We start from the raw sequence: 144,179 nt of genomic DNA on the forward strand, positions 1-144,179 counted from the left end.
CCCCAGCCTCATCTTTTTGACAGGATTCATGATTTTGTGTCTTTGTCATGTTTTCATCGATGCCATATAACTATCATAAGTCTCACTCAACCAACCTTTTACTACCTTCAACATACGTCATCAGAAGGATGTCATCTTCGAATGTCATCTTCTTGCTCTTGAGTTGACTGCAGCACCACTGAAACAGGCAATTAGGCATGTTTACACTGGATCTGTATCAGTGACAATCTGAGTTACAAGGGGTAGTGGTTAAAATCTTCCCTACGAAATGGGATCCTCAAATAAAGAACAGCATTACTTCATTAACAGCTTCTAGTGGTGCTCTGTAGGTGACACTGCCAATCTGCAGTGACAGCAGAGGAGGGTAAAGATCAGCTCCTCCCTGCTGGGCTTTAGTTACATTTAGGGACCCATATGCCTTCAAAGAGGGGGGGCAATTGTTTATTATTGCCCACCCCTAATTCTTCAGTGATATGAAGCTGAAGTCAGCTATTCCCCAGCTTCTTGTTTGAATTTTCCTGATCCACCTTAAATGGTGCAGCATTTCTGGTGCCAGAATTTAAATGCTGCATCATTTAAGGTGGAACAGGAAATTTAGCTCACTAGCTATTGAGACATCAGCACAATACTAGCGATTTTTTATGCTTGTTATGAAGAAAAGGACCATAACACATTGAAACGACATTAAACTAAGATAATACAATGGTTATCGTAATTTTAACGAAAACACTCACATTTGGGTCACTTGTGCAGCCATCCTGCCGGTTTTTCTTTTTTCATAACACTCTGTTTGGAGTCTGCCTCTGAAAAACCTCCGTTTGGAGGGCCATGTAGTCCTAACACTTCGCCCTACCCCTCTATCCCCCCCCCAGACGTGAACGTTCAAAACAGAGGGCTAAGTGGTAGGGCAAGGGGTGAAATGGGATTGGGCCTGAGTGTCTGATGCAAAATGTTCCATGGTAGAGAAACTTGGAGTCAGAATTGTTCACAGTGGTAGTGATAGGAACCAGATGTTTGAAGAGTTCATTGCCTTTTCCATTATCAACACTACTGTAGGTTCACTGGTCTTTTAGATAGTAAAAAATGGCTATATTTACATTGGAGACACTGTGACCTTTGGTTACTATCACCTTGGCTGTAAAGAAAGTTTCAGCAGGAGTCATCAGGTTTCTCTATAATGAATCATTTCACATCAAACCTCACTGAATGACTTTGTTTACATCTCAGTGATGGAATTATGCTGGAATTTTGAAAAATCAGTGGAATTCTTTCTCTTTAACTGAGAGAAGGTGTGTTCAGCTCTGGTCCTGGAAGGCCTAAGTCCATGGATGGATGCATGGATGGATCGATGGATAGATACATAGAAAAAAAATGCAAAAAATGATATGTTAGCAAATAAAAACATCTTGAATCTAGTCATTTCCTTTTAAAAGGAAATTATAGCTGACTTTAATGGAAGACAGTTTTATTTCTCTAATAAAGGTGGTGTTAATCATAATATAAGGTAATTTCTATTATGTGTAAAGCCCAACCCCAACAATGTATATCATAAAATTCTTGAAATTTGTGTATAAATGTGTTTTGCAACAAAACTCTTCATATGAATTATTTCTCATTTGAGGTTGTTGTGAGAATATTAGAAGATTTTAACACTTAAAGAATTGATTTCTAGATATGTTTTTATTTGTTTTAATTCATTTTATCTTAAGAAAGTGTCTTATTCCATTAGCAGATGCTGCTTGTTTCAAGCAATACTTCTTGAAATGAGCATAATTATGTGAATTACTTCTCAAAGTAAAATTATTAGGCAAAAAATCTGCCAATAAGACCTTTTATTACATACAATTACTTAAAAAGGAAAATGTCTAGAAATAGGTAGAATAATCTTATAATATTCTTACAACAGTCTCATCATGGGAAATATTAGATACATTGGCCATACTTAAACTTTGTGATTAGGAATGCATGGATTATTGACAGGATTGCCCACCTCGTTCAATCGGATAGAAATCAGACTAGTCTATTCTGATTGAGGTGTTTACATGGACACATGCTGAGATATCATTTTATGCAGTGTGTGATTGGCCGAGAGGCATGTCAAGTACAATTCTGCAAACGGTCAACTGAGGGCAAAGTATACGTTTCCCCTAGTTACTGCCCTGGTACTGCAGACAGACGGCAGGCAGTGAGAAATGGACAGAAGGAGTACTGGAGGAATCAGGGCTGGAGAGAGAAAGACAGAGAGAGAGAGAGACTGAAAAAAGCAAAACAAATAGCAAAGCAGGAACTGGCAGAAGGAGAGCCCAGCTGTGGCCCGGCTGGAGGGAGGTCCTGTGTGAGTACTCTTTAATGCTGACACCTGCAAGCCATTGCATCAGGATTTACAGTGCAGAGAGCATAGGCCTGGGCCATGGAGGGACCTTGGGGGGGGGTTGTGGGGTGTGTGGGGTTAGGTGGATGTGCGGAGGGGTATCCAGGGCTGGAGCGTGTGTTGCTTATGACTATAGTGGACAGTGGTCAGTTTTCAAGAAAGTAGGAGAGAAAAAGAGTGAGAGAGAGAGAAAAGTATGCAGACAACAATGTATGTATTTAAAAGAAATAGCTCTGAGAGCTAGAGACAGGAAATGAGGCCACGAGAAAGCGCTCATCAGCGCAAATTAGCATCCTTCAAACATCTGTCCACTTAACCGCGCTCCTCAGATGTATGATACACTCGCGGGCTGAAAAAAAAACATCTTTTGTTAATCACCGCTTGAGTCATTACTGCAGTTTCTTGGCTCTAATTTAGATGATCCATTTCGCTTGTATGTGCTGGAGTGTCCGATTCAATGCGTTGAAGTGATGATGAATATTCTGGATTAACTGCGCAGGCCGTGGACACGCTGCAGTGAGAACAGAAGACCGATGTGTCCACTCATTAGGCTAAAGAGCAGTCCCTGTCCACTCATATATCATACGCTGAGGTTATGGGGTGTGGGGGGATTAGGGGGATCTGCTAGGAGTGAGTGTGTGTATGTACGGTACTGTGCAAAAGTCATAGACCAAAATGGGACTCCCAACAACCACGCAAGACCTGGTAGACCACCAAAACTGTCCCCATCAGATAAACAGCACTTAAAGCTTTCATCTTTGAGAAAGAGGAGAAAATCAAGCTGCTTCAGATCTGAAAACATCCACAGGTGTTTTTGTCCATCCTTCCACTGTGAGAAGACGACTCAGAGCTATGGGTCTGAAAGGATGTGTAGCTGTCAAGAAGAATTTTTTTTAATTTCTTTAAAAAAACTGAAAGTCCTGAAAAGAATGGAAGCTGTAATAAAGGCAAAGAGTGGACACACTAACTACTGAAACAAACAATATTATATTTAGTTGATGAAGCTTCGATGTAATTTTCTGTTAAATATATGTTTTCTTTTTTTCTGTTGCTGAAAAATTAATAACTAATTAAGTAATTAATATTTATAGAAATAGTGTTGTGAACAATAATTTTATACAGAGGCATCAACTTCACAATTTATAATTGTTTTGGAAACTAATTTATTTTGCTTTTAAATCAAAATGCTTTTAAATGATTATGAAAATATATCATCACTGTCCAAAGAAAAACAACCATTTCCAAAATGGCAACTTTACAGAAGAGGACAAAAATGTTTTTAACTTTTAATGTAACTTAATGTAAGAAGATTTTATTTCAAGCAGTTTTGAAGCATTTCTATTAGTCCATTCTAATAGAAAGTCCATGAAATCTTCACACAATGTGAAGGGCAGCCGATTGTCTCAAATTATATTAAAAAAAATGAAAACCAACAAAAATGGAGAAGCTTGTCTGACAGCAACAATATTCAGTTAGAAGTGTCCAAATCTTTGACTGGTATTCTCTTACCTTTACCATGTTGGTAAATACTGAAAAAGTAATTTTTTAGGGAAAATTACACTTTATACTCTTTTTAATTTGCACTCTGAAAAATAAAGGTTCCTAAACAGTTTTTGACTTGAATGTACTAGGAAATAAACTGTGATCGAACCTTATACAAGCAGTTCTTTATAGAACCATATATTGAAAGCTTGTTAGGGAACCAAAGAAAGGGGTTCTTTTATGGCATCAGTCCAAAGAACACTTTTGTGCACCTTTATTTTAAAAGTGTTTCTAAGTAATTTTAGAAGATTTGTACTTTAATCAAGTATTATTGAAATGGAATGCTTGCACTTGTATTCAGTTACATTTCCGGTCATAATTATTGATACTCTAAAAAAAATTAAGGTTCCTTAATGGTTCTCTGAACAGGTTTTTCTTACATGTACTTTTACCTTTAAATGGTAAAGAACATTTATGTTATGTGGAGGTTGATTAAACTTTAAAAAGTTCTTCATATCGCTGCTGACAGAACAAAACCTTGGATCTCCAAAATGGTAACTTTACAGGAGAAGGAAAAAATCTACTTTACTTTTAATGTAAGTCAATGGAACCAGACGTTTTTCCAAGTGATTTTGGGTCATTTCTTTTGGTCCATTTGTCATGAAATTTACACACAATGTAAAGGACAACAGGCTTTTTCAAATTACATCAAAAACTGAAAAACAACAAAAATGGACATATGAGGTTTTGTTCCAACAACAGCGACATTCAGATCTCATTTAAAGAACAGATATTTAAAGAAACATTCGCTAAAAGGTTATTTAGGAAACCAAATGTGGTTCTTCTATGGGATTGCACCAAAGAACCATTTTTGGCACTTTTATTTTAAGACTTTTGAAGATTTGTTTCCATGACAAAAACTTATTTTCATTTAGACAGAGGTTCCTAAATTGTTCTTGGCTGATGTACGGTTCTAGCATCTCATTTACCAGATGAGGGCAAATCTATTGAAAGGTTCTTTAGGGAACCGAAAGTGATTCTTCTATGGCATCTCTTGAAAGAAACGTTTCTGGCATCTTTATTTTTACGGCTTCCAATCAAGTGTATTTTTGGCTCCATGCTTTCAGATTTAATTGAGTCAGATTTTGACACACTACCCAAACTTCACTTAAGTATCATTTCTTTGTGCTTTTTCCACTCCTGCACCTCGCCAGGCGGAGTGAGAGAAAAACCGATCGATTTGAAGCCAAAACAGAGCAGTTTGGACTTCATCTGGGCTATAAAGCATTTGTTATGGTCACCACTAAAGCCCCTTAAACTGGCCCTTCGTGTTGGCTGGAGTTCCTCCTCTCCTTTTCTGCTAGACTCTCTCTCTCTCTCTCTCTCTCTCTCTCTCTCTCTCTCTCTCTCTCATTAACTGCTCTCTTTGTTAATATAGAGCATGATGTTGAAATGTTCTATGTCATTGTTAACTAACCTCACCCCTCGTTTCTTGACTCCCCTGGGTGTGGTAGTGGATGCCATTTTACAAACATAAGGATTGCTCAATGTTGGTCATTGTGCTGCATTTTCCATCCACATAATTGCCCACGCAGACTCCCACAGATGCTGAGGCATGAACACGCGGTGCTGACCAGTGGAGGTGCCCATTCAGGCCAGAAAACGCAGCGGAGACAGGGCTGGAACAAAAAGCACATTGAGAAATGAAATTAACACCTTTCTGTCTTGGGAGCTTGTGTTACGTGTATGTGTGTTAATGATTGTGTGTTAGTGTGCTGTTAAACAGTAATCCAGTAATTCCTCACATACCTTTAAAAATGCCTCTAAATGGTTCTTGGCTTGGGCGTAAGGTTCCTGGGGAAGGAAAAAAAAACCTTTAATTTACATTATGCGGCAGGTTCTTTTGAGGAGGAAAAGCGGTTCTTTAAACTTTAAAAAGGCTCTTTGCTCTCACACACCTCATTTATGTCAAAGTCTGCAAGTCTTTTGCACAAAGTGTGTGGTAATATCAAATAATGCTTGGTTCCAGAACCTCTTCAGTAACGTCTGCAGTAAATAGGTAGCCTTAAATAGAATAGGCCGAACATAGGCACAACCAGAAGGCCAAACAAAAATACTTTCCTTATTCCTTTATTATTGATCACTTGGCTTGATGAAATCAATTAAACTGGCTGATTTACGTCCATCTGTTTGTCCTTTAAACCTTAAAAATTAGGCCTACATGTGTCGAAAGAACAGACAGATAGATAAATAGTTGACTTTATTAATTAATTTCTTATTTCGCCAGAGGAAAATTAAATCATCATAGCAGCTAGACACATTAAACTAAAATACAGACGATAACATGTACATGAACACACTTCCACCTTTATTACGAGTAACTGCTGAGATGAATAATCAATGAGACCAGTGAATTGATAAGTGGGAATAGTGACTGATGGACCAGTTGTAAATATAAGGTGACCAGGGGCCAGATTCACAAAAGCTTTCTTAAGACTTAAGAACTTCTTAAATATTCTCTTAAGTTAATCAGTTCCTTAAGATTTTCCTTAGAAAACTTCACTGCTTTCTTATGTATTCTATGGTGCATTTTACAGGATATCATAAATGCAGCAAGATACATTTTTAGCTTCTATTAACTGTTATTTCCATTATTTAATCCACTCAGAGAAGCAAAATGGAGGAAACACATCAAACCAAGTGTTTAAAAATAATTTAGCAAACAAGAGCTAGAGGTGATGGCGGAAGAAACAGCCAACAGGAAAAAAATCCTCCTTGGAAAATACGATAATTGTGATACAATGATACATTTAGATGCTCAGCTCGTCACCTCTCACAGCCTAAGACAAGTAAGAAAACATTTAAGAACATAATATTGTCAAAAAAAAAACACTTGTTCTTAGAATTATTCTTAAGAAAATCTTAAAAATGACTTCTTAAGACGTTATTTGAAGAATAACATTTTTTTCGTAAGTTTTTTCTTAAGAATGAAGTTAAGAAAAAATACATATTTAAGAGGATTTTCTTTCTTAAGAAACTTTCGTGAATCTGGCCCATGGTTCTTTTTTCAGCAGGGTGGTAAACTAAGGAAAAAAGAGACTAAAGCCCAATAGCCAGACCCTAGACTCACCCCTGGGCAGCTCCAGTTCTGGTTATTGAGCTATTAGCATGTGCCATATGTCCTATACAGATGGCTGAGAAAGTGATGCAGTTTTAAAAAATGATGCACTATTTGTAGGTCGCAGTAGCCTCTGTTCAGGTAGACTGTATGCCTATACAAATCATAGCCTGCCCGTCACCTGGTAGTATGATTCAAGTCCCATAACTCCACCCCTGCCTTTAATCCCTGGGTTGCCTCGTGCCTTCAAAAGACGTTTGTGGTGATGTTGTCGACTTACTTGATTCTCATTAGCTTCTGTCGAGTTTTACACAGCAAAATTGTCTAAAACTACTCTCCTAAAAAAGGACTATTAGAAACCATTAGGATAAAAAACTTAATGGTTTTGCTTTTCTAATGGGAACTGGCTTAATGGTGACCACTAGTTTCCTGCAGGACACCTTTAGGTTTCATTAGAAAACCATCAAATGCATTAAAAATCTACGGAGCCCCGCTGGTGACATCCTGTATAAATAAAAATAATGCATGGCCATGCCTTATTAATGCGTGGGAACGAGATCCTAATGCGTGGCCACGACTTAGTAAGGCGTGGGAATGAGATGATTAAGTCGTGGCCACGACTTAGTAAGGCGTGGGAACGAGATCACGGCTTACCAAGTTGTGGCCACGCATTAGGATCTCGTTCCCACGCTTTACTAAATCGTGGCCACGACTTAATCATCTCATTCCCACACCTTACCAAGTCGTGGTCACGCATTAGGATCTCGTTCCCACGCTTTACTAAATCGTGGCCACGACTTAATCATCTCATTCCCACGCCTTACTAAGTCGTGGCCACGCATTATTTTTATTTATACAGGTTGTCACCAGCGGGGCTCCGCAGTAAGGCATGGGAACAAGACAATTAAGTTGTGGCCACGACTTAGCAAGGCATGATCTTGTTTTTGGCCACGCATTAGGATCTTGTTCGCACGCTTTACTAAGTCGTGGCCACGCATTATTTTTATTTATACAGGATGTCACCAGGGGTTGCTCCATAAGAAACACTTAATGGTTTCTATGGGTTTTTAGGCAGGGCATGCGAGTGGTAGCAGTGGTTGGTACAGCAGCAGCAGCAGCTGCAGCGCCGTCTGTAGGCCAAAACAAGACAACGCGAGGCGTCTACCTGTCTGCTCTGCTGCCAGGTCATTCTTAGGACTTTACGGTGTGTTTTTAATTCACGGCTAAAAACGGGGGCATTTCCGCAGACAGGTCCAGGCCACCAAAAACGGGGACGTCTAGCCACCTTATATAAATAAGGGGGCCACAGATGAAGCCATGAAGTGCTTAAGATTAGCTAATAACTTCCAGATGCAATAACGTGGTAGTGTGCATAAACGAAGTGATTAGACTAAATAACAAGGAAGTTTTTTTAAGCAGTTGTGATATATTTAACTGGCCAAATGTGTTAAATGTTATGGTAATGATGTGCAAAGAGCAGAATAGTGAGAATAATATGAAAGAGACAGCGAAATTGGTTCTTTGTCCCACTTTAGGTCCCCACTTCAGGTAAACAGTTAACGTTATCCTCGCCTTTCACTCGATAACAGACTCCGAGTGAAACTGCGGGTGGAAAAACCCTTCAACAAACTATTGTCAGCGTTCACAGGTGAATATCTTTGTAGTGACTAAGCTGCTCAGGGTTTGTAGCGGGGCGTTTGTCTCATGAACGTTAGTGTAGCGCGCTAACCAGCTAGCATAGCTAAACTAAACGCATGCTAGCCTAGCTAGTGGGCTAACGAAGTTGGTTAGCTAATGTTAAAGTAAATAGTACAGTATCTATCCAATGTATAGCTGTTTTTGACTTGAGATAAATGCTATCTATTCATTTCCTGCCCGGATGTTCGTCTCAGAAAAGCAGTGCGCTAACCAGCTTGCTAATTAGCGAGCTAACGGTGGCTAGCTTACTAATAGCTAACGGTAAGGTTCATGTTGTAGCAGCTAACCTAGCTAACTTTAGATAACTTCTTTGCCTTTGAGTTTAATGGAAGCCAAAGGTAATCGTTTTAATTATAGGATGAAACAGTAGCTTAACTATTTTAAGGAGGTATGATTAGCAGAGAACATTTTTGAAAAGGTGCTGTAAACGACAGTTTTGCGTGGAACCATTTTTTAAAGAACCTTAGCTCTGCTAGCTAGTTACCTTTTACAGTTCTCTACAGAACAAAAAGTGGTTCTGATAGAATTGCTAAAAATACCAAAAATAACCACCTTTCATTTTGACTTAGTATCTTTATTTTTGAGTACAGTAATTAAAGAACTGTAAAGAGGCTTAGCAGGAATCTCAGCAATTATAAGGAGGCTTTTTTATTATTATTGTTGTTGTTGTTGTTGGTGGTGGTGTTGGAGTTGTTGAACCATCCAAGATGTGTTTTAAGCAGTCATCCATTAAAAGGCTGTTTAAAAAGTGGTTCTTATACAGAATTGCTCAAAATAACCCTTTTTTGTTTCCACTTAGCTCTTTTATTTTTATGAGTACAGTCTGTAAACAACTGTTTCAGCAGAGAACCTTTTTTTGAGTAGTAAGGCAGAATAAAGGTTCTTTGCACAGACCCCCCAAAACCCAAACCCCACTACTGAGTACCCCTGTGGTTTCATCAGAGACTGCAAGCATATATCTATACTTGAGGGACAAAAAACAGTTGATGTAAGAGACATTTTTTTAAATCTGAGAACTTGTGTGCCTGATGTGTCAAACTCCATATGAGACTTCTTGTTATGTGGAAATGCTGCACACTTTGATGTGTGTTTCTCGTGAAGCTGTAGGCAGTGTCTACGCCTTCTAATCGACCTTTAGATCCCGTGTCATTTTACGCGCTAATGCTGTGTGACAGCTTTAGTAAACTCTGCTTATAATCTTTGAATGAACTGCCTACTATTTGTCAGTTGGTTTAAATAAATTACAGATTTTCAGGGTTTTTTGTCTGCTGGAAAGAGTTTCAGTTAGATTATTTGAGTCTGCGGCCAAAACACAGTGACAGATATTCGGCAGTAAGTTCTCGTTGTGGGTTTCGTTACAGTGTGGCTGTCACCAGCTATTGCAGGTGTATGGTCTGTGGTCTGCATCTTTATATGAGGATCACCTAGAGACTCTCCAGAGATGGTATGTCCATTCTTTCTGGTCCAAGTATCAAGACTTTTAGTTGAGTGAGCTTAACTGCTCTGTTCCAATTTTCTGTTTTTATGCCTTGACAGTTCACATTCGTGCTTGTAAACGAGCCATATGTGATTTGTGTGAACAAAAAGCCCAGTAAAGTCTAGCTTGCACATATTTTGTGAAAGAGTTCCAATCTAATCCTTTGTCATTATGGATAGGATATGTATCCCATTGTGAACTACAAAAGAACTTGGCTCAAATGAGGAAAAAAAAAACTGTATTCACCTAAAAATCAATTTTTTGAATGAAATTATTTGTGCCAATTCAACACTGTAGTGTGAAAGTAGCCTTAGGAAAAAACAGATTGTGCCACTTTATTGCAATAATGTGAACATAACTTTTAGGCAAAAAACATTCTGCCACAGCAGTAAATCAGTTTTCATGCTGTTTTAACCCTGTAATGTGAAAAAATTGTATTCATAAACTCAAAAATCTGTTTTATGTCACATTTACAAAATGATTCATGTCAGTTTAATGCTGTAGTCTGAAAGTAGCCTTAGGGACAAAACTGATTTGTGGCACTTCATCACTGTAATGTGAACATAACATTTAGGCAAAAAACATAGATTTCTGCCACAGCAATACCTTTTTTTTGTGCTATTTTAACCTTGAAATGTGAAAATCTTTGTATTCATAACTCAAAAATCAGTTGAATGTTACATTTACCAAACGATTTGTGCCTATTTAATGCTGTAGTGTGAAAGTAGCCTTAGGAAAAAAACATATTTGTGCCAGTTTATCACTATAATGTGAACATAACGTTTAGGCAAAAAAAACATGCCAATCAAATAACTATAAATTAGTTTTTGTGCTAATGTAACCCTGTAATGTGAAAATAACCTTAGGCAATCAAAAAATCTCATTTGTGAAACCCAGGGTTTTTTTTGTTTGTTTTTGTATAGTAAATAAAATAATAAATCAGATTTGTAGCCATTTTGAGTTTGTAATGTGAACATATAATGCCCTAAAGTGAATGCAGGTTTAGGCAAACACTTGCTAATTTGTGCCATTTGTGCTCTTATAATCTTGTAATGTGAACGCAAACAAACTGATTTCAACCTTTAATGTGAACGCAGCCTTCAGGAAAGAAAACGTCATGTGAAAGTAGCCTTTGTGTGACTAATGTGAACATAACCTTTGGCCAAAAAAAGTCACATTTCAGCTGTTTCAAATGTGTTACATAAACACAGCCTTTGGCACATGAAGTCAGATTTGAAAAGATCCTTTTAATATGAACATAGCTGTCAGTGAAACATTGGATTTGTGTCTCTTTAACCCAATAATTTGAACGTAGCCGTAGCCAAAAAATAAAACAAAACAGATTTGCGCCTCTTCCACCTTGTAATGTGAACGCAGCCCTGGATGCTGTGAGTGTTACAGAATGACTTGGACTCCTTTTGTTGTGTGCATTGCTGTGGTTGCAGTTTCGCCGCCCTCTCACCGTGGCTGAGCTGTCAAACAGTCAGCATTTACATGCAGAGGAAACTGTGGTGGAGAGCTGGCAGCGCTTGGCCTCCTTTTCGGCCTTCACTTCTCTCTCCCTTCACTCTCTCTTTCTCCACTTCTCTCTTTCCCTCGTTCCCCTTTCTGTTCGATCCTCCATGCCAGCTCTCGCCCCACACCCTCCAATTATCTGACGACGATGACACGCAGAAAACAAGAAAATATGAGTCATTAATCATTCCTGCTTGGCTGAATGGTGCAGAACGCACGATGGCAAATGAAGCACACATGCTGGCTGAATTCTCCACGGGCTCTTTAAGATAACTTGCCGGTGTACTTTGTGCAGCTATTATGGTAAATATCGCCAATTAAAGCATGCCTGAGTGCAGCTTTATCTCATTGTTATCTTTGACTGCAGGCCCGAATGAGGAGCGAGGTGGAGAGAGAGGGAAGAGAAGGAGCTGAGTGATGCACAGAGGAGAGAGATGAATGAAGTATGGAGAAATAAAGCGAGGGGAGGCAAAAAAGAGTTGCAAGGAGAAATATGAAGGTATGACAGGGAAAAGACGCAGAGGGTGAAGCACTAAACATAAATACAGGCCGATTTTAAGTTGATTTTTAAAGGGGAAGTTCAGACAGAAATGCAGAGTTTTCCCCATTATCCCAAACACATCAATCACTCAAAACATGTTTGGCGTTGGAAGTCTGCTTCCTTAGTTTTGCATCGGAGTCATGAGGCTCATGTAGCTAATAAGTAATGATTGTTAGCTTTGTGCAAACTGCATGCCTAAATCATCACACTATAGTTTTTCTTTTTTTTTCCAGTATTTAAACACAAGCTGCCCTTTTTCTTCCTTTTTTTCTTATTTTTATCCTACAACAGTGACATTATAGGGGTTTTGACGCTGTATGACATTCTAGTATCTATAAATATGGACAAAAATATGTGGCATACATAAACCAGTTGCCACATTGAAGCATGAATTTCCATACTTTTGTCTGTTTTTATAGACGTGATTATTTAGGCATGCAGTTTGCAGTGTTAAAGGGCCACATCATACATTTATTTTTCGTTGAGGCCCACATGTGACAAGTTTCTTGTTTTATATGCTAAAAACATCAATCCTTTTTTTTACAACTATTTTCCAACCTTTCTTTCCTATCCCTGGTTTTATTACTGGGCTTTTAACATTGATGCATGTACATTAACTCTCTTCTGATTGGCAGCTCTGTATTGTGTCTCATTCTAAAAGCACTGTGCGCTGAAACACTCCTTATAACTTCAGTGTAAAGGGGCGGAGCTAAACAGCTGTAGACTGAATGTGCAGATGCATGCAAGAGGTTTTCATGACATCATGAACACTGTTTACATACAACATTGAACTCTTATTTTAAAGAACAGTGGGGAAAGTTTGGTTTTCCATGATGTAATTAGTGTATATAAGCTTTCATTACTTGTGAGCCACATTAGCCTTGTAGCACCATTAGCCTCGTATCTGCGAAACTAAAGAAGCAAACTTCAGACGCCAAACATGTCTTGGGTGATCAACTAAATGTGTGCGTTCATTTTTTGTCTAACTATTGTTTAAAGTGATTTTGCAGGTGCACTTGTTTTGTTATATGCACCACATGCCACAAACTTTAAAAGTCTTGAGCTTCAGACCGGCTTCTGGTTTTAAGCTGTGTTGTGTGGTTATCCTGGGATTATGTCCACTCTTTCATGTCTACTCTTCATTACTCTTCTCCGTATGAGGATGACTGTTTAGTCTTTTTTATTTAATTTCTCCAAACTGGAGTTTTTCCTCTTTTTTCCCCCATAAACTGCATCATTTGTCCTCTCTGGTATAAAAAGCCTTTTACATATTTGTGTATAAATACCTTCCATCCGTCAGACTGTAAATACATCCCCTCCATCTTTTTTTCCTGCATGCATAGTAAAGTTTTTTAGTGGATTCAAAGCGCTTCGTCTGGGCGCTCATCACTAGTTCCAGATCCTCCCAGCTTGCTGAATGCAGGAGTTAATGGAACATGCGCATGCATGACATGGTGCTTTTAACTTCTGCGGTTCATGCTTGCCCTGCTTTACCATTTTTTTATTATTACTCTCCTTGCAAGAGTGAATCACTAGCTGGATATTGCTGAGCTGAGTTGTGTGGACAGGGTCCAGCATTTCTGTGTCCTGCTACGTTCCGGTTTCTTCCATACTAGGAGACCCTTTGGCCCAGCTGGCTTGTACGGGCTGGGGCCTGGCTGGGTGCAACGTGTCCCTGGCTGGAAAAGAGCGTTTGTCTTCTTACTCCTTATCTCCTCATCCTGCTGTCCGCTGAGGCATTAATCACTGCAGGGCAGCAGCGTTTACGAGCCCTGCTCCTTTTTATTAATCTCTCCCAGCTGCCTGCAACGCAATGCTCCACTCACTCACACAAAACACCTTCAGGGGCAACCAGCGTCTCCGACATGTGGGCCGGAAACAGCCCTTTTAATCCACCAAACCACAAATAAACCCCATTAAGGAGAGGAAGGGATTCTGTTGTGTTTTTTCCCCCACTCTTAACAGATAGATTTACATAGACCACTTTTTTTCTTTCTTTCTTTCTTTCTTTTTTTAAAGAATTGTTGTGTTTACTGGGCCCGTTTTGGGGGCTTTTATAGTGAAACAGAATCCCTTGTCTTAGATGAGACTGAGACAGTAAAGACCACTAACTAGCCCCTAATGATCGCTCAGAACAGTTGGATGCCCTGTGGACTGAAATAACTCATTTTTCAGGAGTGTTTAAGCACCGTTTTGTTTGAAGAGTGTCAGGCTCTTGTCGTGAGGGTTAAATCCACAGCGGCTGGGTTTCATTCCTTTGTCCTGCTCCAGCTAAGCATAGGCATGCTTGTTTTACAGAGGAACAGAGATTCTTCTCATTCTCTCCTTCGCTGTTTCCCTTTCTTTTTTATGTTTTGCTTCACATGCATCCACATCCACATGTACACCTCATAGCTCCTTCCTTCCAGCTCTGCTTTCATCAGATGGCGGGCGTCCCACACTCACAAGGCTTTTTTTTTCCCCCCACTTGTTTTACTGGGCTTTCTCCAAACTCCCCCTCCCCTCTTTCTCTTTCTCTCTTCGCCCCCTCTCTCTCTCTCCTTCCCTCGCTTCCTTCCTTTCCCAGAAATGACACTGTCAAGTTTTGAAACATCTCTTTCTCCGTTGGCACTGGCCCTGGCTTTTCCTATCCGTCTATCTGTTTCTCTTTCTGCGAGGACCACACAGACGGATGACATGCGTGAGGCTTCGTCCGAGCTGGGTGGCCCGCATGCTGGGGAAGAAGTGGCGGGTGACAGCAGCGGCAGCCGTCAGCCGGCGCACGGAGTAATGCATGTGGACAGTGTAAAAACCCGTCTCCTGGAGACTTTCAGGAGAGGAGAAAGAAAAGCCTTTGGCACTCATAGAACCCAATGGCAGCCACGCTTTGGCACTGTCCAGATCGAGCGTCCGTCCATGCTAGATCTTCCCCGAATGCAGTCTTGCACGTACCCGCCAAGCAGGCATTAGCGAAGCAGGCTAACGTCCTTTTTATCTGCCACTTCAGCCCAAAGAGAGTTTGAAGTGTCACACCAGTGGCTGCCTCAATCTTATCTCAAGGGAGAGAGGAGACCATTCTCATTAAAATGAAGGACTTGTCATCACTATAAAGGCCTCTTCAGCGTATTGGCTGATATCCCTTCACTTCACTTCATTTGCTTTCCCCATCAACTATTCTTCAGAGGTGTTACTGCTTATGCTGAATCCACCCAGCTGCAGGATCTGGCCGAATCAAAGAAACCACCGTCCTACATGCAGAGTGGCTTTGACACGTGGTTGAGTTTGGACGTGATGTTCCTCGAACGACCAGCCATCAAAAATAAATTCATTCGCATGGTTGTTTTGAATACGTATATTTTTTCCCCATATCGCAGCGTTTTGTTCTCATCTCCATTGAAGCATGAGCAACCACAAATCAGTAAATGTTGATGTTTCTTTGTAAAATGTTCTCAGGATAGATTTTCAGCGTCACGTCCTGTGAAACAAAAAGCATATGAATAAATCAGACTAAATTAGACTTGTCATTCTCGGGGGATCATACTATGAATTTTATTTCCCGAGCAGTAAACAGTTGCGTGATTTATAACGAAGCAATGTTTGGAGAAGAAACAACCGAGTGTCGGCTCCCCTCTTTCTTCCAGAGATATGGCTGCTCTGTGTCCAACATGTTTAATCTGGAGTTGTAAGCCTGGTTTTGTTGGCTGAAGTGTATGTTAGCTAAATCTTCTCAAAGGGCCCGTATAATGGAAAACTGTATTATCCTGACCCTTTTTAAAATAAGAGCTTGATATAAACGTTGTTGAAACTGCAAAGCATACCATTCACTCACAGTCCCTATATGTAACCTACGCTGCAAATCAGCCCATTTTAAAGTCATTGTCACAAAAACCAACACATTTGCATAAACCACCTATTCAGCCTTCAGCAGCTCAGCCCCTCCCATTCATGCCAAAATTATATGAAATGTTTCAGCCCAGACTGCTTTTTGAATGAGGCACAATACAGGACAACCGATCAGGACAGAGTTCATTTACATAGGGGAACACAGGGGTGGTCGTCACACTTCACTCTTGCACTCTTTTCTCTCTTGAGCTCTCAGAAAGCAAATAATTGACATGAGAAACCAAGATGTAATTAAAGCTCAGGATATCCCGCATAAAATAACCTTATGTAGTTACTTCATTGGTGTGATGAGATACTGGGTTTTAAGTTCATGCTGTGCATTTGTGAGAACCAACCCCACTAAGCATTGTATCTTGAGTTAAATCTATAGTGAATGACTGTATATGACTCACTGTAAATGTATGGATGAAATAGAAACTGAGATCTAATTTGTCAATTAATTTGATTTTTTTCAAGATCATTAAACCGAATTCATGTTTTTTCAGGCCAAATTCAAGAAATCAGACAGTCCACAGAAATCCATAAAGTTTTTAAGAGCAGTTAAAACAATCTTAAAACTGCCCTGAGTTGAGTCCAGTGTCACATGTGACAACCATCCTCATTCTGAATGTGACAGTAAACTCTGTTGCTTATATTAAAGGACATGCTAATGACCTTCATATACAAGCAAAGGGAACAAACAAAACACTGGTACTACACTCCTCTTTACCCTCTTTTTAGCGACTAGGTTGATTTTAAGGTGTGTTCAGGTGTGCTCACGTCCCTCTCATTAATAAAACATCTCCACAATTTTACTTTGTGATCTAAACAGCAGAAAAAACCCATCACAGTTGAAATCTCTTGCAGTTAGAGGCAAGGTAAAGAGGGATGTGACCTCTGTCCCGAAAGCTTAACATTTCTCCCTAAGCATTTCCATACACTCCGGTCTGGTGTACCAGTACATAGCACTGGGACATCCAACCCGTGTGACAGCCAGCTCCCCCAAATCAGTCCTAAAGACACAGGAACAAACACAGCCTATTTAAATCTAACGGATAAAGAAAAGGAGGAAATGGTCATGTTAAAACAAATGACACACAAACCTATTCGCTGGGGGAAAATGCTAGAAAAATGTAGGACATGGGTCCTTGTAAGCCTTAGGTGTCACTTCTGAAGTTCAAGGAGGATAAGCAAATCAACAGCAAGTGTGTTTTCTTGTTCAGAGGAGTAGTATCACCCCCCTATTGCTTATCACCTCGTAGCATTTAGCACATAGTTCACAAAACAAATGGCCTACAGTGGCCAGTGCGTGTGAGAGGGCGTGTGCTTACACTGAAGTAACCCTAAGTGTGAGTGTTCAGTAGTACAGCATTTCTCTGGCTGAGTATGAGTCTTTGAACGAGGAGAAAGATCAGAGGTGTCATCCCTCAAATTGAAAGGCCACTCTAGCTCTCACCACACTGACCATCAACCCCCTAACATTTGTTTTTCTTCTCTATCTCCACGCTTTGCCCCTTTCTTCAAATGAAGACCCCCCCCCATCGTAAACTTAGCTTTTGCCCTCGTCCATTTTCATCACTTGTCAGAGATGGGAAATTAAGGGTAATGTTATTTTGGGGATGAAAGAATGAAAAACACTGTCAAATCCAATTTCCTCCATTTTTTTTTATTGTTTCACAGCTGTAACGTTCAGCGAAGCACTGCGGAGAGCACAGCTGTGAATTATAAGCACTGAAAACATAAACTGTTTAGTAATAAAAATCTACATGCCTTTTGCCAGTGGATTCATGTGAAATCAGCTTGATTCAATTCCAAAGTATAATTTGTTGTAGGATGAGAGGGTTTATCTATCTTTTTTCTTTGCTTTGTGAGTGTGATGGACATGTGTTTTGCGGTCTTGATGGATAACAGAAGGTTTACATCCTGCAGAGACTTCTTCAAGCTGTCCGAACTGAGAGAGCAGGAAGAATTGGTAAAAGAATGGAATTCAGTTCAGTCTGACAAACACAAAACTTATGGTTAAGATTTTGTTGGATTCCACTTCTGTTCACCCAGCTGTCTAATAGACATGTTTAATTGGATGTAGTGCAGTATGTGAAATGAAATAAGAAATAAAGTATTTTGAAAAAAATTATGATTTTTTTTTTATCTATTCCCACTTACCAAACTTCAGGAAAGTTAAATAAAAGAGTTACTGTATATCATAATGGTTCAGTTTCTTTTGGACCATTTCTATTGATCCATTAATCATGAAATGTTCAAGGCAGCTGCTGTGTTTAAATGATGTGTGCTAAAAGTTGCAGAAAATGCTATATTTAAGTCGGTTCAATTTAGAGGAGCATGCAATTTGAGCAGGGGGTTTCAAACTTAGGCCTGTATATGTTTGGCCTATCCCCAAGTGTTTTGCATATAAATATACAGCATATTGTTGCTGCCATTTCAAAACCACGGAACTCCATTTCTTTTTTAAAGTTTAAGAAAGTTTTTACCTTTTCCTGTAAAGTTACCAATTTGTATATACATGTTTTTTTTTTAGGGTAATGACGTATGTATGTTTTGTTGTACCATCGGTAGCTGTGTACTGTGTTTATTTGTGATTTTAATATGTGTTTTATATTGTCCTTTTACTTAAAAGTAGCCATTTCACTGAAACAAATCTCGCACATGTAAGTGTAGTCGGCCAGTAAAGTAATTCTGATTCTGATTCTTATGAGAATGGACAACTGCGCAGCTCATAGACCAGAAAAGGAAGTGTCCAGTTTTTCCCATCTATGTTGGTGTTACTCACTTACAAACAGATTGCGAGATCTACACTGAAAACTGTCCGTCTAAATTGGGACAAAAAATCATTAATAGATCATGAAAATTACAAATTACAGATATTTTTGGAACAAGTTACCTGATGCAATCTTTCTCCCCCACCAGCTCCTGACTGTGCTGCCAAAATTGTTATCTTTTTCTACTACAGTTTCATCAGGAGAACCCACCATATCACCAATCAGTGACAAGATCTGAGGCCTTTGCCAAGAATGAGCTCAGCTGTGCAAGCTGAACATGTAAGGTAAGATCCCTATGATCAAGAACGCCAAGAGAATGCACTCTATAGCTGCTTTCAGTCCACTAAAATGTGGCACACTCTACACATACAGTGCAGGATGTGTTGTACTAGTTCATGAGTATGCATTCAGTTGTAGAGAAGACTTCTTGTAAGTACTGATAATCAAGCCACCACAATATAGCACACGTTTTAATCATAATCATCATCATCATCATCATCATCATCATAAAATTCATGAACAAATGTGTAATACACCCAGATGTGCTTTCTGTGTGTGCCATCACATAATGACTGAGTATGTTTTCAATTGAATGTGGACCCAAAGGCAAAATCCTTTATGTGCTTCTTTTGTGACACAGGGTGGGGATTATAAAAACACCCATTACGACTCCAGTTGCTGTCATAGGGGGATTAAAGACACAATTAGTGGGTTTTTCAGGCAGCTGAGCGTGTGAGCGAGCTCCGGTGGGAGGTCAGGTGGCCCACGGAGCTCCAAACACACACGCCATGTTCTCCTTCTCGTGACTGCGGGCTGAGTCACGGGGGCTGTCAGGACGCAATCTCAAGGAGACGCACACAGGAAATGAGCCGATGCTTTCATGCATTCTGAAAGCTTATTACCATAGCTTTCCATTTAGCATCTGTTCAAAGACCGGAAACGCACGGCAGAGCACAGCCGCTGCCCCACAGCCGTCCGCTGGCTGTCCTGCTAAAGGAGGTTTTAAAGGAGCGCTTGCTTCTGGTGTTTACCTTAACCTTAACCTTTTACAGGGCCCATCTCCTACATTTTTTATTGACATTATTTCATTTTCCATTGATGTTTTTTGGCTTTATGTTGCAAAAAACAATCATAATTCATTTTTATATGATCATTTTCCAGCTTCTCTTTATCCATTAGAATTAAACAGGCTGTTTTTGGTACTCTGCCCAACAATGAAAGCAGCATGGAGCTTCTGTAATATAGTAATAGAAAACAAAGTAGCATTGTTTCCTTTAACAGTAAGCTAAATGAACCACACACTTGCATAACCTGCATATTAGTTACCAAATAATCCATAATATTTACTTAAGCTTAAGAGTAATAACCGAATAATAAGTCTGGAATTCAAGGGGTTAAAGGATAAAAGCTTGCTTCTGCTGTCTCGTTCCCTTTAATGTGGTTCCATTTACTGTAGTTAATCACCCAGCTGAAATGGTAAAACATCACAGGTGTAAGCCTGAGTAACTCACTGTGGTTTCTGCAGGCCATAGCGGAGTCTGACAGGTGGAAGGCCCTGCTGGTAGCCCTCCAAAGCTCTGGTGCTTATGTTCAATTATCACAACTTAATTTAATTGGCCCAATAAAACAATCCAGCTGCATAAACATGTAAGCGAGGGCGTGAGATCTGGAGCAGGGAGCCCTCGGTCGCCGGGGATACGGCTGTCTGCTAACGCGAATGAATCATTTCACACTGCGACGCGGTGATTTAAGGGCGGCCAAATCAGCGCAGAGCTCGCCGGCACCTTGCTGGGACAATGTGTCGCTTTCTTATGCATCCATCACGCTGAACGATCCTCTTCCCAAATGGCTCTGCCACAGAGAGCTGGAGCAGCCCCATTTGGGGTGCTCTCGGGGGGCGGGGGTGGCTCTCGTAACCCGGCCTGTGTGAGAGGAGAGGGGCTTAGCGCTGGGGTGAGACGAGGTAGGGTAGTGCTGGAATGAACTGGCTTTCAGTGAAGCACTTGGGGTAACACTCTCTATCACCTGTGTACTACACTGAGAGAGCTTAGATGATGTTTTGCTATACATTCGATGTTACAGAATTACATAATTGACTATGTAGGTAACCTTAAGACTTCTTGTCCAGTAACTGCTATGAATTATTTGGTAACTACTATCGGGTTAATATGCAAGTTATAAGAATGAGGAACTGTGTTCCCACATGCAGGCCCTAGGGATGATAAGGTTTAATGATATGCTTAGTTATGTAATGAATTACACTTATTTAATTCACGGGTTCGAGTCTGCACTTAATCTTTTTTTCACTTGTTTCAATATATCAGGAAATCACAAAAATGGCAAAACTACATAGCAAAACAAGACTATGCAGAACAAGAACCTTTTGTGAAATTCAAATAAATAATAAAATAATAATAATAAAATATCTCCTCTTTTGTATCATATCAGTAAAGACAGATACTTGCTTAAAAACAGTGAGAATCGGACAGATATTGGACAGACCGATATTTCAAACCGATGTTTCATTACGTACGTACTGTAATCGAGAACATCAGAACATTTAGGCGACACTGGGCTACTGTGCTAAAGTGTCTGCATTTTTAAGTCTGTAGAAATAAATGTTATATTTCTTTGTAATGCTAATCCAGATTGATGTAGTACCATTTTGTACATTTTATAAACGTGTGAGCATCAGCATCGGCATCAGCTGATATGGACATTAATAATATGTCATGTCGGCATTGGCTCACAGTTAAAAGAAAGAAATAATTAAACAAAATATAAGAATATATGTGTTTATTTTAATGGGCATCCTAGTAGGGTTGCTTTCAAACAAACAGATTTAGATTTAATTAAATAAAACTTGCTGAGTACTTAGAGTACTGTCAGGGTACTTACCCATTTAAGCGCTCTGCAGATCTTCTGAAATAACAAAGAGTGTGTTTACATGCACTTAATAATCCTGTAACTGCAGAAAATAAGTTTTTTTTTCATTAATTTATTCAGTGTGTTTACTTGCACTTGGGTAAACAGATAGTGGGATAACTCTGGGTCTGAATGAGTCATGCAGTTATTGGATTTCTGCATTGGAGCCCACCAGTAGACTCACAGAAGGAGGACATGACAAAATTCAAACTTCATGCTGCAGCTTCTTTTTATGTAGATTCATTTTTACCAGCAAATATGAATATACATTATCTAGAAGATGAAGAGCATTCAGATTATTCATTTCGGCAAGGATGTAGGTGATTTCAACATCTCACCAAAATTGTTTTGCACTGCCGTTTCTCAGGTGTTGTTAAATACTACTTGCTGTTTCCAGCACAGCTCCACCCTTTGTTTACGCGCATGTGCAGACTAAAAAAAATGAAAGAAATCAGAGTAATCAGGGTATACATGCACTGAAAAACCTGATCACTGAGCTAAAATCCGGGTCTCTTTATCAGCTTTCTTAAAATCCGATAAAGGCCTTAATGAGATCTAAGAAATGGGAGTATTCTTTTAACATGACCACTTGCATAATCTGATAACTGCCAAAATCGGTGATGATCATGTGATCATATTATTACTCTGTGTTCCTTCATCTTTCATTCAGTCTAAAATCAGCAGTGTTCACTGCAGTGCTGTCAGAGCTGTCTCATTACCAGATGGGACCTGAACGCCAGCGTTGCTCTCATGAAGCGTCTTCATGTTCCTCACCGTGACACACTCTGGAATTCCCCTGTGTCCTTTGTAAAGCCTGTATTCATTTGTGCGGTCCAGCTCTGCTCAGTGTCCATCCTCAGTCTGTTGTGAGCATGGATCCCTGACACGTGCAGTGGCTCCTCGACAGCCGCCTAGTCGCAGCTGATTACCGCTGACATTACCCAGCATGCCCCTCACCTGACAGGAAGCAGGACGCAGGCCTTTCCCAGCTGAACTCATCTCCCTCGGTGAACGTATAATCACCATAATTAAAAAACACAGCAATGATATCCTCCCAGGAATGGATGCCACGTACATAGGCACACATGGAGCTTTCCTCGCTGGAATAAACACATTCAGATGAAACTATGATCTTTCCATGTGGTGGGGAATTGATATAGAACAGCGGACCCAGCGCTGGTCCTGGAGTGCCCCTGTCCTGGAATTTTTTTGTGCACTGAAAAAAAAAAGTGCATTGAATTTACTTGATTCAAACACGTACATAATTTTCACATTAATAATATATATTACAACAATATAATTTTGTCTTTTGGTTAATTTTCTTTTGGCAATGATTGATGTGATATATTTTATTCATCTGGAAATTATGTATATGTATGAATGAAGTAAAATCAGTGTAGCATTTTTTTGCTGTATTTTCCCCACACTGAAACAAATGGTGCTCTGAATTTACATGATTCAAATGTGTCAGTCGCTTGCATATGAATAAAATATCATACATCAATACAGTTCTTGCCAAAAGAAGTAAACTGAAAGCCAGCAATTGTGTTGATGTAATATATTTTAGTCATGTGCAGCCCATTGACACATTTGAATCATGCAAATTCAATGCATTACTGTTTTTCAGTGTGTTTTTCACAGCTCAACTCAAGAAGGCAATGATTTGATCAGCTAAAACAGCTGTATGAACAAATATTGTGGAGGTGACAATGATCTTTTCTGTTGTTTTAGTCTTTAGTACAGCTAAATATGCTGAGTTCATTTGTTATAGGCAAAAATGACTAAGCTAGGTGGTTACTGTCTGAGCCATGGGTTACTGAGTAAGGCCATGCCCAAGACTTACTACAGAAACTCTTTTTAAGTGATTAGCTCATATTTGCTCGTTGTACATTTAAGCGTATTTCATAATGTTAGTCATCGTCAGTGAGGCTTTTCCTTCCTTTCTGACAAATGTGGAAAGTGTCCACATGCACTGAAATTTTAACCAGTGGAAATTTTCCGCCGTAAATAGTCAAAAATGGCTCTTTTGGCTTAAAAAAGGCAAATGGAAAGTTTTGACCAAAAAGAGCAAAGACAAAATGCCAAAATCGAGCACTTTACTAATAGTTTCATTGGTAGTGAAAATAAGAAATATTGTTTGCTTCCTTTGTTTTCCTGCGTCGCTCTGCGTAGACATGTTCAAACAGTCTGAATGGCAGCAGATCAGCTGTTGGCTGTGAGGACGTGAGGAACAGTTTCACATTTTCTGCAGGGAACTTTAGACAGGCGATTTGTAATCACTGTTTATGCTAACTATGTAGAGAGGGTACAATAGCCAAGGACTTCTCTATTACAAGTTTAATACCAATTGAAAACAAGACTTTCCTCTCAATACCCAGTCCATGCTGATAAATGACAGTGCCACAATGCAAATTATTACTGAACAATATTGGATTTCATTGTCTTGGCTGCCCAATGATTGGTTGTTGGGTACTATGTGTTTCATGGCACTGTTTTTTATTTATTGTCAACTGAGTTTTGTTACCTTGCTAGTTTTAACTCCTTAAAATTCCAGACTTATTACATACTAAGGGTTATTACTCAGTAACTAAAGGGACTTCAGTGCAAACGCATAGATTCTTAGATTATAGAAGTGAATAATAAAACTTTGGGTCTGCCGGAGGGCCCTGGCCACTTAAGGGGTAAATAATAAAGACATTTATTTTTAGCACAAACTTATCACCCGGTCCTAATCTCAGTCATGTCAGTGGGTTTTTTTTATTTATTTATTTTTACCTCCTACCTGCGAAGGAAACATCATACAAGGACATGGACGTCATCCTGTAGGCTGCATGTAAGAGCATGAGGACAAGTGGGAAAAATAAAAAACGTAATGATTTGTTTTGCTTGACAGACGTTTCAAGACCCTCAAGAAAAGACCCTCGGCCCAGCAAGTTTATACAACAAGGCAAGCCGGTCGAGCTCGATTCACTTTGAAATCGTTTTTGTCATTGAAAGGGGAAAGAAAAAGAGTTATGGCACCAGCGGTGATGCAGAAATAGGTTCAAGCCCTTTTCCATCTGTGTGCAATCCTGGCCTAATGCTATCATCACCTGTTTCCCTGGGCCTCTTGCACATCTGGACTGCATTAAAAAAATCACACAAGGTGCTGCTTTTTTTCTCTCCCTCGTTTGTCCATATGTATGTGCGCCGTGTAGCGTTTGGCTCGTGTTTCTGAAATAGTCTAAAACAACAAATTAACATCTGAGAGCTTGGAGAAAAGCACTGATTTCAAACGGCAATTTGCTTAAATTTTTCAAAACCAGACTCCCTGGGGGTTTCGCTAAACTAGACACCAGCGTTTGAGTTTGTGTGACCCAGAGCCCAAATCGCTCGCATCATTTGCCGATGAACAGGCCTGCCTTTGCTGCTGCTGAATTCGTCCAGCTTGTGAGCCTATGGCTAGTTTGTTGGGATTGTTTACAAACAGAGGCATCGATAATCAGATGCAACTAGCAGGCTGTATTTCGGTAGTTAGCTGGAAGCATATGGTGGCTGTTTAAAGAAATGAAAGGATTTGGATTGACTAATGTAAGCCTTTTGTGTTATTACACTCATCTTCGTCATTACAGTTGAGCTCCAGCTGTGGGTAATTCAGTTCCACGGACGCCCCCAACAAAGAGACTTTGGGTCATCAGATGAATCTCCAGACATCTATTTCCTCAATAACTTTAATGACATCAGAAGCACAACAGGTGCTCATATGTGACAAAGCACCATCATTCTGAAAACATGCCAGCAGGATGACTCCGTGTTCAGGACAGCGAGATACCCCGCGTTTGGGAAAGTCTTGCTTTCGGAAATGTTTTCCCTTCTTTCGGTAACAGCCCGGGATGTGTGAGTCCACTGCTGTTTCTGTTTCTCTCATGCAGGGCAGCTGTGCAGCTGCTCTGAGCTGGGAACGCCGCGGAGCGTCTGTGCTGGACAGGGATTTCACGTCCAGTTCTCCCTTGTGCATGTAAGAAAGCCCTAATGGCATGCAGTTGGGGCCGTGTTATTGTTCCTCAGCCAGTGATGTCAGAGGAAAGAGGAAACTAGCTAACTCCCAACCAGGGGGGCAGAGGTCGAGGAGGAGTTGGCCGTGGCCCAGTCCGCTTCAAGTGTTTTCTTTTTCATTTCGCCTCAGAAATTCGTCACGCCCCGAGGAGAAGACACAAGCGTCCTCGGATATGAGCCGATTATTAGTGATGATTTACGGTTCGCAATGGCAATTGTGGCTGAGATAACAGATCGGAACCTTTGCAACCGTTAGTGGTCGAGCGCCTGATGTGCTGACAGCTTCATGAGCTGTTTAGAACGCTCTCTTTAACAGGGAATTCTCTGATTTCATGATTGGGAGATAAATAATAGCTACTGTAGATTAGGAGATAAAGAGCTAAAGAAACTGTATTTTCATATCTCTCATGTAAAAAAGCCCACAAGGATAAACTGCTTTAGTTTTTCATATCATTGTTTTTTTTTACTTTTTACACCACCTGTAAGCACTACAAGCACTTTACAATGTGTTTACACTTCATGGCACACGGACTTGGACCAATACAAATTTTGAAAAGTGAACCTATTGGCTGTAATTTGTTTCTTTAAAAGAGTTACGACCCTTTTACCTTGTCCTGTAAAGTTGCCATTTTGGAGAGGCAGGGTTTCTTATGACAGCAGTGATGTGCAACATTAGAGTTCTTAGTTTAACATTGATGTTTAACTGTCTTGTACAGTGTGTTGAATGGTAGTTATTGAATGGGGTGGTTGGTTGTATAAGTGTATCTGATGGATGTTAATTGAAGGATGCTTTCTCTTTAACAGAAAGATCGCATTTTTCATTATTTAGAGATAAGTAATAGCTACTGTAGGTCAGGAGATAAGAGAGAAAAAAAAACCCAAAAAAATTCCATTGAAATCTAGTCAAAATATCTAATATTTCTCATTTTGAAATTTCTGTAAAAGTAATTAATGATTAATGAACTTATTTGTAGACATTAAGTAATTTTATCTAGCGAAAGTGTCTGTTTCAAGCATTATTTTTGAAAAAAGCAAAATTATCAGAATTATTTCTTGAAATAAGTATATTTCAAAAATGTCATTTTTTTCCTTTCTTATTTTCCATTTCAGGACAAATGGACAATCTGAACTCAACTAACCTTTCAAGAGTAATGTCTTAAATTAACAGATTTAACATTTTCATTTAATATAAAAAACATTTTTAGAGATCTTGTAGTATTTCTTAAGAACAGCAACTATGTGTGCCGTTAGAGTTCATAAATTAACTGTTTGGCTGTTTCTGTGCTGTGTCTGGAGCTGCTGGATGGGGTGGTTAGTGGTCTAAGTGTTTGATGGATGTTAGAACATTCTGCTGAACAGAGAATTCACAGATGTTAAGTAAGTGTTTTCCTTCATCTGTAAACTTACCCTTTCAGAAATACACAAAACTGTTCTTTCGGGATCCAGTTAAACGCTGTTGTTTAGCTCGTTCTGCAGTGTATGTGGAGTATAGGCTGTTGGATTGGGTGGTTGGGGGTGTAAGTGTCTCCCTCTGGAGGGGGACGGTGTAAAGGTGCTGCCGCTGGGGGCCTGGAGGCCTCCTGTCACTCCGCACTGGGCCTGCCTGAGTTATCTCAGCCCGCTGCTTATCTTGATGAAGACAAACGAGCTCGTTCAAGGCTCTAATGTCGCAATCTCATTTAGAACCCCGCCGTTTAAACGAGTCTCACATTAGTTTCGAGAACTATTTGGCAAAGCGCAGAAAATCCATACATCATTAGAAGTGATTCATTTCTGCGGAAATGTGTGTCCATGAGCGAACTGAGAAGATTTTACTGAGGGGCTTAATACTTCCTCCTATTCAATAGATGGTAAGGTTATGCAGATCTTTCATTATAAATCTTCTCCAAGAGCATAGGGTAATGATCGGTGAATGATACTTATCAGACACCGTAAGTGCTATGTCCAATAAATGTATTACGTGGGGCAAAAATATTACGATTCAAATCCTGATGGATGTTTTATCGCCACTTAACCTTGGACCGAATCCAAGATGGCTGAATTGGGTGGGGACATGGGACATCCTGCAGGCAAGGAGAGTGATTGTTTTCTCAATGAAATATGTATTCTCTTGAAGCTTAATTTGGTAACTCTACGTGAACAGCGTTGCCTAAGTGCACTGTGACACACTCTGAAGGTTTTAATGATTCAACACTTTCTGAGATGATGCACGGACGTTGTTAGGGTGTGTACGCTGGCCTTCAGGCTGACTTTGCCACTGTCCACCACCCAATCATTGCCTTAGAGTTGGATTAATAAAGTTTCTATCACTTACATTCTCTTCAGGTGTCTTGTGAGACACCATTCTCTTCAGAGAAATCTGTGGGGATGTTTTTCCACACAAATCTGCAAGTTTAGATTTGAACAACAGAGAATTTAAGTCCTGGTTTGAGACTTCCTCAGGGTTGTAAAGAGAACAGCATTTTAATTGGCAGATTATCTGTCTGAAGGGTGAATAAAATGTTTGAAATGAAATGTAATGTCTCATTTTTAGACTATTTATATGTTAGTTGTGCTCCAACATGTCCAGCTGATGCCCAAACTCCCAATACCCATGTATGTAACTTTATTTTGAACAAAGTATCTATTAGGACCTTTCAAGGTTTTAAAGATGTCAAATCATATCAAATCAAATCACGTTTATTGTCACATCACATTTACACACGTGCGAAGGTGAGTGAAAATCTTAGGTGCGTAGCCCCTTTGTAGAATTTAAATACAAAAAAAAAATTATATATATATATATAAGAAAAAAAATATATATACACAATATACACTAGTATTGCACTGTTTCCAATGTACAGTTGTACAGTAATAAGTTATGAAATAAAGCTATGATATGCACTGTTGTACACATTTCCATATGTGCAGTTATTGAGTCTGAGGTAGATAAATAAATGAGATGCAGGTACACAGGGGGTAGAATATTGATATAGAAATCTTCCAGATTAAACAAGATTATACAAGATATGGATAGATACTGTCTTGTACTTAAGGTGGGATGCTGTCAGATATGTGTACTGAAATACATCCAGCTTAAATAGCTTCAAAAATATGTAATTGTAGTGTGTTTGTAAGCTGTTATTTATTATATACAGTGGCAAAACATGGCTGTTAGCGTTAGGCCTTCAGGTCCATATGGGATTCTAGTAGTATGTTTTGGCTGTTCTGGATTTAACATGAATATTTCCATGTTTTATTTGAGGCTTGTAACACACATTGTCATATATCATGAATGAAGTTGTATGAAGTAGTTAGACATGTCATGTTAGACCTTCAGTTCAGCTCTTGATGTTCTAGCCAATGGTAGTGCTCGCTTGGCTGTATCTGATTAGATACCACAGGGGAAAATCCTGACAGTTTTCCTTGGATGTTTCAAGAATTTAACCCTTTTGTTTTCAATTAAAATGTAAAAATGAAATAAGAGCATTACTACAACACTTGCAAGTTTAAACACGGCAGGCGTGATGGTTCTGTTAAATAAAAATGAACAACAAATTACACATATGTACTTTTTATTTTATAGAAATCATTAGGACTCCTCTGATGACCTAGAAGGCCCTGAGGGATCTGCACCAACTTTGTATAATGTTGATTTTCCACCAGCTATTTTATTGCATAGGTTGTTCTTTGAAATGTTTCCATAAGATTGACTAGTTAGTTAGTTGTTTATTTGCTTGAGTGCCTGCACATTAAAGAAATAACATAAAAAGGGTTAAATTTAATAAAGCCTATTAATAGACAACACGATGTAAGTGCACTTGCGTTGACAAGCCCATAAATGTTGCAATACAACTCCTTAAAACCAAGAGCAACATGATATACAGGGAATAGTTTATTGTCAAACAACATTCTTCTGTATATTTCATCAAATCACCAAAGGATTGAATGAAAACACACGTCCTTCGGCTATAATTGCATTAAAGCACCTCTGAGTTACACTTTGGGCAGCAACTCTATTGAAATGATCTCCTGAAAGGAATTTTTATTGATTTATCATGTTTTCATTACCAAAAAGGCATGTGAGCAACGCTTTTATACCCTTCTAATTTTGAAATATCTGTGTGAATGTGGCGCGTTATGCTTGCATAGGGCTCGTGAGATTAATAAATATCATTTCAGGGACTTTTCAGGAAGGAAGGGTCAAAGACACTATTGCAAAACTCTAGCCAAAGGAATTAAACAATGGCAGTAAAGCCCTCAGCTGCTCGTACACTGCAGTGTGTTGTAGAGCTGTAACATGCTGAGATTGCACTGACGCTCCTACATCTGTTATCTCAGCTTGGAAATGGTTAAATTGCAGTCATAGTGTGCATTTTTTAGTGTTGTATTAATATACACTACTGCTCAACAGTTTGGAATCACTGTTCAACTGTTTGGAATCAGTGTTTTCAATAACATAAAACCAATGTGGTTGCAGATACATGTATAAAATGATTTTAAAATATTAAACCTGTGCAACTTCACTAGTTTCAGTTACTTAGTAGGAGACAGCTGTAGGAGAAATCTGCAAATAAAAATGATTATTTTTTAATGTGTTCAGAATGACAAACAAAGTTGTGGATAATTCCTAGATGTCTGAGAAGGCTGTATAGAATTGAGTTATAATAAAATAAATAATGATAATATCCAGAATTCATCATATTTCAAAGTCGTTATCAGATCTCATTTACATTTATATCATTTATCGTTAAATATTTTTTTAATTTCTTTATCCATTAATTTCATCAAAACATCTACACTACCTTTTAGTGAATAGTTTATATGATTTAATTCCACAATGTTATTATTGTATAATAAAAATATGCTAATATTGCAGGTGATTCCACATTTTGAACAGTAGTGCATGTGTGCATTATTTTATTCTCATTTCCATTTGTTGTCTTTTCTGGCCCTCTATAATCTCTACACAAGTATATAAAATAAAAATAACATGAAAGATAATTAAAAAGTGGTTCAGCTAGGCAGTAAACATTTATTTGTTCAGAAAATCACTAATATTAGGATAAATAAGAAACAAATTATATTATAGAATAAGTTGTGGTTTTATGTATGTCAATGTGGTCATTTAACCATTTCCAAACCTCTCCTTGAGGGAGCCCACTTTTATTTGTAGTTATCATCCAATATCTTTTAATCAATCTTTCATTATGTTAAATCAGGCTGGTGATGGAAATTAACACATTAATGTAACAGCTGGGGGCATCCTTGAGAAATCTGCAGCCACAGTATGTTCTTCAAACTAGCTCACAAGATATCAGCGACTTTTTACCAGTTACTTTTTCCTATATTTATGTTTATTTGTATTTATTGTAATGATGTGGTGTTTATACTGGCAAAAACACAATCATTGCCAGGATAAATGTTTTTTTACAGTGTGCTTAGGTGCCTAAGACTCTTGCACAGTACTGTATATTATATTCTACTTACGTTTTGGAATATATTGACAGCTTAATGCAACATATTTTATTTCTCTGGTCAGTGTGTTCACTGTGTGGTTGGTCAGCTCTTTCTTTCTTTCTCTCATCCTGTCTCCCACCCTTAGTCTGTCTCACCATAATGAAAGTAATTCTTTTTATCAGGCATTGTACCTAAAGCTGTCCACTGGCAGGAGGCTGATGACAAACTCAACTATGACTACAGCTGGGGAATTTTCTAAGGGGGTTCTGATGGATTCTGATGAAGGTTTGGGTTTACTCCTTTTTCTTACTAAATTCCTTATCTATATCATATACTCATGGTCATTTCAGCTTCAAGGGTGTGTGTTGACAAAAAAGATTGCTAAATATTCCCCCACCCTCATTCACAAAACATCTCTCTTATGGAAAAAGTGAATGTTGCAAAATGCCACTTAAGGCCTGTCACGCTTTAAAGGAGGAAGTGCTATTGCTCTGGAACAGTGTGTGTGTTTAGAGCAGAGTAAAAATCCCCTTGTTATCTAAATGTGACAGCTTATGTCAGCATGATGTGCTTGGATCTTTGACCATTTCAAGCAGCCACACAATATCTAAGGAAAGGTGTATGTCAGAACAAAACTCTTAAAGGCAAATTCCATGTGTTTCATACATTTTCAACATTTTTCAGCATAATCATTAAGATCATTAATAATCATCAAATAAGCATCAAATCAGAAATATGTTACCCAAGTCATTCTAGAGAAACTTAGTCATAATTGCTCAGGAACAGAAGGAACTGGATATCTGAGACATTGTTTATGATAGTTTTGAGAAGATTTTGGCTGAAAATGTATTAAACACAGAGGTACATACAGTACCTTAAATTAAGATAACTTATTTTTTTATCTCTGTTTTACTATTATTAACATTCCACATAAACTCAGAGGATACATGTAGGTTCACTGGTCATTTTTGATAGTAAATAAAACGACTATATTTGTGTTGTAGACCTTGCAATCCCTGGTTCCTATCAGCACCGCTGTAAAGAAATCCGAGTCAGAGATTTCACATCAAACCACTCAGAATGACTTTGTTTACGTCTCGACACTTGAATTCTGAAGAAATTTTGAAAAATCTATGGAATTCCCATAGTAGGTTTCAGTGGACACATTCCTTTTTACTTTTATGATAAAATAAAACACTGATGCAGTTTTCAAAATGAAAATGTTTTAATGAAGAAAAAACAAACTATAGTCATTTTTATATTTTACCTTCTATGTTCAGTACATAATTGTTTAAGAATGAAAATAAATGGACACCAATGAGTAATCATTTGTGTAAAATGCCTTTCTCATATTAACATGATTTTTTTTTCTGAGGTAAACCATTTCTGTTTACATTGGTCAACACATCGACATACAGAGTTATAGAATACGCCATAAAAACAAAACAGCAAAAACACAGAACAATTAAACAATTACATTTTTAGAATTAATATTTAATAAAAGATCACATCCAACTTTTTCTTTTTTTTTTCTGAGACAGATAGCTTCAGTGGTCTTAGTACAAACTGAAACACAGCTGACGAGTTTTACACAGTGAAACTGTAGTGAATTAAAGTTATGTATGAGGTTTGAAAGTGACACCTCCCCCTCCCCCTTCCCCTCCCCTCTCGAAGCCAAAAGGCCACCTTTTGCACCACATGGAACATGCTTCTGGCTGGGTGGAGCCAGAGGGAGATGCTGGTCAGTTAGTGGATGCTGGGCGTTGAGTGGTCTATACAGTGAGCCTCCCTCACCCTCTCCGAGTGCTTTAGTATGGTTAATGGAGCCGGTGAAAGGAGGCCACTACTGGGAGTTAATGTGGACATAAAGACTGCTAGTGGACGCTGAACACTGGTGTTATGGAGGTGGCCGGCCAGTGGTGCCGCTGGATGGAGATGGCTGGTGGTGTTAGCTTTAGTGGAGAATATGGTGCGGGACCACTAGAGACGGCCACAGGAGAATGACCAGTGATAACGCCAGAGGAAGTCTTTCTTCCGTTGGGAGAACGTTTGTACACTTTACAAGTTCATCACTGGCATCTTCACTGTGATGGTCTTCACCTCTGTGTACTCCCTCAAGCCATACTCGCCCCTGTAAAACAAAATATCTGTCAATAAGGTGTCTCACCAATTTAAATGGATAGACTTTTTTCATCATGTTGCAGAAGTAGGTGAACGCAGCATTAGGAGTCTTGCCTAAGGACTCATTGATATAGAATGGAAGAAACTGAACCTCAGTCTGCCGTGCGGTCCTTTAAACCCGTGGTCACCAACTCTCCTCCTGGAGATCTACCTTCCTGCAGGTTTCATGTCCAACCCTAATCTAACACAATTCCTTCAGCTAATCAAGCACTTCTGAACGCAATACTCAAATTTATCAGGTGAGGTCGGTTAGAGTTGCAGCTCAAGTCTGCAGGAAGGTAAATAAGCAGGAGCAGGACTGTTGACCACTGCTTCAAACTATACACTACAAGACGGTTCTTCAAGGGTTCTTTAGTAAAGACAACACCAAAAGAGTTCTGTTATTGTAACAAGCTTGACATCATAACAATAGAAGCACCCTTTTTGAAGCTAGATAGAACCCCTTTTAAAAAGGTTCTGAACAACGATTTCACCATTAAAAGAACCCTGTAAGCAGGCAAATGGGTCTTTGTGTTAAGGGCTCTATAAAGAACCATTGTCTTTACTAAAGAAACTTTGAAGAACCATCTTTTTTTAATAGTGTAGCTGCCCCACAATAAAGGTGCGTTTTTACTGGGGGTTGGCATAGTTCCAAAAGTAGTTATTAAATGGCATTACTCCCTTTCCAGCTTGTGATGCCATTTAAGAACCACTTTTGGATCCTTGAAGGACCTTTCGGTTTTTGGCTATTTAAAGAACCTTTCAATGAGATTTGTGAGTGGAAAGAACCTAATTAAAGTTATAGATCCTCCACAAAATTTAAAGGTTCTGTATCAGTTAAAGGTTTTAGCTACAACTGTACCTCCAAGCTAAGAACCATATTTATTTTTAAGAGTGTAGATATAAACTTTATTATTCTTATAGGAAATTGCAGACCGACACAAGCAGCCTAGAAACTACAAATCGCATAAATACTGTATGTTAAATTAAGCTATAAAAAATTTCAGCAATTTTTACAAAATGCTGATCAAGGGGTGGGCAATATGACAGTATTTACCACTATCATGATAAATTACATTAGATTACTTCACCATATGCTTTTCTAAGCATGCCGTGGATATTGTCAGTACTTAAAGAACATTGAACAACTGCAGGTTTGATTACAAAGAGAGCTAAAGTAGGCCTGTTTAAATGGATTCAGTGCAGTAAGTGAAACGCTGAACAAAATGATTGTATTAGTAGTTAGTAATCTTTTTAAATGTGGCACAACTGGTGCTTTTTGTCTGTTCCTACTTATAAAACCTCTGAAAAACAAAATATTGTGTATATTACCCACCCATTTGCACATACTTCTCAAAAGTTATTAACTATATTAACCAGCTTATGTGGTTCAAAATACTCCATATGCAAAGACACAGGCAGATATATATATATATTAAATTATAGTGGACAACAATCACAAGGGGAATTTTATGTAAAAAGAATTCTGCATGTTCTAAACTTTGCTGTGAGAGATGTTTGGAAGAAAGGAAGTATTGCTGCTGACTGACGCCCAAACTTTAGTACTGAATGTCTAAAGATAGACTGCAGAAAGATGTGCAAGTCTGTTCCATACACAGTGCCTGAACGTCTGCATAAGACTGTAGATCATTATACTTAGCAGACTTGATTCAACTCATCTGGATATTGTCAAACCCTTTTTAATTGAATTTAAAGAGTATAGTCAGAGTATAGTGCGTTAGAGCAGGGAAAACACTAAAATATGCACTTACAGTTCACGGCCGTTGCCTGACATTTTGAACCCTCCAAAAGGACACTGGCAGCTCAGGGCATTAAAGCAGTTTATCCTGAAGATTAAACAAAGCAAACACTTCAGTTTAGTGCTTTTCATCCTTCACTCATCTGGCAAATCTTTGGTTATGCATATAACTTTTCTGAGATCTGTAGACCATTCAGCATTTTCTAATATTTGTTTACTTATTAGAAAGTCTTGATAAAGTTTAATCATTTTAAAATTAGAAATGACAGCATACGGGACAGTCAGTGTCTGGCTGTGCCGTCGTTTTTTGAAAACGTGTCGTCTGTGTTTGAGCACCAAAACTGCAAAATGACACTTGGAATCTTATCTAAGCAACATAAGAGCTCATTATAACTGTTATTGTACAAATTATACGGTTGATATGAATGCTTTGTAAATAGAACATACCAAACAGTGCCAGCTTGCACAGCTGTGGAGATGGCCATGGCTTTGCTGATGTCGTTGGTGAAGACGGCGGCAGTCAGGCCGTATTCCGTGTTGTTGGCTCTCTCGATGACTTCCTCAATTGTCTTAAACTTCATAATCTGCTGAACCGGCCCGAAGATCTATCACAGAGGGAGAAGAGTCACATCAGCAAATGAGCTTCTGACACACAGCTGGAACTGCTGATTACAAGGATGGATTGTGTGTGTTCGGTAATGAGGAACAGTCAGAAAGACTGAAAACACGTTGGTTTTCTTTAGTGTTGCTATCCCAATCCCAGATGCAAAACATGACAGCTTTCCATATCCACAGCCTCAGCAACCACAGCGAGACACCAAACGGCTGATTTTCCAGATGCACATGCAACTGAACACTCCGTTTAGGGAAAAGCAGCTCAAAGCGTTAGACTCTGAGAGCCAGTAGGAAGTCTCTGCGGTTGTCTTGGGCAGCCTTACCTCCTCTTTGGCGATGCGCATGTGGTCCTGCACGTTGGAGAAGACCGTGGGCTGGATGTAGTAGCCTTTGGAAAAGGGAGCTTTCCCTCCACACTCCAGCTTTGCTCCCTCTTTGATCCCGCTCTCAATGAACTCCAGCACACGCCTCTGCTGTTCCAGACTGATCTGAGAGAGGAGAGGGGGGTAGGAAATGATGAGAGATGTTCTACAGTGCAGACGTAGATATGCTCTTTATAATAAAGGTTCTTAAACAGTTCTTGGCTTGGACGTACAGTTCTAGGAATGGTAATTGGTATTTATTCGGTGTTGTGGAGGATCTCTAAACTTTACCATACTTGTGCTTCTCATTCACAGAAGAAGAACAAAGGTTGTTAAGTGAATTAAAATGTATGACATTCCTCCAAAGCACCTTATTTTAAGAGTATAGGCCAACACTAAGTGTTGTATAAGCACTAAATCGTGTCCCTGCTTCCTCAAGGGGCGCATATATTACTTGAATTCAAGCCTAAAGCAATGACGACTAAATAGAGTTCCTATATCAAATGAATACAAGCCAGAACCAACAATGCCTTTGGTGGAAATTCTTATAGAAATTTCAGAATCAAATTTCTGTACCTGAGGTCCTTGCTCAGTGGTAGGATCAAAGGGGCTGCCCACTATCCTCCGCTTTGCTCTCTCCACACTCCTGCGCACAAACTCCTCATAGATGGGCTCTTCCACAAAGATACGAGAACCTGCCGTGCAGCACTGGCCGCTGTTGAAGAAAACGCCCTGATGGGCTTGCTCTACTGCCAGATCCACTGAGAGAGAGAGAAAGTAAGTATTCAAAGGGAGTTTGTAAATGGCGAACACATTTTTCAAACCATGTTTTACCTGGAAAGTGCTGTAATTTAAACGATTACGAATGAGACCTGTGATTTTAATCCAGTATGATCTGCAATGTCCATAGTTTTTACAAAGCTTCTGTAATTCGCTGAACCCAGAGCACCTGCAGTAATAGCAGTCTTATTTGAATGGACCTCTCATGGTAATGTAATAACAAAGTCTGCTAATAGACAACAGTACCTTTCTTTTCAGTGACCTGAAGACTAAATGCTGACCACTGAAGTTACATTCCACTTGGAAGCTGGCACAGTTCCTTTATCCTCAAATTTAAAACAGGACTACTGTAATCTACAGTATTTTTGATGATGGCCTAATTAGAAGAAGGAAAACGAAATATCCTGAAAGTATATCTTGCATATGCAGTTTCTGTCTTGTTGGGCAGCCGGTTGACTGAACCCACTTTAGAGCCTAATGCTATTTTATCTGGCATTACCTAGAAGTTTTTGATGTTTGAACCCATTCAGTTTTAATCTCAACACTGACGTTAATGTCCAGGCTATGACGTTTTGATCCAGGCTGCCTGAAGTAGTTCGGAGAATTTACACAGATACTTTATGCAGTATGAATCAGCTAGTCAAATCCCTTACAAATTACATTAGCAAACCTCCTCTGGTAAAACTAATCCTGCTCAAACAGGGTTTAAGATTATAAAACGTTTGGAATTTCATCAAGAATTTTCCATCCAATAAAACAGACATCAGAACTAAAGCAATGCGGTGTATAAATCCCAGTTACGACCTCACATTACTCACAACTACTTTTATGTTTTCACAAGAGTTACCATCAGTCCATATAAGTTCATAGCTGCGCATAAAACACTCTTATTAACACTGTGCTATAATGGACCGTCCTCCACGCTGATGGTGCATGTTATGTGATATCTGATGCCTAAGGAGGAGCGGCCCGGCTGGCATGCGAGGGGTTAATGGAACAGGGGGATTTATGGCTGTGTTGGGATGCGTCCGGCCGGGGCAGGGTCCATTCTGCTGATTTACGGGCCGGAGGCAGCCCCACTCACGCCTGCTGAAAGCATTTAAAAGCCCCAGCCGACACCTTGATTTGGAGAGCCACTTAGAGCCACCGGTGTGTGTTCACAAAGAGTCAAGAGCAGGATCTGGGATCAGATTCTTTGAGGATTTATGGCCTGTTTACACAATCCTTATCACAACAAACTGATCCAGGAACAGCCTATCTGTTCTAGAATGCTTCACGGGCCACCATTCACCTAGCAAAGTTCAACGTCCTCAGAAACCTGACACTTTTGAAGAACTTTTTTTATTTTCTCTTACTTTTGAGGATCTCTTGTTTAACCTACTCAAATATGTGGGGTATTAAGCCCTTAAACCCTAAAGGGCCTGAGCTTCAGTTTGTCACTCATAATTACATAACAGACATGTTCGTTTTTACAGTAATTGTCAAATAATTCATAGTACTGAATAATTAAGATGAATTACTGAATAATAAGCCTAGGTTCCACAGGTTAAGCTATCATCTTGTCCTGGTCTTGTAAGTGTCTTCAGTAGTACAGATGTGTGAATAAGCCCAGAAGAGACTGGTCTTTGATGTTATCAACAAGTGGCAAACAAGGCTGTTGGGGGTGGGGGGTGGGAGGGGTGGCACCTGTGCACATACTGTCGTAGGAGGACACCAGGAGGGCGCCCATAAAACAGTGTCTGTATACTTACAATCAGCGTCTGCAAAAATGATGTTGGGATTCTTGCCCCCAAGCTCCAGCGTGACTCTCTTCAGATTGCTCTTTCCAGCTGCTTCTTGGATCAGCTTGCCGACCTGTGGGGGGAGCAGAGAGCCGCTTTAGTCCAGGACCTCCGTCGTGGAACCCCACTAAATCTCCACATCAGTGGGACGCTGTCATTAATAAATCCTGCAGCCCAAACAACCCCTCCGTTCCAGGCCCGCTGAAACAGGAGAGCGGCTTCAGCTCACAGCCGAAATATCTATCACCGGCCCCGGAGGCTGCGGGGAAAAGGAAGGAACGCTGTGTTTCCAACGTAGAGGGGTATCTGCTGTTTAATCGAGAACAGGAAACACTGACCACAAATTTGCGTAGGACGATCTGCACTATTTGAAATGAAGAGCCTTAGAAAGGCAGAGGTATGAAAAAAAAGACCTGTGTAGTCTTTGGCTAGGCTAATACTATAACCCTTAAACACATACCACCATTTTTTTCCAAATCAAATAGGTGACAAATAATCAAAATATAACAAAATGTGTATTTTTTTAATATTTTATCAGTAACATGTTCTGAGCAGTAACAGTTTTACACAACCAAAGCGTTTTCAAGACCAATTTGTGCCGGATATAAGTGCCAAGTTGCTAACGACCTGAGGTATGTTCAAAATTTGAGGCATTTAATGGCTCAGTGAAAGTATGTGAAATCTTCAGCATCTATACTGAGGCATTTATTGGTCAACGTTTTCGCACTGTCGTCACCAGAATCGTTTTAATACCAGACCACTGCTTCATCATTTTGTATCATTTATAGGAAATAGCCTGACATACTTCACATCAGATTGGAATTTCCCAACTCTCCCCAGAGAGGGCTCCTCATTAGGGATGGCCAGGAGAACGCATGATAATCTTACTCTCTGTTCCTGGCCTTTATGGAGGTTCCTGCAGACGCTGGGCCAGCTGTAGGCCGGCTGCTACATTGCCTCACTGCTCATCCTGAGCTTTCCCAACACTGTGTGAGAGCTGCTCTCCAAACGCTAGGCAACCCTCTTCCGCAAGCACTACTCCTGACCATAAACAAACATTTGGACATTTTCCACCCTCGTCCACTCAACACTGCGCGCAGAGACTGAATATTTTCTCTTTCTGTTTTCCATCAGATAGAACGGAGAGAAGCAGAAAAGGGAGATGAGCGAGGCGGGTGATGGAAAGAGAGATGGTGTTTATATCAGTCTTCAGTAACGAAAATGGCCTAATTCCAGAATACACACCATGAGTTGTGGAGCTGAAGTCAGGCTGTGGCTTTTCAAGCACTCTGACTGAATTAAGGTTTCTGTTGATGGCTAAGAGCACTCTGAGTCCTGTTTCTGGAGTAGCCCTGTCTTGCATATTTTGGTGTTGTCCCTGCTCTAACACACCTGATCCAACAAATCAGCTCATTAACCCTTAGAAGTCGCTGTTACTGCTGACAAACAAGAGCATGTTAACCCCTGCTACATAACATTGGCATAACCATGCCATATACATGTTGTAGCAGATCTCATACGCTGTCATAAGGTGTCTGATTGATTATGTTCAGTAATATAACTGAGCATAATATAAATAGTGTCATGTTACTATTACTGTTAATTGCCATGACATACATCTTAATGTTTGATGTCATGGTGGATCTCGAGTATACCAGCATGTGACATAAGCTGTCATGAACTCAAACATTATGGGATCATAATGGGATATACATTTATATTTTCTCTGTCTCGACTTACTGAGTCAAGAAACGGGTGTGTCATTGTGTCATTTGTGTAAGTAGAAGAGGAAATACGTTTTTAATTTGTAGTAATTGTTGCGTGTACAGTCATCCTTTATATTTCTTAAAAGTTTTTGTCATTCGCTTTTGTCTTCTTTTTTGCATTTAAATAGCACAGCAAAAGCACTGTAATACCTCTCAAGTTCTAAGCGTTAACAGGCGTAGATTCATGTTGTGGAGGACACTTAACACGAAGCCCTTTGTTCAGCAACTTATGTTCATGAGTGTGTGAGTGTGTTGGTGACCACACCAGTGGACATGTCCACTTTTGCCCAACCTAAAACCATCAGATCAACCACTCCTCCCACGAGACACTTCTTCAGCCCCAACGTCGGCCTACACAAACACACACACACGCACCTACACACGTGGATGAGGTGAGTCAGAGTCTGTGCATGTACACACTCTCTCAGCACGAGCTCACTCTGCCCATAATCAGGTCCAGATCAGAGGAGAAACCCCAGACACATCAGAGAGAGACTAAAAGAGAGGGAGAGAGGCACTAAAAGATAGAGAGGGACAGAGAAATGTAAAGATGGTGAGACTAAAAGAGAAAGGCAAGATAGAGTCGAAAAGAGAGAGAGATTACATGAAATGCAAAGGACTAAACAAGAGAGGGAAGGAGAGACACTTAAAAATAGTGAGGGGGAGAGAGAGAGACTTACAGATGGAAAGAAGGAGAGCCTAAAAGGGATTATAAGCAAGGCAGACTAAAGATAGACTCTTATAAGAGACAGAGGGGGAGACACAAAGAAAGAGTGAGGGAGAGAGAGATGACAACACAACAATAAATAAATGTGATCACGTGAAGGAATTAATTCAAACTCATATCATGCAACGCAATTTAAAAGTTAAACATATACAACATCATTTTATGCTTCCTCTGTTCGATTTTTGCCAACTTTTGCAGTTGACATGAACTCACTAACCAGTCTTTATTGTTGCTGGTGTTGGCATGGCAGCAACCAAGCTGACAGATTGTCCAAGCAAGTAGAACTTTTTGACAAACAACATACGGATTAGTTTCGCCTCTGCTTTGTTATGGATGGCGTTAGCACCTCTATTAGCAGCTCAAAACTGGGTTACAGACATCACAGTTACGTGTGGAAGCACTCAGAAATGTTCAGCTCTGAATGAAGTGATGAAGCTCAATAAACTTTTAGTGTAACAGCAAATGTCTTGAACATTAATTAAATGTCCAAGACGTGCAGTGTAAAAGTGTTAGAAATGTGGTGTTGGACTAAATGCCAACACCAGTGGAGTTTCACTACTGAAAAGTATTACTCTGTCTAGGCCCAGGCTTAATCTGGGTCTTGGAAACTGGCTATAAATGTTAGTTCTTCTTATTACAGCGACGCTTTGGCAACACTGAAGCTAAATATGGTGATGCCAGTAAAGCTGAATCGAGAGAGAGAGAGAGAGAGAGAGAGAGAGAAGTCTTTAGAGGAAGCGCTGGGTGGCCTCTTCCAGCAGGATGAAGTGGGTGGTGGAGCACTGAGGGCTTCCACTGACAGGCAGTGAACGGTGGTGGTTAGGAGTGCTGTTTGAGTGATGGCATATTTACACACTGATTACTGGCCTTTACACACTTACGTCACTCGTGTCACCCTCTGCGTGCTTGTCGGAAGGATGACATTTTGATTTGAGAAAACGGAGTGGTCATCGGGTTCAAGAGCTGATAAGTGGGAAATATTCTGACTGTAATTTCCCACAGAAAGCTAAACTTTCACAGTATTTCCAAACACTCAGCCCACAGCGCTACGTTCTGTGAATTCTTGGGCGGTTCGCTTTGGCCACGGCATCTATTGGTGCAGGAAATATTGTGCATCTACATTCAGCATCTGATTCCTGTTTCTGGCTTTGTAGAACTTCTGAGTTACGCACAAACTGTGTAACTCCTCCATGCGTACTTAACAATAAGAATAAACACTTTTTCAAGGCAAGCCGAAAGGACCATAAACTTTAGCTCTTTTCTAAACACCATCAAATCCGGCTCAATTTATAACAAATACATGTGAAATATATTTAGGAGCAAATCAAAACATACTCTAAGAAAAGTAGATTTATGAGATGCTGTAATTGAGTAAAAGAACATAAAGGACACTTAGAAAGAATGCAGCGCACGTTCTGAGCTAGAAATTATGCCTGTTTACAAGGAGATGTCAGTGCTGACATTGTGTTGTCATTTGGCAAGATTCACTAGATCAAACTGTCTAAGGAAGTCCATTCCTGTGTTTTTTTTTCCTGGCTTTCCATGCCTAACATGGCGAACTCTTAGGAAGAACTGGTTTTATATTTACTACCTTTCTCTTCTAGTTTTTTTCTTTTTTTCTCCAGGGCTGACAGTCTAACTGCCTAATGTCTGCCTGAATAGGTACGGTTTAGTACATGAAATGACTTGTCTGTATGTGACCAGACTTTGCTGACCCATGAGTGGATAGTCAAATTGGGAGCCAGGCCTGTGCACTTTGGAGGTAAAGTGTTGTGTCAAGAGTTTTTCCCACAGCAGCCAAACATTTTAACATTACTGCCCTAACATGGGTTTGAACAACACTCTCTAGCATAAAAGGCTGTAACATTACCTATGTATTTACAAAAACTAGGAAGTTATAACTCTAATTATTGTTTTATATAATAATAAAAGCATTGTTTAGTACATTATTAGCACCCCTTACTACCATTTGTGTGGTTATTGTTCATAATAAACACATTAAAGAGATTATTAGTGGGATTTCCAGTGCTTTGGTGATGCATGTGTCTGTAGAATATCCACATGACCTCAGTACTGCATTAAGGTGCATTAAGAGGGGGGGGCACCCAAGAATGATGAAGCTGGTGGACCCAACCTGGTGAACAAGCTCCGTTCCCCAAGGCAAGGCTGAATCTCGCCTCCCTCACACTGGTATTTAAGAATGGCCATACAATTAACATACATATTATTATACATGCCAACCAAGAGGGCACTATACTGTGAGGGCCAAATAGCTCACGCCCCACCTAGGGCCTATTTGTGCATGTGCTTACTGACATCCCATTCTCTGCAGGATGGAAAGACTGAGGAACGCTGCCTGAATATTAGCTCTTAACGATTATGCTAGTGATTTTGACCTCATTTAAGGGTCAATTTAGTGTATACTTGGCAGCATTATCCCACTCTGCTGCTATTTTCCCTGTATCTTATTATGGTTCTGGAGTCTGCTTTCCAATTCCAGTGGTTTAATTCTAGAAATGATTTCTGAAAAGGCCATTTGTATGTGTGTGCATCTGATTGCCTGACTGTTTTGCATTGTGTGAGGTCTGTGTGGATGTATTTCCCATAGAAACCTCCTCAATTTCCATTCAAACCCAAGCGCACAACACCACCAACGCCGGGCTCGCCCAGAGCAGAGCCTCTTCCCCTGTCCGTCACTGTGTCACTCCAGAGGAAAGGAGGATTGGGACGGTGTGATTCTGATAGGAAAATTACCTCCGTGGATCCAGTGAAAGCCACTTTGTCTATGCCCATGTGCGAGGCAATGCTGGCTCCTGCGGTTGGCCCGAAGCCTGGCAAAATATTGACCACTCCTGGTGGAAACCCGGCCTGTGTAAACACAACGAGAGGAAACAATCTTCAGAGGAGAAAGAGAACGAGAGAGAAAGCGGCCCGAGCCAAGAACACCACAGGCTGTGGAGGGGGAATCCGGACCCATCCCAGTCTCCCTCCAGGCCCGGAGAAAGAGAGGATGGACAGAACATCAAAAGGAAGAAGAAAGGGCAAGGGTTACAGTCCCACAGAAAGGGAGAGGCGGAGAAATAACAACGGTTCAGGAGAAGAGGAGTGAGGAAGACAGTGTTTTCTTGTGGGATGCACATCTTTTGGCCATGGTTGAAAAAAGGTCCCAACTGTTGCCCAATGCCATTTAGGGCATTAGGCGAACTGTGCATGTATCTCAATACTGTCCTTCAAGAAAATGGTCCAGCTAATTCTAATGTAAAAGTCAGAGCTTTGTGTAGGTGTGGAAAAGTGATGAAAATCACTAGTTAAGTAAGGTAATTTAAACTAAGTACAATACAAATTCCAATGTAGGACATCACTTAAGTATGAATAAGTTGTTAGATGTGAAACATCTCATTTAACTTGCTTACTCATTCACTCATGTTTCGTCTGCAAAAAATTTATTAGCAGTCAGATAGTTTCTGTGCTTCATAAGAGCAGTGCTTCATGCATCAGTGGCACTGTGTGTCCTCGGTTGTTTGGAAAACTACTTAAGTGATTACTAATATTACTATTTTAAGTTAATTTTTCCAGTATTTGAACGTCCAAGACTTAGGGGTTCACTACATAAACCAATCCGTTAGTTTACCCTTAGTGTAACTTACATTAGCTAGCTAATAGGCATTCACAATAGGATATTTTGTGATTTAGTATATATTTTGTGTTTAGTAAAGAACTGATACTTATTTTTCAAAAATGATGAAAAAAAGAAAATAATAAAACAGCACAGTACTTATTTGGCTACAGTTAGAAACCTAGATAATTGATTCCTCTGGTTGGGAGTTCTGAAAGTGGAGTTTTGTAAAAAAAAATTAAAATGGCTAAATTTAGTACTTCATTAGAAATAAACTCAAATAAAAGTAACATTTCAATGATTTATACTCGAAAATAGCCTAAAGAGAATAGTAGTAATTTGTTACTTTCCACCTCTGCGTTTGAGTGTGGATAGACCTCGTCAGTGTGTTTGACTGTGGCACTGTTATGGGCATTGTAACATTTCTTTTGATTTAGGCCCTCATTGCTGATATGTCACACTGTGTTGGACTTCTTTGATCAGAACTTTGTGTGGTCACTGGCTTTGCTGTGTTATTGTGGATATGTTGTAGCGTCATAGCGTTGGACCTCTTTGATCAAAAGCCGTGCTATTGTGAGTGTATTCTGGCACGCGTAGGCTGTACCTCTTTGATCAGCGCACCCATGTACAGGCAGGTGAGGGGCGTCTGCTCGGCTGGCTTCAGGACCACCGTGTTCCCACAGCAGAGTGCTGGTCCCAGCTTCCACGCCATCATCATCAGAGGGAAGTTCCACTGTACATATACACACATGCATATTTGTTTTTATACCTTGTCAGGACAAAGGGTCATACATATGTCTCTATATATTCTATATATAAGGGCCATATATATATATATATATATATATATATATGATATATATATATATATATATATGTGTATATATATATATAGCTGCTTTTGACGTTTTCAGTTTTTGACATCATGTAGAAATACCTACTGTCCTGTATATTGTGTGTAAATTTCAAGATGAATGGACCAAAAGAAATGGCCCAAAATTACTTTGGGGGAAAAAAGTCTGGTTCTATTGACTTACGTTAAAAGTAAAGTATGTTTTTTCCTTCTTCTGTAAAGTTACCATTTTGGAGATACAAGGTTTTGGTCCAACAGCAGATTAGTCCTGTTTTTCTCTGTTTTTTTTCTACAAAGTCAGGACATTTTGTGTCCTTGAAATGTATGAAAACAAACATGGCCACACACACAGGACAGGAACTCAGTCTGGGCCAACTGTCGAATACTTTCATTATCTTTGTTGCCATGACTGTCACTCTCTCACTCAGAACTTCAGACTCCTACTCACTTGCTCACACAAGCCATAAACCAGCAATCGCTGAGTCACTCTGAGCTTTCACCCACTCATCTACTGTAAAAAGCCAGCCAGTCTCTGAAGCTATAACCTGGAAATGTCCAATTATTCCTCTTTACTGAAGCAGGATTAAGATAAATGTCACATGACTGACATTCTTCCTCTTAAGCAGATGCTTTAAGGGCTAATTTTAGGATTTGGGAGACAGCTTCTCTTTAGACAAGAAACATCTTTTCCTCTTTCCCTCCCTAAACACCACTTTTAGTTCTCATTTCGTCTCTTTTTCATTCTCAATCACTTTTGGTTTCACTCTTTCTCACCTATTTCTCTCTCCTACCTCCCCCTCCTACTCTGAACCACTCTGTGTCCTGCTTATCAGTTGTCCTGACAAATAAACGTCAGAGACTTCCAGTAACCTGCTTAAAGTCTTTCAACAAAAGCTGTCCTTCCCCCCGTCGCACACCAGCCAAGTCGCTAGCCCACATTTCCTCAGAACCTCGGCCCAGAAAGATGGACAGTCTCTTTTCTCTAGGCCTGACCAACATTGCCTAAAAGGCTGTGTTTACCCCAGCGGTTCCCACTCTGATCCTGGAGTGCTCCATGTACGTCAACTCATAAAGGCCTTATTTACCTTGTAAAGTGCAGGCTTATCATTCAGTTATTAATCTTAAGACTTATTATTCAATAACTATTATGAATTACTTAGTGATTGGTCTAACCAATATGTAAGGCATGTAATAAGGCAAGTCAGGACCTGTCAGTGGGTATTTAGAGTAAGGAATTAATCAGCTTATAAGCAGGGAAAACTCCAAAAGTAGACACCACAGGGGAACTCCAGGACCACCACCAGGAGCCGCTGACTTACAGAGCGCATCATAAGCTGGTACTCACCGGGATAATCTGTCCGCACACTCCGATGGGCTCGTGTCTGGTGAATGATAAATACCCTCCATCTGTGAGAAAGAAGGAAACAAGGCATCTTAAAAATGGCCTATCTGACACAGGTCACGGAGCTTTAACCCCTTTAACCCCAGGCTTATTATTCAGTTATTAACAAAGGTGGGAAGTAGCTAGTTACATTTACTCAGTTGCATGCACAAGTAAAATCTCGAAAGAACTGTACTTTCCTGTATTTTCAAATACTCAGGAAAGTACAACTCTTTCGAGATTTTGCTTGTGCATGCAACTGAGTGGACAAATAATGACAATGCAGAACAAGCAACCCTGGCAAAGAGCTGTTCTCAGACAGAGCCTGGGGAGAGGAATGTGCGCAGTGGTCAGGAATGGTGCTCCTTTTTATTATATCTGAGTTGTACAAAACAGGAGTAAATTATATTTTTACTAATACTTAATATTTACATTTTTTTTGTGTTTAATTTCATTCTGTTGTGGTGGTAGCAGCCTGGACTACTTGACAAGTGGTCACATCTGTCATTTTGGAGCTTCAGCAGATTATTTTAGACCAAAATGATCCAAAAGTAGAAGAATAGCTCCTAAGCTTTGGTTCCTGTGCTGATAGATGCAGTATGTACTGCTGAAGTTCTGCTGCAGCTGTATGTCACTCAGTGTTGTAGGTGTTTTTTAAGCTGCTACTTTTTTACTTCCAATCAGCTTTTTGTACAATTTATTTATTTGTTTTTTTGGAAATGCACTTTTGCTTTTAGTTCAGTCATAATTAAACTGAAGCACCGATACTTTTACTTGAGTATGCATTTAGGTTACTATACCCACCTCTGGTCATTAATCTTACACTCTTAAAAAAGATGGTTATCAAGAGTTCTTTAGTAAAATACTAAGTATTTAGAACCATTTCATGCTTAAATGGGTCTTTGCATGGTGAAATGAGATTGATGCAGAATGTGCTGTATATGGTTCTATAAAGCACCAAAAAGGGTTCGTCTGTTGTTACACGCTTGTTATCGTAACAATAGAATTACTTCCTTTGGCTCTATTTAGAACCATATACAACACATTCTCTGTCTGGTTCTATATATATAACTCACGGTTCTTAATAGAATTATTCCTTCTACAATCTTCGTAAGAAGTGTTTATATTGTGCTTAAATGCTATTTTTATTGTGGCAGTTGTACACAATTTTTGATATAAAGAAGGCTGCAGTTGTGTCCGTTTTATCTTGGCATGGCCGTCTTTGTGGAGAGGTGGGAATGTTTTCACAGCTTTCACCCCTTGTTGCTCACTAGCAGCTCAACACCGCGTCACAATATTTCACTCACAGAAAGCCAAAAGTATCTTGTTCATCTGATAACAGAGTTACAGGGAAAAAAAATATTTTTTTAATTATAATGAATAAAAAATATCTAAGTACTTTTCAGAATTGCCACTAGGGGGCTTGCAGAAAGAGACTACGTACTTAATTACAGAACATTATTTGGCAGCCTTCAGTTAATGATGATGAAAACTGCATGCTTTTGCAGCGCTCATGAGTGGACAAATAATGACAATGCAAAACAAGCAACCCTGGCAAAGAGCTGTTCTCAGATAGAGCCTGGAGGAGAGGAATGTGCGCAGTGGTCAGGAATGGTGCTCCTTTTTCATATTTGAGTTGTACAAAACAGGAGTAAATCATGACACTGTGTATTTATCTGACTCCAGTCTGTCGTTCAGCGAGGCCTACGTTACACGGCCCTGGTTGAAGCAATCTGCTGGCGTGAAGCATCTGGACTCGAGACAAGCCAATGATTCATCTCCCCTGGTGGCCAGATAAGAGCGGGCCAAAGACACACATGCTGTTTGTTTGTGCTGTAATTCTATTACGGATTAGATTGGAGATGAAATAAAGCGAAACGCAGCGAGTTCCCGCTAGGCAAGTTTGGTTTAGCAACACAACAAAGGCCCAGCAGTGCGCTCACTCGCTGACGGAGGGATTTGCTGTTCCTCTCCCTTCCACTCCTCTGTTTTATTCCTTCATGCGCTGAAAATGAAAATCAGATTGTAACGAGGCACACCAGCGTTGGGTCAGGAAGTGACGGAGTGAGAGAGAGAGCGAGAGACTGTGAAAGGGATTCAGTCTGTTTGACTGTAATACTGAGACAGCTTGAGGGACGGAGAGTGAGATTGAGACAGTCCTCCTGAAAATAGTTATCTGGGATCTTTTATTCAAGCAAACCCAGCGAGTTTAAACAGTTGTTCTGCCATCCAGTAAAGACAAAGTGGTACAGAAGAGACGTACTTGCAATGAGAAAGTGCGAGCGGGGTGGGGATTGGGGGTTTGGGGGTAGAGAGACTTTGAACAGTTGTTTTGCTGATTGCTGATCGCCAATTCACTCTTCCCTTCAGGGCAAAGCAGTACAGAAGAGACGTATTCAGAATGAGAATGTGTAGGCAGTGGATGGGGAGTTACGGGGAAAGTTGTTCCGCCTCTTCTCTTACAGGCGCAAACACTTACCCCACAGCGAGGTAGAAGCCAATGACATGGCAGAAATTTTGGGGTGGCATCTGGGGTGAAATCAGATTTCAAGGAGGGTCCTGGCCACACCAGCCACCCTTTTAAAACCACGTCATGCATGAGAACCTGCTTCACATGTAATAACTGCCGTTCGTCATTGTCTGAGTGTTGGTAACCAACCAAAGAAAACTAAATATGGTCATTTCAGGTCCAGGACTCTTAAATTGGCATAGAACCTTTAAATTATGTGAATATTTCTTTACACTCACAAATCTCTTTTCCAAACTTGAACAGTCTTTAGGGCAGCGGTACTCAGGGACCCCCAGACGGTCAATTTTTTTGCTCCAACTCAACTCGCAAAGGATAGGGACAGAGTAAAAATGGATCATCTGCGGGCCCCTTACAGCGGGTTTGAGAACCACTGTTTTAGGGAACCAAAAGTGGTTATTCTGTGGCGTTGCTCAAAGATGAAGAACGCTCAATTGCACTTTTGATGATGTATGGGATTCTGCAGTCGATCCACGTTTCAGAAGAACTGTGTGAAAACAAACCTGCGTTAATGAGCCCCTCCCCTAAACGGGATAGGAACTAAACTAAACTATTCGAGATGAGGATAAAAATGCCCTAAATCATTGTCCGTGGTAACCAGTTGTACACTATAGATGTGGCTGATAGAGATTATGTTAAAAAACACTGGAACAGACTTTTACGGTTTCACCATGTTTAAACTAAAGAATTCTGTATCTGTCTTTAAAATTTACAACCATATTGATCTGATTCATTCATTTCATCAGGCTTCAGGTACAACAGGCCTTCCTTTCTAACAGACAAACACAGCACATCGCCTGAACAGCTCTCGTTATTTCACACCACATACTTATCATACTGAAAGTACAGCCTCTGTTCCCATTCTCCATGCACTGTCACTGTCCCTAGGGTAAGTCCAGCTGGAGAAATCTTTAAATAACTGGACACTCTGAAATCTGTTCACAGCTTTAAGAGGTTCAGACATGTGTTTGCTGGTCAGGCACTTGTTGTTGTGTGTGTCCTGTTCTTGACATGTGTTTTATGGCTGTTTTCTGCACACAGGCTGCCCTTGTAAAAGAGATAATCATCATGTTGTTATATTGTGATTAATATATCACTCTGATTACAGAAAGGAAGTAAACAAATATTCTAATCACTGGGGTTGAATTGGCTCCATGGGCTTTGTTTAAAGCCAGTTTGGCTCCCTATGTTAGAATTCAACTTGGAGATCCTATGAAAAAAAAACGTGTAAATGTGCATCAAGTTGCATCAGTCTGAAGTTGGCTATTGAATGGATCGATTTTCAAACAAACTCAAGTATATAAAAAATAATCATTTTGCAAATAAATTACTTTTTTTTTTGTTATACATCATGTGAGGGTGTGTGGTGCAGAGAATAATTAGTAGTATTACGCATCACAGATAAATTAGCTAACTCTAAAAAGTGATATGTTAAATAACAGCATGCTAACTTATGTTACCCATTTTACCTCAAAATGTGTCGTCTCCAAATGAACACACTGAAGTGTCTAGTTAAAAACAGAATGTGTTGGTTTTTAACACATTGGGCAGTTTAATTTTACACTGATATGAATTTGGTTGGATGTTTTAATAAAAAAACAGTAAATACAAATACACGGAACTCAAGTTCCTGGTAAGACAAAAAGAGAAGACTCTTGTTTCTCTTTTACGTTTCTAACAGATACTGTTAAGGTTTAAATGAAAATTTTAAAAAAATGAATGTAAAAAAAGAATGTTAATTTTTAGTAATACTCAAGTTAAATAAGAATCTCTCAAAATAATACTTTATAGTAAAGTATAGTTACTTAAGTACTGAAGTACAGAATCGTGGCTATTGAAGTCCTTCAGTTGAGGACAAAAGAAAAAATCACCTGTACAACAGTGCTAATTTCTTCTAGCACCTCTTCGGGATTCTAGTGCTATGTTAGTGCTAAGTGAAATGTATTTGGCCCGGCTAGATTAAACATGTACATTTGAAGCTTGTACAAGACGTTCCATGTTTTATGTATTTTACACAAGGAGAAGTTTTATAGTGACTCAGTAAACAATCCTGACATAGAGCTGCTGCTGTTTTCCATTCCTAACAACTGACTGAACCCAGGGTAGACTACAGCTCATACTGACGTATCTAGAACTCCCAGAAAGTTCCCCAGTGATTTTAACCTGTGTGTAAATAGTTCCTCTTGTCATAGTAATATTTTCAGTGTATTTTTGTAAATGATTCTGAATTATTGAACTTATAATATGAATAATTTCCTAAAGATGCGCAATCAAATGTCTGTGATGCCAGTGTTTTACAGCTTTATTTAAAACTGGTGGCATTGCTCTGAAGCGAGTGAGTCTACAAGAGAGAGAAAGAGAAAGAGAGAGCCAGAGCCACAGTTAGTGGACAGAGAGTGATGGCGACAGACAGTGTTGGAATGCACAGCAATTACCCAGACGCCCAACAGTGGACACCTAATGTCCTCTCCTTTCCTCTCTTTAACCCGTGTGGCCCTCATATGGGGCCCCTGAGAGACGGCTCCACTGTCAACCCCAATTCACTCTCACACTCACACATACACACATATACACACACAAACTAATGGCTGTACTCTGATATCAGCGCTACGAGTCCGCCGCTGTCCTGTAGTCTCCAGGCCCCCCATTGCGTTTCTTTCAAACAGCTAAATTAGCCAGAACAGCTCCCCAGTACCCCCTCATGCCCCCCTGTGCCCCCCCAACCCCAGAGCTGTCACCCTGCTCCACCGGTGGCGGCACTCGGCAGGAGGGCGGCCATTAGCGTGCAGATTTATAACTGCTGAGGGAGTCCGGTCTGTTTACCCTCCGAACACCTCCATAACCCCACAACATCTCTAGCAGGCCTCTGAGAAAACCCCCAGCGCCAAAACACCGGCCACTCTCTCTACTACACTCTACTACAGTCCAGACTCGCCCACCATCAAAACTCCACTGCACTGAAGCTGGACATGAACATCTTTTGTCCGCAACATACCACTTTTCAGTCAGATTATAGGGTACTTGAGCCATATTTAAAGGGGTATATAAGGCTGGGAACCACACTGCCATCTGCACGCCTCCCATTCCCCCACCAAGGCCCACACGAAACAGGCCTGCCCCGGCTTTGGATTATTTATTACATCCCAACTGTTTTTGTCTTACGTACCCCTACACCTCTTTAAATATAGCTCAGGTACCCCACAGTCAAACCAATCCTAAATCTGGTCATTTCAAGTCCAGCAGAAAATGGCAACCTGAGACCGACGCTCTTAGATGCCAGAAATGTTATTTGATGAAAAGCCATACAAGAACCACTTTTAATTTCCTAAAAATCTTTTAATGGACGATTCTTTAGAAAATCATTTTTGTAGTTGCGCTCGGGGAGTGTTATGAACCTTTTTTTCAAAGTTTAAAGAACCTCCACTTAATGTAATGGTGCTAGAAGAAACTCTTGAATTGCCATAGAACCTTTAAATTATGTTTCTCTTTTCCAAACTTGAACATACTTTAGGGCAGCAGTACTCAGGGACCCCCGGAGGGTCTATTGTTTTGCTCCAACTCAACTCGCGAAGCATAAGAACGAAGTAAAAATGGATCAGCTTATTCAGTTGTTCAGTGGCATTGCTCAAAGATGAAGAACCCTCAGTGGCACCTTGGATGTTCCAGTGATATTATAAACTAGATATTATTAAACATGTATTAGTATTATTAAACTGGATATTGACTTTATTTTATCGATTTGCCTCCAACCAAAATACAGTTACTGAGAGAGTGAAATTCAGCTTCTTTTAATGAGACGCCTAAGCCTGAAACTGGTGGTATTTGTGGTTTGTGTCCTTGTACAGTTGTTTTGTCCACTTGGAATTATAACCTCTTATCCTTTAGTTAGCTTTACTTGTTGATGGTTTTCCCGCTTGAGCACAGATTTTTACTACTGACGCAGGCCGGTGGGAAACTAGATGTTGAAACTATAGTGATACAATTGATAGACATCAATATCGCACCAATTTTTATACTTATATATATTATTTTGTTTATTATTTTCATCTTAACCAGAATTGACTTTTTGATTCTTTTTTAAAAATCTGGTAGTAACTTTTATTTTGTAAATAAAACTTATTACACAGTATTTCACAGTATCTTTCCTCATACCACCTCGTAAATTTTCACACACCACTTGGGGTATGAAAATGTGTCCTTTGTGGATTTGTGCTGTATGGCAGTGGGGGGTTTTTGACTCAGGACGAGTGTCACCTTACCGGTTGGAATGGACGTGCCGTGGATCTTGTCGGCCCATCCGGCGAAATATCGCAGCGTCTTAATTGTTCCCTGAAGGTCCACAAAGAAGGAGGAGAGGAAAGGTTTCCCGCTGTTTAGCGACTCCAGGGTCTGAGGGGAGGAAGGACAGATGAGGAGAGAAAGCAAGGGAGTAAAGGGTGGGATGAAAAATCACACACGGGGATAAAATCTGACTCCCCCAATACTGCATTTAGGATTTATCCGTGCTAAAGTGCACACTTTATACCTGCACCTAGGGGGAAATGTGATACTTATATAGCCAGCATTTCAGAGCAGGCTTTGTTATCTCTGTGTCAAGAAGCCATGATTTCTTATCAGAGTGGGATTAGCTTGATATAAAGCACAATCGTAGACGTAACATTTCTCCTCCGGAGTGATTCACTCTGACACTTGTTCACATTCGAAGAGGAAAAAAAATCCCATTTAAGGCAAAGATTCAGGCACAGTGCGAGAGAGATTTATTCAAAATGGCTGCAGTGTTCTCGGGAGAGCGTTATACAAAGAAAGCCGCGGCACTTTTGTTTTTAAATCTTTTTTGCGAACACGTTTATCCGAGCTGGAAGCCAAAGCAGATGTCTCCTGTGGAAGACAGACGTGGCGAAAAGAATCAGCCGTGGCACAATGCCCCTCTTTTTAAAATTTCACTTTGAGTTCGAGGTTGTATGATCGTTATCACCCAAAGGTCACCCGTCCCACCCCGGCCGGTGCCGCCGACAAGGGGTTTGGGACATTTGCAGGACAAATCAAAGTTGTTTCGGAAAACAACAAAGCTCTGAAGCTCCTGCCATGACCAGACGGGCTCTCATTAGACACTTGCTTATTGTTGTGAGTGTCTTTGTCTCCTTTAGGCCTTGGTCTGCTGAATCTGTCTGCTGCTAACTTCTAACTGCTAACCACTGCTGCCCAGAGTGAGAGTAAATCAGCACGAAAGCTCTTGTGATTTCTTCAGTTATGGCATTCAGGTGAGGGATGAATGGCTGTAGAAGATGAATGGCTGTAGAAGAATGGCGTGTATGACCTGTCCTTCCAATCAATAGCTTCCCTAGTTCATTCTGCTACCAGTATGTCCACTGGAATGATTCAGCAGTGCTTGATCGAAGCACAAGTTTTTGCTGCTTCCGTATGTTTCCAAGCGTGCATGTTGTCACTGTCGTAAACAGTGAACTTCAGACATCCATTTTTTTTTACACCACAATTAATGGACCAATAGAAATGGTCCAAAAATTGCTTGGAGTAAAATTTTATTACAGTAGCCTCTGAACGTTTACTGATTTTCATTTCTCACTCCTGTAACTTAATCCCATGGATCCTTATTATTATAATTATTATTATTATTATTCTGTTTTCAATCTTCATTATTCAGTGACTACACTCTCAGAAATAAAGGTATGAAACTGTCACTGGGGCAGTACCCCTCTTGTCACTGGGGTGGGACCCTCAAGGATACCTTTAGTCAGGGAACATAATTGTATCATAATCCATTGAAATTATGTTGTCTAAGTTCTTTTGCACTCCGTCTCGTCTCCAGGCTTTTATTTTCTTGTTCTGTTTTAAAACATTCGGTTATGAAAAGGTACAAAATACATACTTTTCACCTGGAAAAACTTATATATGATACACAATGGGACCTTAAACCACTGTTGTACCTTTGAGGGAGCATTTACATTTGTTTGTACCTTGATAAATAAAAAATGTACCTACACAGAACCTTTATTTCTAACAGTGTACTATGTAATCAATATGTAGTTGTAAGAGTAAGCGATTGGACCCATAAGATATAATAATAATGCAGATATGTTGTCATAGTTTCCATGTAGTTATGGAATAATAAGCCATAAGATGTGGATTTTTTTTTCTGTGTAAAGTAACTGCTTTGCAGATCTGAGGTTTTCTTACGACACTTACAGCGAGGTAGAGCCGGTCTCGCTCCACCAGGTCTGCCAGCTTAGAGAGAAGCCTCCCCCTCTCAGAGGAGTCCATCCTCCTCCACTCCGAGCCCAGAGAGAAGGCCGAGCGAGCGGCCTGCACTGCCTTATCCACATCAGCCTGGGAGAGGGAGAGAGGGAGAGGGAGAATAGCAGAGAAATAGACAGAGAAGGTCAATTCAAGTAGTCTTTATGATCATTCCTCAGTATAACTTTTATACATTGGAATGAAATGTCATTCTCTCGGGGGAGAGAGAGGGCAGAGAGAGAGGTTTTAACACTGAGGTATAGCATTCTCCTGTAAACAGGTGTTTGTGCACCTCTGGGACACATGAAATCCAGCCTTTCCGGACGAGTCTCGATAGCTCTAACAGTCTCACGTCCAGCAGCCTTCCTTCACTGCTTCCTTCATCTGTGATGTTTTTACATATACCCAGCTAGGTGTCGGCGATCGGATATGTTACCATTATCATAAATTACACCATGATACTGGCATCACTTCTAGAACACTGGCCGATTGAATGCTTAAATATCAGAAATTTAGACCAGTTGTAGCATCTTTTTCACCACTGTACTTGTTCACAGCACCATTAAAATGATTTGTAACATATTATATTTTTGCGTATTTGATTCCTCGTTAAAATAAAATTTTCCTCACGGGAGCCGTCAAAATGTCCCTACAATGCAATTTTGGGAATATTCAGTCCTCCAAAGTAAAGTAAACCTACCTTATCTGCCTCCTGGACGTCACAGATTTTCTCCCCTGTGGCGGGATTGTACGTGGAGAAGGTTTTTCCGCTCACTGAGTCGTGCCATTCGTTATTAATGAAAATCTGCAGAAGGGGAGGAAAAAAAAGAGACACCAGGTTCAGTTTTTACAGTGGTGGGGCCTCACAGACAAGACAGATTCCTCCTCAGGCTCTTCATCCAGCTCCAAAACGAACGGGAAAAAGCCAGAACTGAGTCAGAGCTTACAGGCACCAGACACACACAAATCACCAGTTAATGCACGAACGATCTGAACTGACTGAAACAGACAATGTAATTTGACTGATGTGTGGTTGAGGATCAGTTATAAAGCTCTCTGGAGGTCAATCTGTATGTGTCACAGCTCTAAAGCTGCAGAAAGTGAAGTTATCATGATGAACACTGTCAAGCACCAGGGTCAGCACTATCACAACAAGTTTGAACACTTCATGGTAGCTTTGTAGGGATGATTACACAGAAAAAAGTGATGTACTGATTATAAAAAGGCAACGAGACTGAAGGAACTGTTTGTCTTGAGCTCTTCAACTCTGAATTTTGAATCCAGTCCAGGATTTTGTATAAAATACATCCTTATAAACAGTGTCCTCCAAGGGATCTTTAGTAAAGGCAGCGGTAATATATAGTCACATACATAATTACAAAAAATCTGAATTCTTAAATGGTTCACTTTCATTCGTCTCCATAATGGATAACCTGCTGTGCATGGTTCTTTTTATATTTACACTATGTAAGTTTTGGGAATTTGGAGACCTCTCTGGTGGAAATGTGTAATTGCATGCAACATTTTGTAACATGCTTCGGTCTCCTTCCCTGAGCGGGTGAATCTGATGATTGCGAGCACATTAAAAGAGTATTCAAAGAGAACTCAGTCAAAACTTGGTGAAGGATGTGTTTTCGGAGGATCTAAGTGAATTGTCTACTGTCATCATATCTTCAACAGTATAATGTTCATAATAATGCTAATAATTTTGTACTTGAGACCGAAACATAGAAAGATTCTTTTTAATACAGAAAGACGCATGACGTCCAAAAGATCTGACAACTCTGACATTTAAATTAGTATTTCTGGCTTAACAGGGTGACATGCAGCAGCACACACATCATATTTTAGCCTGTTTTATTCCCTTGACTCTACTTCTACTTCTGTCAGTTTTAACAAAAAAAAAAAAAACCATGCACAGTGCAGCCTTAAACATTCAGTCACATCAAAAGTTCATTACCAATCATTACAAAATCCAGAATTGGAAACTGGATTGGGATTCATAGTCCTGGTTTGAAGACGTCTGGTTTAGATAGTATTGGAACATAAACAGCGAAGATAAACCTTTTTTCTTTTTTAACAATCGAAAACAGCCAGAGAATTTTTTATTTTGGCTGAAATTTGTTCAATATTATAATAATCAATGCAGTTGAATCACCACCAGACTGAAGCATAATGCTGCATCAAAGCATTTTTACACTACTAGCTTACGCTGCCAGTGTTTGAAGGCTGAGAGAGCAGTGTGTGTGTGTGTGTGTGTGTGTGTGTCTGTGTGTGTGTGGTGTGTGTGTGTGTGTGTGAGGAGGAATCTGTGGGAATGTGCAGTGTGTTTCAGGGCCGTGGTGGATCTGTCTCTGGGGAGTGATCCAGCCACCAGACAAAGAGCAGCAGGAGAGACGAGAGGAGATAAATCCCTATCACACACACACACACACACACACACACACACACACACACACACACACTGTCTCAAAAACAAATGTCTGCATAAGTGCACACACACACGTACACCCTTCATTCGTTTAATTTTAAGTTTTCTATTTTTCAGGAGGTGTTTCTGAGGAGATTAGATGTGAGATAATCCACTTGTATAAGGAAGGAGAAAGTCAGGAGGTCAAAAAAACAGGGCTTTCCAAAACTCACAAAAATGAGTAAAAGCTACAGAGAAAATGAGACTCCTGACAACCACCTGAAAGACCTGGTAAGACACCAAAACTGCCCCCATTAGATAAACAGCACTTAAAGCTTTCATCTTTGAGAGAGAGGAGAAAATCAAGCTGCTTCAGATCTGAAAACATCCACAGGTGTTTCTGTCCATCCTTCCACTATTAGAAGACGAATCAGAGCTGTGGATCTGAAAGGATGTGTAGCTGTCAAGAAGAACCTCACTGAGAAAAGGAGACGGACACACCAAACAAAGAAGCTGAACAATGGACTGACCACCCCAGAGTCCAGACCTCAGCATTACTGAAGAAGAAGCAGAAAGTGCAACCAACTTCTAAGACTGAACTTTGGAGGTGTGGCTGCAGATTTGATTGAGAAACTGAAAGTGAGTCTCCTGAAAAGATTGGAAGCTGTAATAAAGGTAACAAGTGGACACATTAAATACTGCAGATAAGTATTTCTTAAATATATATATATATATATATATATATATATATATATATATTTTCAGCTTTTTTCCTGATGCTGAAAAATGTACGACTAGCATGTTAAGGCCATTTCAGCTGTAAATTGTGTAAATGAAGGGTTGTCTCTGATTTTGCACAGTACTGTACTGCACAGTACATCTGTACACTCGGGCCTCCTCACACACACACACACACACACACACACACACACACACACACACCCGTGCAGAGGTTTCACAACATCGCTGCTCGTTTACGAGATAATAAAACACGTGTGGCTCTGCGCTGGCTCTGCGCTGCGTTAAAGGAAGCGGCCCGTTAAACAACCACCTCACACTCAAATCCTGCATTTTTCAGGCTCGATAAAAGGAGAAGAGAAAATACATCGCTGTACAGCAGACTGGAGAATTGGATCATGCTGCTAAAAATCCACACAGGTCTTGTTTTGCAACGAGCGAAACCACACAAAGCTCCTTTTCCAAGTCCTCAGATCTCTGGAAAGTAAGAATATCTCAAATTAGAGTCACTTTATTGGTCAGGTACACTTACATGTACAAGGAGTTTGTCTTGGTGGAACTGGTGCATAAATAGACAATACAGCATAGTAAACACATGAGAGTAAACAGAGTGTAAGTGTTTTTTTTCACTTTTCATTTAAACATTTCACTGAAAAATAATTACACAGCTCTGTTAGGGTAAGGAGAAAACTCAGTGGCAAAATTCATTTAAGAATTTTGTATTTATTTTTATTTTTTTTCACAGTGAGTACTCAGGTCTAAAGAAAAAGTAAAGAGTAAAAAGTACACTGTAATTACTGCTGCTATTTAATTAAAAGAAATATAAAATATAAAAAATTGAATGTATGAGAAAAATTAAAAGAAAAATATAAATTAAAGTTATAATGTTGAGTAAAAGCATATAATAGTAATATAATAATAGTACAATGCAAATATTCTAAAATAATACTAATAAGTACTACTAACGAAGTACAAATACTTTGTTATCTGTTATTTTTTAAATAACACCGCGGCAATATATGCCTGACTGTTCGGTGTATTTCTATACATTTTTATCTACATAAAGTGATCTTATTAAGTGAAATGATCTTTCCGAGCTGTTGGATAAAGTTAACATTAATATATGTATATACATAGACATAGATTATATATATAGACATGCCTTAGACATAGACTTCAACTTTTAAGCAATAATCTTACTGAAATTATTCTCATTTCAGCTGATAAAATAATTTGAAATAAGTAAAAATGTCTACAAACAGATTAAATAACCTTAAAATATTCTTACAACCAGTAGTGGGCTATATAGTGGGCTCCATCTGAACTGGTCCGTTTTGTTTTCGAGGCAGCAGACATGAAGGACAATGAAGCTGAAGTTCTTATTCAGATTTCCCATTCCACCTTAAAGGGCGCTGCAGTTACATTCAGGTGCCTGTATGGAAGTGGTGCTCCATTTAAGGTGGAACTTAAATGGAAATTCAAGCTGGTGATATACCAGAAATACAAAAAGCTGGTGAATAAGCACCATGTTTGCGGGCCTGCTGGGCTAGTGTTAGAAAGTAATAGGTTTATTTATATCGCTGCTGTTGGAACAAAACCTCATATCTCAAAAAATGAGAACTTTACAGGAGATGGAAAAACCATACTCTACTTTTAATGTAAGTCAGTGGAACCAGACTTTTTTCCTAGTTATTTTGGGTTTCTTTGGGTCCGTTCATCATGAAATTTACACACACTGTAAAGGACAATGGGTACTTTCAAATTATATCAAAATCTGAAAACATACAAAAATGGAGATACAAGGTTTTGTTCCGACAGCAGGGATATATTGTTTACTGCACAATAAAAATATTTCAGATTTACTTTGTTTGTTAAAATGGTTCTCATTAAAAAGTGAAGGGACATCCCAGAACGATAAGCCTCTGTTAGCCTCCAAAAGTGAGCTTACTTAAGGGTCTAAAATGGTTTGATTTGATTTATTTGATAGTTTTAATTATAAATTGATAAAAATTTTGGGCTGTATAACCCACTACTGCTCACAGCCTCCTCATATAGAGAAATATGAGCTGTGTTTCCTTACACTTGAGATGCTTTCATTGGCCAAGATATCTTTTTTCTGCAGCGCAGGTGTGATAGCAAAGCCAAAGCGATGCCAAATATTTAATCCGAGCCTGCGGTGTGTGTAAACGGATGACGCTGTTGCTCCACCGGCCAATGGGCATGTTTGTGTCTCGACGCTGATTGGTTGGAAATTGTTTTCAGTCTCTGGCAGGCGCTCTGACGGATGAGGTGTTATTAAAACACACACTGGCTCCAACTCGCAAACATATACATTTACTCACGCTCTGCCTTCAGTCAGGCCGAGGGAATATCTTCGTTTCAAACAAAAGCCCGAGGCACGGTTAAGGAGTCCCGCGGCCTCAGGGCCTCCAGCGTGTTTACCAGCGTAAACTCTCAGGGCTTAAGTACAATTTAATTGGCTGTAAACTGTAAGGAGTGTTTACGTTCGAGTGGGTATAAAATGATAGTTCATTTGGGAGAGTTTCAAGGCTCTGGGCCTTCAGGGGGCAACTCCCTTCTCTCTTTTCCTTCGTCTTCATTTCTTTCGCTCTCTCCCCCCCTCTAAACTTGGCCTGCTTTCAGGTCAGAAACCTTGGACATGAGAATCTGGCTGATGGAGGCTGAAGGTGTTCAGTATCAGTCTGTACCACTCGGCACTCTGCGCTTCAATTCATCTGCGTTACACTCCCTCTACACTGACAACACGAAGATACAATCTCTCTCTCTCTCTCTCTCTCTCTCTCTCTCTCTCTCTCTCTTTCTCTCTCTCTCTCTCTCTCTCTCTCTTTCTCTCTCTCAGTATCAGTGTCTCTCTACCTCTCATATGTGTATGTAGTGGGAACAAAACCCCCATTTCTACACCTGTTTCGGTTCACATAGTGTGAACATTTCATGACAAATGCACCAACAGAAACGCTCCAGAGTGACATGGAATAAACCCTTGTTGCATTAGCACATCACCACTGTCAGAACAAAACCTCGGATCTCCAAAATGGTAACTTTACAGGAGAAGGAAAAAACATACTTCACTTTTAATGTAAGTCAATGGAACCAGACTTTTTTCCAAGTAATTTTGGGCCGTTTCTTTTGGTCAATTCATCATGGAATTTGCACACAACATAAAAGGCAACAGGTATTTTCAAATTATATCAAAAACGGAAAAACGGCTAAAATTGTGATGATGTGATGTTGTATATAAACACTGTTAAAGTTTCAAAAACATATATGGAAGCTAAGCGGAAAAAAACAGCCCAATCTGAATTTGTTGTTCTTGTGATGTCACAAATTCTCCTTGAAAACTCCTTGATGTCTATTCAGACTACAGCAGTTTAGCTCCACCCATTCACCCACCTCTTTATCACTGAAATGCTAACTTTATAGAAGAAGAGAGAAAACTTTAAACTTTTTTAAAGAGAGGGAGAAAAGAGTGAGAGAGAAAAGAATGAGAAAAGAGAGTTAGATAGAGGCAGTTGAAAAAGACAAGGAGAGAGGGAGAAAAGAGAGTGAGAGAGAAAAGAAGGAGAAAAAAGAGTGAGATAGAGGCAGACAGATGAGACAAGGAGAGGGAGAAAACAGAGTGAGAGGGAGAAAAGGAGAAAAGAGAGTGAGATAGAGGCAGACAGAGGACAGAGAGGAAGAGAAGAGACTGAGAGAAAGAGAAGGAGAAAAGAGAGTGAGATAGAGGCAGACAGAAAAGACAGAGGGAGAGAAGAGTGAGAGAAAGAGAAAAGAGAGAATGTGATAGAGGCGGGGAGAAAAGAGAATGAGTGAGGAAGAGAAGGAGACAGAAACAGAGAGCTGTTGTTATTGTTTCCTGTTATTTGTGTATATAGTGTGTGTGCAAGTGTTTCAGTGACACCCCCCGATTTGTACATGTTGCTTGTTGCATACCTCTCTCTCTCTCTCTCTCTCTCTCTCTCTCTCTCTCTCTCTCTCTCTCTCTCTCCCCCCCCCTTATATCTGTGAAGGGGCACAGTAGCACATTTAATTCTACCCTCATTAAGAGCACTTCATAAAAGTGCCAGTGTCCTTATTTTCTATTACAAAAAACAGAGAGTCCTATAGAGCAGAGAATTAGTTTTTAAATTTATAGGGGTCGCTTTTGTGGGACGTCCTAAATCAGGCGGAGGCCACCGCCAGGCCAGAACGGCACCACCGAAAAACCAGAGAGCGCCGGCCGCCACCTAAATCACCTACAGAAAAGCTACGAGCATCGCAGGCCTTTTGGCCCAGACTTCCCTGAGCGCAGGGGGCGCTAACACTTTTGTCTCGTCCTATTGAGAGAGTTGATTAAGGGCGACAGGGCGGCGCAGTAAATCAACTCTCGAGGTTTGGGTAAATCGCACTTTTATCAGAGAAAAAAGAAAAGGATAAGAGCACGAGTGCAAAGGTGCAGGATTTCAGATCGATCACTGCTTCGCTTTTCTTTAGAGGCTTTTCTTCTGGACACTCAATGGGCCGACAGGGAGATCAAACAGCTTTTCTCCAGGCTGAGAAGACTGAAGACATTGGCTGTCTAAGAATCTGCAAATGTTAAACGGGTTGAGAAGAAAAAAAATCATCGTTCAACAGAAAAGAAGGAAAAAAAGCGTATCAGACTGGCTGAAGTAGCTACATTTTTATACACAGCAGCAAAAGCCAAGCATGGTCATCAGTTTGTTGACCAGTTCAATGACGAGAATCTCAAGAAGCAAAGTTCTTAATTGGTTCTTGGTTTAGACGTAAAGTTCTAAGAAAAAACTTACTCATACATAGTTAAAGAACCATCAATTGAAAGTTAACTTACAGTGCAAAAAAATTGGTAAGTGAAATTATCTTTTTAGTTCATGTATAATAATTCTCATTATGTTGATATTTTCACATATATATATATATATGAAAATATCAACATGTGGAAACGAGATCATGCCTTACTAGGTCGTGGCACGCATTAGGATCTTGTTACCATGCAGTATTTTTATTTATATAGGATGCCACCAGCTGGGCTCCATTATATATATATATGTGTGTATAAAAAATGTACCTTTTTTCTGAGAGTGTACAGCTTTGTCGCCCCCTCTGGCGCAAATGAAAACTGTCCTAGTGTACTGGATACTTGGAGTTTTAAATCAAATTGTAAAATGTTTTTGTCTCACTTTATTGATTTCCCTAAATTGCTTATTGCTCCAGTCCTAATAAAGTTATCTAGAAATAAATTCAATAATCTATTATTACTTTCCTAACAACTCCACAATAAGAAGCATTAAATATAGTCCCATACAAAAGTTTGAACACCCGTACGTGTTTTGTTGATTTTCTAAGTGAAAGTAAATTACTCTACAGAGAAGACAACTAAATATGACATTTTTCTGTAAATTTTAGTCCCTATTTCTAATTATTTGCTGAGTTTTAAGAAAATGTAAGAAAATGAACACAACATGTCCCGGGGCGCAACTTTTGCATATGATTTCATTTTCCAAACATTTTTTGCACTGTAAGGAACCAAAAATGGTTCTTTTGTGGCAAAAGAAAACCTTTTTCGACACTTTCATTTTCAAGAGTAATTCAAAAGATAGATTTCTCATTGTTTAGTAAGCATGGTCAGTCAGATGGGCGCACTGTAACTGGCCCTACTGTAACTCAGCTAGTCGGGGCTGATGGGAAAAGTGGACAGTGCGGATGTTTCAGTCAGAGGACAGCTGCTAGCGTTTAGGAAGCGAGCGTTTCTGTTCAGGCTGTCAGTCTGAGGGTCCTGATGGTGCCTGTTTGCTGGGCTAATAAGGTGATGAGAAGTAACCTATTATAAACAGATTTCTGGAGTCACTCAGCTCAGCACGTGACGTGCGCAACACTCTGCTTCTACTTAACTCAGCTGAGATTTTTATCAAGGCCCGCGACTTCACACGGGAAAAAGCAGGGTTATCGGCCGGGATTGCAGGGGCCCGAGCTGCGGCCCTGTGGGAAAACTCTGGAGCGGGCCGGGGAAGGAGAAACGCGCGAGAGAGGCGAGAGAAACGACTTCAGCTGCTCTCTGGAGGCTCGACGCAACAGCGGGAGGAAGCAGTTGGGTCGAGCCAGAGGATGCCAAAGCTTGCGCCACGGCCGGCCAGCGCAACATCTGTTTGGCCCCCAGCACCTTCTCATGGCCCACGCAGATGAGGAGTATTTAATAGCACTCATTGCTGAGGCTTTTCTCAGTCAGAAAAAAAGAAATAAATAAAAAATGAAATCTATATTCCGTATGTGTGTTTATACTCGACAGGCCAAGATTCCAGCAGCAGCAGCCGGATCCTAGCAGGGCACCTGCAGAGTCTGCACAGGAAGTTTCATATCCTTCCCCGTCCAGTCACTGCTGCGTTACTGGACACCATTCAGGACACTGATAACTGTCAACATCACAGTAAAGAGACGGCGCGAGAAATTAGGAGTCAGACAGCGTCAGGTTTTCGTCTCTCTCTCACTTTGGCTGTCTCTCTCTCTCTCTATCATTCTCTCTCTCGTCTCTCTCACTCTCTCTCTCTGTCCTTTTCTCTCCTCTCTCTCTGTCCTTCTCTTCACTCTCTGTCCCTTTCTCACCTCTCTCTGTAATTCTCTCTCTCCTCTCTCTCTCTGTCCTTCTCTTCACTCTCTGTCCCTTTCTCACCTCTCTCTGTAATTCTCTCTCTCATCTCTCTCTCTCTCTGTCCTTTTCTCTCACCCCTCATCTCTGTCTTGCTCTTTCTTCTCTCTTTGTTCTTTTCTCTCCCCCTCCTCTCTGTCCTCCTCTCTCTCTCTCACTTTCTCTCCCTCTCTCTGTCCTTTTCTTTCCTCCCTCTCTCTGCCCTTTTCTCTATCCCCCTCTCTGTCCTCCCCCCGTCACCCTCTCTCTCTCTGTGTTTCTGCTGTATAATGATTTATCTAAAGTTGGTGATTCAACTGTATCGATTTTGAAATGTTAGGATCAATTATAATCAGTTCTGACAGCATTCAGTTCAGCACGTGTCCCCTCTCAGTCTGTTTCCCAGTGTAATAACACTGAAATCCTGCTGTATGATGTGTTCGCCTGCTTTCTGAAGCTCCTCCAGTCACACTGGTGTAATCAGAGTCTATTGTCTGAAGACATTTGTCTGATAGAGTTCAGTGTAATTGTGAACTCTAATGCATCAAACTGTTTCCTAAACAATCATAAGTGAGTCATAATGAGGTCAGCGATTTACACCCCTATCTGCTGACCTGCTCTCCAACAAGTGGCAGTGCTGAGGAGGCCAGCCGAAGCACATATGGACGAGACAAATGAAAAGGCCGTGCCTCGATTAATCCTTCCCGTGCTGAAAAACAATACGCACTCCAGTGGCCCTTTAAGGATTGATTAGCTAGTTTGGCTAAATCTCTGGAGTCTAAATTTCTTTTCTTAAGAAAAAAACAAGGGGAGAAGGAGGGAGAGCGAATATAAGAGTGCCGGATGATGACAAATAGATCTTTCCAGAACATGTTTATCCACGGAGAGAGCGGGAAATAAAGGAAAGGCCAAAGACAATAAAAGGGAGAGGTAAGAAGAGAGAGAGACTTAGCGAGTGAGAGAGATGAGAGGAGTGGAGAGATGGATAGAGAGAGTCCTCACTGTGCTGCTTATAATAAATCACCCCCTTGCAGTGTACCCTCTAGCTTGGGTGCTGTTTGATGTGGATCTCGGGGAGCGATGGCGCGTTTTGAAGTGAAAAACTCCAGAAGTGGGGGTCAGGCTCTCACCAGCCAAGGCCGCTGACCCTCACAGTCAGACGCGGCCATATATTACACCCCGCTGGACAGCACCCAAAGTAGGGGCGCCCCGAAAGCCCCCAGCTGCACTAGCTCACCTTCTGACGGATTGATGGAGCCTCGCTTGTTCACGCAAGCTGTCCCCCAGATTAGCTTACAAAATCTCCACTCCAGCCCACACCCGGCCGCCCGGCTGGACACTTAAACGCTTAAACGCTGACGCTAGATGGCCGAAAAATTCAAGCATGAACAGTGCACGGCACTGTGGCTTTAACCCTTAGAAGGCAACAGTTATTATTGTTGATGAAGTTGATTAGCATAGTAATAGATACGTAATTACATACTAACATAATGAATTAGTTTTAAATTCAATTTATGTTCTGTATCAAAAGTTGATGAATATGAACCTGCTTATTTTTGTTTGTTTCAGTGACAAAATCAAGACAAAGCTGCAAATTATGCTTGTTCTTTCCATACGACTGCATAACTATAATTATAATAAATATAAAAAATATGAAGAATTTGTTTAAACTTTAAACGTCTGAAGACATCAGTGGCAAATCTTTAAGAGCTGAGCCTTCAGCTTTGATGAAAAGTTATGTGTACAGTCCTGCTTTGTGGAAAGAAAAAACATGCTTTTCATATTTTTGCCATGTTTTTGCCTCTTTGACATCGACATCATATAGAGAATTAGACGAAAACACAATGAATTCTGCCCATTTCTGGTCTGTAATGGTCCGAAAATGAGTGAGTGAGCACCCATCCCCCCTTCAGAAGTCCAAGATTTACTCTCTTTAGGTCTGCTTCACTAACAGAAAAACACGAGCACATAATGATCATGGTGGGAGGTGAAATTAGAGCGAGGGGATTCCTCCCGGTCTCTCTCCCATAGAAAGGTCCCGGAGCCTCAATCAATTACTCCTAAACATGCAAACGCACGTATGTACCTCTCCTAACGTCTCTTTCCCTCCCTCGCTGCCATCCGAGAGGCGCAAAAAGAGAAAACATCAATAACTCCCCATCAGAGGAGGCTAATTTACGGCTTCCTCTGTGCTGCTCTCTGCCCAGCGGGACAGTGGTCAGACAGAGACCACCTTTAGCAGAACTGACCGGCCTGCCAGGCTCTGAAAAGGGCAGTAAGATAGGGGTGTAAAAGTGCATGGATCTGAAGGTGTTGGTTCAAATGAATATCATGATAAAAAGTGCCATGAGAGGCTGTGCATTATAGTTATGGGTAAAATCAATCAGTAAAATCAATCAGTCAATAAGTTATTATTATTAATAATCAAGTTTTCCACCAAAAAGTCTCGCATGGCCAGATGGGATCTTATAATGAGAACGTCTGGAGACAATCATGAGACATTTTGGGCTAAATGTGGGAATGTAGATATACTAGAGTGGGAGCAAACTAAATGTGAAATTTCTGAAGGCTTCATGAATACGGAGCTCAAAGTAGGGGGTGCTGGTGCGCTCGTCAACATTGTCTGATGGACAGTAAGCCTGTCGTTAGCAAATGTATGTAATGTAAGTTAGCTTTGCTGTGAAGCCCCCCAATTAGGCGTGTGGATGTACACATAGAACACATTACATGCAATATCCAAGAAAAACAGTTCTGTTTGCGAATGATAGCTTCTTAATAGCTCGCTTGTTTTGTTTGTGTCATGGATTATACTCCAGATGTTAAAAGATCATGAACTAGAGGAATCTGGGTGTGGGTTTTAGGGTGCGCAGACCCTTGTTAGTGCCAAAAGTTTAACTAAGACATGTATTCCTGTTATGAGATCACCTCTGGCCCCACAAGACTAGTTAACCATAGACTGTTGCCAAGCAACATGAGCAAACATTATAAAATAAAATAAACAGTCTTTTTAAGAATATGCAGTTGATGCGTGCCATCATATGTGTGCATATTGATCATTTTACAGCAGCTTTGAATGTGGCTCAGCCAATCAGCTTTAAGAACCATTTATAACCATTTTCTAATCAGTTATCATTGGTTTTCATATGTAAAAAATCCCAAAAAATCTTAATGTGTTGTAGTTATTATCTCTATTCCTCTACTTTAAAGGTGCAGTGTGTAGAATTTAGAGGAATCTATTAGCAGAAATGGAATGTAATATACAAATCATTGTATGAATTGTTGTGTTTTCGTTAGCTTAGAATGAGCCCTTCATTTCTACATAGGGAACGGGTCATCCTCCAACATAGGTGGCCGTGTTGCACCACCATGTTTCTATAGTAGCCCAGAACGGACAAACCAAACACTGGCTCTAGAAAGCGCCTTTCGCGTTTATATGTTGAAGCAACAGCTTGAATTTGGTGGCGCTGTAGCACCTGTAGGAAGACCTAGAAAGAAAAAGAATCAGTGCTGCCGGTGCTGGCTAACCATTTTGTTTTATGAGAACTTTGAGAACTCAAATGTTGACAAATAGAAGATGAAACTTATCATTTAGAAAAAGAAAAAGCAAGGGAAGGTGAATCCTCAACGTCAAAGATACAAAAACATGACAAAACAAAACAAAATTGGGGCAGGCGACTGCAGAAAACCTGACTGCCACTGTAGGTTCTACTACCTGCTTGGAAAAGGAGGGGTGAGGGAGGGGGATTCAGTTGGTTGCAATCTGCTACCTCACCAATAGATGCAACTAAATCTTACACACTGCACTTTTAAGTAGTTACGTTGGTGTATTCAGTGTTCAGTTCTTATCAAAAAGATCAAATCGTGGTGAAATTTGAAATTTCATGATGCCCTGAATCTAAAATTTTAAGTCCTAAAGAATCGTATTTGTAATCAAATCACTGTGAGGTCAGGCGTTTACAACAACACTACAGCAAGCACAGAGCAGTGCAGAGTGGCAGGATATTACAGCAGTGCAGGACTTTGACATGTGTCAGAGAGTGAGCGAGAGGCCGAGGCTCAGTTTAAAAGGGCAATCACAGGGCAGCAGGAAGATGAATAAAATCCTCATATCTAATCTCACATGTACACACACACACACGGTGGTGTACACAGAGTAGAAACACTGACAGTCAACACAAGTGTGTATTACCATACGTATATGAGTGTGTGTGTGTGTGTGTGAGTGTGTGTGTGTGTCGGCATGGGTGAAAAGGTCACAGGGAAGTGCTGAGGGGATATCTGGAATAATAACACCATAATAAGTGCAATCATAAACTTGTCGAGACAACTAGACAACAGCATCGTAACTTAAATGAGGTAATCTGATATTGCAGGAAGAAATCAGAGATTATTAAGGGGAACGAATCGGACTCTCTCTGCATGCATATCTGGAATGGCCATCCCCTTAAACCGAGTCATACATGGCTGTGAGGTGAAGAGGAGTTAGATACCTCAGTAACACTACCGTAGGACAGCATTAATAAGGCTACATGACACCTATATAAGTGCTTAATGACATCTGACATAAACCTACATAAACCTTTATAAAGGCTTATTCCAACAGTTGTCATAACAGTTGTCATAACGCTTTCTGAGGTAAACTGACTAAAGCTGCATTTATGATAACCAATGCTTGCTGCAAAAACCCTTTATAAAAGCCCTACAGTGAAGTGTTACTGGTAACTCTTTATACACCTGTCGTCTCATGCTTCCTACATTATTATTTATCTACTAGAGATTTTTTAATAATTATTCATCGAACATTAAAAGTAACTAGCTAAAAACCTATTTCTTTGCTTTTTTAAATAAAACAGTTTGATGTAAAGATTGTTAAGCTTGCAGTCCATACAGCTTTTTCTGAATCCATCATGGCTTAGATGTCACAGCCATGAAAACCCATACATACTCCCATTCAGCCTACACCGGTGCTATATGTCACTGGTGAAGGGGTCGGGTAATCACAACGGAGGACATTTACATGCATCAGTCCCAAAATTGGACATCAAGGGAAAATATGTAGGACACAGACCCTTTAAATACACTTTTAGGCTTCTTCCCTGAGATCTACACTTAAAAACCGCCTCGTGCTGCTGAAACACAATTTACAAGACATTTACATTATAGCTGTAATTAGACTGTGCCAAGTTTCTGACTGGAGGACAAGCATCTCTATCAAATCTAAGCTAAGCACAGACTCTGCTACCTCAATGTAAAATGCAGTTCATTTTAGGTGTGTGAGTCAAACCTGTGCACACTAAAGGAGGTGTACAGACTTCACCCACACTGGCAGAGCTGATAGGAGAGTGATATACTACATTTGGCAACAAAGTAAAGACCCATCCAGACCCAGTATAGCAGGAATGGAAAATGGGGAGTGCTGTGGGATTTAAAAAAAAAAAAAAACTTTTGGACCAAGACCAAAACTCAAACAAATGTAAAGCCCCTCGTCTCCGCTCTTGGTACAAACTTCATTCTGGTACAAACTGCACTTTCTAAACATGTTCCATCAGATTAAGCCTCCTATCCTGAACTCCACACAACACAAAACGCCCCGACTTACACTCGTCTGATTGTCTCTCACTTTTTGAGAGAAGCAGAGAAATTCTGTCAAAAGGGATTGTAAACTTTCAGTCCACACCACAGATCTGTGTGTCAAGTAGACAGTGAGATATTTTCATTTATCTGATGACTGTTTTGTGGAAAGAAAACATAATTTATCAAAACAAAAAAAAAGTGCGAACTTGAACCAATCAATACAGAATGTAGATCAAATGTAAATGTAAGTATCAATATGGATAAATAAATTATATATAATTAATTTATAATTAGGTCATGTTAAATAGTCTAGTTAAATAATGAGTCTGCACCTCTTCATCACAATAAGCAGAGAAAAAGTGCGTAAGAGGAGAAAGAATATGAGTGAGAGACAGAGAGAGAGAAGGTAACAAGATAAGGTAAAGAGAGCGGTAGAACAAAGATGGATGAAGAGAGCATAAAGCAAGAGATCAGGGAGAAAGGATAGAAAAGGAGGTGAGAAACTGAGGGAGAACAGACAAAAAAGAAAGAATGAAAGAAAGAAAGAAAATGTGAGTAGAGAACGAACAGAGACAGTGAGAGACAAAGGGAGAGCAAAGAAAGACAAAAAGAGAAACAGTAGGGAAAGTGGCAGAAATGGAGAGGGGGATGAGCAAAGAAAGACAAAGAGGGAGACAGAAAGAAAGTGGGAGAACAGAGAGACTGAAAAAGCAAGATAAAGAGAAGAAAGAGTGAGAGAGAAGAACAGGAGAGAAAAGAGAGAGGGGGTGGAAGAGCGAAGAAAGAGAGAAAGAAAGTGGGAGAAGAGAGAGATTGAAAAAGCGAGATAGAGAGAAACGAGAGAACAGTGGAAAGAGTGGAAGTCAGTCAGTAACAGGCTGTAAGTGATGCTCCTTTAAGTAAAGGTCATAAATCAGAAGCAGTCTCTCTCTCTCTCTCTCTCTCTCTCTGTCTCTCTCTCTCTCTGTCTCTCTCTCTCTCCCACACTCATACTGGATAACTAAAATTCCTGAGGGTTAATACAGCAGGTCCTGCTCCACTGCCTCAGCCCTCACCCGGCACCATTCCTCAGGAGAGGCAGTGAGAGAGTACAGGTGGAGCTATGTGGAGGAGAGACGGTGTATATATCACATATTATTAGAAGTGGGCCTCTATCTGCTAACGCTGCCCTTTGCCCCCACTGTACAGTCAGTCCAGTCACCGCGCAGCACTCTTCACGCAACGGCCCGACTATCACTGCAATAAAGTTGTTCACTCTAAAACAGCAGCAGTCAGACTGAGCTGGTCAAACAGACAGATCCAGGACCTTCCTCCTCAGCTCGATTACGAATGCACCGCACCCTTGATTTTGGCCTCAAATGTATTTTAAAAAGCCGTTCATGTAGGCAAAATAGTGCCTAAAGAAAACTTACTATTTACACTGTTTTACCATCATCAGCATTACATATAAAAAAGACATGTAGGTTCGCTGGTGGTTTTGGATCATACATAAAGTGGCTATATTTGTGCTGTAGACATGGTGACGTCTGGTTCCTATCACCACCACTGTAAAGACATCGGAGTCTGTAAGTTTCTCTACAATGAAGCATTTCACATCAAACCACTCTGAATGACTGTCATATGAAGAAACAGCCCGTTTTATATTTAATGTTTTTATAATGTCATGAAAATCAGAGCATTTACATATATCCATGTATTCATCCTACCACACTTTAGCCCCGCCCAATCACCCTGAGGTTATAAGGAGTGTTTCACTGCAAAAAATGGTATCTTGTCAAGTAAAATTATCTTAAATCTAGTTGATACATCCATTATTTCTCCTGTTGAGACTGCTGTAAGCTTATTTTAAGATTATTTAACCTATTTCCAAATATTTTTACTTGCTTTGTTTCATTAAGTACAATTATCTCACTATATTGGCAGATCATTTTTCTTGTTTTAAGAAATGTGCTTGAAACAAGCTAAATTACCTGTCAGTATACACTTTCAGAAAAAAAGGTATGAAACTGTCACTGGGGCAGTGCCCCTCTTGTCGCTGGGGTGGTACCCTCAAGGGTACATCTCAGTACCTTTAGTCAGGGAACATAATTGAACCAAAATCCATTAAAATGACATTTTTTAAGTGGCATTGACTCCACACACTCCGTCTCGTCTCCAGGCTGTTTATTTTATTGTTCTGTTTTAAAACATTCAGTTATGAAAAGGTGCAAATACATACTTTTCACCAGGAAAAACTTATTCAAGGTTCACAATTAGACCTTAAAACCACTGCTGTACCTTTGAGGGAACATTTACACTGTTTGTACCTTGATGAATGAAAAATGTACCGGCACAGAACCTTTATTTCTAACAGTGTAGTGAGATAATTTTACCTAATAAAATTACTTAAAACAGGTAAAAAAAATGTCTAGAAACAAGCTAAATAGTCTTGTAAGGCACCATACTAGGTAGCCAATCAGAACAGATCTCATTTACATGGAAGTCTTAAAGGCACAGTAACAAAAACAGCCTGTTTCTGTTCCATTTTGAAAATGAGGTTGAAAATGGTTATGAATTATGACAAATGTCATTAAAGGACCCCAGGGAAAAAAATAAATGCAAGACAAATGTAGGATATGGGCCCTAAAAGAAACAGACAGTGAAATATGGACAACTTTGAAGCTGTTTGTCAGTCTTTGGCTTCGTAGGCCAGAGTTTTAATAGCAAGCCTTAAACGATGAAAAAATATGATGATTTTCGAAATTTTAGCATACTTGTAGCTCAGTATTTCCCAACCCCAGTCCTCAGGGACCCAACAATCCAGATTTCTGCTCTGTCCCACCTAAACCCAGCGGTCAGGAACTGAATAACTGCTACAGTTGTGCTGGGAGCTGATAATCAGTAAAAATGCGGCCTGTTTGAATTGAGAAACACTGTTGTTGTTGATACTGTGGGTTGCATCACGTGATCCAAAGGTCACACGCCTGCATGTATCTGAAAGCCTAATAACCACATTCCAATATACTTCTGCTTGTTGTAATTGTGATGTGTATTGAAATATATTAAATACATCGAACCCTTAATGTGACGTGTTTAAAGGGGAATTCCACTGATTTCTCAAATATTTCTGCATGATGAACTGGATAAGATGTGAACAGTCATTCAAAGTGGTTTGGTGTGAAATGCTCTGCCCTAGAGAAACTTACCGAGTCACAGTGGCGGTGATAGGAACCAGACGTCTGAAGAGTTTAATGTCTACCTCTCAGAAAGTTGTGACACAAAAGACATTGCTTTACGATTGTTTTTGGTCTTCAGTGTAATGTAAATGCATTAGATCCAGCGCTGACTGTTACTTCTGTTACTCCATTTACTCGGTTTCATGTACGTAAGTGCAGTTTTGATGGATTTGTACTTTTGAGAATTTTAAATCAAGAATTACTTCTACTTGAACAGTGGGCACCTTGTTTTACTCTGGTTTAGCCCTTCATGTTGATATACTAATTCTCAAGACTTAAAAGAACTTAAAACACTTTAACCCAAGACTTTAGAACTAGACCTCTCTACCGAACACTTTAAAACACTTCGACTCAGCACTTCAGAACACTTTAACCCAACACTTTAAACACCTTTACGGCTTTAAAACAATTTAACTCAACATTTTAAAATACTTTAACCCAACACTTTAAAAACCTTTACAGCTTTAAAACAATTTAACATTTAACATTTTAAAATACTTTAACCCAACACTTTAAACACCTTAAACCCAACACTGTAAACACCTTGCTAAATTTCCTTCAGGATCAATAAAGTATCTATCTATCTACTTTAACCTAACACTTCAGAACACTCTACTGAACACTTTAGAACACTTTAACCCAACACTTTAAACATCTTTATGGCTTAAAAACAGTTTAACTCAACATTTTAAAATACTTTAACCCAACACTTTAAAAACCTTTATGGCTTTAAAACAATTTAACATTTAACATTTTGAAATACTTTAACCCAACACTTGAGAACACTCTACGCAACACTCCAGAACACTTTAACTCAACACTTTAAAACATTTTAACTCAACATTTTAAAGTACTTTAACCCAACACTTTAGAACACCCTACTGAACACTAGAACACATTAACTCAACATTAGAACTCTCTACTTAACACTTTAAAACACTTTAACACAAAACTTTAGAACACTTTAACTCAACACTTTAAAGAACCTAAACCCTAACACTTTAAGTCAACACTTTAGAACACTCTATTTTAGAACACTTTGTCAACATTTTAGAACACTCTACTTAAGACTTCAGAACACTTTGTCAACACTTTAGAACACTCAAGACTTTAGAATACTCAACACTATAAAGCGCTTTAACTCAATACTTTAGAATACCCAATACTTTAAAGGACTTTAACTTAACACCTCAGAACACTAAGCCAACACTTTAGAACACTCTACTTAAAACTTTAAAGCACTTTAACTCAGCACTTTAGAGCGCTCTACGGAACACTTAAGTACAGTTTTAATCCAACATTTTAGAACCCTTAATGCTTTAGAACACTCAACGCTTTAGCTCAACACTTTAGAACACCTTAACACTTTAGAGCATTCTACAGTTTAGAACACTTCAATTCATCACTTTAGAACATTGAGCACTTTAGAACACTCCACTAAACACTTTAGAAGACCTTAACCCAGCACTTTAAAACACTCTAGAACACGTTAACCCAATACTTCAGAACACTCAACACTTTAGAACACTTCAAGCCAACACTTTGGAGCACTCTGCTTAACACAACACTGTATCCCAAGATGTTAGAACACTCTACGTAACACTTTAGAACACTTTAAACAACCCAAGAAGAACAACGCAAGAAGCTGGAGAACTTTAACCCAACACAGATCACTTATATTTATACTTCTGTTTATCTCAACACAGAGAACTTTAACCCGACACGGAACACTTTAATCCAGCACTTCTGCCCAAAACTTTGAAGCACTTCGTAGAACTTCAGCCCAACTCGGAACCCTTTATTTCGTCACCTGAGAGCTCTTTAACACCGGACATGAAGGTTCTACTGACCCGAACACTTCAGAGCACTTAAACCCCACAGAAGGAACTTTAACTCCCTTCAATCAGCGCTGTAACCATCAGCCGAAGCGCGAGCGGTTCTGCACTCACCTTGTTGTGTTTGATCTCCGGGTTGGTCAGCGGACACGGTGTGAGTCTCAGGGAGGCCATGAGCGCTGCGGGCTCGCGCTGCGCTTCACCATCGATTCCAGCAGTTGCGCTCGTAGCCATCGCGCGCGCGCGTGTGTGTCCGAGTGAGTGCGTGAGCGCGTGCGTGTGTCCGTGTGTGCTGCTGCTGCTGCTGCTGCTGCTCTGTGCTGAGGCCGGTTGGATCCCTTCCTGCGCGTGTGAGCAGGTGTGAGCGGCGCTGCGTTTTATTGGGCGGCAGCAGCGCGCGTGCATCTATTTACATACAGGCCCCGCCCACTTCCTCACACCCGTCAACCGTCAGGACAGACTGCGCGTGAAGTCTAAACAGAGCCTGTAGTGGAGTCATTAGAGCTGAGTGTGGTGGAGTAAAGCCATGTGTGCTGCTCTCATTCAGACCTCATCACTCTTCAAAAGATGGTTCTCCAAGGGTTCTTTAGTAAAGAAACTGGTGCTATATAGAACCATGAACACTCAAAGAACCTTCTGCGTGATTAAAAGGTTCTTAGCATCATGGTATGGTTTTTCAGACTGATGGAGAATGTGCTGTAGATGGTTCTATGTAGAACTTTTTGAAAATGGTTCTATGTAGCACAACAGAGGGTTCTTCTATTGTTACGATGTCAAGTTTGCACCAATAGAAGAACCTTTATTGGTGCTGTATAGAACCCTGTACAACACATTCTCCATCAGTCTGAAGGACCGTCTCACCATGCAAAGAACCTTTTAAGCATGTAAATGGTCCTGTATAGAACTCATTGTTCCAAATAGAACCACTCCCTTGAAGAACCATGTTTATTAAGGGTGATAAGGAACTATCAGCCCAGTGCAGCAGCAAAAATGGTTCATCTATTGTTACAAGCTTGACATCGCTAACCACAGAACCCAGTTTTGGTGCTATAGAACCATATACAAGAACCATTTCACTATGCAAAGAAACTTTTAAGCATGAAATGATTCTATGCAGAACTCATGGTTCTAAATAGAACCATTTTCTTTATTAAAGTACTCTTGAAGAACCTTTTTTAAGAGTGTAATACATTATATGCACCCTTAAGAAGTGCTTCTTTAGTAAAGGCAGTGCTTATATACACAAAAGTGGAACACTTGTAGAACCTTTGGAACACATACGTGGCTTTTTGGAATGGTTAAATGGTTCAAAGGTGGAAAGCCTGTATAATTCTTTAAAGAACCTTTTTAGACTGTTTCTATATAGCACTAAAAAGGGTTCTGCTACACTATCGAGAAAAGGGTTCTGTACAGGCACATTTTTGTTCACAAACAATGTAAATGTACTTTTAAAAGTACAGCATGGAGCTTGAGGCCCAACTGTGAACCTTAAATGAGTTTTAAATGTAAACTACATTCACTTCCACAGAGCACAACTTAACTTTTAACTTAAAAGATAAAGTAAAATGCCTGGGGTGTATGAAGTTAAGGCACCTTAAAAATATATAACTGCAATGAAAAACGTTCCCTAACTGAAGGTATTGAAGATCCTTAAAGGAACCACCCCACTGAGACTTTTTTGGTGCTGTAACCTTTGTTGCTAGAAGTGTAGTACATGTAGTTCATTCGGTATATACAGGGCCGTTCCTGCTATCAGAGGTCAGAACGGTCACTTAAGGCCTCCAAGCCTCCAGGGGGCCTGAGTTTGTACCTTAAAAGAAAGTATTCAGCATCAGTATCCAAATTTCTTTTTGTGTTCATAGAAAAGAATATGATAACAGTGAAGGTGTGGGTGGGGTGGGGGTGGGGCTGTCTCCTGCATGGGGTAGGATGCAGCTTAAGGCCCTATATATTTACAGTCGTATACAAAAGTTTGGGCACCCCTGGTCAAATGACATGTCTTGCTGGTTTTCTAAGTGTAAATATGTTAACACATCCCACATCCTCCACAGAGAACACACTGAAATAGGATTATATATATATATGTGAAATACATAGTCACTTCTGTCATTTTTCAGTTTTTGACATAGTTTGAAAATGCCTGTTGCCCTTTACATTGTGTGTAAATTTCATGATGAATGGACCAAAAGAAACGACCCAAAATTACTTGGAATAAACTGTGGTTCCATTGACTCACATTAAAAGTAAAGAAGGTTTTTTCCTTCTCCTGTAAAGTTACCATTTTGGATATACAAGGTTTTCTTCTGACAACAGAGATATACTTAGGTATTCTTAGGTTCTTCAAGATTTATATATTATATATATATATATATATATATATATATATATATATATAGGTTATATATAGAACTTTGCATACATGGTTCTATGGTTAGATGATTCCTCTCTAAGTGAAACCTGTTGTTTATTTTTTTATGGTTCTTGAAAATAATCTTTAGAATGATACTGTACAGAACCCTTTCTGCTAAGAATGTAGTATGTAGTGTATAATGAATATAGCACACACTACACTCATAGCAAAAAGGGTTCCATATACATAAGGGTTTTATATATATATATATATATATATATATATAGTATATATGATAGTATATGTAGATATATATATATATAGAGAGAGAGAGAGAGAGAGAGAGATGCACCTTCACTTTTTTCCTATTTAATGGTTTAATTGTTTTATATTAGATCGCAGCTTCACTGAGCTCAACATTTAAAGCAGTTAATAGGTCAAAACAGTCAATCACTTTTCTTTAGTGCGTCACATGAAGGTGAAAGTTTTTCTTTGTCGAAGTCCGTTTGCCTCTCAGCTCACACGCACGCCCATCATCAGGATGTTCCTCAGCTCTCCACATCCAGCCATCGCACCGTGAATAAACATAGACCGCGTCTGAAGCCCCTCTTAACACCCCGGAGTGTTTGGGGGTGAAGGGGATGAGCTCACACACACATTCACACTCTCACAGTGGATTTACAACCGCGGCATCTTAGCAAAACATGCGGGCTTATCAGCAAAAAACATCTAAATAAATACAGCAAATAATGGACTTCGCACTTCATCTGAGCAGCTGGGCAAGAGTCAGTGAGGCACAGTGAGGCCCGGAGAGCTGAGATCTCCCTCCCAGACTGACGCACGGGTACTGAGGAGCTGCTCGGTCCTGTGCAAAAGTTTGGGCACCCTTGGACAAACCACCTTTTGTTGATTTTCTCAGTGGAAAGAGGTTAAAACGTCCTCTACAGACTGTATGCATCACAAATTCGACCTGCCTCAGACTCGCAGTGCCGAGTATTCATTCATCAGTATTCAGTGTTTTGGAGCCACTGAAGTTTAGTTATAAAGAGTTTTCCCGCCAAAAGTGGTCCAAGTTTAATTGATGGAATGTAACGACGTTCCATTTAGTTCATAGAACGTTGAGACGTCTTTTAAACCCGCTGCTCACAGTATGAAGCCCACAAAACAGCAGCGGAGTTTATTTACGTGACTTTAACGCATCACTGGAATAAAATACTCGGTTACGCTGAAGACAGAGAGCTGAGAGGAGGGGGGTCATCAGTAAATGGGAGCTGATGAGAAGTGAGGACCGGGCTGCTCGGTCGTTGTTATCCTCCGTGATTGGAGCGGTGACGCTGGACGACAATAACACTGTGATCATTTGTAGGCGCCCCACTGGGAGGCTTTTTATCCATCAGCACCCCCCCATACACACCCCACCCCACCCCCACCCATCGAGGAGAGACGTGTCGACAGTGTCTGCTTCACATCAAAGAGACACCCGGAAAAAAGTGACAGTGATTAATTAATGCAGAAGAAGGTGAAGCTCGGAGCCTTTTCACACTCCGCGCCTCAGACTGACAGCGCAGCCGCTCTGCTCGGCCTCACTGCGCTCTGCAGCGCGCCCCCTGCTGGACTGAGCGCTGCTCCTCTTCACTGTGTTCTCCTTTCCTTTCCAAAGAGCGCCCCCTGTCGGGTAAATGGGGTTCACGCCTTTTAAAGAAGCCCGGGAGAGCTGGATAGTTTTAGGTTTTCAAAGAGCGCCCCCTGCTGGACCAGACAGTTAACGCTTTGGTATTTATAGACCTCCATCTGTGGCATCTTTCTGCTTTCAGAGACACAAGTTTTTGTCGGTTTTCTATGGAGCCCCGCTGGTCACATACTGTGTAAATAAACATAACGCGTGACCACGGCTACGTAAGGCATGGGAATGAGGTCCTAATGCGTGACCACGGCTTGGTAAGGCATGGGAATGAGGTCCTAATGCGTGACCACGACTTAGTAAGGCATGGGAATGAGGTCCAAACGCGTGGCAGCGGATTAGTAAGGCATGATCTCGTTCCCACACCTAACTAAGTTGGGGCCACGACTTAATTATCTCATTCCCAACCCCTACTAAGTCGTTGCCACACATTAGGATCTCGTTTCCATGCGTTAATAAGGCGTGGTCACACATTATTTTTATTTATATGGGATGTCACCAGCAGGGCTCCGTCGGTTTTCAGTTCTAAATATTTCTATTTTTCCATCTTTTTCATTTATAAGGATGCCAAATGTGTAGGATGAATCCTGTTCATCTTTAAACAGCGCCCCCTGTTTAATATAACGCTTTTGAAAACTGTATTTATTTGTTTGTTTTTGTGTTCATTTTTCTTAATTCTCAAAGTTAAGAGTTGTCATTTATTTTCTTTCTATTTCTGTGTTCAAAGAGCGCCCTCTACTGGGAAGAACAATTTTTTTAAAACATTTTCAAGGGATCCGTTTGTTGGACAGATCTTTTTTTGTTTTCAAATAGTTTAGTATTTGAAAATAGATTTTTCTTGTCGTTGTTGTTGTTTACAATTATGGACAGATGGTTTTTCCCATTTTATTTTCAAAGGCCTTCTCTTCTTTGGATAAACTTGCTGAAGAAAAAAGCAGAAAAAATGGACACAATATGTTTGTCCAGCAGAGGGAGCTCTTTGAAAATGAAAAAGAAAGTTGAATAAAATGACTGAACTTTGTTAAAATACAAGCTTAAAAACAAGATTCAACCAAACAAGCCAACACTTAAGCGGCAGAAATAGAAACTGTGGCGTAATAAGTGTCTTACCACGAGTAAAGGTTTTGCAGTTTAGAATGTTTTTAGTGGACAATCACTCATCTGTTTTGTTGCTGTTAGCCTGGATTAGCACGTTTGGCCCTCAGTTGTCAAACCACTAAAGAAGAGCTGTTTGTGTCTCAGAACATTCGTGTGCATCTGACTTTAGTTGGGTTTTCTGAAGTAAAGCGTTCTTATATTTGAGACCTCGATCTCTTTCAGGAGCCGAATTACAGAATTTATTCCACAAATAATATTCCCAGCAATGTTGTCCATTCCTGTTTTCGTCTCACTTTCAAAGAGCTCCCTCTGCTGGACGAAATGTAGAACTGCACACTGAACCTCCTCTGTTCTTTCTGTGGCAGTGTAGTTTGGATTTACCAGGTAAGGCAAGTTTGTTACATTTGCATTAGGCTTACAAGTTTTTTTTTCTTTTTTTACAGTTTTTTTTTCCATTTTTATCTTATGCACAATCTATAGCTATGATGGGGCCAGATCCGATCTCAGTGTATTTACTGAATAAATGTGGCCTAATTAATCTGGAATGGATCACTGAGATTCTCCTGGAAACTATTTGGGGTCAGCTGTTCTAATGTTTTGCCACTGAATAATATTTGGATGATATCAATAATAATGAATGAGAAACAGCTGTGCATTTATACTCTTGGGTAATTACCAACAGCACAACTAAGATAAAAATGAGAAATGTTTAAAACACCTGTGCATAACTTCTGTGATGTGATAGTTACCAAAATGCAAAAAGAGAATACCATGATTAAGATTTCAGAAAAAAAATAAAAATTGAATAAAAAGTACTTTTTCGGGATTAAAGGGAACATTAAAGGAATTAAAGCAAACACGATTAAGGGGGTGAATAAAAATAGAAACAAATGATCTCAACACGTAAACATCGAGGCCTCCAACAATTGACGGAGGCCTCAGTTTCATTTTAAAATATGATATTCCAAGTGTGGTACCCTAATTAATAACTCGGTTTCTGAAGAATTCAACGACTAGAAATGATTTGTTGCATAAATTATACATTCTGTAAAAGTTACTGCCCTATGCAAAAGTTTGGGTGCCCAGGTTAAATTGCATGTTTTGTTGATTTTCTAAGTGAAAATGAGTCAAAACGTCCTCTACAGAGACATGCAGCACATTTTAATACACGATTACTAATTATTCAGTTTACAACGCTGCACTCCCCGGTTAAAACAGGACATTTGTTATAGTTGCTGATGTTATTGTGTCCGAGGAGGGTGGATTATGTGTGTGCTTGCCTACTCTCCTCATATATTGCCCCCCCCCAGTGTTTGGTGTTAGGGGTAGTGCTGGGCTGTACATTTCACTGCCTGCTCAGAAATAAAAGAGCATTTGCTCGACGCAACAATGTTTTATGTTTTGTTTGGTTCCAGTATGTCAAACTATTAAAATTTTATTAATTGTGAACTAAAATTTGCAGGAAGATGTTTGAACTTTTGCACATGACTGTAGATGACAAGTTGATGCAAGATTCAAGGGGGGCTTCTTACCCCAGGTAGGGGCGTATGTTGGAATTGCTTTTCTTTTTTGTGCTATCGAACTAAATTGGCTGCTGTTGAAGCTTGAAGTTTAACATGGATATTGTTCCCAATTTACTCTTACTTAGAATAATTCTTCAGCTGAACAAATATTATATTTTGCACAAATTCTGACCTCTAAATCAACTTCTGCCCTGATCCACTTTTTATAGTGTACAGGAATAGAGTGATACACAATAGATCACTATAGATGAATTGTACAGTGCTATAGAAATCAAATAGCTTCTTATAGCACTGTTAGGTCTTTTCTGTAAGGGTCAATGAGGAGTAAACACATACAGCCCTGAATGGACAACTCATACTGGAGGAGTTATAGAAATACAGACGGATAAGCGAGAGATGGTGGTAGGCGTTTTTATTGTTTGTTTATACAAAGAGCTTTTCTTGGTTACACACAAAAATAGCCTTTTTTAAGCCCAGGACTTTTCAGTTGCATTTTCAAACAGCTCCCCTCGTTGGACAAAACGCTCAGTAACTTTGCTTAAATGCTTCTGGGCCTTTTAGTACAGAGCGTTATGATCAATTCACTGAATTGACAACAGATTTAATATTTAAAGTGGCCCACATCATGGCAAAAATCCGAGGTGAAACACTCCTTATAACTTCTTTGTAAATGGGCGGGGCTAAACTGCTGTAGGCTGAATAAGTGGATATATGTAAATGAGTTGTTTTTTCATGACACCACAGAAACAGTGAACTCAAAATGGGCAGCTTGCTTTTTTAAAATAAGAGATGAAGTTTGTAAACGTTCTCCCTTCAGTCCATACAGTTCATATATGATAACTGAGCTGCCCATTTTGAATTCATTGTTTCTATGATGTCATGAAAAAAACTCATTTACATATATCCACTTATTCAGCCTACAGCAGTTTAGCCCCGGCCATTTTGAAGAAGTTATAAGGAGTGTTTCATCTCCGACAGCTTTTTGAACGAGGCGTAATACCGGACTGCCAATTGGAACAGAGCTCATTTACATATATCTGTCTTAAAGGCACAGTGGCAAAAACCTGAACAGCCTGAATGATTCTAAGAGATAATGAGAGGCTGGAGAACTGAATCATGGCTGTTTTTGGTACATAAAACATAAAACCCACACAAAGGTTATAAGTGGACCTCAGGGTCAAAAATAAAATTTACCAAAAATGTAGGATGTGGACCCTTAAAAAAAGAATGAGAGGTATTTTCCATGTACTGTTTTTTCTGTGCAAGAGCAGTTAGGATAAAAACCAGTTACGCCCTTTAGCTCAGTACAGAATCACTAACGAATGTTATAAATCTAGACTGTTTTGGAGTTCCCAACATTCTCAAGCTTTCAGGAAGGACACTCTTTAGTAAAGGCAATGGGTTCTACATAGAGAATGTGCTGCAGATGGTTCTACATAGAACGTTTATGAAAAGGGTTCAATACAGCACCAAAAAAGTTCTTCTATTGTTACAAGCTTGACATCAATAATAGCAGAATACATACATACATATATACACAGATTAGGCATAACATTATGGCCACCTCCTTGTTTCTACGCTCAGTGTCCATTTTATCAGCTCCACTTACTATGTAGGTGCACTTTGTAGGTCTACAGTTACAGACTGTAGTCCACCTGTTTCTCTGCATATTCTGTTAGCCCCCTTTTACCCTGTTCTTCAGTGGTCAGGACCCCTCATGGACCCTCACAGAGCAGGTACTATTTGGGTGGTGGATCATTCTCAGCACTGCAGTAACACTGATGTGGTGGTGGTGTGTTAGTGTGTGTTGCACTGGTCTGAGTGGATCGGACACAGCAGTGGTGCTGGAGTTTTTAAACATATGTGCATATATATATATATATATATATATATATATATATATATATATATATATATTCAAAAAGGTTCTATTTAAAACCATATACATCTCATGATTCATATATAGAGCCATTCCCTCTACTAAGGAACCCTTAAAGGACCATGTTCTTTAAGAATAGTCGGGGTCTGTCTGTCTTAGGCAGTGTTGCATCAACCCAGTGCAGGAGGTGGAATACTACTAACCAATCCTGGATCAGGGGGCGGGGCTTTGCAGGAATACAGGTGGAAATTTATAAATAACGCGGCAGTGGGCGTGGCTTTACCCTGAGCGCTTCCCGGGAGCGCGCAGAGCGCGTTCAGAGCAGCGCTCAGAGCAGAGAGAGATGGAGCTGGAGAGCAGGAGGAACCTGAGGGAGAAATGCGCCCTCAAACAGGACATCCTCAAAGAGTTCCTGGCCGAGATCCTCGGAACCTTCGTGCTGATAGTGAGTACATCTGTCAGGAGGTTGTGTTCTGTGTCTAGGAACAGAGTTAGAGCGCTGGGGTTACACTTAGAGTGTCCATACCTCTCCACCCGCACTTACACGAACAATACAAGCCTCAATCCAGCACTGGATGTTTATGTTACTGTGCACTGCATTAATATTACAGTCAAACCGTCCTGCTGGGATTTTTGCTTTAAAAACACCATTTTTGTGTTTATGATCACAAACAAAAGTACTCATTTCACCACACTGTAAAAACTGACTTGATGTTTCAAGTTTTAAAAAGTGAATAAATCTGTTTTTTAACTGGTTTTCAAATCATTAGTTGACAGAATTTTTTTTGTGTACATGTTTACATTGTTTACACTGATGTTGTTTACATTATTCGCATTGTTCTGTCAGCTTAGTAGTGCAGTGAGCTCAAAATCTAAAGGCAGCCACTTACTGTGTTAACACTTTATTTGGATAGTCCACTTAGATGCTTTGTAGATACTTCATTTGCTTTCAAGTTACATTCAACTAAATATCTACTGAATTGACCATAATTGTCTTTAAATCTGGCTCTAATCCTAACCTTAACCTTAACCTCAACCCAAAACCTAAACCCGACCCTAACCCTGGTCCAAATCCTAACCCTAACCCCACCACTGTTTAGAATCAACAATGTTTCAATGTATAGTTTGTTAGCAATTTGAACATCTGTAGATAATCTATAGGGGACTATAGTGGACTATCCAAATAAAGTGAGACCCCTAGTTTCTGACTTAAAATAAAAGTGGTCAAAGTGGTCAGTAAAAACTGTACAAATTCATGCTAAAAACTTTGAAACAGGCATGTAAACAGAGCAGATAAATAAACAGTAAATATAGTTTATAAGGTCAGTTTTGCAGTGCGATTGTTAAGTCTGAGTTTAAGTTCAAATGCTGTACAACACAGAAGTTTAGTTTTTCAAGTCATGCATTGCGTTTGATTCAAATGTGTACATCATTTCCTCAGGATTATGCTAATTTATGGCTGGGCGATTTGACTGTATTTATCATTATCGTGATAAATTACATGACAATATGCATTTCTGTGCATGTTGTCGATATTTAAAGTACACTGAACAGCTGCATGTTTAAATACAGAGAGTGTAATTAGACCTGTATAATTGTATTTAATGCAGGGAAATGTTGAATAAAAGTTATATTTGTTTTTTTTTATATTTTTTAAAAAATGTTGCACTTCTGGTTCTTTTATGTCTGTTCCGCCTTATCAAACCTCAGAAAAACCAAATATTGTGATGCGTATCATGCATCGTGAAAACGCCTTAAATGAATTATCGTGATGTTTTTGCCACATTGCCCCTCCCTAATGCTAAATTCTGATGAACACATTTGTCTTCATTGCCATATTTATACTCAGTAATAACAGTTAAAACCCCCTGACCAAAGGTACTGCCTCTGGTCACTGCCTTTAATTGGTGTACAGCCTTTAGATTGTGTGGAGGTTCTTTAACCTTTGAAAAGGTTCTTCACACTTGCGCAACTCATTTCTTAAATGGGTTTTTAAAAATCCCATATTCTACATTTTTCAGTATTCCAGTTCTAATGTTTGTGTGGTTTTATGTACCAAAAATAGTTGTAATAAAATTTTACTTGACCATTTTTCAACCCCTCTTTTTCCTTTAGAATTTAACATTTTTGTTACTGTGCCTATAAGACTGACATATGTAAATGAGCTCTGTTCTGATTGGCTGTCCTGTATTGCACCTCATTAAAAAGCAGCCTGGCTGAAACACTCTTTATAACTTCAGTACAAAGGGGTGGAGCTAAACTGCTATAGGATTAGTAGATGGATATACGTACATTGAATTCTAAATGGGCTGTTGTTGCAGCTTAGTTTCCATTTATGGTCTGTACTAGAGATAGTGATATGTCTGAAACTATAATAATGTTTATATACTTTATTAGACTCTTTTATCTCAAAAAAGTGAGAAAAAATTAGGTTTCTTTAATATGGGTCCTTTGGTTCTTTAGTTCTTCATAGGTTCTTTTGTTAAGGGAATGGTTATATATAGAACTATAACAACTATTAGAACCACTTAAATGTTTAAATGGTTCGTCTTTATGATGGAGAAACTGTTGTATATGCTTCTTTAAAGAAGCCTTTTGGTACTATATAGAACCCTTTTTGCTTAGAGTGTGGCATTGCTTCAAAGAGCCCTTTTTGGCACCTTTACTTTTAAGAGTTAGATTATCCATTCTAGACCCATCTTCACTCCTGTGACCCCTCATTTCAGTTTGTTAACCTCTTCTGACCTCATTTGTTGTCTGACCCATCAAAGATTAACGGTTGTCTCACAATTAGCAGCATGAACACAAATATTAGGTGATATATTCTGTTAATGGATTAGTAAATGCAGTGACAAGTTACTTGCATTAGTGTACAAATCAGTTACTTTGTTAACCAAAGTTTTGACGCAGCTTTCAAGCAGTCATCTGAGAATGAAGAGCTATATCACTGCTCTCGGAACCAAATCTCTTTTTTTTTGTTGTTTTTCAAATATTGGCTTAATTTGAAAATGTCTCTTGTTCTTTACATTGTGTGTAACTTTCATGATGAATGGACTAAAAGAAACGGCTCAAAATTACTTAGAAAAAATTCTGGTTCCACTGACTTACATTAAAAGCAAAGCTTGTTTTTCCTTCTTCTGTAAAGTTACCATTTTGGAGATACAAGGTTTTGTTCCGACAGCAGAGATATGCTGTATCTGCATTACTTGGTGTTATTGCTTAGTTATGAGTTTAGACCCATCATAGTAATACTGTAATCCAGTATATCACAATATAGAGTACAATTATATGATAAGTATGCCATAGGTATGGGGGTTGGGTCATCATCTTTGCAAGCTTTTGAGAAAGAACCTGGACTAATTAAATGTCCTTTAACCTTTAGCCACAAAATATTATATTATAATTAAATATGATATGTATGGCATTGACCTAACAGTTATTACTGATACAGTTCATTTTATATCAACAAAGCTACATCAAAATGTTCCTTATATTAAAATCCCATATCATGGCAAAACCTCATTTATAATGTTTATTGTAGTATAAACATTATCGAGATATCAGAGCATGCCGTTCACTCCCCAGTTCGAATAGTCCATATAAGGGGCTGCAAAAACAACCCTTTCTAAATTTTGCCCCCTTTATTTGTGATGTCACAAAAAACCAGACATTGACATAAAGCCACTTATTAAGTTGGCTTAAAAAAGCCAACTTACTGTTCTTTGTAATCTTCTTATTATTCTACGCTCAAATTTTGTTAACTTTTCACCGTTCACAGTTTTTGATGTACAACCACCACATTTTTCACAAATGCCCCTCACATACAGGAATAGTGCGCTTTTGCTTTTTGGACTGATCTGACTTAAGACAAATTTTTTCCCATTGAACATGAATGGCCGAATGTTCAGAACATTTAGTCAAACTGCTTCAAGTGAATGTCACAATCTACGTCTCTGACACAGACAGACATATACAGTACACACAGACTCACACGCTTACAGCCTAACGTACAGCAATATCAGCACAAATAATGTAAGGTGGCACGGCATATACGGTAGCACTGAATTTAAGGTGGCAGTAAATTTAAGGTATCAGTAAATTTAAGGAGGCAGTGAATTTAAGGTGGCGGTGAATTTAAGATATTAGTAAATTTAAGGTGGCAGTGGATTTAAGGTAACAGTTTAAGATGGCAACACATTACCATCCACCATGGATACTGTAGCAACTGCCTAGCAACATCTAAGCAACACTTCAGCAACCATCAACAGTTTTCCACCATATTAACATGTTAAGGTAATTAGCTGGCTTTTTCAAGCCAACTTAAAGTTTGTTCATGAACTTTCCCTTTCTAGTTTCTAGTTTAGCTCTGCACATTCGCATCAAAGTTATAAGGAGTGTTTCATCCTGGACAGTTTTTTGACTGAGGCACAGTACAGGACAGCCAATAGGAACAGAGCTCAGTCTTAAAGGCACAGTGACTAAAGAGAGGTTTTTAAATAGTCATGTAAAAATTGATCATAACTGCACATAAAACAAAACAAATGTCACAAGAGGACCTCAGGGGGAAAAAATGAAAGATATATAAAATGTAGGATATGGATCCTTTAATATTACTACTAATAATGTAGTTCACTTAATATTAACAGTCATATTCATAAGGTTTTTAAGTGTTATTGTTTTGTTGATGTTAACAGATGCAGTAGCAGTTGTGTAGTCTTTTTAACATAGATGTTTTTTATTTGGATAGCCTTAATAATAAGGTTATTAAATTATCAGTGATAAACAGTTTAATGACTGAATCATTACAGGCCCTTTAACGGTCAGTATGTATGGTGAAATGTAACCATGGGCAGAAAGACTACCCTTTTACCTTCATAGTGACCTCAGTGAAGTTAAGCAACTTTAATCAGGGGGGTTGGGTCATCTTGTTTGCAAGCTTTCGAGAAAGACACTGGACTAGCTAAATGTCCTTTAACCCTTAGCCGGGCTCTCCCTGCACCACCAAACTCCCAGTAACAGCACTAGAGCCTCTGCTCAAATCTATTTAGCCCATAGTGTCCTGTTTGGGTTCTATCAGTGTTAATTACAGACTGGAACATTATAGGAGTGGACATCTTTTGTTGCTCCTCTCTGTTGTTCACTCTACAGTTAGCTGCAGCCTTTGATCGTCTAATTAGACCTGAGGTTCTGTGGAACAAGAGAGTTTTTATATAAGCTTCATCATTGGAGAGGAGAGGTGATTACTCCACTGTGTCCTGCCCCTCTGTTTCTGAGAGCTGATTTGTTGTGCCCGTCTCTGCCCCCTTATCTGCCCCCATCTCTGCCCCCGTATCTGCCCCCGTCTCTGCCCTCTGTCCTGTTTCAGCTCTTTGGCTGCGGCTCCGTGGCCCAGACTGTCCTGAGCCGAGGGACTCTGGGGGAACCACTTACCATCCACATCGGCTTCACCACCGGAGTGATGCTGGCCGTCTACATGGCCGGAGGCGTGTCAGGTAACTTTGCACACGCACATCCATTAATGTGCAGTGCTGTGCAAAAGTCAGAGACCAGTCAAAACTGCCATTAAGTACAGGTTATTCATTTTTTAAGCACCATGAGAAAAACAGAAAATATATATTTAACAGAAAATTACATAGAAGTCTCACCAACTACATATAATATAACATTTTTACATTTTTAGTGTCTCAACAGAGCCTTTATTACAGCTTCCATCCTTTTCAGGAGACTCGCTTTCAGTTTTTCAAAGAAATCTGCAGGGATGTTTTTGCATACCTACAAAGTTCAGTCTTAGAAGTTGGTTGTTTATGCTGTTTCTCACAATCCAAGTAAATAAAATCATTCGGTGATGTTGAGGTCTGGATTCTGGGGTGGTCAATCCATTGTTCTGAGAACGCCAATAGCTTTTTTTGTTTAATTCTACTTTATTTGTCTGTTTTCTTTTCTCAGTGAGGCCTTGCAGGTGGTTGTTGGGAGTCCCATTTTCTCTGTAGCTTTAAATTTTTTTTCTTTTTTTTTTCACTTATTTTTGCCCTTCCTTACACAAGTGGATAGTTTTGCATGTAATTTCTTCAATCCTATTCTTATTCTTTTCTTAAATATTCTCAATAAATGAATCATTTGTCCTTAATGGCCATTTTGACTGGAAATTAATTAAATGAAGGGTGGTCTTTGACTTTTGCACAGTACAGGCCCAGTGTCCACACAACAAAATAATTTTGAGACAGTAGTTAACCAACTGACCAAGACCAGTGGACACTTAATTAATATGTAAGTAACCAAATATGTAGAGCTTATTTATACAATACAATGTACTTATATATGGCAGATGACAATAGAGGGGGATGTATCTAATCAGAATGGGGTTTATTAAATACTGAAATAATGAGAAAGATATAACAGTCTAGTCTGCATGGTAAACCTAGTCTAGACTGAAAAACGTGGGAAAGCAAAGGTTGTATTTAGCTGTTTGTCTAAACTGTGAGGTCTTTACTTTGCTGTGATCTTTGGTCAGTCCAGGCTCTGCTCTTTAAATTAAAGCCCATCAAAAACATGCAGCCTTCATCATTGCATAAACATGTATGTAGATACTCAGTAGGTTTCCACACTGTGAGAACTGGAAAGGGAGGATGATTTGAAGTTGATTTGTACGATTACACGTTTGTACGTAAACCGTTATTTTGCTTTCCACCACTTAAATCAAATCATTCCTTTACTTTGAATAAAACCAGATAAAGCAAATACATGTTTAGTTTGTAAGCTAAAATATGAGTGTGTTATGTATGAGTTCTAAATGTTACCAGGGAACTACAGAAAAAGTGTTCATTATTATGATGAATCAAAAATGCATGTCTGTCTCAATGTAAATGTCTATTACTGTCCACTCTACTGTGTGGAGTGGAAAAGGCTTCCTGAGCACTAATAGTAAGCCCCACACAGCTGGACTTAATATGCCCCATACTGGGCACTCCATCCTGACCTTTGTCCGCAGGGAGGGAGTGGTGGACTTGGTTTAGAAAGTAATGAAGACTCCTGCTTCATATGAACTGCAGGATTAGAGAATTGCACAACTGAGTGAAGGGCAGCGTCTTACTGTGTTGGTGCTCTGTGCCCAGTAAGGGTGCCTGATATGACAAAAATATTACGATACGTGAAGACATTTTCACAGTTTACAATATGTGTCATGATATTTAGCTTTACTGGTTTGAGAAGAAAACCAGAAAACAGTAGTGCCATTTTAGAACATGCTATGAATACAGTGATTAAATGTCAACATTTGGAAAAGCAGCTATTTAAGAAGGAACAGGAGAAAAAACTAAGCAAAAAAATCTAAATTCCAGTATATTTCAGGCATTAAGATGTAAACAATACCATTCAGAGTGGTTTGATGTGAAATGGTTTGTTGTAGAAAAACTTACAGACTCAGATTTCATCACGGTGAACCAGGGGTCACCATGTCCAGGCATTTTATTTACTATCCAAAACCACCAGTGGACCTACACGTGTGTCCTGAGTGTTTATATGCATGCTGATAATGGTACAAAGAGTGATACATCTGAAAATGTAATGTTTCTTTGGGCACTATTTTGCCTTACAATCTACCTCTCTGCCATGAATGGGTTGAAAAATACATGTTTTTCACTAAAACCTTCTCAGAACTACCATAAACAATATCTGGGGCATTAGACAGTATACTTATGATCATTTTATGCAATAACTTTCTGTGAAGGAGCTTTTAGTGGTGGACATCTGACTCCTATCACCACCATTTGTGAATATGTCTGAGTTGGTAAGTTTCACTAGAAAAGAGCATTTCACCCCAAACCACTCTGAGAGACCTTGTTTACATCCTAACGATTTAAGTGTGAATAAATTTTGAACATCTGGTGGAATTCCACTTTAATGAAATAAGACGATATCATAATGAACTGATGACATCCAATCAGCTAACTGTTATTTTGCAGTTTATTAAAAAAAAAACATAAGTGGAACCCCCTTTGGTGCTATATAGAACCATTTTTAAAAGGTTCTTTAAAAAATCTTATACAGTTTTTCTGCTATTTTTTAGTGTTATTGAAAAAGAGACGATACCCATGATAGAGAAGCGTACTAGGATGTAATTTATCACAATAACGATAACGTATCAACATAATGCCCTCCTTTTGTGCCACGGGTCATTCAGTGTCCAGCCACACATGAGCCTGAGGTTATAATGTCCAGTGCCAAACGATGGCTAGAGAGGATTAAGCCCCCCAAGCATTGGGCTGTGGAGCAGTGGAACTGCGTTCTCTGGAGTGATGGAGCTCCAGTACCTTTGGAATGAGTTGCAGTGATCCAGACCTCACCATCCAACAACAGTACCTGACCTCACTAATGCTCTTGTGGCTGCAATCAAATCCTCACAGCAATGTTCCAACATCTAATGTAAAGGCTTCCCAGAAGAGTAGAAGTTGTTACTGCAGCAAAGAGGGACAAACTCCCTATTAATACCCTTCATTTCAGAAGAAATGCTGGATCTACTTTTGGACAGTGTAGCTGTCCTTCTGGACTTTGATCCAGATGTTGTCCACTGGCTTGGTTTTCTTCCCCTGAAGGTGTTCAGAGCTACAATACAAACTTATGGAACTTAACCCACATTCCTAAAAATTATGGTTCTTAAGGGGTTCTTTAGTAAAGAAAATGGTTCTATATAGAACCATGACCACTCAAAGAACCCTTTGCATGATCACAGGGTTCGTTGCAACATGAAATGGTTCTTCATATTGATGAAAAATGTGATATATGTAGTTCTATATAGAACCTTTTTGAAGAAGGGTTCTATATAGCACCAAAAAGGGTGCTTCTGTAGTTATGATGTCAATCTTTAATAATAGAAGAACCCTTTTTGGTGCTATATAGGGCCCACACATTATATGCTATAAGTTGAGTGTGTTCTCTGTAGAGGATGTGTGAACTTCACTTAGATAATCAACAAAACGACGTTTGAGTGAGAGTGTTCAAACCTCTGCTTACAGCTTTATATGCATCAGTGACTAAGCAAATATTATGATTATGAAATAAATTTGGTTTGATTTTTTTCCATATTATTTCTATTAAGCAGTGCTTGATTGCTTAAATGGACGAGCCGCCTGATACGCATATATGAGTGCGTGTTTACTTTATTGGGTACATTCTTTATGGATTCCTGTAATCTATAACAATTACAGAGACGACTCAGGAATTTCTTCTAAATGTCACTTCGTTTTATTCCTGTTGGGGAGTTGCTGAATAAGGCAGTGTGTGGGCTAAATCACACAGCAGCATCATTGAAGCGCCATGAACGGTAATTTGAAATTGGACTGGCATTTCACATTATCAGTAAAGCGAAATGAGGCATGAAAAAGAAAACACAGCAGATTTTTTTTGCAGCCAACAGCCAAATCCAGAGGAAAACCACATTACAAAAGCAACATACAGCCACATGATGGAGAGCTGCTACTGTCTAGTCAGTGCTGCATTAAACCAAATGACTGATACTGAATGTAACAACTCATAGAAAACAAATCCTAGAAAATAAACGGTCATATTAAACTCCACAGACCCTTAAAAGTGAATTGTTTTTGCTGGTTTGTTGTGAAATTTTACATTCTAGAGAAACTTACTGAGTCAGAATTGTTCACAGTGGTGGTGATAGGAACCAGACAATATTGTTTTATGATAGTTTTGAAATGGTTTTGGCCTAAAATATGCAATCACCATGCAATTTAATGCAATTACCATTATTAACATTACATATAAAAACTCTTTTTACTGCTAATTTTGGAATTCCCCTTTATTCCCCTTGATAATAACTCCAGGTAATAACTGAGTAATAAGCCTTAGAATGTGGACGTCAGTGAGGTTTAATGAGTTAACCAATTAATATCCTGTTTATTTATTTGTTATTAATCTAAAGACTTAATATTTAGTAAATACTGTCATACTAATATGAAAGATATGCAGTTATGAAAGTTAGAAATTGAACTCTGGGTTTTAAGGGGTTAAGACCACCCATGGGCAGGCTCATAAGCAGGGTCTCCGAAGCGGAAGGCAATTTTCCTTGAGCTTATAGTCAGTGATCAGCTAGGCCACTCTTCACTGTGTCAGTGGTCACTGGTCAGCTAACCGACTTTTCTTGTGGCTAGCAATCACTATCCATAGTGTTGCATTAGCAGCCTGAGTAGGCGAGTTAGTCCAGTAACCCATGTGACCAGGGGAGGCTTACACGCCCAACGCTGACATGTGTGATGATGATCATAGGTATTGAAGTAATGAGCTTTTCTGGGGCGCAGGACCCAAGCAGGGCGGGGCAGGGGGTGTGTGGGGAGGAGGCACGAGGGAGGGAGAGGCCACAGTTTTCCGTTTGTTTTTCCCGAGGTTTAGAGGGGCCGGGAAGAGGAAACGAGGGCAAAAGCAGGACGGTTTTACTCGTTGTGTAGTGGAGTTAAAGCAGGGTCACTCCTACGCCATACAGTGGCCTAAGAAGACTAAGGCAGATTATGTCAGAGCCAATTCCCATAGACTTTTTCAGCCGGTTGTTGTGGACAATGTTTGTGAACAACAGTATGGTTTAGCTAGAAAGGAAGAGAGTTTATCTCTGCTGTCATATCAGAACCTCGGTTTTGCTTTTTGTATGCATAACCATTACATAATAAATAGCTCCAGATCCTTAAGTGCAATTTATTTTCCTTAAACACTGTTATTAACAAAATTCCACTATAACAGGCCTCAAAACTAATTATAACATCAAGCTTTTCGGTGTACACTTTGCTTTTAATGCAGCTTCCATTCACTTCACTTTTCAGGAAATCTACAGGGATATTTTTTCACACCTCCAAAGTTCAGTCTTAGACATTGGTTGTACTTTCTGCTTCTCACACTAATCCCAAGCACAAATGTCTGTCTCCTTTTCTCAGTAAGGCATCTTAACAGCTACACATCCTTTCAGACCCACAGTGCTGAGTCGTCTTCTCACAGTGGAAGGATGGACAGACACACCTGTGGATGTTTTCAGATCTGAAGCAGCTTGATTTTCTCCTCTCTCTCAAAGATGAAAGCTTTAAGTGCTGTTTATCTGAGGGGGCAGTTTTGGTGTCTACCAGGTTTTGCACAGTTATTATGAGTCTCATTTCTTTGACCTCCAGTTTTAATGTGTAGAGAATGTAACAGCTCAAAGCGGTCAGGCCAGTAGAGATGACACTTACATTAGATGTTGGTTGATGGCCTCAAAGGCTTCCATTGATCCTAATAGCTGATAATGCATCTTCCAACCAACACATGTTGGTCATCATTGTGCTTTTAACCACCATGCAATCAATGACCACAAAATATGGATTATTTAAACGTGGTGCACCCAATCTATCAGCAGTTTTGACCCATTAGTAAATCGATAGCTACAGTGGGCAGTGGCTGCTGAGGTTAGGAACATCAACTTATTCTGGTTCTAATATCTAATATACTCTACAGGGACAAAAGTATTGGGACACCTACAGGAGCTTTTATGACTCCCATTCTAAACTGAGGTATTAATATGGATTTGGTCCCCCCCTTTGCAGCTATAACAGCTTCCACTCTTCTGGGAAGCTTTCTCCAAGATGTTGAAGAGTGTCTGTGGGAATTTTGGCCCATTCATCCAGAAGACCATTGGAGGTTAGACGCTGAAGTTGGACGAGAGGGCCTGGCTCACAATCTCTGCTCTAGTTCATCCCAAAGGTGTTGGATGGGGTTGAGGTCAGGGCTCTGTGAGGGCCAGTCAAGTTCTTCCACACCAGACTCACCCAGTCATGACTTTATGGACCTTGCTTTGTGCAGTGGGACTCAGTCATGCAGGAATAGAAAAGGTTCTTCCCCAAACTGTTCCCCCAAAGTTGGAAGCATAGAATTGTCCAAAATGTCTTGGTGCTGAAGCATTAGGATTTCCCTTCACTGGAGCTAAGTGATCTAGGCCAACCCCTAAAAAACAACCCCATATCATTATCCCCCCTCCACCAAACTTTACAGCTGGCACTTTGCAGTCAGGCAGGTAACGTTCTCCTGGCGTTCCCCAAACCCAGATTCATCTAACAGACTCCCAGATAGAGAAACGTGATTCATCACTCCACAGAATATGTTCTGTAACTTTACGTGTTCTGACACTTCATGGATGAGTTGCTGTGGCTCCTGAACACTTCCACTTTTCAATAAAACTACTTACAGTTGATTGTGGAAAATCTAGAAGCTTGCACTGGTGGCATCCTATTCCAGTACCAGGCTTGAATTCAGTGAGCTCTTCAGAACGACCCATTCTGTTACAAATGTTGGTAAAGGCAGACCTGCATGACTAAGTGCTTGATTTTATATACCTTTGGCAATAGGACTAATTGGAAAACCTGAATTCAATGATTAAGAGGTGTGTCCCAATACTTTTGTTCATGTAGTGTATGTTTAGCTGAGACACAATCGAAGTCATTGACTCACACATCAGTTGAACTCCATGTTAAGTCATTAAACACCATTGTGTTGTTCATGGAATAATCTTTGGCTCTTATGTTGCTTGGCAATCATAGCCTATATTTAACAAATCACATTGAATAGAATTAATAATACTAAATTAAAGTATTTATTAAACACTATTTTGTTAACATTTAGAGCAGTAAGCCGCTCAAGACTATACATTACAGTGATTTTAGTCCACTTTGCGTCATGCCTACATTGTAAAAAATTTATGTAAATTTGAAACAGAAACACTGCAGTAATCTATTGTATTTCTAAAACAACCAGTTGCTGTAATGAATTGCACATTCTGGGAAATACAGGTCAAATTTCCTTATAAAGAGGTTAAAGTGTTGGATTTTAATGTAATTAGCTGTTATTTGTGGTGGGTTTGGGGGATGGGGTGTTTAGAGCTTCCCAGCATTTATTGTGATTTTGTCATGTTATGTTAATTAACTTCTATTTTTTTTTCATCTACAGTTCATGCCACAGGAGTTTTTGATCATAATTGATCATTTTTATATTAAAATTGCCATTTGAAAAAGGGCATTTTTTAAAATCACAAGAGCTACAATTTTAATTGCTTTATAATTCAACATTATCATAATTCAGCAACTTAATGTATCGAAAATAATAGCATTTAAATCACAATATTGCTAAGAAAACTCATATTTTCCCCAAATTGTTCGGTCCTAGTGTTTTGTGTTTCAGTTAATAATTCATCTCCTAATGTGATTATTAATAGATATTTGGTTACTGCCATCTGTGTAGTCTTAATCAGTGATGTAAGTGCAGTAACTGCTGTAATGTGATGTTCAGTTCACAGTGTGATTGATTAACAGGATCATGCTGTTGTGAAAAATAGCATGATAGTTCTCTTAACTATGTAACAGCATGCATGAATGTTCAGTGTGCATAAATTCATCGTGCCTGCTAATATTTTTCCATGTTACTCCACACAATGTAACAAAACTGAGGGTCCACAGGCAACCTAGATGCACATTAGAGCTGTACATTAGAAATGCAGGTGTGTAGAAACACCACATTTAGATATTTTACAGTATTGTAATGAGTACTGGTAATGAATGGTAAATTACTGGAGAAATGATTGTACGTAAATTTCTGTAATTGTACATTATTTTATTTTTTTACAATGTAGCAACACCATTTAGCTGTGGTAAAATCACTGTAATGCAAGGCCTCTCATGTCTCATTGCTTTAATGTCTCTCTGTGTTGCAGGAGGGCATGTTAACCCGGCTGTATCACTGGCTATGGTGGTCCTGGGGAAGCTATCGCTGAAGAAATTCCCAGTGTATGTGGCTGCACAGTTTATCGGAGCTTTTGCTGGATCCTGTGCTGTCTTTGGGCTTTACTATGGTGAGTGAACACTTCATAAAACCCACAGATAGCAGGGCAGTAGACTAGCGCTTGAATGTTCACAGAACCATATAAATATCAGCTCAACATCTCAAACTAGGGCATATTGTGTTATACTGTATTTACACACGTATATACAGCAGCAGAAACACACTGAGCTCTTGTTTCTCTACAACATTAGACTTTTTTAAAAGCTGCAAATGATCAGGTTTTTTGTTGGTTTGTAATAATATGTTAAAGAAAACAGCATCACACATAAATATTAGTGAGTGAATAAGTGACAGTGCTAGCTTGGGAATAAAGCCAAAGGATGCGCTTTGTATCTCAATGTGTGATGTCAGCACTCAAACCTTTCAGCTGTTAAAACCAGCCTTTGGGCCAAAAGAGTCTCAGTCTGAGCTTTTAATTTGGAAAAAAAAAACTTTCATGTCATCATTGTTAAAACCTTTTCTTCACACCACTGAAGACACTTTAGTGCTGAAGCTAAATATAACTATAAATATGAGGGATTAGCGCATAGCAGCTTTATGTTAACAAGACTTTCTTACTTAACTAAAAAAGTACATAATTTGATGAAAATGTACATTTCTAAATGTGTCCCCAAACTTTTGACAGCCATTGTGTATACAGCTCGCACTCTTAAAAATGAAAGCGTATTTGTATGATGCCATAGAAGAACCGCTTCTAGTTCCCATAAAAATACTTTTCAGTGGATGATTCCTTGGAAAACCATGTTTGTGTATGAGAGGTGTGAGCACAAAGACCCTCCACGTAATGTAAAGGTTATTGAAAGAACCCCTAAAAATGGTAAAGAACCTTTACTTTATTTGATAAGTCTTTACAGCTTTAAAAGGTTCTTTGAGCTCACATATCCTTTTTAAGAGTGCACAATACTGCATGGCAAAGTCACGTTGTTTAAAATGACCAATACAACATTAACTAATGAGAAAAGCTGATAAAAACAAGCACCTCTAATTTCTACAGATGCCTTGATGGACTACACGAATGGAGCGCTGCTGGTAACAGGTGAAAACGCCACAGCAAATATATTTGCCTCCTATCCAGGAAAACACCTCTCAGTACTAAATGGATTTATTGATCAGGTGAGAAAACATTTTATCCTATAAATAATAACGGGAATTCCTGGGTTTGTACGCAGCATCAGTGTATATGATCACCGGAGTTCAAGTTTATTGTTGATAGTTATGTAATAACTATATTTCCACGTACAGTATGAACAGTAGGTACTGGATCTCCTCCAAAGGCTTCTGTGTGCATTTGAGCATAATGAACAACACGGACATGCATGAACTAACCACAGCTCCATTTGAGTGTGCTGAGTAAAACACGTGTGCTTGGGAAAACCGCTGTTCATTCATCTTTGATGCTTACTGTCCCAGCCTTAAAATGCACAGAGGTAAAAAGCTTAAAATATTCAGAGAGTCGCCTTTAGAGGGTCATAGTGGAGAGAGGGTAATCACTGGCTAATGAGCTGATGTTATGTTCGCTCAGTATCTTTACTTTTACACCACTATTCAGTGTTTCTATTGTTTTAAATTAATATTTCTAAGAGAAAAAAACGCAAGCTGTCTATCAATATGACATGTATGTAAATGTAAAACTGCCTCTCATTTATCGTCTGTAGTGGAAACAACTGGGGATGTTTAAAACTAGACAACTGGGTGCATCTTATCTGAGTCATTCCTGAGATCGGTGCCAAACAGTCACGCTAATTTATATATTTTTTTCAAATCAAGAAATCCGTGTTTTTGTCCTCCATAGTTTCAGTTTATATTACTCTTACCTAAAGACAGTTTTTTCCATTTTTATATTAAATAAGAAATGACAGTGATAACTAGAAAAGGAAAGTTTATGAACAAACTTTAGTTAGCTGGACAAAAGCCAACTTATAACGCTTCAAAAGTTAAAGCAGGTGCTCTGTTGATTGTTTTTGACAACTTGATTGGATTCATATAGTAATTCCAGGCAGCTTCTTTGGTGTTTCTTGAGTATTTTCAGTTTGTTGTTAGGGCGTAGCATGGTGGTTATTTAGGCGGTTGCTAAGGTGTTGCTAGGCCATTGCTGTGGTATCCCTGGTGGTTGTTAAGGTGTTTCTTGGTCATTTCCTATGCAATTCAAGGTGGTTGTTATGGTGTTGCTGGCCTGTTTCTATACTATGCAAGATGGTTGCTAAGGTGTTGCTAGGCCATTGCTGTTGTCTCAGGTGGTTGCTAAAGTGTTGCTGTGGTATCCCAGGTCATTGTTACAGTGTTTCTAGCCTGTTCCTATTGCTAAAGTGTTGCTAGGCCATTTCTATGGTAAGCCAGGTGTTGGCTAAGGTGTTGCTAGGCCATTGCTGTGGTATCTCAGGTAGTTGCTAAGGTGTTGCTGGCCTGTTTCTATACTATGCAAGATGGTTGCTAAGGTGTTGCTAGGTCATAGCTATGGCATTCCAGGTGTTTACTAAGGTGTTGCTAGACCATTGCTGTGGTATCTCAGGTGGTTGCTAAAGTGTTGCTGTGGTATCCTAGGTCGTTGTTACAGCGTTGCTAGGCTGTTGCTGTGGTATCCTTGGTGGTTGTTAAGGTGCTGCTAGCCTTTTCCTATGCTATGCAAGGTGGTCACTAAGGTGTTGCTACACCTTTTATGATGGTATTCCAGGTGGTTGCTAAGGTGTTGCTACACCTTTTATGATGGTATTCCAGGTGGTTGCTAAGGTATTGCTATCATACTTGTATGATGGTGACACATGAAAGGTTTCAAAAACATTTCTCTACAGAGCGTATACTGACTGCGATGGAATCAGAGGTATGAGCATTATATTTTATATAAGTCCAGTGACTTCCAGGATGTTGAGCAACCCTTTATTCATTCATATGGAAAAAAACATGCTTGAACAGTATAGGCTGTACCTGAGCAAACAGTGTACTTGGTCTTACAGTCTCTAGCAGGAGATTGCATAACTGACACAAACAGAAGAAACCCAGGGCAGCGGGATTAAACCTTGTTGCCAAAACTTTGAGTTTTGGGGTCAGGAGAGAGGAGCTGTAGGATCTGACCTTCATCTGCGAGCCTTTTCTTTAGTTTAACCTTTATTAAAGTAAGATATAAAGACTGGGGCAACTTAGTTAAATGTGTATGTCAGGATGAGTGTTTAATTGCTTTTTAACTGGTCATATATTTATAAATGTTATGTTTTAAGAAATTTTTTGCTGAAAATATGTGAATCAGGACAAATCTCTGCAATTCTGTACCAGTTTAGAGGAAATTATCTTCCACCAGGCGTCTTGAGACTCGGCTGTTTCCTAAAGAAGCTACTTTTCCCAACACTATTGTCACTTACGTCACGCTTTACCGATTTAATTCCAAATTTTTCCCAGCTATGTGAGTACATGAATTCTTGTCCTGGAAAAGCTGTTATATTTTGTAAATGTTTGTGCAGCCTTGAGCAGCCTGTTTCTAGAACTTCCCAGTATTCCTTGCAGTTTTGTCAGTTTATGTTAATTACCTTTTATTTCTTCATCTACAGTTTATTTCACAGGAGTTTTTGTTGTAATTTTTGTTTCAATCCCCAAAAATGTTTGATGTTTCATGGTTTCAGTTAACTAGTTTATCCGGTAAAGTTGTAATTAGTATATCTTTGGTTTGCCACCTTTGTAGTCTTAATGGCAGTAATTTTACACTACATTTTTTAATGACCTTTTTAGAGCTATGCAAACTTAAAACAAAATTTCTGAATGGGTTAAGATATTTATAAGTACTATTGTATAAGTCACTATTAATAAAGCCACTCAGGGGTCGGCAACATCTCAGTTCCTGTTGTGGCTCCACAGCAAAATTAGATTTATAGGTAAAAATAAAATAATCCTCCTTTGCAGTAAAATAAAGCTCTGCTGATCATTCAACACAGTTTTAACAATAAATGGTCTTAAATGCTGGAGTTAATGTAGAACTACTAATTCTTCCTTTAACCCTGGTGCACAGACTGCTGGTCACACAGCAACACAGACAACAATCTTGCCTGGCTAGTAGCTAACAAAACTGCAAAGAGAGAGTTTTAAGACGAACATCGATAATTTGGAGACTAATGCAACTGGAGATGAATTATTTGCATTTATAATCACTTCAGCTTCAGTTTCCTGGTACGTTTAATCTGCAACGAGAAACTGTCAAACACTAAAAAGTCACAAAGCTGAAGTCGCTTCTCAATCATCAGCTTCTTGTTTGAATTTTCACTTTCCACCTTAAATAGTGCAACAGTTAGCTACATAGCTAGCTACATTCTGGCACCTCAGGCACCATTTAAGATAGAACAGGAAAATTCAAACAAGTTGCTGGTGAACGAGAAGCTGATTTATGCCTTGTAAAAAGTCGAATGTTAAAAGACATTTTAGAAGAAACTGTTCTACTTTTGAGGAAAAGTTTCCTGCTGGAGATGTGAGAAAAGCAGCTACAGCTGAGCTAAAGCTTAAATTGGAGCAGAGTAGGTCTGTGATTTTGTTTATGTTTTTTAGCCTATTCTAAGACGTTAGCACATACTGAGACATATTTACAGCCAAGATGGTAAAACATTACTTCAATAAAATGGTCATAAAATGTTGTGGCTCCCAAGGTGGTTCGATTTTTGTTGAAACTTGACAAAATAGCTCTTCCTAACATTTGGGTTGCTGAACGCTGGACTAAAGAATAGGTTTAGGCTACTTTCCTTGTTCCTGCCAGTTAGAGATGTCCAATTTAATACACATGGATAATGTGAGTTTGTAGATTTTTAATCAAATGTTTGACCTTTTGATTTAAATCCAAGTGGTCAGTTATCTGATTACAGTTACATATGTTTGAGGTTCTATTTGCTTATTTGCTTATCTGAGCCTATAATACATTTCCCCTTTCCTCAGATCTCATTACTCAGTTTAACGAGTGTACTGTGAAAATGTTTTTAAGTATTGTGATATATTTAAAGTAAAATAATAATGAAAATTGATAGGTCTGGATACATTTTTGAAAGAAATTACTAGCTAGGTGTGAGTGACAAAATGTAAAACTATTGTTAAGACTTTAAGCAACATATTTATATCCATCTCACGTAATAACTGCCTGTGAGGGAGCTTGTAGAGGCATTAAACTCTTCAGACTTCTGGTTCCTATCACCTCCACTGTGAACAATTCTGGCTGGGCAAGTTTCTGAAAAACAGATCATTTCACATCAAACGACCTGAATGACTTTGTTTACATCTTATCCATTGATTCATGCAGAAATTTTAAGAAATTGGTGGAATTCCCCTTTAAGACCATATAAGTAAATGTAAATAGTCACATAATTCATATTAGTTACTGAATAATATGTATTAAGATCAATATAGAACCTTTTAACAATATAACCCTGTGTACATAGACATGTGTATCCAGTAGCGTTTCTCTCACATGATGAGCGTCCAGTTCCACAAACACACAGACAGCGGCAGTGTTTTTCAGTGGTGTAATCATTACTGCTTATTGACACAGGTGATCGGCACAGGGGCGCTGGTGCTGTGCATTCTGGCCATAGTGGACAGGAAGAACATGGGTGCTCCTAAGGGGATGGAACCGCTGATCATTGGTCTGACCATCCTGGCCATCGGAGTGTCCATGGGGCTGAACTGCGGATATCCTATTAACCCTGCACGAGACCTGGGCCCCAGGCTCTTCACAGCCGTGGCGGGCTGGGGGATGGATGTGTTCAGGTACAGCAAACATACCTTGTGACCTCTGACTTATGACCCTGACTTTAACCTGTTCCTTACGTCATGAGCAGTGCACTCAGAGAAAAATTAACTCCCAAGAGAAACACATCACCAAAAAACATGTGTAATCATAGGTAGTGATGGCAACATTGTTGTTAATATGAGAATTATTAACCCTTCCAAAATGCTGTGTGTCCGTTTGCAGTAATTTTGGATATGCAGTTGTATGCAAAAATTTAAACAGGCATTTTTATGCAGTTTTAGTGCACAGTTGCTATTCATTTAGTTTAATGTATTGGGGAAAAAAATAAAAAAAATATGCCATAACTTTTGCACAGACCACATTTTGTGTTTATTTTTTTTTCTCCAATATCTTAGGTCAGGAAATAAACAATAACTGTGCATTAAAATGTGCAGATTTGTGTTCTCTGTAGAGGATGTGTACTTACTTTTTCATGTAATCTGACCAAGGGCACCCAAATTTTATATACCACTGTAAAGAGTTTGAAAAGACAAAAAAAAATTCTGATAAAGGTGGTATTGATCATAATAATTCTGGTATTACATGTGAAGCTCCCTCCCAAAAAGAACACTAATGAAAGTGCCTTTTAATGTGTTTTGGAAATAAACCCTTCAAATCTAAATTAAAATTTCATTAAAACACCTTGTGAAGCCCACATTTGAAGTGCTAGTTTGGAAACTGATTTACACGTTTTTTTGCCAATTTTACCCCAATTTTACCCCAATCAGCCAAGACGTTTGCTTCTTTAGGCTACGAATAGAACCTTAAGTGCACCAACTTCATGCTTAAAACCATGCTAAGTTATAATGTAATCTCAAATAGACTTGCTTATGTGGTTTCTTTCACTTTATGACATACTGTTATCTATAAAAATTGACAAAAACACAAAGTACAGCTAGAAACAGAAGTAGCAGCTATGTTGAAGCATGTTTTTAGCAGACAATAGTAAATCATACAGTATCAGAAACTACGAAAGAAAGTTTATTTAAGATTATTTAATAACTCATGATGGTTTGAAAGAACTGTGTGGGATGTAGGCATGGAGTTTGTATGCTAACCTAGCCATTATAAGCTTCCGTTACTTGTTTGCTACATTAGCCATTAGCTATATAATTACAAAGGAAAGAAGCAAACCTCAGACACCAAACATGTCTTGGTAAATCAAAAACATTTGGCATAAGTTGTGGAGTTGTGGAAAATTGTGGAAAGTTGACTTTTTGCCAAAATAATATTAAAAATTATTGCTAAAGCTAACAGTCTTCCTAATGCTAATGCTTACCCTTTACGTCCTGGGTTAAGGTTTAGGTGGTGTTTAGCAGCAGAGGGTAGGAACTAGCTGGATTTAATCAGTAAAATGTTGAAAGATGTGTAATTTCCTGAGTATTTTCAAATAATTATACTTAATATTTAAGTATATTTGTGTGAAAAGGAAACTACTTTTTACACAGTTGCAAACATTTAGTTGCTAAATGTTATTAGTGTTTAATTTCCTTTTGTTAGTGACAGTGACAGCGTCTGTACTGCTTGTGATTGTTCATAAATCTCACTTTTGAGGTTTATCATTTTATTTTAGACCTAAACAAGCCTTAAAAGAGAAGAATTGTGATAAAAATCTATATTTATTCCACCAGCAACACACACACACACAGATAGACACTTGTTTATGATCCAGATGGTGCAGCTTGTTCCCAATCTGTGTGCTGTGTTGTCACTGTGGCTATAAAGGGGAGGCCAGTATCTCAGTGTGCTAAAGTGCAGTACGTGCTTTAACTTTAGTAGCTTTATTCTGTGCCTCAGGGCCAGCAGAGAGCCCACCCACACACAAGGGAGCGAAACACAGATCCTAGCACAACACCCCTCTCTGCTCTTCTGACAGAGCCAATTAATTTTTCAATGCTCTTCTGTATCTCCTGCATATTGGAAAAGGCTTGAAACGTGTGCGAGGAGACACAGGGGTCGCATTCTCTGCACATAAATATTCCAAACAGCCTAACCGAAGTGGAGCTGTGTTTCATTCACTGTCTATTTCTGCTGAAACAGAACGGTCTCGCTCTATTTGGATGGTCTGCTATAGAGGATCTACAGATACTCACTTTATTAACAAACTATATAGAGGAACTTAGATAATTCTCAGCAACGTTCAGATCCAAGTTTAAGGTAAGTTTTAAGATTAAGTTTAAATAACTTTAGGGGTTCGTATTAGAACCAGGCTCAAGACAAATGTTATGTTCTGGTTCGAGCCTCTTTCTGAAATGGAAATCAATTAGATATTTGTAATGATATGATTAAAAAAATAGTTTTCTCCATAATTCTGTTATCAGGTTACGTAGGACACTGTTGGCTTTCTCTGTAAAATGTGACTCTGCGTTGAGCTGCTAGCGAGCAATGATGGGAGAAAAGGGAGGGGTTAGAAACCCTTCCTGTCAAAACTGTTCATACCTCTCCATAAAGATGGTCGTGCAGAGATAAAACAGAAAACTGCAGCTTCCATGTCCAACTGTCACCATACAATAATAGGATTTATTCACAATAAAAACACTTTTGCTTGCTCACCTGCGAAGATGAAAAGTTCACTTTTCAGTATTGTAAATTTTTGTAAATTCTCATCAAAATATATTCCACGAATGTTACTAAAGATAAAAATGCATAGCTCGACTGAGGGACCCCCAAAATAGATGGAAATTGCAGTCAAAGTGATGTTAATGGATGCTTAATTGAATATAAGGGTGTCATGACTTCAATTCTACTTTGAAAAACTTACAAAAAAATATTATAATAGTTTTTGCCTCTCATTTACCATATTTCATGAATATCAGTCAATGATCAAAACTAAGTGTCTGGGCATATCATATCATAGTAAAGTGGGCAGGGAAGGGGTGGGGCTAATGCTATACATGCTCCCGAATTCTCCATAATGTAATATGAAGTTAAGATGTAAACAAAGTAATTCAGAATGGTTTGCTGTAAAATGCTCCATTCTAGAGAAACTTACAGAGTCAGAATTGTTCACAGAGGTGCTGATAGGAACCAGACGTCTGAAGAGTTTAATCCGCTTGTTGTAAGGCGAAGAAAAGTTATTTTTTCAGAGTGACCACTATGTTATTGTTATCAACACTACATATAAAAACTGATGCATGTAGGTTCACTGGTGATTTTGGATAGTAAATAAAAAGGCTATATTTGTGTTGTAGACATGGCGACCCTCTGGTTTCTATCAGCACCACTGTCAGGTTTCTGTACAATGAACCATTTCACATCAAACCACTCTGGACAACATTATTTACATCTAAATGAATTAATTATGCAGAAATTTTACAAAATACATGAATTCTCCTTTAAAAGACTGGCCATTTTCTGAAATTACTCATAAATTCTCTGGGATTGCAATTTTTGGCATCTATCTTTGATAAAAAATCTTCACTTCAGAGTCAAAAATGGTATCAAACCTGAAAATATGTGCACCATTACACCCCTACATGAATATAATTTAATGACAAGCATCTGCAAAACATTTACAGCAGATCATCCAGATAAACTGTTACCAAAACTTCCAAAGCTTCCACCTCTGCTTCAAAGCTGCCGGCAAGAACGCTGTGTTTTTATTTACTCATGATAAACATCCATGGTCATTGCGCAGGGGAAGAAAGCAGAGCTGTTTTCGAGGCATATTTACAAAAGAAATGTTACATAACTGGTCTTGCTCAACAGTTTAAAGACACTGAGAAAAGTGGACAGTAATATTTTGAATGCCAAAAGTATTTTGAAGTTACATCACAAGTTTCAGCAGAGGGCACTCTCAGCTGAATCTGTGTATTTCTGAAGCGTTTGCCGTTTTTGACCCTTTTATGCTGATACCGAATGTACACAAGCATGTAATCACTAGTAATCTGATATACTCCATGTTCATGTCACAGACTATATGGTAAATCTGGTACAATCACCTGTTTTGAAGCAAGGATTAAACAACAAACAGTTTAATCTTATCCAGAGCACAAAAATCACCAAACCAACATAAAAGATGAGCTTGAGGCAGTGAGAGGGAAAGGAAAGAAAAAAGTGCACTAAAAAAGGTGCACTTTGTAGTTCTACAGTTACAGCCTGTAGTCCATCTGTTTCTCTGCATACTCTGTTAGCCCCCTTTAACCCTGTTCTTCAGTGGTCAGGACCCCCATGGACCCTCACAGAGCAGGTACCATTTGGGTGGTGGAACATTCTCAGCACTGCAGTAACACTGACGTGGTGGTGGTGTGTTAGTGTGTGTTGTGCTGGTACGAGTGGATCAGACACAGCAGTGCTGCTGGAGTTTTTAAACACTGTGTCCACTCACTGTCCACTCTATTAGACACTCCTACCTTGTCAGTCCACCTTGTATATGTAAAATCAGAGACGATAGCTCATCTGCTGCTGCACAGTTTGTGTTGGTCATCCTCTAGTCCTTCATCAGTGGTCACAGGACGCTGCCCACAGGACGCTGTTGGCTGGATATTTTTGGTTGGTGGACTATTCTCAGTCCAGCAGTGACACTGAGGTGTTTAAAAACTCCAGCAGAGCTGCTGTTTCTGATCCACATTATATTCGCATTGAATTACTTACATCTTGATAATTGAATTATATAGAAATTTTGAAAAATTGGTTGAATTCCCCTTTAATAGTTTTAACACTACTCTTCCACTCAGATTAATTTAAAACATTTTCAGCTTCAGGAAAGAAACAATCACAGCCCCACCCACCAGATGATCAGGCTAGTGTTTGTCAGACTTTTCACTACTTAGTGAGGTTTCCATAATTTCTTGGTCTAATAATCCTAATTTACTGCCACCACCATTTTCACTGCAGGTTCATTCTGAGGAGTTCTGTCAATGTTTTTGGCTGATGGAGTTGATGGAGGAAGGAACGTTCAGAGACGACTGTGGCTGGCTGAGAGCCGTATCAGTCATAATTTTGCAAATAGTTACTTATATGGAAATTATAACTTATACACTTAACTTAAATACTCACAGTGGCCTGAAGTTCACTCACAATGTCTGAGTGAAGCCGTCTGAGCCCACTCATATCAGGCTTAACTGAAGTGAGGCACAGACGGAAGGGGGGATCAGGGAAGGTGTGTGTTTGGCCACGTGTGGGTGGACTGAGTGTGTGTGTGACGTTAGAGAGGACGTGCTCACCCTGGAATCTGGAGAGTAGATTAGAGCTCTAATCCAGGCTTCATCCTGTAACACACACAGGAGCCACTTAACCTCTTAAACCCTAAGGGTCTGTGTGTGTGTCCCCACACTGGAGGTAACTGTTTACCAAAAAAGCTAATTTACAGAGTTTGCCCTTTACCCTAAAAGAAGCTGATCAGCCAGGACAGGTTTGTTGTCTGACTCCGCTTCTTTACTTTTGCACTGGAGCTATGATTTCACCAAGAAGATTTTGGTTGTATGCAAAACAGCATAAAACTGTACTCTACATATTCTGATCAGTGGGCTTCTAATGGTGGTGTACTATTCTCGACATACTGCTTAGCATGCTATTATGTGGCTTGGGGCGCATCTATTACTTTTTAGCCAAATTAGCTAGCATAGCAGCTGTCCCTAGGTTAGACACGCTTTGCAGGATGTTGTCAAAAACCCCATTTAAGCTATTGAGAAATTGTAGCAGTATTTATTTAGAGTCACCACATAATGTTGGCTTTTCAGTTTAAAATGCTAAACCAGATCAGCAACATGAGGCTCTTTTACTGTCCTGTTGTGGCTCCACAGCAGGATTACATTTTTAGATAAAAACAAAATAATCCTCCGTTACAGTAAAATAAAGCTCTGCTGATCATTCAACACAGTTTTAACAATAAATGATCTTAAACACTGGAGTGAATGTAGAACCGCTAATTCACCCTTTAACTCTGAAGATCGGCACTGACTGCTGGTCACACAGCAACGCAGACAACAATCTCACCTAGCTAGTAACTAATGAAACGGCAAAGAAAAAGATTTACATACTACAAAAAGTTGCATACTACAGTTTCTGGTGAAGTTGAACTGGACTTTCACCAAAGTTCTGTAAAGTTTGTTCAGCCAGCAACCAACGGTTAGCATGAAAGCGTGAATTTGTGAGTGGAGCTTAAATGGCTCTCATAGCCGCATAACTTAAATTTTAGTTTTATAGTACACGCTTAAAAAAGATGGTTCTTCAGGGTTCTTTAATGAAGGCAATAGTTCTGTTTAGAACCATGAGTTCCATTTCATGCTTAGACGGTTCTTTGCATAGTGAAATGCTTCTTCGGATTGATGGAGAATGTGTTGTATATTGTTCTATATAGTACCTTTTTTGAAAATGGTTCTATATAGCACCAGAAAGGGTTCGTCCATTGCTACAAGCTTGACATTCCCTGATGAAAAAAGCAGCACAGACCTGCATGCATTCCATGCTGGTCTCAGCTAGGTTATGCTGGTCTACTCCTGGTCTGGTGCTGGTTTAGCTGGTCACCCAGCATACCAGCATCCAAAATACAACATATTGCTGTCGTCGGAAGAAAACCTCGTATCTCGAAAATGGTAACTTTGGAAACAAACTTCACTTTTAATGTAGGTCAATGGAACCAGACTTTTTTTCCAAGTCATTTTGGGCCATTTCTTTTAGTCCATTTATCATGAAATTTGCACACAATGTAAAAAAACAACAGGCATTTTCAAATTACATAAAAAACTGAAAAACAACAAAATTGGAGATTGAGATTTTCTTCCGACAGCAGCGATATGCTGGTTTTGCTGGTGATCAACATATCATCTTCCAGTGCTATTGACTAGCATACCAGCATCCAGAAACACAACATATGCTGGTTTTGCTGGTGACCAGCCATGCTGGTCTATGCTGTTTTTTTCTACCAGGGCCATAACAATAGCAGAACCCTTTTTGGTGCTATGGAGAACCAATGCCTTTACTAAAGAACCCTTGAAGAAGCATCTTTTTTAAGCGTTTTAAGTATTGCACAGTAGTTTGAGAAAAACAAGTCTTGATATAAATAACTTTAGATAAATAACGAGCCTAGGATTGAAGAGGATGAGAGCTTAACACAACCCCATCAGGCTCAGACACTTGTTTACCTGAGCTTCGTCTCAACTGGGCCATTAATTCAGTCCTCTACAAGTAAATTGATCTGATTTAGCATGGCTAAACCTGTAGCGCAGTGCCAGTGGGAGGGATGGTGATTTACCTGGCCAGCCCTTTGACCAAGTCAACAAAAACAGAGAGAGGGCACGCTGCCTGGACCACTGGGATGCAGACCAGCATGAGGAAAGCCGGGCATCACAACAAACCTACAACTCTGTCCAACGTGATAATCTCACAGTAGACATGGTGGTAGCAGCAGTGGTGCAGTTAAGGCCTGTGTTTATTTGGCTAGCCTCTTCTGGTTAAACTAGGTGTTAGCTTTATGGTAAAGGGCTGGGTCAGTGAATCTACAGAGGAGGTTACATGGTGAGGTAGGGACACTGAAACCCATGCATTACTGAAAATATAGAGTCACACTACTATTAGAGCTAGACAACTGAAACATGAATCAAGCTGAACTCAACACAGCATGTATGTAAAACTGTGTTATGGTCCATTTTAATTGAGACCTGTATCTAATGTTAACCTGTGTGTACTCATAGCTGACATTAGCCTGTAACTTATCTGCAAGTGTGTTCATAACGGGCGAGTATATGTTAAACTGTGAGTGTGTGAATTCATAACAGATCCTTCTTGACAGCTACACATCCTTTCAGACCCCTAGCACTGAGTTGTCTCCTCACAGTGGAAGGATGGACACAACACCTGTGGGCCTTTTTGGTGGTCTACCAGGCCTTTCACAGCTGTTAGGAACCCAGCTTATATATACGCTAGATTATTTTCTTTATCTCTTTGCCAAGTGTTGTTATAGTTTGGCAGGTAGTTTTGAGTCATAGTTTATGTGCTGTAATGTGGGTTTTATATTGAATTATTATAGTTTCTCTGGTATTTTACTCTTGTTTTTGCCTTTTTGTGTTTGCTGGTTTTGAAAGTATGTCTATCATGTCTGGGATTAGTTTGCCTGTGTTCTGGCCAGGGCAAGCTCAAGCAGAGATGCTTCTAGGAAGGAAAAATTACGTACTTCCAGCCTGCTTCTTCCTCACCTGCTACGTTACAATCTTTAAATAAATATGAACTCCAGTTTTCTTTACATTTCTCCTTCCTTATGCAGGTGGATTGTCTTATATCCTGTCTCCTCAGAAAGATCTCCTGAAAATTAATAACTTACCGAATGGCCATTTTTACAGGACATTAAATAAATGAAGGTTGGCCTCTTGGAGGGGGGGAGCAACGCTACATGCAAGTCTCTTGGAAGCTCTGTTAGACTGTTTCTGGAGATTGTAGGATTGTAGCTAAGCTGTGCTAATTCTTAGCATAAGCTACCAGAGGAAACAGTTGGTGGTTGTAAGCCTCACTATAGTGATATAGTGGGGCATAATCCTTGATAGATGCCCCTCAAGCTGTAACCAAGACCCCTAAAATGAAAATCTGGCTACGTCACTGCCTGTGAGAGTGTATAACTTGAACCCGTGTGTTTGTATTCATAACTCATGCTAACTATCAGTTGCGTATTCATAAGTTATATTAAGCCCTTAAAATTCCAGGCTTGTTACATACTAAGGTTTATTATTTAGCAACTACAGGGTCTTCAGTGCAAACTGGTTGAGCTTTTCTTATGTTAAAGAAGTTAACGTACGAGTGTTGCTGTCTCCTCAGGGCGGGGGGCTGCTGGTGGTGGATCCCAGTGGCCGGGCCGATGGTTGGCGGAGTGGTGGGAGCTGTGATTTACTTCTTACTGATCGAGTTGCACCATCCGGAGCCTGAGAAAGAAAACGAGGAGGAGAACAAGGTCAAGGACAAATACGAGATGATCACCATGAGCTAAAGAGAAGAAGGGAAAACTAACAGGACGCGCTCTATTCGTCTGCAACTGAAGCAGGCGCCATTGTACAAACCTATGTCTGTTTTCTCGTTCTCTCTTTTTCCTCTCTCTTCGGCCAGAATGCACACAGGACTGTGTGTCAGTGCTTTTAATACATGTTACCTGTAAAGGAATGCTCCAGCATTTATCAACCTAAACTGTATCTGCCTCATTGGTGACATACATTGTTTTTTTTATTTTTATGAAATCCCATTGATTCCAAAAACACTCACAGTACTGTGCCAAAGTCAGAGACCATGCTTGCCTTTCTTTAATTTACAGTCTTACTATTCATTTTTCAGTTGATGTTTCTGAGGAGATTAGATAAAAGATAATCCACTTATATAAGGAAGTAGAAAGTCTAAGGAAAATAAGTGACAGAAATAGGAGTTTCCAGAACTAGAGTTCAAAAAATTAAAAGATTCAGAAAAATTGGGACTCCTGACAACCACCTGGAAGACCTGGTAGACACCAAAACTGCCCCCATCAGATAAGCAGCACTTAAAGCTTTCATCTTTAGAGAGAGAGGAGAAAATCAAGCTGCTTCAGATCTGAAAACATCCACAGGTGTTTCTGTCCATCCTTCCACTGTGAGAAGACAACTCAGCACTATGGGTCTGAAAGGATATGTAGCTGTCAAGAAGCCCTCAGTGAGAAAAGTTCATAGACAAGAAGAAAAATTGCACTAGACCACCAAAATATGTAGTAAGGTTTTATGAACTGATGAGATCTATAGAAGTAACAGGCTGTTTGTACACGGCCGAAGCATTAAAAACTCTTCTAACCGCATCAAGAACCACCAGTTACGAAAGAATCAGTGTGTACAAGTTTGGGGATGTATATCAACGTCTGGAGTTGGTGGATTGCTTTTGATGGAAGGCATGCAGATAAGTACAAACAGTTTCTAATTGAATTTCAAGATAAGGACACCAAGGTCCACTGCTGGTGTTCTCAGAGTCCAGACCTCAACATCACTAAACGTTACTTGGACCATAAGAAGCAGAAAGTGCAACCAACTACTAAGACTGAACTTTGGAGGTGTGGAAAAATATCCCTGCACATTTCTTTGAGAAACTGAAAGCAAGTCTCCTGCAAAGAATGTAGGCTGTAATAAAGGCAAAGATTGGACAAACTAAAAACTGAAAAATATATATTTAGTTGTTTGCACAGTACTGTACTACAGTAACCAATGGGCAGATGCTGAAACACAGTCCCATTGGCTTCTATTATAAGTATGTTTTGAGTTTTTTTAAGTACTGTCATGGAAAACACACTTATGCTACAGAGGTATGCTACAGATGCAGCATGTAGACATTAGGTTGAAAAATGTGGTAACACTTTATTTGGAGTGGGTCCTTTGTAGATGATTAATAAACTGTTAACAGATTATCAGTAACACATCAACAACATATCAGTGAAGTAGCAGTAGTGAAGCGTCTGAATACACTGAAGTAAATATCTTGTAGTTGTTCTGTTGATACATTACTTACATTAAGTAGATGTTGTTAATATGTTACTTCCATTACTCAAAATCTAACTTTACCAACCTTACACAAAACCTAACCCTAACCCTGGCCCTAATCCTAACCCTAACCTTAACCTCAACCCAAAACCTAACCCTGGTCCTAATCCTAACCCTAGCCTTAACCTCAACTCCTAAAAATGAAAATCTTAATTTTTATCTAATTTAATCCTAATCCTAATTAGACCCAATCCTCATGTTTTTGACATGTTACTAAGAGTCCGTTGAGTGTTTGTTTCATCTAAAAAGGACAACTCAAAATAAAGTGTCCCAAAAATCCTGGTTTATTCCTTTAAGAAACAGAACATTTGCTTTTTGCCCTGAAAGCATAAAGCACTATTTTCGCCAAGTGTACTGTTACCATAGTATATAATGAATAGTATGTAAAGCATGATTAGTCCTATGAGCAGATTTATGAAGTTTGTATTTGAGAATTAGCACTTCTTACTCACTTCTTACTCACTTCTTACTCGTATCTGTCTTTTTGTATTTGTTTTAAAAACACATGAAACAGAACTGGGGGAATTCTTGTTCAGGAGTAGCAAATCCAGATGAAATAGCAGTATTTAGAGAAATACTCACTCTCTGTGTCGATATAGAACATTTATTTTTCAAAAACTGCTACAGTATAGAGCTCGTCTGTTATGCAGCTTCCATTAGGCATGTCCATTTTCCATGACCGAAACATGGAAAAAGGTTTGACCTCATAGAATAAAGTAACAAGGCATCGCTATGATGGCAGCAGGACGTGTATTAGGATATTTTTAGTCACTGTTGAAGTTAATGGTGCTCTCTGTATGGGGTGAGCCGTCCACTCTTGTCTGTGAATCGTCAATAATTTAAAGCCATATGCACCTCAACTCCACTCACACTGAACAAGAGGTTCACAGACTGTTGGGTTTGGATGCATCAATGCATGTACCGCTCTTTTCCACTGGCTATATACTTAAAAAAGTGATGCACTTGACTGACTTCATTCAAATGTGTACAAATGTGTAATATATATTGTGTGGAAATGATGTACACGTCTTCAATGAAGTAAATTCAATGCTGCATGTTGTTTTTCACTGTTTTCTTATCGATTAAAAGGAACCGAATGGGCGGGTTTGAGTGGAGTTAGCTGATCTAAGGGCAAAGGGTGGGCAGCTTCCTAGGGAATATCAAGGCCAACAACCTGTAACAGGAAAACAAATATGGTGGACCTGCTGAAAAATTAAGCTCTCAAATAAACCTGATGCACTACTGATTGAGCTCTGAAGCAGAAAATGACACTTCTGTATTATTTTATTATCATTTTTACTATTATGTATGATTTGTAGGTGGCTATGCACTGGAAAATGTGCTAATTTACATGATTCAAATGTGCACGTGAATAAAATATTTTACAAAATTTTGCCTTTTAGTTCTTCGTTTGGCAGTGACTGTGTTGATTTAATACAGTTGTGTGCAAATTCCATGCTTTGTTGGTTTTTTAAGTGAAAATAAGTAACATATCCTCTTCAGAGAACACATTTGTGCACACTTTAATGCACAATGTCAATTTCTATTTATTTGCTGCACTGAACATATTGGAAAAATCAAAACCGAAATGATTAAATGTTTTTAATTTTTTCCAAAACGTGAAATTCAGCAAATAAACAGTAATTGTGCATGAAAATGTGCAGAATGTGTTCTCTGTAGAGGATTATTAACTTATTTTTTACATAAAAAAATCAACAAAACGTAATTTGGCCAGGGGTGTGCAAACTTTTGACTGAATATGACTATTTATTTTATTTGTGTGCACATTTGAATCATACAGAAGTCCGGAGAGGCCATGAGCTGTTGCTATAACTTTGCAAATTGTTATCTTGATATAATGAGTTAATTATCTTGTGATCTCAAGATAACAACTTTGTTATCTTGAGATCACAAGATAACTCATTATTTCAAGACAACTTTATCTTGAGATAACAAGACAACTCATTATTTCAAGACAGCAACTTTGTTACCTCGAGATAAGATCATCAACTGATTATTTAAAGATAACAACTTTGTTATCTTGAGATAACAAGATAATTAACTCGTTTTGCTGAGAAAACTTTATCTTGAGATAACAAGATAATTAACTCATTATTTCAAGACAACTTTGTTATCTCAAGATAACAACATGATTAACTTAAAGATAACAACTTTGTTATCTTAAGATAATAAGATAATTAACTCATCATTTCAAGATAACAACTTTTTTTATCTTGAGATAACAAGATAATTAACTAATTTCAAGATAATAACTTTATCTTTAGATAACAAGATAATTAACTCATTATCTCAAGACACAACTTTGTTATAACAATATAATTAACTTTTTTCAAGATAACTTTGCTATCTCAAGATAACAAGATAATTAACTTATTATCTCAAGATAACAATCCAGAAAATTATAACTACCCCATGCCCTCTCCGGACTTCCATAGAATCATGTAAATTTGCAGTTTTTAGGCATGGATTACAGGAGCGGTTAGTTTTTCCATATTTTTCCTATTTTTCCCTGAATCATATTTAGCGTTCAGATTGTGTTATTTTCTTTAGACAACTACAGTGTGAATTAGAGGTTATCATTTTTATTCTTATTTAGTTTGCTCTTTAAACAGAACGTCATTTTAAAGTATGTTGCATGCTCTCTAACCTTTCTGGTAATCTTACTGCTGCCTATAACAATTGTGTGACTAATACGAAAGTAAACTAATGTGAAATGTAAAAATCTGATTTAATAAATGGGTTAATGAATGTCTGTTTGCTCTGGACAGATGAATATATCCAATGCAAAGATTTAGTGACGGCACTGTATCAGACCGAATTCACAGCCCGTGTCAATATCCTTGTGTATTTTTAAAGAACACCATGAAAAGTGGCAGCCGTTGAAAGACGAAAACAGTTTTGACCCGAACAACCCTGTGCACATTACGTGGGTCTGATCCAGGGACACCGTTTGGTTCATGAACCGTTTCTCACTGTTCTGGGTCACAGAGCTCTTTCCATTGAGGTCATGCACACACGTTTTCAGTTTCCAGATATTCAGTGCATTTAAGTTCATTACTGCTACATTCCCCGAATGAAGACTGTGTAGGCAAAGGTGTGCAGATGTAATCTATCCAATCACAGCGCACTGCATTCACTGACACCACGCCAGTCAAAGCTCACAGTTAAGCAGCAAGGCCTTTAGGGGCTCTAAAAGACACATCCCCACCCACCACAGTCATATTATTTTGTATATATCAGTATTCAATGTTGAATCAATTACTTTACAAACCAGTTAAACATTCTTTTAAAGAGGAATTCCACCAATTTTTCAACATTGCACCAAACTGATACAAATGCAAAATTGATGCAAAATGATAAAAATGTGTCAGGTCAAAATTGCTCACATTTGTTGCGGTGGTGATGGGAATCAGATGTCTGCTTCTAAAAGCTCCCTCACAGAAAGTTATTACATGAAATGGTAATATGCTAAAGACTGAGACGTTGTTTTCTGTTGGTTGCTGAAGTCCTGGGTTTTGGCCTAAAGTGTATTTCTTTAAATACATCCATGATGAAGAGGGACATGCAGGGCATTATAATGCAAAACAACAATTATTTTTTCATTTTTTTTACTACTTTGCCATGACCAACATTGTGAAAGTACAGAAGACGGGTGTAAGTTCTCTGGTTGTTTTGGATAGTGAATAATGTATTCGTGTTGTAGACACTGCAACTCCTGGTTCCTATCAACATTACTGTAGTCAGTGTCTCCACAATGAACCATTTCACATCAAACATCTCTGAACTACTTTGTTTACATTTCAATAGTTGAATTATAAAACACTATAAACAAAAATATGCAGAAACACTTTGGAACTCCCTTTTTAAAATGCTATAAACACTGTTCAACCAAATGAAGAGGCTATGACATCATTACAGACTTTTATAGATGAGTGGAAACTTAGCTAAGCTAAGAACTTGATGTGAATTACCTTAATACCTCCTATTCTAGATTCTACCAAGTTACTTACTAAGTTTTCTACAACAGCCTAAATAGTAGGGGCAGAGGAACAGACAAGAAGACTAAATCCAACTAGTTACACTATACGGCTAAAAGTATGCAGACAGCTGACCACTGAACCTATATGAGATTGTCGGACATCCCATTCCAAAACCATGGACATTAATATGGAGTTGACCCCCTTCATGGCTATAACAGCTTCTACTCTTCTGAGAAGCTTTCCATGGATTTTTGGAGTGCATCTGTGGGAATTTGTGCCCATTCGGTCAAAGTAGCATTTGTGAGGTCAGACACTGATGTTGGACAAGAAGTCCTGGCTCACAATCAACATTCGAGTTCATCCCAAAGGTTTCAGTGGCATTGAGGTCAGGCCACTGGAGTTCCTCCACACCAAACTTATCAAACCATGTCTTTATGGAGCTCACTTTTTGTAAAGGGGCTCAGTCATGCTGGAACAGGAAAGGCTCTTCCCCAAACTGTTCCCACATAGCTGGAAGCATAATTGTGTAAAATGTCATTGTATTCTGTAGCATTAACATCACGCTTCACCAGGAACTGACCCTGAAAAACAGCCCCAGCCCATTATCCCTCCTCCACCAAACTTTACTGTTGACACTGTGCATTCCAGTAGGTGGCGTTCTCCTGGCATCCACCAAACCCAGATTCGTCCATCAGGCTTCCAGATAGTGAAGCGTGATTCATCACTCCAGAGAATGTTTCCACTGCTCCTGAGTCCAATTCATGAACCTTCCAATGCACAGTTCTTGCGCTGATGTCGCTTCTAGATGCAGTTTGGAAATCTGTAGTGAGTGATGCCACAGAGGACATGCTATGTGCTTCAGCACTCGGTGCTCCCACTCTGTGAGTTTGCGTGGTCTGCTGCTTTGTGGCTGAGCTGTTGTTGCTCCTAGATGCTTCCATTCCACAGTAATAGCACTTACAGTTGACTGGGGAAGATCTAGCAGAGCAGAGATTTTATGAACTGACTTGTGGCAGACGCATCTTATGACAGTGCTGTGTTTAAAGTCACTGAGCTGCTTAGTACGATCCATTCTACTGCCAGTGTTTGTCTATGGAGATTGCTCGATTTTATACACGTTAGCAGCGAGTGTAGCTGAAACACCATAGGTCAACTATTAGGAGGAGTGTCCACATACTTTTGGCCATATAGTGTAACTTTTGTTTCTTAAACGCCTTAGGTTTTTCTCCTCTCTGCTCCATATAGATATATGCACTTTATGAGCTTCTCTTAATTTCTGACAACACTTTATATCTTTGCTGAAAAACAACTAGCAAGAATTTGCTTCTTCAGAATTGAGCGCACTTTTATTACTAAATGCAGTTGAATTCATGTCAGAACTGAATGTAACGCAATCCACACATCACATTTCCATTCCATTTCATTTCACACTGCTTCAGCCCACTATTGACATTTTTAAACAAAGCTAATGGCTGAAGAAACTTCCCGTTGTCAAATGTAGATTATTTGGACCACAGTATGAGACATCTTTATGTTCTAAGAGCCACCTGCACTACAATAAAACATTTCTCGGTGTGATATTGTCATAAAATTATTAGACGATTTGGTCCCTTTTTAAACTGATTTTATTATCTGTTAGTAGTTGTAAGAACATTTGAATAGAGAAAAATCACTTTACACAAGTAAAATATCTGCAAATAGATGTTTATAATCTTATAATGTTATTAGACATTTTGCAGTGTGCTGCAGAGGGTGTTTCTGGAGGCTGAAGAGTAAACCAGCTCGGAGTGTTTGAAAAAGCAAAGGTTTTTCAGGGCTCTGTTTGACCTTCTGGTCGGACCACTAAGAGTCCAGATAAGAGCGTATCTGAAGCTCATTCTGACATTAAACAAACGCTGGAATTTATGTTCCTTTACAAAGGATTCGAGTCTGTTTATTTGTAAGTGCAATTTGCTCAGAAACACTGCATGCAGATTTAGTCGTACACAAGAGGTTGGGCACCCTGGTCTGAACAATATGTTGATTTTCTAAGTGTAAATAAGTGAACACATCCTATAGGAGAACACACTTCTGCACATTTTCATGTACAATTACTGTTTATTTGCTGAATGTAACATATAGAAAAAAATCATAAAGTGAGGCCTGTGCAAAAGTTATGGCACACTTTTTTCAGATTGTTTTTCCAGTATGTTAAACAAAAAATTGTGGACTTAAATCTATAGAAAGATCTGTTCCACGCAGAGGATGTGTTACCTTATTTTCACTCAGAAAATCAACAAAAATTTAATCAAATAAAATTAAAACTTTTGCATTCGACTGTATGCATGATTTTATTCGGTGTTACAGCTGCACACCGTGGCTGTGGTAAGTTAAAGGAGGTGACTGACCTGTGACTGTCTGTCTCAGCGGTTATACAGACAGGAATACAGAGTGTGTGTTTAGTAAACTGACCATCACTAAGATCTCAGTCACGTGATCTGATTCTGTAGAGACCAAACAGATGTGATTGTTTAAGATAAGCACACGTACCAGATGTGGCCTATGAAAGGCCTGAATTTTCTGCACCTAAACTTGTACATGCCCTGAACGGGGCTTAATGTGAAGTATCCTCACTCCACACAAAAAAGGCTAACCCCTCTAAAGACGTCTTATCTCTACAGTTTCTCTACAGTACAGTTTCACATTCAATCACTTTCTTTTCATCTTAATGAATTAAGTATGCAGAAATCTTGAAAAACAGTGGAATGTCTCTTTAAGCAGATAATAATGCAATCATGTGTTATGTGTAATTATTTAAACAACTTTATATGACTTGTGTATAATAATACCTCTATATTATAATGTCTGCTCATTATCTTGTTGTATGTATTTTGTATTTGAGTTGCAAAACTTGAGTTTTCTACTTCATTGCTGTCATTTAAATGCATAAAGTCATATTTAAAATGTCAAATTACATGGAAGTGCAAATAAATACACATCCACTATAGAGAACAAACTTAAATATGACCTGCTGCTGAAATTTGTAGTGCACAGTTTCTATGTTTCCACTGAAATGAACACATTGGGGAAAAATAAAACAAAATGTATATTATTATTATTATTATTATTATTAGTAGTAGTAGTAGTAGTAGTAGTAGTTGTTGTTGTTGTAGTTGTAGTAGTAGAGGATGTGTTAACCTATTTTCACTTAGAAACGCAACAAAACATGTAGTTTGTCCAGGGGAGCCCAAACTTTGCATAATCTGAGCTGGTGCTGATTATGAAACAGCAGTTCAGTTACAGCGCAGCACTTACAAGCTCTACATTCAGCTGCAGATAAAGGCCTGTCGTAATTATGGTGGGGTTAAGCCAGTAATGAGCAACATGGAAGTGGAAAGAAGTGATATACAGTTGTGTGCAAAAGTTTAGGCACCCCTGGTCTTTGGAAAAAAAAAAAAAACTGTAAATGTTATAGCACATTTTATATCTTCTGTTTCATTTTTGTTCCAATATCCTAAACTCTGCAAATAAATATAAATTGTGCACTAAAAAGGTTGCAGGAAAAACGCCAGATTTCAGTGTGTGGAGTACGTGTCAACTTAGTATCAGTTAGAAAATCAACAAAACATGTCGTTTGACCAGGAGTGTTCAAACCTTTGCATATGACTGTATCAATTTATTATGTTGTGTTTGGTACTTTTGCCCCAAATTCTCTGACTCCCGCTTCCATCACACCTTACCCTCTTTCACAACTCATTCTTGAACTCTCAGCACCTTTGCACACTGTGCCCTCCCACCTGATGGACCACCCCCCAGACACACGCCCTCCGAGCCCCCCAGACACCCTTACAGTGGGCTGATACTTCATTTGAATAATTGCAGCCCCCTCCCCCTTTAAAAAGTTCAGACAAACAGCTCTTCCCTTGCTTTGCTCTTTTTCCCTCCCTGAGAGAGATAGACAGAGACAGAAGGAGAGAGAGAGAGAGAGATAGACAGAAAGATAGACAGAGAGAGAGAGAGAGAGAGAGAGACAGAGAGAGAGAGAGAGAGAGAGAGAGATAGCAGTTGGATTATTTGGCTTTTGAAGCCTGCCGTAGCACCATGGCTGTGTTTAAAGTGCTGTCCATCCTGCTTATCACCTCACACCTGAGTGATGGACGGAGAGGGAGAGGAAACAGAGAAAACAGAGCAGGTGAGAGATCATTTTACACTTTGAGCCTTAAAGCGATAGTTAATTGACACTTTTCTCCCCTTTCCCCACATGTCCACATTCAGCCAGGACAAGTTTGTCTAGAGCTACGAGGCTAACGTAGGTAAGAAGCAATAGAAGCTTATACCCACCAATTAGCACTGTACAAGCTGCATGCCTAAATCATCACACATTTGCCTCAAACTGCATCTAGTTGTTCAGTAATCTGAAATAGACTTGCTTATGTGGTTTCTGACACTGTTTCTGACACACGTAACTGGGGCTCCCAATCCCGGGCCTGTTGACCCCTCACTATGCATCTCCTCTTGGGTCGGGTCAGACATGTAGAGGAGGGTAAACACAAAAAGAGTCGCCCTGCTATAAAATAAGCAATAAGCACTTCTATTTGAGATTACAGGACACTTGTAAGTGTGTGATGATGTAGGCATTTCATTTGCATAATGCTAATTCATACAGATAGGCTTCCATTACTTGTTAGCTGCATTAGCCTCTTAGCTCCAGTGCAAAACTAAAGAAGCAGATTTCAGACACCAAACATGTCTCAGTTTACTGACGACATTAGATGAGAAGTAAATTGTGTACATTTGGTTTTTCACCAAACTGTCACTTTAAGAAAATTTTAAATGGCAACTGGATCTTCATTTGAACCCATAGCCTGAGCTGCTTTTCTCTCACTCACTTCAACTCTCTGCTAAGTCAGTCAAGAACCCTTTGATAAGTGGGAGAGGATTCAGCAGATTCTGTATTGGGACAAGCAAACAAAAGCGGAGTGTGTTCAAAAGCTTGTTTGCGGTTTATCAGCAATGCCAAAGCAGTTTAGGCCAAAATGCAGCCAAACAGAGAGAAAAACACAGAGGAGCAGGACTGACCTTTCAGAAGTGATGATCAGCCCAGTGTTGTGTCAAACCCAACTTCTCTTCAAAACTGCAGTTAAAACTTTGGACTCTAACAGGGACTCTAGGCGTGACAATGTGAACATGAAGGCTCATAATCAAAATACACAATAAACCAATGAATAACCCCCAACACTCACCCTTTTAGGCCCAATCCCATTTCACCCTTCGCCCCTACCACTTAGCCCTCCGTTTTGTGTGTTCAGGCCTAGGGGTAGGGTGTCCTGATTTTTGTTGAGATAGCGGGGTAGGGTGAAGTGTTAGGGCTACATGGCTCTCCAAACAGAGGTTTTTCACAGACTCCAAACAGTGTTATGAGAAAAAAGCAAAAACAAAAGAACCAAAGAAACCCACAAATGTGAGAATTTTCTCTGTTAAAAAATGACAATACCCATTGTATTGTCTTAGTTTAATGTCGTTTCAATGTACTATGATCCTTTTCTTTATAACAAGCATAAAAAATCGCTAATAGTATGCTGATGTTTGGTAGCTAGCTAGCTAAATAAATAGTCCAGCAGTATTGATGCCTAAAGCGCCGGAATGTAACTGCTGCTCCTTTTAAGGTGGAACGGGAAAATTCAAACAAGAAGCTGGTGAATAGCTGACTTTAGCTTCATATCACTGAAGAATTAGGGGTGGGTGATAATAAATAATTGTCCCTCTCTTTGAAGGCATATGATGCCCTAAAGCCCAGCAGTGAGGAGCTGAGCTTTACCCTCCTCTGCTATCACTGCAGACTGGCAGCGTCGTCTACAGAGCAGCGCTAGTAGCTGTTAATGAAGTAATGCTCTTTTTATCTGAGGATCCCATTTTGTAGGGAAGATTCCAACCACTACCTCTTGTAAATCAGTTAAAAGGGGCAAAGTGACACTCGAAAACAAGGGGTAGGGGTAAAAATAAGAAATGGGATTGGGCCCAAGAGCAATGTTTCCCATTCCTGGAGTTCCCTTGCTCTGCACATTATACTATTTGTCCTGATCTAACACACAGTTTTAACCTCATAAAGTGCCTGTTGATGCTGATGAGTTGGGTCAGATGTGTAGGGAGTGAGGGAGATGCTAAAATGTGCTGTGGGAACACAGAAGAGACACTTCGTGAAGAGATCATGAGTTCAAACCCCAAGAGACACCACAGCCATCTGTAGCTGAGAGCCCAAGAAAGGTGGGGAGGATGGTCTTCCCTCTCCCCCATCACTCAGCATGGTGCTAGCCTACACAGACAGTCTGTTAGCTGTCATAACATAATTGGCTGTTAGCATTCTCCTCCAAGCATGCTGAGCCGTCTAATGATGCTACGTTAGTGGAAGTTTGAAAAGATGCTTCACGTGTCTCGGAGGACGCATGTGCTAATGTGATAAGGAAAGAGCTAGCAGGTGGAACTGGCCAAGAAATTGGCCTTTAGTGTAAGTGAATATTATATACATGATGATATGTTTAGCAAAATAAATTTTTATGTGATTTAATCAACTATCAACAACAGAGTGCTGCAATACTGATACTTTGATCCTGCTTTCTTTCTGAGAATCGTCTTGTTGAGACAAAATGAAAAAAACAAAAACTGTCTTTTTTTAAGCGCTAAACATATCTATCTGTTCTATGACACTGAATGCATCTATGATGCGGCATATGTGAAAACAGAAACATCTACTTTTTCTTCTGCCCTCTCAGTTCATTTAATTCTAATCTGCTTAATACAAATGCAAAGTCCCAAAGTTTCAAATATTATTTTTTGATGCCTACATTTGCTCGTTTTCACTGTAGAAATCACCCTTGTGTAATAACGGCTGTGTATGTATACAGTCAATGTAATAAACCAGTGTAATAAAGATTGTTGACATGTATAAAAGGTTAACATAACCCTGTAAATATCAATGTAATAGACCTACACAGAATCTCAGAAGAAGACCTGCAGCAACTGGGCCCCCTAAAATCTTTATTGGGCTCCTCAAATAGATAATAATACAATTGTACAATCACAGCTCACACAAAGATCCTATTTCTTAATAGCTTACCTCACCAGTTAGCTTCCATTAACATTACACAGACAGAACAGACATCTAATTATCTCCCCCCTAATTCTAATGCATCTCTGGATCCTCCAAGGTGTGATTGAGCTTCCTCTGGCACGTGAAGAGCCACCTTCATTGAACAACTCAACACGCTTGGAGGAGAATCCTAATTGCTAACTAACTTTGTTTCGTCATCTAACAGGCCCATATAATCTTAGTTACGCCACTGCCTTCTAGAAGAAACGTGGCTGTCATGTCCACTTTCTCAGACACACAGATCCTCGGCCCTGGAGGACAGATGCAATTAAACCCTCTCTTCTTCTTCTCTCTCTCTCTTCCTCTCTCTCTCTCTCTCTCAGTGATACTCACTGCAGGGAGAGTGCTTAAACACACAAAGTGGGTACATCAGACTCCACCAGGCTGCTCTTGTTCTCCTTTTTTTAAAGCCCACTTTCACCGACAGTAGAGTTTACTGACCTCCTGCTTCAGAGAACAACTCTAACACAGGCCAGCAGATCAGAAAGATCAATAGATTATGCAGTAGACACAGAGGAGCTGTACAGAACCCACTGTTCCTTACAGAGAGATATTCAAACAGGCAGAAATCGCTCAGGACTTAATTTTGGTTGGTTAAAATGGGATTTTGCACTTATTAGTATAAGGGTATGGGTACTGTGCAGCAGCATTATATGCAAAAGTTTGGGAACCCCAGTCAAATTACACATTTTGTTGATTTAATAAGTTAAAACATCCTCTACAGTGAACAAACTTAAATATGGCATTTGTTTTGCAAATTTTAGTGCACAACGTTTTGGAACATAGAATATAAAATATGCCAGAACTTTTACACGGGCCATATTTTTGCTTTATTATTTTTTTCTGAGTATATTAAATTCAGCAAATAAACAGTGATCGTGTATGAAAATGTGCAGAAGGATGTGTAACTTATTCTCACCTAGAAAATCAACAGAACGTCATTTGACCAGGGGTGGCCAAACTTTTGCATACGACTATATTCCTCATTAGAATCTGTCTATATTTGTGCCCGTTACAGTCATGTCCTGTTCTTTATTGACCTGGACCCTGGGTATATTATTTCTGTCATATCAAAATACGGCATGTGCAATCACAAGTAGGAAAATGGAGGTTCATATACTGCAGGGGTCACCAGTCTTCACAGTGGATGCACCTTTACAGAAAACAGACATGAGGTTCAAATGCATGGATTGTATTACGTGGATAGGTTTCAATTCCAGCCAAGCAGGAGCTCACCTCATATAACTTTCAGTTGTTTTAAGACCAACTGATTAAACAAGTGGAATCAGGTGTGTATCTGCTTGAATGGAACCTGCAGCCACACCGGTCCCTTTGTGGATAAGATTGGTGACCCCTGATATACGATTTCATCCACCAAAAAGCAGATGGGGCGCTCATGGGCTTCTGGAAAACATCATGGAGAATGACACAAATAGGAGACACCACTGCATGATAGACACTGTAAGTGTCTAGTGTTTGTTTCTGTGTGTTGTAGACGCTGAGTTTGGGATGAGGATGAAAATGCCCTATGAGCCTCAGTCCGTATTTAGGGTCTATTCTCCTGAGCTGGACTTGGACGACGCCTGCACGGTCGAGCTCTTCCAACCACACACACTGCAGTCCTGCGGCTTCAACAGCAGCCACCCACTGGTCATCATCACCCACGGCTGGTCGGTATGGGAATTTATTACCAGAGAAACTTTGTGAAACTGGCAACAGAGAATCTAATTTAGTCTATAACTGCATTTTTATCTCTAGATTTTCATCTCTTTTTGTCTCAGAGTGGATGATTTAGATTATAAACTCTCTGGCCACTTTATTAGAAACGCCCTCCTTGTACTTCTGCTCACTGGCCATTTTATTAGAAACACCTTCCTTCTGCTTCCATTCACTGGTCACTTTATTAGAAACGCCTTCCTTGTGCTTCCACTCACTGGCCACTTTATTAGAAACGCCTGCCTTGTGCTTCCACTCACTGGCCACTTTATTAGAAACGCCTGGCTTGTACTTCCACTCACTGGCCACTTTATTAGAAACGCCTGCCTTGTTCTTCCACTCACTGGCCACTTTATTAGAAATGCCTTCCTTGTGCTTCCACTCACTGGCCACTTTATTAGAAACGCCTGCCTTGTTCTTCCACTCACTGGCCACTTTATTAGAAATGCCTTCCTTGTGCTTCCACTCACTGGCCACTTCTATAAAAACACCTGCCTTGAACTTCCACTCACTGGCCACTTTATTAGAAACACCTGCCTTTAACTTCCACTCACTGGCCACTTTATTAGAAACACCTGCCTTGTGCTTTCACTCACTGGCCACTTTATTAGAAACACCTGCCTTGAACTTCCACTCACTGGCCACTCTATTAGTAAAATCTGCTTTACATGTCCACTTAAAATTGTACAAATACAGACTGTAGTCCATCTGTTGTCGTGACAGTTTATCAGCCGCCCTCTACCCCAATCATCATTGCACTTTGTACACGTCAGTGTCACAGCTAGGTTGAAAGTGGTCCACCATCCAAAAAAAAAACAGTGAAGACTTGCTCTGTGGTCAGAAACTGACCACTGATGAAGCTCTACAGGATGGCTAACACAGTACATCAACAGATGAGCTGCTCTCTAACTGTACACTAGCAAGGTGGAGCTACAAGGGAGGGGTTTCCAATAAAGTGGCCATGAGTGTATTTGCTGGATAGCATTGATGCAATAGAGGCTGCTGAACATTATAAAGATGCCCTTCAAGCATGAGCTGCCAATAAATAACCAGAACTCTTCTCTCTGTTGCTATAGATGGATGGGATGATAGAGAGATGGGTCACGAAACTGGCTACCGCTCTGAAGAGCACACAGAAAGACATCAACGTGCTGTTCACTGACTGGCGGACCCTGGCTCATCACCATTATCCCATTGCTGCTCAGAACACACGCATCGTGGGGCAGGACATCGCCCAGCTGCTGATATGGCTTGAAGTGAGGGTCTTAAAATCCTCAATTGTTCCTGTTTAATGCTTTATCAATCCGATCGAACACACCCATTAAAGCTCACATAAGGCTTGTTCATTCTGCTGTGTTGAGTAAAGTGTATAGGAAATTTAGAAAATGCAAACTAGCTGCCAACTGCACATTCAGAACCTGTATGCCCCCCTGTCTCAGTGTGGCCTTATGGGTGAGCAAGAGACAGAGATAGAGCGGTAGGGGTGGACAGGAGGTAATGCTGGGTGGTATATGATCTAAACTGGTACGCTGGTGTTGGTGTCACACCACAATACAGATTTTATAGTGGTACTGATAGATGATAAAAACTTAGTTTCCTCCAATGTATGTCAAATTATGGGTGCCTTGTTTTTTTTACAATCCATAAACACTAAATAAAATAGGTTTTCTTTCCCATAATATAGTTTCTATCTGGTTAATGTTTAAATTACACTTTTGGTGTAATTTTAGGAGAAATGTATTTTAACAAATCTATGTCTAATCTGTGAAAAAGTCCAGACCAAAAATTTTGTTCTTCTAACCGGCTCAAAATATCTCAACTACCTTTTTGACAAGAAATTCTTGCTACTTTTATGTTTATTTGCATTTATTTTAATGTTATATAGAGCTTTTACTACCAAAAACACACCCGCTGTTAGATAAACAGATTTAAACTACTTGCTTAGGTGCCTTTTGCAGTACTGTAAACATATAGATACTTGGTTCGTTCAAAAGTAATTAATTCAGCTACTTTAAGGTCACCCACTGCTAACACAGGCATTCAACTACACACACAGAATTTGTATATTCTCCACAGAGAAGCACTGACTAAAAGAACAGGATTTTGGAGAAGCTCCACATGAGTCTAAGGTCACCATGCCCAATGCCATATGTCAGCTAGAGGGGCCTAAAGCCCCCAGCATTGGGCTGTGGAGCAGTGGAACCGCGTTCTCTGTAGTGATAGAGCTTCAGTACCTTTGGGATAAGCTGAATTGATTCAGAACGGATCATCCAACATCAGTACCTGACCTCACTAATGGTCTTCTGGCTGCAATCAAATTGTCACCACAATGTTCCAATGTTCTAGTGTAAAGCCTTCCCAGAAGAGTAGAGGCTGTTCCTGCAGCAAAGGGGGACAAACTCACTATTAACACCCTTCATTTCAGTAAAAACACTGGAGGAGCAGGTGTCTACAAACGTTTTGATGTAATATGTGTGTTACAATCAGACATTTTTGGTTGCATGGACCTGATGTTTAATGCTTGTATCACTATTTAAATAAAAGCGTTCAATGCTCGGTATAAAATCACCTAAGTGTGCTACCATAACAGGATGTATTCTCCCTATGTGTCCCATTAGGATGTCGTTCAGGTTCCTGTTGGTAAAGTCCACCTGATTGGCTACAGTCTGGGAGCTCACATTGCAGGATTCGCTGGTAGCAACCTGGCCATGTCAGGGAGGACGCTCGGGAGAATCACTGGTAAAAATCTGTTTTGTATGTTTGTATTATCAACTGTAAATAATAATAGTAACAATATCACCTCTTTAAAGTGCAGGCCTATTATTTAGTTATTAATCTTAGGACCTACTATGCGGCAAATACTCTGAAATATTTGGTAACTACTAATATGTTACGAAGTTATGAACAAAAATGTACAGCCATGTGCAAAAGTTTGAACACCCCCTTGTCAAATGAAATGTTTTATTGAATGTCTAAGTGAAAATATGTTTACACATCCTCTAAATAGAAAACACTTCTGCACATTTTACTGCACAAATGTGCAAAGGTTTATGTGATGATTTAACATATTGGTGAAAAAAAATAAACATAAATGTAGCCTGTTCAAAAGTTATGGCACATTTTATATTTTATGTTTTATTTGTTTCCAATATGTTAAATTACTTAGGAATTGTGCAGAAAATGCAATATTTAAGTTTGTTCCTTGTAGAGAGTGTGTTCACTTATTTTCACATAGTAAATCAATAAAACATGTTTTTAAAAATTGATTTACTAAGTGAAAATAATGGGGGGGAAAAATATTAGGAAAAAAATTTACAAGGCATTTTATATTTTATTTTCCAATAAAACAAAATGTGGCCTGCACAAAAGTTATTTTAGTTTTTTTAATTTGAGTGTACAATTAAAGTTCAACATATTGGAAAACACATAAAATATAAAATGTGCAATGACTTTTGCATAAGCCACATTATAGTTTTTTCCCTGTTTAATAAATTCAGCATATTAAAAGTAATTGTGCATAAACTATTGGCTATGACTGTAAATGTATTGTATTGTAAAGTCCATTTAGCAAAAAAATCCCACAGGTTTTGTTTACTGTCGCCGTCCACGTTAACACACTCTTTGTTGCTGTGGATGTAGGTCTGGACCCTGCAGGTCCGATGTTTGAGGGCATGTCTCCTACAGACAGACTCTCCCCAGATGATGCCAGGTTTGTGGATGCCATCCACACGTTTACCCAGCAGCACATGGGGCTCAGCGTGGGCATCAAACAACCTGTGGCCCACTATGACTTCTACCCCAATGGAGGATCATCACAGCCTGGCTGCCAACTGCACGTTCAGAACCTGTACGCCCACCTGTCTCAGTACGGCCTTATGGGTGAGCGAGAGAGAGAGAGAGAGAGAGAGAGAGAGAGAGAGAGAGAGAGAGAGAGAGAGAAAAAAGGGGGGGGGTGGACAGGAGGTAGTGCTGGGTGGTATGTCATCTAAACTGGTACGCTGGTGTTGGTGTCACACCACAATACTGATTTTATAGTGGTACTGATAGATGATAAAAACTTAGTTTGCTCCAATGTCAAATGATGGCTGCCTTGTTTTTCACAATCCATAAATACTAAATAAATAGTAGATCTTCTTTCAGAAAATGTAGTTTGTATTTGGTTAACATTTAATTTACACTTTTGTTGTAATTTTAAGATTAAAAATAAATAAATCAACATTCCAGGAAGGGACAGACAGATGGATATGGATGGGAAGGATAGACAAATATAGTAGGGATTGAAGGATGGATGGATATGGATGGGATGGATGGATATGGGTGAGAAGGATGTATGGATATGCAAGAGGTTGATAGATGGATGGATGGATGGATAAATGGATGGATGATGAATTGATGGATATGCAAATGAAGGATGGATGGATATGAAAGGAAAGAGTACATATGAGAGAGATGGATGGATGGATATGAGAAGGATGGATGGGTGGATGTATATGAGAGGAAATGATAGATATGAGAGGGATGGATGGATACGGGATGGATGATGGATGGATGGATGAATATGAGAGGAATGGATAGATATGAGAAGGATGGATTGATATAAGAGTCATGGATGGAGGGGTGGATGGAAATGAGAGAAACAGATAGATATGACAGGGATGGATGGATATGAAAGGATGGATAGATGGATGGATGAATGATGGATATGAGAGGAACGGACAGATATGAGAGGAATGAATGGATGAATATGAGAGAAAAGGAAAGATATGAAAGGAATGGATGGATGGATATGAGAGGAAAGGATAGACGTGAGAGGGATGGATGATGGATGGATGGATATGAGAAGAAAGGATAGACGTGAGAGGGATGGATGAATGGACATGCAAGGAGATGATGGCTGGATATTAGAGGAAATGGATATAAGAAAGATGGATGGATGATATCAGACGAAAGGAAAGATATAAAAGTAATGAATGGATGAAATGAGCAGAAAGGATAGGTATAAGAGGGATGGATGACATGAATGGACAGATATGGGAGGGATGGATGGAGGGAAGGAAGGATGTGGTTAGAGAGATGCGCTGGATGGGCTGATGAAGATCAAACTCATGAATATTTCTATTAAAGATGGATGAACTGCACTAAACTGGCTCGTTAAAGAGGAATGCAAGACGCCGCGCAGATGAAAGAGAAAGATTTGACGACTCAGTCAGACCATCTCTCAGATGAAAGGCACACGAGCGTGAGCCGTCATCACCGTCTTAATCAGCCCAAACCCGTCAGCGAGGCTGTCCTGCTGGGTTCTGTCTGCAGGCTGTGAAGAAAACTCTAATAACAAACCCATGAACTGGACGACAGGTTTAGATACCTGCTCACACATCAGTGCAGTCCGTACAGAGGGGTCAGGACACGAACATTAGATCAGACAGTTTATAAAGAGGCTGCTTTTCCTTTAGGAAATGAGAGCAGCATTTCTGTCCTGATCACAGCATCACCACAGCATCATCACTGATCACCAGAGATCACAACAAAATCTTTTAATTTCATTTCAGGGCACAATCCTATTAGTGTACTGGGAGAACCTGTCATACAGAACTGAACCAAAATGAAAGAAAAATGTTATTAACCAGTTAACAATATTGTAAAGTAACAGTAAAATAAAGTGATTTAATCCCTGTTTTTTTTTTTTTTACAATATTCTGTGAAAAATGCTGTTTGCTCCAGTTTTTGTTTTGCCTCTCATGTCTAAACTCTACTGTTTCACTGAAGCAAGACAAACAGCAGAGTTTAGCAATGAGAGAGATGAGTGATGAGCCTGAGAATCCATGTTAGGTGTTAGAAATACAGAAATAAACTGTGCAACTGAAAGATAATAATCAATGAATGATTAGAAATAATTAATAAATCAGTTAATCATCACTCTCTGTGTGCAGGTTTTGAGCAGACGGTGAAGTGCGCCCATGAACGCGCCGTCCACCTTTTCATCGACTCTCTCCTGCACAAGGACAAGCAGATCACGGCCTACAAGTGCAGCAACAACGAAGCATTCAACACGGGCGCGTGTCTGGACTGCCGCAAGAACCGCTGCAACACTCTGGGCTTCGACATCAGGAAGGTCCGCACCAGCCGCAGCAAGAGGCTCTACCTGAAAACACGCTCGCTGATGCCTTACAAAAGTAAGCTGGAGCTGCCTGTGCGGTACATGCTGCATGTAAGAGCACCACACAGCAGAAGGGGTTCTATGGCAATAGCGGAACCCACTGTTGTGCTATATAGAACCATTTTTCTTTAAACGTTCTTGAAAGAACCTTATAAAATGGGTAGTTTCGGTCCTAAAATCTGATTGGCTGAGCTGTGGTAAACTGCACAGTATATGCACACCTGTGACCAGAGAACCGCCTAACAGCAACTGAATGGTGTATCACTGCGCGAAAAACCCTTGTGCTGTTAAAGGAATAATCTTTGACACTGATGAAGTAAGAACCCGTTTTTTTGTTTAAACTGAGCAGCAGACCTATGTTGTTATCTAGAACTAGGCTGGTGAGCTAGCTAACAGGCTAAAAGATGACGCCAACAGCCTAAACAACTCCATCATTAATATCACAGGCTTGAATTAAAGCACTTACGGTATGATTAACTGTAAAAAGGCAGTATAAAAGTCTAGAAATGTCACTTGAATGAATTACAGGCTTCAAATGTTCCTGTTTTAGTCAGAAGTAGCGTCAAACCCAGGCTGAGTCCCAAACGGCTCTGTACTCCCTAAACAGTGTGCTAAGTTAGCTATGAAGGTTTAGAAATTCTGGCCTCTACAGCCAAATAGTGCATCATTTATCCAGTATGGATGTGTCCCAAATGACTATTTTTTTAGCTGTATTTTGCACCGTTGGGCTGCAGTAATTACACTCCTACGTAGTGCACTATATAGGAAGCAGGGATCCGTTTGAGATTCAGCCCCAGAAGAGGGTGATTGGTGCTAAATAAGGCCCAATCCCGTTTCACCCCTCGCCCCTATCACTTAGCCCTTAGCCCTCTGTTTTGCACGTTCACGTCTTGTGGTAGGGTGTCCCAATTCTTGTTGAGATAGAGGGGTAGGGCGAAGTGTTAGGGCTACATGGCCCTCCAAACGGAGGTTTTTCAGAGACTCCAAACAGAGTGATATGAGGAAAAAAGAAAAGCCAGCACGATGGCTGCGCGAGCGACCAAAGAATCCCACAAATGTGAGAATTTTCTCAGTTAAAAAATTACGATAACCACTGTATTATCTTAGTTTAATGTCGTGTATTATGGTCCTTTTCTTCATAACAAGCATAAAAATAGCATGCTAATGTCTCGGTAGCTAGGTTAGCTAGCTCACTTTCCCGTTCCACCTTAAATAGTCCGGCAGTTCTGAAAAAAAAGCGCCAGAATGTAACCTTTTAAGGTGGAACGGGAAAATTCGAACAAGAAGCTGGTGACTAACTGACTTCACCTTCGTATCACCAAAGAATATGGGGTGGGCGATAATAAATAATTGTTATTCCCCCTCTTTGAAGGCATATGATTCCCTAAGTGTAACTAAAGCCCAGCAATGAGGAGCTGAACTTTACCCTCCTCTGCTGTCACTGCAGACTGGCAGGGTCGCCTACAGAGCAGCGCTGGTAGCTGTTAATGAAGTAATGCTCTTTTTATTTCGGGGTCCCATTTCATAGAGGAAGATTTCAACCACTACCCCTTGTAACTCAGTTCCAATGGGTTAGGGTGACACTCGAAAAGAAGGGGTAGGGGTAAAAAGAAGAAATGGGATTGGGCCTAAGACTCGTGGTGGTAATTTGGTGACCAAAAAGTCCTTATAAAGTGAACGTTTTTGCCTTAAACAGTGCTGTTATCATATGTTCATTGTTATACGACAAAAAGTTAAAAAGTTCATGAAATGACCGCAACATACAGCGCTGGGCGACCAAACGTTCTCCTCATTCAGCCGTTCATGGTTGCTTGGCAACGATACCGCACTCTAAAGGAACTATATTTCTTAGCGGAATACTTGTTCATGTCGATTATTAATAATAACTTAAATTATTTCCTTAAAACTGTTTATTTTATCATATTTCATGTTAGCCACCGTTTTATAAAAGCAGTAAGCCACTTGAGGCTGTGAGTTTTAGTAACCTGGAGCTGCCTTTGTTTTACGCATGACGCGGAAAAAACACCCTTCCCGTGATGAAATCTCAGTAACACCCGGCTTATTGCTTTAATATACAGATTTCCCATCACAAAGAAGAACCATTTAACTATGGAAAGAACATTTTAAGGGTGTAGGAGTGAAAAAATGTATTTGTATTTGTATGAAAATTCAAATGCAGACATTTAGAAATGTTAGAACTGATTACGATAATATTTAGCCTGAATTCCATGCTGGTCTAAACTGATTTATGCTGGTTTATGCTGGTATATTGCTGGTTTAAATGGTCACACAGCATGGTCATGGTACTGGTAGACCAGTATACCAGCATCCAAAACACAACGTATGCTACTTTTGCTGGTCTGTGCTGGTTTTTCCAGCAGGGTACAGTGTTAGTAAAGAAAATGGTTCTATATAGAAAAATAACCTTGGGTTCTTTTAAGGGTTCTTTGCATTGTGAAAGGGTTCTTCACATCATGAAAGGGTTTTTCGGATTGATGGAAAATGTGCATGAAAGTGCACCGTTCTATGTAGAACCTTTTTGAAAACGACATATAGCACCCAAAAGGGCTACAAGCTTGACACCGTAACAATAGAAGAACCCTTTTGGGTGCTATATAGAACCATTTTCAAAAAGGTTCTATATAGAACGATTTACAGCACATTCTCCATCAATCTGTAGAACCCTTTCATGATGCAAAGAACCCTTTAATCATGCGAAGTGCTATTTGCATGTTTATTTTTCTATATAGAACCATTTTCTTTACTAAAGAACCCTTGAAGAGTGTTCTGGACCAGTTTTCTCAGACTGTGTGCAGCGGAGTTTGAGGATTCCTCTGAATGCTAACGCTTCCTGTTGGTTTGTCCACAGTGTACCACTTTCAGTTCAGGATCCAGTTGTTCACGCAGACAGAAAAGATTGATCCGTCTCTCAGCATCACACTGACCGGCACTCTGGGAGAGAGTGAAACGCTGCCCATCTCCCTGTAAGTTTTTAATAGTAATCTAAATTAGTGCTAAAAAGAGCTAAAGGCAGGGCCTTAGAGGCTCCTATTTATACCACACCCAGGGAATTCCACAGGTTTTACAGAATTTCTGCATGATTAAATGGTTAAGATGTAAATAAGGTCAGTCAGAGTGGTTTGGAGTGAAATGCTTCGTTCTAGAGAAACACTGAGTTGTTTACAGTGGTGGTGATAGGAACCAGACGTCTAAAGAGTTTCAAGCCTTTAAAAGCCCCTCACAGAAATTTTTATATGAAATGGTTGTGAATACACTCCCTGATTCTAAGACAGTTTTACGATACTTCCTTGCTAAAAAAAAAACAACAAAAAAAAACAAAAACAAAACAAGAATTCCATGCTGGTCTAAGCTGGCTTAAAAAGGTCTAGTGCTGGTTTAACTAGTCACCCAGCATGGTCATCCTGGTTGACCAGCATACCATTGTCCAAAACAACATATGATGGATTTGAAATAAAATTATGGCCTAAAACATATATTTTAAAAATACTTACATGGCACAGAGGTACATGCAGGGTGTAGTAAGGCAAAAAAACGTTTTCATATTTAACACTATTTTACCATTATCAACATTACATAATTTTTTTTTTTGGGAACATATAAATGCGAGACAGACATATTTACAGAAAAAGGGCTGATCAATAACAATATTTATTTACTTTTTTCTTATTTACGATCAATGCAATGCAATTTCAAAGGAGATACATTTTTTTTAATTTAGTATTTTTGTTTCATACATCTGATGATTAAGCTCAAAAGTGTGGGACACGAACAAATCTGCCATTCTGGCATGAAATATACATAATTAATTGCATGAACTGATGAAGTTTAGCATTGACTTTGTTTGTAAAAATGAATGATGACATTGCTCAAATATTTTGTGTGTTTTGTGCTACAAATTTGAACATTTATCTAAAAATCCACAGAAGTGCCAATAGTTGCAGAAACACTCCTGTATTTTAAACAAGATTAAGCAAGTTTATTTAGTGCCAATATTAATGACAGTGCTAAGTTGAGAACAGCCAACGGCTTCGCATTTTATCCCCTTGTTGTGTTGTATGCACTCAAAGCTTTCAGCTCTGTGGGTCAACGAAGTTTCAAAATGTGCCTTTAACAATAGTTTGAAAAAGAAAACAGTCACATTATTTAAAACCTGCATTTCATACCAAGGAAGACCCTTTGATCATCATAAAGTTGAATGTTGAAAAATTAGTTAAATAGTTAAAATAGTTGTGTCTAGTTTCTGTATAATTAAATGTTTAGTCATTCAGAGTGATTTGATGTTAAAAGCTTCATTTTAGAGAAAATTCTAGAGTGTCAGAATTGCTGTGGTGGTGATAGGAACCAGATGTCTGAAGTGTTTAATTCCTCTAAAACAAGAAAGTTGATTGTGAATACACTGCATGATGCCTGAGACCGTGTTTTACAATAGTTTTAAGGTTTTTAAAACATTTACGATAATTTTACAAAGTAAAATCACGGTGGACCGGTACATGCAGGGCATTGTAAGGCAAATAATACCCACCGTATCGGTTCTCTGGTCATTTTGGATAGTCAATAAACTGGCTATATTTGTGTTGTAGACATGGTGACCTCTGGTTCCTATCACCACCACTGTAAAGAAATATGAGTCAATAAATTCCTCTACAGTTAATCATTTCACATCAAACCACTCTGAATCTTAGCGCCTGAATTGGAATTCCCTTTTAAAATTAACAAAACAATTATGGATATTTTCTTGTCAGTTTAAAATCATAGGGAGAATATTCACATTTCAGAATAAAGGTTCAGTGTGCATCTCACGTGACCATATAACTGCACATGTGTGCAGTCCTTCAGGTTAGTAAAAGGTAAAGTGCAGCATCAAACCCCCCGCTCTGCTACACAGCTCATAGTGTGGACCTCCCTAATGAATAAACGTGGCTGAATCACACACTCAGCTGTGCATTATGGCTGGAGGGGGATGAAAAGTGAGAATAAGACACGTGAGAGTCAAAAATAGCACAGATGTAAGAATGCACTCTGGCAGCATATGCCATATAACTACTCATGGAGTTGCTGTCGTGTAAATTACCGTACCCTACTTAACACCACATGCAGATTAAAGATGTATTGGAAGCTTTGATTCCAGAGTCTGTCACTGTCATTAAAAATGCATGCTAAACTTCTCATGAGTGCATCTTTGAGGCTGCATGATTACATTTTCCTGCACTTTTGGAATTAGTCAGATAGCGTGCAGTCGTATTCATCACTTTCTGAAACAAAACTGACATGACAGCCAGTAGGGGTGTAAATCTGTGACTTCATAACAGGTTTGATTCTAGGGATGCACTAAAAATTTGATTTAAAAAAAAGGTATCATCATCAGACAGATGATTAGATCCGAACAATATTTGATGGTGTATTTATTGTACTCTGGAAGAGCAGTACATTTAGACCATGCTGAGTTACTGCGCTACAACATCTTCATTTTATTCAATTTACTGCATTTGTAAAGTGCTAATCCTGTAGATAATTCTGCACTGTAAAGCTAAAACAGGTTAAATGTAGCTTCAATTTTTGCATTTTATAAATACAGTATAGGGCCAAATGTATGTGAACATCTGCCAATCACAACTATATGAGCATAATATGCCCATGGTTTTGGAGTGGGCTTTCATGGCTATAACAGCCTCCACTCTTGTGGGAGGCTTTCAACAAGATTTTGGAGTGTGTCTGGGAATTTGTGCCCATTCAGTCAAAAGAGCACTTGTGAGGTCAGGCACTGATGATGGACGAGAGGGCCTGGCTCGTAATTGACATTCCAGTTCATCCCAAAGGAGTTCAGTGGGGTTGAGGTCAGGATTCTGCTCAGCATTCTCCTGGCATCTAACAAGCCCAGATTCGTCCGTCAGATTGCCATATAGTGAAGCATACTCCAGAGTCCAGTGGTGGCGTGCTTTACACCACTCCAGCCGACACTTGGCATTGTACATAGTGATCTTAGACTTATGAGCAGCTGCTCAGCTATAGAAACCCATTTTATGAAGCTCCTGACGGCGGAGCGGAGAACTCATGGCTTTGTGCTTGGTTTTATGCACCTGTTAGCAATGGGTGTGGCTGAAACACCTGAATTTGATAATTAGCTTCACATACTTGTGGCCATATATTGTGTTTATGTATTGGCATTGGCAGATATGTGCATAAATAATGTTAGTTATCAGCATCAACCCACAATTCCCATATTGGTGTGTCCCTATTTGATTCAAATACAATTTTTCAGGAAATTATATAGTGCATAATGAAAGCTCATGTCACTATGATGTAATGTCAATCGATTATTTTGATACAATTCAGAATTATTTAAGGAAAAAAACATCTAAAAAGAAGTTCTACCAATTTTTCAAAATTTCTGTCAGTGATTCTGTTCAGTGATTGAGATGTAAACAAAGCCGTTCAGGGTGGTTTGGTGTGAAATGGATCATTTGCAGAGAAACTTAGACTCAGATTTCCTTACAATGGTGGTGATAGAAACCAGGGGTCCTCACTACAATGCAAATATAGCCATTTAATTTACTATCCAATAACACCAGTAAACCTACATGTATATTCTGAGGTTGTATATGGAATGTTGATGATGGTAAAATACAGATAAACCTGAAAACAAAATTTTTCTTTGGGGCCTATTTAGTCTTAGAACACCCTTCATATAATCCCTGCACCATGAATAATCAATTAAAATCCGTTTTAGACCAAAAACGTTATCACAAAACTACCAACATCTCAGACATTAAGCAGCATATTTCGATCTTATATTTCATGTAATACGTTTCTGTGAGGGAGCTTTTAGAGGTGGACGTCTGTTCCTATCACCTTCACTGTGAACAATTCTGATTCTGCAGTTTTCTCCAAAACAAAGCATTTCACACCAAACCTCTCCGGGTTACTGTGCTTACATCCTTTAATACACAAACATAGCTAGAGGAACATTCTATACTGTAGTGGAATAAAGATCTAATTAACAATACATCAGGCTTTTTGTTGGACTTCTACATTTGAAAATAGCCTGAGACCTTTATTTTAAAAAAATGATCAATGCAGTTGGATAGCCACCTTCAGATTGATGCGCCACAGTGCAGACAAGGCCTTTTGGAAACAAGATGACACATGATCACAAATGTTGGTTAGGGATGCTCCTTTAATGTATGTAACTGATTTAAACATCTTATAGCAAATCTTAATGAATTTCCATAATCTTATTGTAGCTTCTTATGCGTTATTTACGTGTGTATCCTCTCCGTCTGTCTCCATTCCTCAGAGTAGAGGAGGTTTCAGGCAATAAGACCTACTCTTTCCTCATCACTCTGGACACAGACATTGGGGATCTGATGATGCTCTCTATCAGCTGGGAGGATGCCCCGCTGTGGGCCAACATGTGGAGCAAGATGAAGACCATAATGCCGTGGGGCAGCAAGGATAAAGGGCCGCAGCTCACTATAGGCAAGATCCGAGTTAAAGCGGGGGAGACGCAGCTGAAGTAAGTGCCCATCTGCGTGTGGACGTCTCATTATCAGCTAACATCAGTGGAAGACAAGAAGATAGAAGATTCACAGATCACTGAGCATTTCTGCTCTGCTTTATTCCGGCTTACTTAGTGGATGTTAGTGCTAGAAAGATAGAGGAAAGGACATCCTTTGGTTTAGGTTTAGGTTTAGATCTACCTTTTGGCCTTAGTTTTAGCTTGGTGTTAGGTGAGCATTCATTTTTCAAAGGTAAATAGATTTTGGTTTAGGTTTAGTTCTACGTTTTGGCCTTCAAATTAGCTTAGTGTTAGACTAGTGCTAGTATTTGAAGGAAGATCAAATTTGGTTTAGATCTCTTTAGGAAACCATATGAATCTAGACTCACTCCCAGAACACCTGCCAAACCATTAGACTCCTTTACACTGTGACATCAACCAATCAGGAAAACACAGAACACCATTAGTGACCACTGGACACCAGAAATGAGCAGAAACTTTAAATAGTTTCTATGATTTTTTCAGCAGGCTGGGCTTTGGCCATGTTAGCCCAGCGTAGTGTGAGCTAGTTTTTCAGTGAAAGATAGTTAAAGGGTTACATTTTGGTTTAACTTTTAGGTCTTGATCTTGTGTTCAAGAAAAAATGTTAGATTTTGGATTACATCTCAGTCTATGTTTTGGCCTTAGCATCAGCTTAGTGTTAGATAAGCACAAGTATTTCAACTGAACATAATTAAAAGGTTAGACTTAGGTTTAACCTAAGGCTTACGTTCAGGTCTAGATCTGTGTTTTAGCCTTAGTGTTAGCTTAGCATTAGACGAGCATTAGTTACTCAATGTAAAACAGTTGAAAGGTCAGATTTTGGTCCCCTTCTGGAAAAAAAACAGCACAGACCAGCATTCATTCCATTCTGATTAAGGCGGGTTTATGCTGGTCTTGTGCTGGTTTAGCTGGTCACTCAGCATGCTGGTTGACCAGAATACCAGCATCTAAAAACACAACATATGCTAGTTTTGCTTTGGGTTTAATTTTAGCGTTTGCCTTAGCTTGTTGTTAGACCAGCCTTTCAGAGGCAGATAGCTGAAAGGTCTGTTCAAAGAAAAAATGTTGATTTTTGGCTTTGGTTAAGGTTTTGGTTAAGGTGTGTGTCTGTGGGGTTACTGGTACAGGATCTGCGCCAATAGTCAGGTATGAGAACACCCTCACAGGCCTGCTTTCCCCCAGTACAGGGGTTGGCAACCCAAATGTTAAAAAGAGCCATTTTGTCTTTTCAGCAAAAATCCAACCCCCTTGGGAGCCACAACATTGTATGTTTATTTTACCATCCTGGCTGTAAATGTGTCTCAGTATGTGCTGATGTCCTACTATAGGCTAAAAAATATAAAATAAATGAAAACTTTACTCTGCTTTAAGCTTTAGCTCAGCTACAGCCGCTTTTCTCGCATCTCCGGCAGGAAACTTTTTTGCAAAAAATAGTTTCTTGTAAAATGTCTCCCAACTTTTGACTTTTTACAAGGCTGAAGTCAGCTTGCCGTTCGCCAGCTTCTTGTTCGAATTTTCCCGCTCCACCTTAAATGATGGCTGAGGCGCCAGAACGTAACTGTTGCACCATTTAAGGTGAAACGGGAAAATTCAAACGAGAATCTGCCAAACAAGAAGCTGCTTCGGCTTTGTGACTTTTTAGTGTTTCACAGTTTCTCGTTGCAGATTAAATGTAGCTGGAGTGCTGGAGTGATTATAAAAGCAAATGAGTCCGTTCGTCTCCAAATTATCGATGTTCGTCTTAAATCTCTCTCTTTGCCTTTCCGTTAGCTACTAGCTAGGCGAGATTGTTGTCTGCGTTGCTATGTGACCAGCAGTCTGCACACCAGTCTTCAGGATCAAAACTTGGTAAATTAGCAGTTCTACATTAACTCCAGCATTTAAGACCATTTATAGTTAAAACTGTGTTGAATGATCAGCAGAGCTTTATTTTACTGCAAAGGAGGATTATTTTATTTTTACCTACAAATGCTGCTGTGGAGCCACAACAGGGCAGTAAAAGAGCCGCATGTTGCCGACCCCTGCCCCAGTGTTATGCAGTGCCTTTACTTATACGTCCTACTGCTGACATAGTTACATAACTAGTCTAGAGAGACCAGTTAAGAGACAACTAGGCCAGTCTGTGTGTGATCTGCATTTAGCAGCCCGACTGTGACATGGAGGGGGGTCTTACAGTAGTTTATGCAGTGTGACCTGCTTTGAGTGGGCAGGAAATAGAGACGTACTGGACTTTTTAAGACTGCTGGCACACATGCAGTGGTTATTTTGCATATTCAGTCATGCAGAAGCACATATATATCTGCAGTATGCCTGCTGGCACATTCAACTAGGCCAGCATATATCAATTCATTCTTTGAGATAACACACCTTCTAGACGCCTCATTTGAGCTGCTCCGTTCTCCCACACAGCTTAGTCTATGAATGTTGCATAAAACCCAAGGAGAACATGCATGAAACTTCAAAGTTCAGTGTTTGGCTGTATCTCATGCATTGCAAATAGACAGCATAGTGCTCACACTGACAGCAGGATCAGTTTCAACAGGAGGAAAATACACTTGGATGAGGGAGGAGAAAAAGTATGTGTAGACAGTTGAATGTAAAAGTTGGGCGCCCCTGGTCAAGTTATGTTGAGTTGATTTTTTTTAAGTGAAAATATGCACATTTTAATGCACACTTAAGTGTTTTTGTTTTTATTTGATTTAACACATTATAGCAACAATTAAATGTGGTTTGTGCAAATGTTATGGCACATTTTAAGGCTCAATCCCATTTTTTCTTTTTA

General features: G+C 39.5%; 3 protein-coding genes across 3 annotated transcripts in view; 2 read left to right on the forward strand and 1 right to left on the reverse strand.

The window, feature by feature from the left end:
• Positions 1-32,442: 32,442 nt before the first annotated feature.
• On the reverse strand, positions 32,443-76,546 carry aldh1a2 (aldehyde dehydrogenase 1 family, member A2). The gene is made up of 13 exons (XM_036584389.1): positions 76,342-76,546; positions 56,519-56,623; positions 55,771-55,911; positions 53,826-53,955; positions 47,004-47,065; positions 45,410-45,538; positions 43,944-44,057; positions 38,667-38,769; positions 36,712-36,896; positions 36,097-36,261; positions 35,606-35,763; positions 35,172-35,246; positions 32,443-33,370 (listed from the first exon to the last, which is right to left on the reverse strand). Exons 1-13 carry the CDS (start codon positions 76,459-76,461, stop codon positions 33,298-33,300), a joined length of 1,560 nt encoding a protein of 519 aa, XP_036440282.1. The 5' UTR covers positions 76,462-76,546; the 3' UTR covers positions 32,443-33,297.
• Positions 76,547-85,037: 8,491 nt separating this feature from the next.
• On the forward strand, positions 85,038-116,229 carry aqp9b (aquaporin 9b). The gene is made up of 6 exons (XM_036584390.1): positions 85,038-85,203; positions 90,124-90,250; positions 98,485-98,622; positions 99,607-99,725; positions 104,125-104,342; positions 113,113-116,229. The coding sequence occupies exons 1-6, from the start codon at positions 85,102-85,104 to the stop codon at positions 113,279-113,281; spliced, it is 873 nt and encodes a 290-aa protein (XP_036440283.1). The 5' UTR covers positions 85,038-85,101; the 3' UTR covers positions 113,282-116,229.
• Positions 116,230-122,750: 6,521 nt separating this feature from the next.
• Positions 122,751-144,179, forward strand: part of lipca (lipase, hepatic a) — a 23,355-nt gene continuing 1,926 nt past the window's right edge. The window contains exons 1-8 of the mRNA XM_036584391.1: positions 122,751-123,011; positions 127,462-127,640; positions 128,759-128,938; positions 130,301-130,421; positions 131,322-131,561; positions 133,613-133,855; positions 136,709-136,823; positions 141,155-141,373. Coding sequence (XP_036440284.1) covers positions 122,921-123,011; positions 127,462-127,640; positions 128,759-128,938; positions 130,301-130,421; positions 131,322-131,561; positions 133,613-133,855; positions 136,709-136,823; positions 141,155-141,373 — 1,388 coding nt within the window. The 5' untranslated portion in view covers positions 122,751-122,920. The remainder of the gene's footprint in view (positions 123,012-127,461; positions 127,641-128,758; positions 128,939-130,300; positions 130,422-131,321; positions 131,562-133,612; positions 133,856-136,708; positions 136,824-141,154; positions 141,374-144,179) is intronic.

This window comes from Colossoma macropomum, unplaced genomic scaffold (genome assembly GCF_904425465.1).
Source record: "Colossoma macropomum unplaced genomic scaffold, Colossoma_macropomum, whole genome shotgun sequence".
Classification (NCBI taxonomy): Eukaryota; Metazoa; Chordata; class Actinopteri; order Characiformes; family Serrasalmidae; genus Colossoma; species Colossoma macropomum.

Coding starts and splice junctions, on each gene's coding strand:
- aldh1a2 (XM_036584389.1), bottom strand. CDS start 76,461: ATGGCTACGAGCGCAACTGCTGGAATCGATGGTGAAGCGCAGCGCGAG. Junction 55,912..56,518: donor ACGTCCAGGAGGCAGATAAG/GTAGGTTTACTT, acceptor TCCCTCTCCCAG/GCTGATGTGGATAAGGCAGT. Junction 35,764..36,096: donor TGCGCATCGCCAAAGAGGAG/GTAAGGCTGCCC, acceptor CCTCTGTGATAG/ATCTTCGGGCCGGTTCAGCA.
- aqp9b (XM_036584390.1), top strand. CDS start 85,102: ATGGAGCTGGAGAGCAGGAGGAACCTGAGGGAGAAATGCGCCCTCAAA. Junction 85,204..90,123: donor TCGGAACCTTCGTGCTGATA/GTGAGTACATCT, acceptor GTCCTGTTTCAG/CTCTTTGGCTGCGGCTCCGT. Junction 90,251..98,484: donor CATGGCCGGAGGCGTGTCAG/GTAACTTTGCAC, acceptor TCTGTGTTGCAG/GAGGGCATGTTAACCCGGCT.